The 144,179-nt window shown below is 44.1% G+C and overlaps 1 protein-coding gene and 1 long non-coding RNA gene across 2 annotated transcripts; both read left to right on the forward strand.

Annotated features, from left to right (window-relative positions):
* Window positions 1-6,692: 6,692 nt before the first annotated feature.
* Window positions 6,693-10,154, forward strand: PROP1 (PROP paired-like homeobox 1). Its single transcript, XM_045485580.1, has 3 exons — window positions 6,693-6,801; window positions 7,994-8,226; window positions 9,164-10,154. The coding sequence occupies exons 1-3, from the start codon at window positions 6,693-6,695 to the stop codon at window positions 9,500-9,502; spliced, it is 681 nt and encodes a 226-aa protein (XP_045341536.1). The 3' UTR covers window positions 9,503-10,154.
* A 3,613-nt stretch (window positions 10,155-13,767) lies between these two features.
* Window positions 13,768-70,595, forward strand: LOC123601829. The gene is made up of 2 exons (XR_006714266.1): window positions 13,768-14,025; window positions 69,608-70,595. It is a non-coding gene; the product is annotated as an uncharacterized LOC123601829 (long non-coding RNA).
* The last annotated feature ends 73,584 nt before the right edge of the window (window positions 70,596-144,179 follow it).

Here is a 144,179-nt window from a genome sequence, read left to right on the forward strand (position 1 = left end):
GTTAATCTAGCCACAAGCTAGGTTGTGTTTGAGATTTGTTTTCCCAATGATTACCTGTTCTGAAAGTTGTTGTTGTTAGGGGAACTAGAAACTTTAAATTTCTCTAGTCTCTTTGTTTTTGTCTAACCTCTTGGGATCCCTTTTGTGTGGATCCCCAGAGAGAGTCTGTCCCTTGAACTCTCCCACCTGTAGTCCACAAATATTGCTTTTTTTTAATGTTTTTATTCTTTTCTTTTTTTTTTTTTTTTTGAGAGAGAGACAGTGTGAGTGGGGGACGGCAGAGAGAGAGGGAGACACAGACTCTGAAGCACGCTCCAGGCTCTGAGCTTGATGTGGGGCTCAAACTCATGAACTGTGAGATCATGACTTGAGACAAAGTAGGACGTTTAACTGACTGACCCACCCAGGTGCCCCTCCACAATTATTATTATTGGAGATTTGTTACCATGATAATGGGGAAAGGAAGATCAGGGGGCATTCTCTAATGTTGAGATTAAGTCTCGGTGCTTGGAATACACAGTGGGTCTGTGTTTGGGTGATCTGGTCACAGTGTTTCTGCTCCTCTAGGATTAGAGCTTTTCCTGAAGTCCAATTATCTTTCTTACCAGTTTTATGCCTTGAGGCTCCTTTTGTTAATTTAGGTGAGATGGGGGGTAGGTCTGAGTGGAGTTTATCTCCCCAGCTGCAGTGGATTTCATCAATGCCCTCAGCTGGTGTCCTTCCCCTGCAGATTCTGACTCTTTTTTTTTTTTTTCCATGAGGGAATTGGTCTGGGCAAATTTTGCAATGGTAATTGTTCCCCTTTCCAAGACAGCACCATGGGGGAGCTCTCTCCAGATTGTCCCCATCCTCCCTGGGAGAGCCTGGTGGGGTTCCTGGAAGAAAAGCCTATGACAAAGTAGGAATTCCTCCCATGATTGTGGCCTCAGGGAGCTTCCCACTCTTGAGCTAGCCTACCCTCGGCCTCTAGCATCACATCAAAATTTCTAGTTTAATGTTTTGACTGGCTTATGAGGAGGGCAGCAACTTCTGTCCCAGGTAAAGAAAATGTCCCAGGTTCCGTGTCTCATTGAAGGTGCCTCTCTCTCCCCAGATTTCAAGATGGCTGTTTGCGCTATCAGTGGTGACCTCAGTTTTTGGATGGGTTCTCAAGAAGTCATTAATTTCTGCCCGTCCACCTTTTGTTGTTGTTATTGTTACGAGCATGGATGGAATGCATGTCTCTAGAGCTCTAAGCTGACACCTCAAGTTCTAAAATTCTTTTTAATTTTGCCTGAATCACCGTCTTTCCCACAGAAATATTTTTGCTGAATCTTTATCCAGCTGTCTTTTACTATAAAACCAAAATCTTGATGGGGACCCCACCTATATTGCAGATATTTAGATATTTTGATACCCAGGCCATTCACTGGTGACATAGACTCAAACCTTAGTCCTGCTCCATGAACCTTCTTCTAGGCCCATCTGTGTACTTCCTTATAAAAGCCAGTTTTCTCAAGAAACCTGCAAAGTCAGTCTAACCAGAACTCCTGGACCTTGATATCCTGTCACCCTCCAAATCTGATAGGATTCCTCATACTTCATCATCTCCCAGATGATGTCTGATCACGCTGGCCTGTCTTCAGCAAGGATCCTGTTAGGTCAGTTTAGCTAGAATCTCCCACTCACGACCCCTGAGGTTTCTTCCTAGCAATTTTCCATTCGCTTTCCTCTACTCTGCTGCTTGGATATAAGTTCCCATTTGCCCATGCTGAATTTGGCCTTGAGCCCACTCTCTCTCCCCCACTGTGAAGTCCCATTGCAGTGGTCCCTACACCTATTCCAGTGGTTCTGGATAAAATCTGACTTACCACCTTTAGCAAGGGTCCTTGAATGTTTCTCTCTTTAACTCTGGTGATCTGCCTGGAGCTGGAGTGAGCCCATCTTGAAGACACTGCTTCTAAGCAGAACTCCTTACTTCATACTGGCAGCCTGGCACAGGAAGCTTATCATTTTAAAAGGACTGTTCTTGGGGTGCCTGGGTGGCTCAGTCGGTTAAGTGTCCTACTTCAGCTCAGGTCATGATCTCATGGTTCTTAAGTTCGAGCCCCATGTAGGGCTCTGTGCTGACAGTTCAGAGCCTAGAGCCTGCTTTGGATTCTGTGTCTTCCTCTCTCTCTGCCCCTCCCCTGCTCATGCTCTATCTCTCTCTCTTTCTCAAAAATAAATAAAAAACATGAAAAAAAATTTTTTTAAAGAAGAATTATCACCTAATGGATTTGGGAGGTCCTGGTGGGCTGTCTGTGTGTGGGAGGAAGGGGGAAGTGGCAGTGAGTAGGGTACCGATTGAGAAGCCGGGGACTGAGAGAGTCAGAGTACCTGAGAAGGTTAGAGTACCAGTGGACATCACATGGTCAGGGTGCCTAGGCAGATCAGGATATGTCTTTACTTGGTCCAAATGTCCTATGGGTCAGCTGGTGTGTAGAGAATATCTCCTGGGTTGGGCTTTGGGGGCTGGGTGGTTTTTCAGTGTCAGCATGCCCTTTGCAAGATAAGAGCAAGGTGGGGGGGGGTGTGTTTCTGAATGGACTAGAGGGCAGGATTCCCTTGAGTGTCTGGATCCTTTGAGGCCAGGGAATATCCTTTTTTATTATTATTAAATTTTTTAAAATGTTTATTTATTTTTGATAGAGATAGAGACAGAGTACGAGTGGGCGAGGGGCAGAGAGAGAGAGGGAGACACAGAATCCAAAGCCAACTCCAGAGTCTGAGCTGTCAGCACAGAGCCTGATGCAAGGCTCAAACTCATGAACTGTGAGATCATGACCTGAGTCAAAGTCGGATGCTTAACTGACTGAGCCACCCAGGCGCCCTAAGGTAAGGAATATCTTATATGGTCAGAGTGTCCCAAACCTCACCACGCCTTTGTCTGGACATGTCCAGGGTCTAGGTTCTGGGTGTCCTAAAAGGTTGTGAGGAACATCATGAATTCAGGCTATCATGCTGACTATAAGGTACAGAAGTCAAAACTTCTTGGAGGGCTCATGTGTCTGAGAGACTGAATTCAACCCTGTGCCCTAGGGACTCAGGAATCAGGTAAGGTCAGAATGACTCTGAGGGTTGGAGGCTCTTAGGGATGGTAGTAAAATTAGAATGACAATAAAGTAACATTTTTGCCTGTGTTAATTATGTCCAAGGAACAGTCCTAAATGCTTCTCTTCCATTAACTCTCAATCATTGCGTCTTCACCACGTAGGTACAGTGGATCCTCATTTTTTGTGGATCCCACATTTGGGAAGTCACTGAGGGTTATTTGAAACCCCAAGCAAGGTCAGTACCCTTTTGCAGCACGCTTTGGCACTTGGATGGTCATTTGCAGCAATGCGCGTGCGCAGCGAGGCAACTACTTTGAGCTGCCGCGTTCCCAGCTGAGGTCAAACAGAGCAACTACTCTGGCTTCATGTTTTAACTGTCATACTGTAAATAGATGTCTTTTTGTGGTCTCTTAAGTGCTGCCATTTCTCACATATTTGTGCTTTTCCTGGTAATTTCGCTGTTAAAGCAGCTTCCAAGCATAGTGTTGAAGTGCTGTCCGGTGTTCTCAAGTGCAGGAAAGCCATGATGAGCTTCAGGGAGAAAATACATGTGTTAGACAACCCTCGTTCAGGCATGAGTCACAGTGTCATTGGCCGTGGGTTCAACGTTAATAAGTTGGCAATATACATTAAAATAAGATATCTTTAAACAGAAACACATACAACAAGGTTATGTATGGATCAGGTGATGAAAATGTTGTGGCCAGAGGCTCTCGGAAACCTATTTTTTGGAGTTATGGTTCAACATCCACTAATTCAGTGTTCGTAGTGACTTTATGAAACAGAACTACCTCAAATAAAGAGAATCAACCATATTACTTTCCCCAGATGATAAAGCAGAGGCACAGAGATATTAAGAAATGAGCCCAGGGGGCGCCTGGGTGGCTCAGTCAGTTAAGCGTCCGACTTTGACTCAGGTCACGATCTCACAGTCCGTGAGTTCGAGCCCCGCGTCGGGCTCTGGGCTGATGGCTCAGAGCCTGGAGCCTGCTTCCGATTCTGTGTCTCCTTCTCTCTCTGCCCTTCCCCCATTCATGCTCTGTCTCTCTCTGTCTCAAAAATAAATAAAAACGTTAAAAAAAATTAAAAAAAAAAAAAGAAATGAGCCCAGGATCACATAGCTTAGCAAGTGGTACAGCTGGGATTCGAACCTGGGGCAGTTTGGCTTCCGAACTTATACTCCTTCCTTCCACACTATTCTCCTTCTTGTGGGGTGAGAGGATCCTGGGTATCAGGCTTCCTTGGGGGTCAGGATTGGGGGTTGGAATCAGGATGCCCTGGAAGACCAAATGCCTCTAAGCCTTCCAGCCCCCTGAGGGGTTATGGTTCTCTGAAATGTCAAGTCAAACTTGTAGTGTCTCAGTGTCTTTGGGGAGCAGGGGTAATGGGTCAGAGTTTCTTTGTAATATCAGAGTACCCTGGGGGCAATTAGGCTGTACTAGATAGCTGGTCAGTTTCCTTGTAGAGTTAGGGTACCTTGAGGCTGCAGGATGTACTAGAATTCAGCACTTGCTTGTAGGTTCAAGTTGAATACATGTTACTGGGTCTTGGGAGATCAGAATGTCATGGGGGCTTGGGTTGCTCCAGGAGGTCATGGTATATGCTGGGGTAGAGGGAGAAAGGTTGGTGTCTTCCATCAGTGCTTCTCAACTTTAATGCTCTTATGGATCAAAAGTTTGTGTGTCTCCTGCACCTCCATTCATGTGTTGAAGCCCTAATCCCAATGTGATGTCATTTGGAAGTGGGGCCTTTGGGAGGCAATTAGGGTTAGATGAGATCTTGAGGGCAAGGGCCACATGATGGGATTAGTATCTATACAAGAAGAGGAAGAGAGACCAAAGGTGGTTTTATTTCTGCCATGTGAAAACAAAGAAGACAGCTGTCTACATCCCAGGAATAGAACTTTCACCAGGAACTGAATCAGCTGACACCTTGAGCTTGGCTTTTGCAGCTTCCAGACCTTGAGAAGTGTCTACTGTTTAAGCCACCCATCCTTTGGTATTTTGTTATGGCAGCCTGAGCTGGTGAAAATAAATGGATACCCGTTTATCCTGGGGATCTTGTTACAATGCAGATTCTGGTTCAGTAGGACTAAGGTGGACTCCAAGATTCTGCATTTCTAAGAAGCTTTCATGTGCTGCTGATGCTGCTGATTGTGGACCATACTGTAAGCATCAAGATCCTAGAGAATTTTTTTTTTTTTTTTGGTCTTAAATTGTCAGGGTGCTTTTAAAAGGATGTGTGCGAAAGATAAGCATGACCGTGGTGATTCAGACTGTCCCTTCCATGAGGGGTAGGGTGTCCTGAGAAGTTAGAACCTCATGGCAGGGTTAGAGGGATCTTCTAGTAAAGGCAGAACATTCTGGGTTTCAGTGCGTCCTAGAGTATCCTAGAGTCCTGGGGTATCAGGTTGTCTTTAAAGGGTCAGGATCCCCTAGGGATGTCAGAATGTACTTTCTGGGTCTAAGTGATCTCAAGAAGCAGAATACTGTGGGTGTCAGGGTTTCCTGACTGCTCCGGGATCCTAGGTGCTTCAGCATTTCCTTGAAGACTCAGAATGTTAGGATGGCATGGGCATCTCAGTGTATCGCAGAGTCCTAAAGTCCAAGCAGTCAGGATGTACCCAGAATTCCAAAGCTCTCGAGGGTCAGGGTTTTCTGAATGTCCGCGTGACCCTGGAAGGTCTTGGAGTCCCAGGGGTTCTGAGTGAGGAGGTGACATTTGGGAGAGGAAAGCAGACAGCCCTTGAGAACTATGGTGTCCTGGAGATTCAGCCCATGGTTGAGGTTGTCCTGAGGTGGGGGAGGGTGTGTCTAGTATAGTCTGAGAATCAGGGTATCAAGGAGGGGCCAGAATGCACTTGTGTCTTTTAGTTTTTTAGTTACCTGGAAACAGATCCTTGGATATTCACCCACATGCTGAGATGCCAGGCAGGCCCTACTCCTGGCCCTCATTCTGGTACAATCCTGCACCCCCTCTCCCCACGGTGGGGTTCTGGGGAAGGGTCTTAGGAGGAATGCATTTTCTTCTTACCCTGCCTGCTCCCAGGAGGGGATTTAACAGGACAAAAGAACTTGGTCCTCTGGGAATACGAGCTCTTGGCCCCAGTCCCTGGACCCTCCAACTGAGCACCTTCCCTCATCCGGCTTGTGATCCTCCCCTGACGAAGGGGGCTCTGGTGACCAGGCAATGATTGGATGGGCCCCCAGGGGCGAGGGGCAGGTCACTCCTCCAAGGCTCAGGGAGAAAGAGGTGGTGTGGGGTTGCAGGCTGGGAAAGTAGGCAGCTGAGAGCAAAGGGAGAGAGAGACAAGGGGCAGACAGTGGAAAGTAGAGGCCAAGACAGAGAAACAGGGTCGGGGCAAGGCAGAGAGAATGCTATGATACTCAAGCGAAGGAGTGGGGAGTTAGGGAAAAAAATTAGAAAACAGGGGAGACAGTGAGAAGGACAAAGATATCTATCTGTATTTCCATCCAGAGAGTGAGAGGCATAAACACAGGGAGAAGGAGTGAGATAAACAGGCAGAGAGGGGAACGACAGAACCAGAGAAAGACTGACCCAGGCTCAGAGACTCAGGGACACAGGAACCTGGACTGTTTTTGGTCTTTGTTGTTAGCCATGGAAGCAGAAGGGAGGAGTGAGCAGGGTAAGCAGAAGAAGGGGCGACTTTGCAGCAGCCTCTGGCCCGAGGGCTACCCCGCCGCTGGGACTCTGACCTCCACGGTGGGTGAGTGAATCTCTGGGGTGGTCCTGAGGAGGCAGCAGGTGAGGGGGCTCCATGCTTAGGCTCCTGGGGGAGGGCATGGCTTACCACAGGAAGGCAAGAAGTGGAGATAAAAATCAGCCCCCAGAATGCTAAAAACCTTGGGCATCTTAGCAAGCACAGGGAGGGACAACGTCTTCGTTTGGCAGACTGGACCCTCAGCCTTGGCACTGATGGACTGCTGAACAGCACACATGGTGGTGGGGCAGAGGCGAAGCTGAAATCTGGCTCCTCATCCCTGACCTCGTGGTTTGCCCACTGCACTGCCTCCTCTGAGATGGGCATCTGGAGGGGCCAGGGCTTTGGATCCCAAAAGAGCAGGGGGCCACCAGTGGCTCAACGCTTGTGTCCCCAAGGTGGACAGTTAAGCCCCCGGTGGGAGCTGCTCCTTCGGTCCCCATGGGGATGGGTGCCTCAGCTCCAGACATCTCCTTTTCTCAGTATGTGCCTTCCAGGTGTTTCCTTTCGCTCCATGTCCTCTCTTCCCCGGCTGGCTCTCAGACTAATTAGTGTGGAGGCTTAGTGAGCCTGCAGGGAGGAGAGGCAAGCCTTTCCCACGAGCTCAGGTTCCTGCAGCCTGGTGGCCGGGCCAGGGCCGGGCCAGGGGAGAAGATGAAATGTAGGTGAGGGGAGGGTGTGTCTGAGCGGAAGAGGGAGGAATGTTTCATCTTCCCAGGTGAAGAAGGGTGGAGGAGGACGGGAGCAGTCTAGGGAACGTAGATGTTGAACATGAGCCTTGAGAGCAGGAAACAAGTCACAGGTGTCCTACAGACCCGGACAGTTTGTTACTGTGTCAGAGCAAATAAGAGCCCCAGAGGGTGAGACCCAGGAGGACAGTACATGCTCCCAGAGAGGCGAAAGGCACACGGAGGGACACGTGTTGCATGGGAATGTTCCATGGGCCTGGACTTACAGGAGGCAGAAGTGCCCAGGGTGAGAAGTGAGGCTCAGGGGTGACAATGTAGGTGGAGAGCCCAGGATAAGCGCACTCAGAGATGAAGTGGGGGCTCAGGCGGAGCCGGATCCAGCTCCTTACCAGAGCTGAGGGGTTTTGGGGGGTGGGAGGCAAAGGGGATCTGGGCGGACCGGCATCCGAGATTCCGGATGGACGGATGGGTCCATCCCACACAACCTCTCCCCTCCCCTCCATCCTCAGACATGAGCCCTCGGCCCTACAGGAACCTCTCTGGTGTAGGAGTGCGGAGACCACGGCTTTCCCCACAAGGTGCACAGAGGGGTCGCCCGCACTCCAGGCGCCGCCACCGAACCACCTTCAGCCCAGCGCAGCTGGAACAGCTGGAGGCAGCCTTTGGGAGGAATCAGTACCCTGACATTTGGGCCCGAGAGGGCCTTGCCCGGGACACAGGCCTCAGTGAGGCGAGAATCCAGGTGATGCCCCAGGATCCCCCACTTCTCCTGGGAAGAAATGTAGATTTGGTGCTCAGGAGCTATTGGGGTATAAATTCTCATATGGCATTATAACCCAAACCTAAACGTTCCCCAGAACATAGCCTCGCCCAGCAGTCAACATAACCTCACCTAAAATTAGACTGTCCCTTGAATGTAACCCTAAGCTCTAACCTGATTTTCAACACCCTACCCTCAACCTTCATAGGAATGTGAATCCTGAGTGCTTGGATGGCCCAGTAGGTTAAGCCTCTGACCTTTGATTTCAGCTCAGGTCACGATCTCATGGTTTGTGGGTTCAAGCCCCAGGGCCTGATTCAGATCCTCTGTCCCCCCCTCTCTCTCTGCCCCTTCCCCACTCTTTCTCTCTCTCAAAAATAAATAAAACATTTTTAAAAATAGTGATGTGAATTCCAACAGAAATTCAATCTTAAGTGTTTGCATGCATATGTACCCTTGTCTCTAACCATGGCCTTGAGACTCAGCCAGCCTGTTGTGCCTTTCATCCGAACCATAGAAATCATCTTAAGTATAAAGCCGCCACCCTAAATCCAGCTGTCTATAACAATAAAATTCGTCTCTAATAATCCTAGGGGAAGTTTCCTATTCTCTGTGGAGGGAAGATGCCATCATGTCATATTGATCTCTTTCGTGTTGGAAGTTGATACTCTTAATTCACCCAAATTCATAGTACGGCAAATTTAGACACAGGTTGGGAGTGATGGTGTGGGTCTTGCTTTGTTAATCTAGGCCCAGCTGGCCTATGCCTTTGGGAAGAACTGTACTTCCTCTGCATGGTCAGAGAGGCTTATGCTCTGTACCTGAAGCTTCTGTCATTGAAGGGGAGGGGGGCTCTGATGTGACAGGGCCACCTATTTGAGAGAGAGGCGTTGATGTGGCTATTCTTCCCCTTCCTCAGGTCTGGTTCCAGAACCGCAGAGCTAAGCAGAGGAAGCAAGAGCGGTCACTGCTCCAGCCACTGGCCCAGCTGTCTCCTGCCACCTTCTCTGGTTTCTTGCCCGAGTCCCCTGCCTGCCCCTACTCCTACCCAACACCACCTGCACCCATGACCTGCTTCCCTCACCCCTACAACCATGCCCTTCCCTCTCAGCCCTCCACAGGCAGTTCCTTTGCTCGGCCCCACCAGTCTGAAGACTGGTACCCCGCCTTGCACCCAACTCCCACTGGTCATCTGCCTTGCCCCCCACCCCCAGCTATGCTTCCCCTTAGCCTTGAGCCACCAAAGTCCTGGAACTAAGGTTGAACAGGAGCTGATAAGGTAATCTCCCAGCCTGTGGCCCTGGTGAAACTCAGGGAAAGCTGGGTGGCTTCCCTTCCTTCTAAGGATCAAGTAGAAATTTGGTGATGGGCAGCTCAGAGATAGGAATTTAAAAATGGGAGATCTGAAGAAGGCATCCTGAGGTGATTAGTTGAGGGAATGTGGGGAGGTGAGTCTACTAGAAGATACAGATAAAATGCTCAGTGGAGGTAGCCAGGTAGAAGGGTGGTATTGATGATGGAAGCAATTGTTGCCACTGGTGAATGGAATTTGTGAACGTGATACAACTTTCGGGGCTTCATTAATTGACATCACAATTGAAGATCTGCACCCAGCAGTTTCTAACTGATTTCAATACGGCTTTTGATTTAAAGTCTACCTGCTCTTCTTTCCCCCATCACCCACTCCCACCACCCAAATCAGTCATTAACTTTTGTTCGTTAATGTTCTAGAAAGATCTCTTGAATTTCATCTTTCCTGGCCCCATATCTTTTAACTAATCCTCCTCAATAACTCCCTTAGCTCCAGCCTTTCCCATTGCCACCAGACCTTGCAAATCTGATCATCACAGATGCGCTCTCCAATGTCTTATTAAAAAAATAAACAAATAAGATCTGAGTCTCCAACGTTACCTTCAACATGACTCTTAAAATCAACCACGTGTCAGGGCGCCCGAGTGGCTTGGTCGGTTAAGCATCCCACTTCGGCTCAGGTCGCGATCTCATGGTTGGTGGCCTCGAGCCCTGCTTCGAGCTCTGTGCTGACAGCTCAGAGCCTGGAGTCTGCTTCGGATTCTGTGTCTCATTTCCTCTCCACTCCTCCCCCACTTGTGCTCTGTCTCTCAAAAATAAATTAATGTAAAAAAAAATTTTTAATCGACCACATGTCATAACATATGTGGTTGCTGATAGAGAAGAAACATCTGATTTAGGGCTGATTTTCCAAAATGCCATTGTGAGTCTTAAGGCTCGCAAGAGGTCATTCCCAAGAAAAAAACCAGCGGTGAAGTGCCGTGACCTGAGCCCTCCTAATAGAAACGTGGTGTGGCCTAGCTGGTGGCACCATTTATATACCATATGGCTAATAATGTACTTACTTTACTCATAATTTACTTACTTATACATAAGCCTACCTCGCTTACTGTTAGACTTACAGAAAAATTCTGAGTACATAACCCCCAAGGGCTTGGATATTCATGTTATTTGTAGTTTTATAGATAAAGCCTGGAGTAAAACCTCCTTATTATACTTTTGCTCTCCCATGTAACTACGCCCTTGGGCCAGACTGCCTTCCAGAAACATCATACCAGTTTGCATGCCTCCCAAAAGTACCCAAGTGTTGGTTTCACCCCATCCTTGTTGGCCTTTACCATTTTTGACATTTTTATTCACTGAGAGTGATGTCTCCTTGGTGATTATTTGTATGTTTTCGTTTAATCGACTGCTAGTGAGAGTTAAACAGTTTCATGCTTATTGGCAATTTATATTTTTTCTGCATCACTTCTTAGAGGCATTTATGTATTGATAGGGTCCTCTTTTATTAGCGATGGAGGCTTTTGTGCAGTAGGGATATAACTATCTGGTCATATGTGTTGCAGCTGTTTGTTGCCATTTGTTATTTTTGTTTTAGCCTTTCATTTGTTGTTGTTGTTGTTGTTCTGATCCATGCGTTCTTTATTCCATGACCAACCACTGCTGCATCCAAGCCACAGTACACAAACCTCAACCCAGCCTTACAACAATCTGAGGTTTACAGTACATTTAAGGCTTTTACATTTGAAAAGAAAAGTTAAAATAAAACCAAAGAATGCCCAAACCCAAGCCCCCAACCAAGATGAGTAGTGTAGCAATTTTTAAGCATCTTACATTTCTGATGCTTACTCGGTGCAACTCCAGTGTCAAAACCCAAATAAGTCCTAAACTAGAAAGATTGGTTTAGTGATAAAATTTTTTTAATTTTTTTTAATGTTTATTCATTTTTGAGAGACAGAGACAGAGCACAAGCAGGGGAGGGGCAGAGAGAGAAGGAGACACAGAATCTGAAGCAAGCTCCAGGCTCTGAGCTGACAGCACAAAGCCCAATGCAGGACTCAAACCCATGAACTATGAGGTCATAACCCAAGCCAAAGTTAGATGCTTAACTGAGCGAGCCACCCAGGGACCCCACTTTAGTGAAATTTTAATTACATAAATTCTTCAAAGCATAAACTTGTAATTTTTTGTCTTGGAAATGTTATAAAAAATTTTAATAGCAAAATACAGGAATAAAAACATATTAACAAAATGTATTCAATCATTTACATTACAAACAAAGGATTTGCAGTTTGTTGTTGTAGCCTAATGTTTTGATTGTCTGGTTGGCCTAACACAGAGCCTAGACCACTTTCCTTCTGTAAAGTTCTCCTTGTAGGCCTTTTTAAAGTACTGTACATATTTGCAATTATATTGTGCATAGATTCTTAATGGGTAGTTTTCTCTTGTGTTTTAGACTTTCTAAGCAAGGGTTTGTGAGAGAAGTAAGCCCATGCTCTAATGCTGTAGGTATCAATTGTATGTAACTTCTGTTTTCAGCACCTAGAATAGTACTGATTATGTAGAATTGAGAAAGTATTCACCCAGTTCATTCTCTGTATTGTGTGGTTTGGATGAGGAACCCCAGGGGAGACATCTCCCTTTGTTTTTACTGGCTTCACCCACATTTTCTCCAGTATTTGTGTCAAAAATATTACATCCTGGGGTGCCTGGGTGACTCAGTCGGTTGAGTGTCGGACTTTGGCTCAGGTCATGATCTCACAGTTTGTGAGTTCGAGCCCTGCGTCAGGCTTTGTGCTGACAGCTCAGAGCCTGAATCCTGCTTTGGATTCCATGTCTCCATCGCTCTCTGCCCCTCCCCTGCTTGCATTCTGTCTCTCTCTCAAAAATAAATAAAAATTTTAAAAAATTAAAAAAATATATTATACCCTGAATCACCTGAAATTTATTTTAGGATGCTCAGTCATGCAAAATAGCCATGTAATTTCCTTTTGACCAGCTAGCTAGTCTTACCAATATAATCCATCCCATAGTCTAACACTGATTTGTAAAGTCCTATTTTTTCATACATGAAGTTCTCATATATATACAGGACAGCTGTAGACACCTAATTCTCTTCCATCAATTAGCTTGTCTGTTCTGGCACCTCTACCATAGGGTTTTAATTGCCAAAAATTTAAGGATTATTGATATCTTTAAAATGTTAAATTGTCTTATCCAAACGCAGATGTGTCCTGTCATTTTTTCCAGACTTGTCTTCTGTCCCTCAGGAAAGTTCTTTATATATACACATGTATATATATAAAACAAGTCTTGGGGCACCTGGGTGGGTCAGTCAGTTAAGCGTCCCACTTCCGCTTAGGTCATGATCTTGTAGTTAGTGAGTTCAAGCCCCGCTTCGGGCTCCGTGCTGACAGCTCAGAGCCTGGAGCCTGCTTTGGATTCTGTGTCTCCCTCTCTCTCTGCCCCTCCCCTGCTTGCACCTCTGCCTCTTTCTCAAAAATAAATAAACATTAAAAAAATTTTTTTAATTAAAATGGTAACAACAAAAGTCAGTATTTAGGTATAAATTTAATAAAATATGTGCATCCTGAAAACTATAAAATTCTATGAACATAACTAGATAACACTTAAGTATACAGGATACCATTTTCATGGCTCAGAAAACTCAATATTCTGAGGTCAGTTTTCCCTAATTTGTTCCAGAGATTCAGTGCAATTCTAATCGAAGTCTCTGCAGGCTGTTTGTTTGTAGATATTGACAAGCTGATGAAGAGTTGTAAGCAGCACTCTGAGAACCCTAGATCTGGAAACGTGAGGGTTGATTGGCTGATGAACAAATTTTGCTTTCTCTCAACGTACTTGGTGTTTCCTGCACACTCGCAGACCACACCGCACCCACAGATGAACTTGGGCCAGAGCAACCCTGGCCCCTTGAGAGCAGACACTGGAACCAGTGAACCCATCACTTGAGAGGTTTTTTTTTTACCCTGCCCCGGCTCTACAGCTGGAGGGATTTGGGCCAGACCAGCTGCTCCCCAAAGCCGGCCCTTCTGCGGACCAGGTGAGCATCAGTGCACCAGAGCGCAAAAGGACTGCAATCCCCAGGATGCTCCGCGGCGTTTCCGCCTACACGCGGTTGCCTAGGGGAGCAGCCTCTGACTTGGAAAGAAGTTGGTTGGCTGGGGTTGATTCAGCTGCGGTCTTGGTGAGGAGGCGGCAGGCTTGGATCCCGCGGGGAAAGGCTTTGGTAGAGCCCGTCGGAGCAGCAGGGGAGAGACTCCCGCCCAGATGGGCTCCAAACCGGAACTCCAGAGGGCCCTTCTGATGTCCCTCAGTCCTCTCCTGACCTTGAGGATGACTGTCCCATTTCAGAGGCGAAGCCACTGAGTCTCTGAGTCTCGCCGTCTTGCAACAGCTGCCGCGTGTCTGCTTATCTGGTTCATGCTTTCTAATTTTCAGGAAACGCTTGTAAGTTTCTCACATGGCTTCTTAAAATTACTCCCAGGGATTTGCTTTTGTTGCTACGTTAATACGATGCCCTTCTCCCTCCCTCCACCACATTGTCTTGATTGTTTTATTAGTCACAAATAGGAAAGCTTCTGCTTATTCATGTATCAGTCACCTTGCTGAACCGTCTTCTGAATTCTTAACCATATTTGTGTATGTGTTCCTTGTTCCAGTAGTGTTGGAAAAGTTCAAGACATTTACCTCTCTTTGGGGTTTCAAATTTAACTGCATTGGCAAACACTTCTCGAACCAGGTGGCGTAAAGGTGTTCATAAAGCAGCCTGATTTTGCACAGGTGGTGTGGAGATACCAATAGTGTTTGAACACCAAGGGTTTGCTTTAATTTAGATACTGTTTGACGTGAAGGGAAACGTCATGCTAGTCATGTTAGTGATATTTGTATATATACGTGCTCATTTATACATAAAGTAGGAAATGTATGAGGTTTCAACCAAGACTTAAATTTAAATGGATCTTTTTCCTGTTTTGCCATTTAACATCATACGTAATATAGAATCCTTCACAGTGGACCCACTGTGAATCCCTGGGATAAATCCAACGTGATGTGTTAGTCATTATTTAATATACCTTAGATTCTATTTGGTGATCTGATTTTATTTATTAGGATATTTTTCCTCCTCTTTATCAGGTTCAGGTATAGATTCCTTTGCATAATGAGCTAGATCGATATACATCTTTTGTGTTTTTTTTCTAAAAAAAAATTCTGTATGCAATGGAAATCATCTCTAAAATGTAAAAACATCTAGATTCAAAGCCTCTGGGGTATTATTCTTTGTTCCATTTTATTTATTTTTTGTTTTAACGTTGCTTCTTTCTGAATGTATTTTCTTCCATGTTGTCAATTTCGTTGGTGTTCTCAATTTTATGAGTAATTTAGAAGCCACAGTTGTTTTTTTGTTTGTTTACATTTTCTTTCACCAATGCTATATACACAATTCCTTTTTTTAATTTAATTTATTTTTTAAATTTACATCCAAATTAGCATATAGTGCAACAATGATTTCAAGAGTAGATTCCTTAATGCCCCTTACCCATTTAGCCCATCCCCCCTCCCACAACCCCTCCAGTAACCCTCTGTTTGTTCTCCATATTTGAGAGTCTCTTATGTTTTGTCCCCCTCCCTGTTTTTATATTATTTTTGCTTCTCTTCCCTTATGTTCATCTGTTTTGTACCTTAAAGTCCTCATATGAGTGAAGCATATGATACTTGTCTGTCTCTAATTTCGCTTGGTATAATACTCTCTAGTTCCACCCACGTAGTTGCAAACGGCAAGATTTCATTCTTTTTGATTGCCGAGTAATACTCCATTCGAGGTATATATATATATGGAGTATGTATGTATATATATATATATACATACATACACACACACACACCACATCTTATTTATCCATTTATCCATTGATGGACATTTGGGCTCTTTCCATACTTTGGCTATTGTGGATAGTGCTGCTATAAATATTGGGGTGCAGGTGCCCCTTTGAAACAGCATACCCGTATCCCTTGGATAAATACCTAGTAGTGCAATTGCTGGGTTGTAGGGTAGTTCTATTTTTAATTTTTTGAGGAACCTCCGTACTGTTTTCCAGCATGGCTGCATCAGTTTGCATTCCCACCAGCAGTGCAAAAGAGATCCTCTTTCTCCGCATCCTCGCCAACATCTGTTGTTGCCTGAGTGGTTAATGTGAGCCATTCTGACAGGTGTGAGGTGGTATCTCATTGTGGTTTTGATTTGTGCTTCTCTGATGATGAGTGATGTTGGGCATTTTTCCATGTGTCGGTTGGCCATCTGGATGTCTTCTTTGGAGAAGTGTCTATTCATGTCTTTTGCCCATTTCTTCACTGGATTCTTGTTTTTTGTGTGTGTTGAGTTTGATAAGTTCTTTATAGATCTTGGATACTAACCCTTTATCTGATATGTCATTTGCAAATATCTTCTCCCATTCCATCAGTTGCCTTTTAGTTTTGCTGATTGTTTCCTTTGCTGTGCAGAAGCTTTTTATTTTGATGAGGTCCCAATAGTTCATTTTTGCTTTGGTTTCTCTTGCCTCTGGAGACGTGTTGAGTAAGAACTTGCTGTGGCCAAGGTCGAAGAGGTTTTTGCCTGCTTTCTCCTCGAGGATTTTGATGCCTTCCTGTCTTACATTGAGGTCTTTTATCCATTCTGAGTTTATTTTTGTGTCTGGTGTAAGAAAGTGGTCCAGGTTCATTCTTCTGCATGTCGCTGTCCAGTTTTCCCAGCACCACTTGCTGAAGAGACTGTCTTTATTCCATTGGATATTCTTTCCTGCTTTGTCAAAGATTAGTTGGTTATACATTTGTGGGTCCATTTCTGGGTTCTCTATTCTGTTTCATTGATCTGAATGTCTGTTCTTGTGCCAGTACCATACTGTCTTGATGATTACAGCTTTGTAATACAGCTTGAAGTCCATATATACACCATTCTTATGTAACATCTTTATTTCTTCTTTTCCTTCTACTCCTCTTCCTTCTTCATAAGAGAAACCTGAATTTTCTCTTTCTTTGCTCTCTACTCTCAGAGGAAGGCTAAAGGGCCCAGAGGGAAATTGGGATGTCAGACAGAGGGCTAGCCATCAGAGAAGATATTTTTCTCCTTTCTTGCTGCACTGCTTTTCCTCTACCTTATTCAAGAGGACCGTCAGAATTCCTTTTGTTATTGTTGTTGTTTTTTGTTTTAATGTTTTTTGTTTGTTTCTTTTCAGTAATCTCTACACCCAACATGGTGCTCAAACTCACAACCCTGAGATCAAGAGTCACATGCTCTTCCAACGAAGCATCTGTATCCTAGAAATAAATTCCATTTGGTCCTGGTGGATAATCCTTTTAATGTACATTCGAATTTAGTTTATTAATATTTTGTTGACAATATTTGCATCTATGTTCATCACTGGTATTGGTCTATAATTTTCTTGTAGTATCCTTATCTGGCTTTGGTATCAGAGTGATGCTGGCCTCCCAATATGAATTGGGAAGACTTGAGAAGAATTGGCATTAATTCTTCTTTAAATATTTGCTAGAATTAGGTGGGAAAGCTATCTGGTCCAGGGGCTTTATGTGTTGGGAGGTTTTGCTCACTGATTCAGTCTCTTTTGGCACTGTCTGTTCAGATTTTCTGTTTGTTCATAATTCAGTCTTGGTAGGTTGTAAGTTTCTAGGAATTTATCCATTTCTTCTAGGTTATCCAATTTTTTGTTATGTAATTGTTTACAGTACTCTTTTATGATCCTGTGTATTTCTGTAGTATAAGGTTTCTTTTAAATTTTTTTTTTTTTTGAGAGAGAGAGAGAGCAGGGGAGGTGGAGAGAGAGAGAGGGAGACATAGAATCTGAAGCAGGCTCTGTGCTCCATTAGCACAGAGCCTGACGTGTGGCTCAAACCCACAAAACGTGGGGTCGTGACCTGAGCCAAAGTCGAATGCTTAACTAACTGATCCACCCAGGCACCCCTCTGTAGTATCAGTTTTAGTGTGTCTTCTTTAATTTTATTTTTTAACAAGGTTAAATAGGAGTCATAAGAGTGGATATCTGTCCCTTCCTAGTCTTAGAAGTATCTAGTTTGTCATCATTAAGTGTGTTGTTAACTGTAGGTTTACATAGATGTTCTTTATCATGTTGAGGACGTTCCCCTTTATTCTTGTTGATTTTAATCATGAATGAGTGTTGGGTTTTTTAAATGATTTTTATGCATTTATATATATGTGCTTCGTATGATTTTTCTTCTTTAGCCTGTTGATGTGATGAATTACATTAATTTTCAAATATTGTAGCAGCCTTGCATGCCTGGAATAAACCCCACTTATTCATGATGTATAATTTTTTAATACATTAAAAATTTTTCCCCCAATGTTTATTTTTGAGAGAGAGAGAAAGAGCAAGCGAGCATGAGAGGGGGAGGGGCAGAGAGCGAGAGGGAGACACAGAATCTGATGCAGGTTCCAGGCTCTGAGCTGTCAGCACAGAGCCCAACGAGTGGTTCGAACTCCTGGACCTTGAGATCATGACCTGACCCTAAGTCGGACACTTAACCAACTGAGCAACCCAGGCGCCCCTACATTTTTTGATTCATTTGCTAACATTTTGTTGAGGATTTTTGCAACTATGTTCGTGAAAGATAGTGGTCTGTAGTTTACTTGTAAAGTCTTTTTTTTTTTTTAATTTTTTTTTTTCAACGTTTATTTATTTTTGGGACAGAGAGAGACAAAGCATGAACGGGGGAGGGGCAGAGAGAGAGGGATGAACGGGGGAGGGGCAGAGAGAGAGGGAGACACAGAATCGGAAACAGGCTCCAGGCTCTGAGCCATCAGCCCATAGCCTGACGTGGGGCTCGAACTCAGGGACCGCGAGATCGTGACCTGGCTGAAGTTGGACGCTTAACCGACTGCGCCACCCAGGCGCCCCAACTTGTAAAGTCTTCATATGGTTTTTGTTGTTAGGGTCATTCTGGCCTTGTAGAATGAGTTAGCAAGAGTTCTCTCTGCTATTTTCTGGAAGATATTGTAGAGAATCGGTATTATTTCTTTCTCAATTGTGTGGTAAAACCATTACTGGTGAAACCATCTGCTTGTTGCTCTCTTTTTAGAAGGTTATTAATTATTGTTTCAGTTTCTTTATGAATTTCTCTATTACATGAGTTTTGTTTCTTTCAAAGAATTTTATTGAATCTATTAAATTTGGGGGCATGGAATTATTTGTAATATCTCTTTTTTAATGTCTGTGAGATCAATAGTGGTGACCCCCTTTCATTTCCAGTATTTGTGTATTTGTAACTTATGATTTCTCTTGATTTCTCTCTCTTTTTTTTTTCTTGGTTAACCCTGATAGAGTTGTATCAAAAAGCCAATGTTTGGTGTTCATTGAGTTTTCTCTAGTGATTAACTGTTTTCAAATTCACTGACTTCTGTTTTAATTTTTATTATTTCTTCTGTTTGCTTTGAGTTTATAGTGCCCATTTTCCTCTGTTTTTCTAAGGTGGAAACTTAGATTATTGGTTTTAGAAATTTTAATTTTCTAATTAAAAAAATTATTTTTCTAATGTATGGATTAATTGCTATAAATTTCTCTAATATGCATTGCTTTTACTGAAGCCTACATGTTTTACTATGTTGTATTTTCATTTTCACTGAGTTAAATATATTTTGAGGGGCGCCTGGGTGGCGCAGCCGGTTAAGCGTCCGACTTCAGCCAGGTCACGATCTCGCGGTCCGTGAGTTCGAGCCCCGCGTCGGGCTCTGGGCTGATGGCTCGGAGCCTGGAGCCTGTTTCCGATTCTGTGTCTCCCTCTCTCTCTGCCCCTCCCCCGTTCATGCTCTGTCTCTCTCTGTCCCAAAAATAAATAAATGTTGAAAAAAAAAATTTAAATATATTTTGAAACTTCTCTTTTGGTTTCCTCTTTGACTCAAGTGTTATTTAAAAGTATGTTGTTTAATCTCTAATTTTTTTGATGTTTTCCAGCTATCTTTAAATTACTGAGTTCCAGTTAAATTCCACTGTAGTCTGACTGCACTCTTGTATGATTTTCAATTAAAAACATTGTTAAGGAGGTGCTTGGGTGGCTCAGTTGGTTGGGTGTCCGACTTTGGCTCAGGTCATGATCTCATTGCTCGTGAGTTCGAGCCCCGTGTTGGGCTCTGTGCTGAGGGCTCAGAGCCTGGAGTCTGCTTTGGATTCTGTGTCTCCCTGTCTCTCTGTCTCTCCCCTGCTCATGCTTTGTCTCTCTCTCCTTCAAAAATAAATAAACATTAAAAACAATTTTTTTTTAAGATATTGTTAAAGTGTTTTTATGGCCCGGAGTGTGAAATATCCTGGTGAATGTTCCCAGTGAGCTTGAGAAGAATGTGTATGCTGCTGTGGTTGGATAAAATATTTTATAGATGTCAAATAGATGTCCAATTGATTGGTGGTATTATGTAGTTAAACCCTATTCTCACTTATTTTCTACCAACTGGATAGGTCAGTTACTGATAAAGAGATGTTTTGAAGTCTCCAAGTATAATAGTGAATTTGTCTATTTCTTTTTGCAATTCTATCAGTTTTTGTCTCACATAGTTTGATGCTCTGTTGTTAGGTGCATGCATGTTAAGGATTATTATTATGTCTTCTTGGAGAATTGATTCCTTTATCATGATGTAATGTCCCTCTTTGTCTCTTATAAATCCCTTGTTTTGAAGTTGGCTTTGAAATTAATATAGCTTGTCCATCTTTCTTTTGATTAGACTTAGCATGGTAATATCTTACTCCATCCCTTTACTGTTAATCTATATGTGTCTGTATTTATAGTGGGTTTCTTGTAGACAACATATAGTGGGTCTTTTCCTATTTTACTCTGACAGTCTCTGTCTTTTAATTGGTATATTTAGGGCACTCACATTTAAAGTAATTGGTATAGTTGGGTTAATATTTACCATGTTTATAAGTGTTTTTCATCTATTATATCTGTTCTTTTAAAAAATATTCCCCTCTTTTTCTGCTTTCTCTGTTTTTTTTAAGTTTATTTATCTGTTCTTTTAAAAAATATTCCCATCTTTTTCTGCTTTCTCTGTTTTTTTAAGTTTATTTATCTGTTCTTTTAAAAAATATTCCCCTCATTTTCTGCTTTCTCTGTTGTTTTTTTTTAAGTTTATTTATTTATTTTGAGAGAGAGCATGTGTGCACATGCAGGGGAGGGACACACACAGAGAGAGAGAGAGAGAGAGAGAGAGAGAGAAAGAAAGAGAAAGAGAATCTTAAGCAAGCTTTATATCCAGCACAGAGCTCAACACAGGGCTCAGTCTCACAACCATGACATGATGGCCTGAGCCAAAATCAAGGGTCAAATACTTAACTGACAGCCACCCAGGCAACCCTGCTTTCCCTGGTCGTAATTGAACATTTTATATGATTCCATTTTTTTTCTCCTTAGCATACTTCTTTAAAATTTTTAATGTTGCCCTAAATTTGAAATATACATTTTCAGCTAATATATGTCTACTTTCAGCTAATACTAGACTGCTTCATGGGTAATGGGGGTACCTTAATAAGAATATTCCCAATTCCATATTTTATTCCTTACGACATTTTTGCATTTATGCAAAATGATTTGCATTTCCCTGATAATGATGTTGATCATCTTTTCATGTGTCAGTTGGCCATTTGTATGTCTTCTTTGGAAAAATGTTCGTTCAGTTACTCTGCTCATTTTTTGATCTGATTATTTGTGGGCTTTTTTTGTGTGTGTTTATTCTTTATATATTTTGGATATTAATCCCCTACCAGATTAAATAATTATCACATTCAGTAGGTTGCCTTGTCAGTTTGTTTATGGTTACCTTCATTGTGCAAACATTTTTTAGTTTGGTGTGGTCTCAACAGTTTATTTTTGCTTTTGTTTCCCTTGTGCAAGGAGACATATCCAAAAAAGTGTTGCTAAGGCTGATGTCAAAGAAATTATTGCTCTATGTTTTGTTTTAGGACTTTTATGATTTCAGGTCTCACATTTAGGTCTTTAATCCATTTTGTATATGTGCTGCCGAAGCGAGCACTCTTTAATCCATTTTGAATTTAATTGTATGGTATAAGAAATTGGTCCAATTTCATTTGTTTTTTGTTTTTTAAATTTCATTTTATTGTATGTAGCTATCCACTTTTCCCAACACCGTTTATTGAAGAGATTGTCTTTTCCCATTGTATATTCTTGCCTTTTTTTGTCATAGATTAATTGACCATATAAGTGTGGATTTATTTCTGGGTTCTCTATTCTTTTCTATTGATCTGCATGTCTGTTTTTGTGCTAGGACCATAGTGTTTTGATTACTATAGCTTTGTAGTGTAGTTTGAAATCTAAGGTGGTGATATCTCCAACTTTGTTCTTTCCCGTGACTGCTTTGGCTATTCAGGGTTCTTTGTGGTTCTACATGTATTTTAGAAGTATTTGTTCTAGTTACATGAAAATATAATTGGAATTTTGATAGGGCTTTTGCATTGAATCCTTAGATTGTTTAGGGTAGTGTGGACATTTTAACAATATAAATTCTTCCATTCCATGAGCATGGTATATCTTTGCATTTGTGCTGACTTCATTTTTTTCATCTATGTCTTATAGTTTTCAGAGTATGTATTTTACCTCCTTGGCTAAATTTATTCCTAGGTATTTTATTCTTTTTGGTGCAATCATAAATGGGATTTTTTTCTTTATTTCTCTTTCTTTTACTTTTGTATTAGTGTATGGAAATGCAACAGATTTCCATATATTAATTTTGTATCTGCAACATTACTGAACTCACTTATTACTTCTAGTAGCTTTTTGGTGGGGTCTTTATGGTTTTCTATATATAGTATCAGCTGCAAATAGTGATAGTTTGACTTCTTTACCAATTTGAATGCCTTTTATTTTTTTCTTATCTCATTGCTGTGGCTAGGCTATATCGAGTAAAATTGACAAGAGTGGGCATCCTTGTTCCTGATCCTAGAGAAGAAGCTTTCAGGTTTTCACCATCGAGTATGATGGTAGCTGTAGGTTTGCAATATGGCCCTTATAATGTTGAGGTATATTCCTTCTATACCCAGTTTGTTGACAATTTATATCATGAACACATATTGAATTTTGTCAATGCTTTTTCTGCATCTGTTGAGATGATTATATGATTTTTATCCTTCATTTTGTTAATTGGATGTATCATGTTGATTGATTTGCAAATATTAGACATACTTGCATCCCTGGAATAATCTTTTAATGTATATTTCAGGTTAGTTTGCTGATATTTTCTTGAAGATATTTTCATCTATGTTCATCAAGGGTATTGGCTTGTAGTTTGACATTTTTGTAGTGTCTTTGCTTGTGGTATCAGGGTAGTGCTGAATTTGGAGATTTTCTTTGTCTTCTATTTTTTAGAATAGTTGGAAAGGGTAGGTATTACTTTTCTATAATTGTTTGGTAGAATTCACCTGTGAAGCATTCTGGTCTTGGACTTTGGAGTGTTTGTTTTGTTTTTGTTTGTTTGTTTTTGTTTTGTTTTGTTTTACTCCTAACTCAATTTTGTTACTAGTAATTGGTCTGTTCAGACCAATTGATCTGTTCTCTATTTCTACCTGATTCTGTTTTGTAAGATTATATGTTTCTATGAATTTATCCATTTCTTGTAGGTTGTCCACTTTGTTGGCATAAACTTTTAGTAGAAGGCTCTTATAATCCTTTGTATTTCTGTGGTATTGATACTTCTTTTTCATTTCTGATTTTATTCATTTGTTCCTCTTCCTTTTTGCCTTGAATAGTCTGGCTAAAGGTTTATCAATTTGGTTTATTTTCTTTTCAAAGAATTAGCCTTGGTTTCATTGATTCTTTCTCTCTCTCTCTCTCTCTCTCTCTCTCTCTCTCTCTCTCTCTTTCCTTTTAAGTCTTTTTCATTTATTTCCACACTGATCTTCATTATTTCCTGCCTTCCAACTTTGAGCTTTGTTCTTCTTTTCCTATTTCCTTTACTTGGAAAGTTAGAATGCTAGTTTGAGATTTTTCTTGTTTCTTGAGGTAGGCCTGTATCACTATCAACTTCTTAAAACTGCTTTTGCTGTGTCCCAAAGATTTGAAACCATTGTTTTTCCATTTTAACTTGTCTCCGTGGTGGGTTTTTTTGTTTGTTTGTTTGGTTGGTTTGGTTTTAATTTCCTCTTTGATTTCTTCATTGACCCATTTAGAAACCTCTGCCTGTTTTTTTTTATTTCCACTTTTTCCTTGTAATTGATTTCTAGTTTCTTACTGTATGGTTGGAAAAAAAATGCTTGATATGATTTCCATCTTCTTAAATTTATTGAGACTTATTTTGTGGCCTAACATGTGATCTCTCCTGGAGAATGTTCCATGTGCACGTAAAAGGAATGTGTACTCTGTTGTTTGGGGATGGAATGTTCTGGATATATCTGTTCATTCCACCAGGTCTAATGTGTCATTTAGGTGCTCTTACGTTGGGTGCACAGATATTTACAATATGTTATATTCTCATGTTGGATAGATTCCTTTTTCATTATGAAATTCCCTTCCTTCTCTGTTGTTACAATTTTTGTTTTAAAGTCTTTTTTGTCTGACATAAGTATTGCTACCCCAGCTTTTTTTCTTTTCCATTTGCATGGGATATCTTTTTCCATTCCTTCACATTCAGTCTCTGTGTGTCTTTAGGTCTGAAGTGAGTCTCTTTTTGGCAACATATAGATGTATCTTGTTTTTGTTTTTTTGTTTTTTATCCATTCAGTAACCCTAGATCTCTAGGTTGGAGCATTATGTGAATGTTATACTTTTGTATAGCTGGACTTTTTGTCCAGCAGTTCTTGGATAGCTATTCTGTTTAAAAAAAATTTTTTTTTTTTTTGCATTTAAGCTTGAGACATCTCTATTGACTTATCTTAAGCTCACTGATTATTTTTTCACCTCTGTTAATCTCTCTCACAGGGTCTTTTATTTCTAGTTTTATTTATTTATTTATGTATTTATTTATTTATTTATTGGACACACGTGGAAGCGAGAGAATCTTTTTTTTTTAATGTTGATTTTATTTTTGAGAGAGACAGAGAGTGAGAAGGGGAGGGGCAGAGAGAGAGAGAGAGACACAGAATCTGAAGCAGGCTCCAGGCTCTGAGCTGTCTGCACAGAGCCTGATGCAGGGCTCAAATCCATGAACTGTGAGATCATGACCTGAGCTGAAGGTCGGACACTTAACTGACTGAGCCTTCCAGGTGCCCCAAGAGAGAATCTTAAGTGGGCTCCACGCCCAGCACAGAGACCGACACAGGGCTTTATCTCACGACCCTGAGATCATGATCTGAGCTGAAATCAAGAGTTGGATGCTTAACTGACTGAGCCACCCTGGCGTCCCAAATACTGTTTCCTTTCAATTCTTCAGGCTTCCATCTCTCTGCTCATATTATCCATCTGTTCTTGCCTGTTACTTACTTTTTCCATCAGAGTCCTTAACACATTAATCATAGTTATTTTAAAGTCCGTAACTGAGAATATAAAAATATATCATATCTTAGTCTGGTTATGATGCTTGCTTTGTCTCTTCAGACTATTTCTATAGCCTGTAGCAGGGCTTTATAGCTTTGTTGAAAGCCAGACTTGATGTATCAGGTCATAGAAACTGAAGTAACTGACTTTTAGTGTGAAGTTTTGGGGGGGAGGCCTTGGGGGGTATGTTTACTGTTTGCTATAGTTGTAACTGCCAGAGCCTTCAGTTTTCTTATTTTCCCCCCTCCCCCGTTGTGTTGCTGTGACCTTTAGAAGCATTTCTTAGCTTTTTTTTCCCCCCTCCCCTTATATGAGGCGGGAAAGCTAGAAATGTTTGGAGTTGCTTAATCGTCCTTCTCTCAGATCAAATAAAGTTCTGGTAGGGAGGTGGATGGGGGATTGGGGGGAAATAGGTGATGGGGATTAAGGAAGGCACCTGTTGTGATGAGCATCAGGTGATGTATGGAAATGTTGAAGCAACTAATATTACACTATATATTAACTGAAATTTAAATAAAAAATTAAAAATATACATAAGGTTCTGGCAAAGTGACTTCCCTTAAAGTGTATGCCTTTGCTATGGACAAAGCCCATATTTCAAAATGGTTACTTTCCCCTCCCTCTGCCCAAAACATAAGAGGATTTTTCTCTCTTCTCTGTGAGAACCTGGTGGGATTCCTGGAGATAAAACCCATGAAAGTCTGACAGCCCCTCAAAGACTGGATTCCCAGGAGCTTTAAACTCTCAGTCTAGCCCACCACACTCGGCATCGGGTTCATCAATTTCCATTTACGTGTGCCTATAAATACCAGCAGTCCTGTCAGTACGGTTCCTACACTACAAGATCAGGCAAACCGATCGTGCCTGGGATTCTCTGTATGTGCAGATTTGTCCAGATTTTGGGGTGGCAGTGTGTCCTGTGACCTTAATTCTCTAATGAATCTAAGAAAACTCATTGAATTCCAGTGTGTTCAGCTTTTTCCTGTTGTGAGGACGGAAGTTAAAATTGAAATTGGAATTCTGGTAGATTTTAAAAATAATTTCTGAGTCTTTATTTTGGAATTTAAAGGAATTAATTGCCATGGAATCTCTTGTAATCCAATAACTCTGGACCTCCACTTACTGAAACAAAATCTATGCTTTCCTGTAGCACCTTTGCTGTGTTAGGAAAACCTGATAACTCTGATTTTAAAAGTTAGACGTGAGTGGATAGATACCCCACAAAAGAATTTTGGATCCATGAAAAATGAGCAGAAGAGAATAGTGTTCACGTAAGCTAACAAAGGAATTTTACTGCCTTTTAGCAAAAGGGTTTGTATAATGTGGAAAGACTGTGGTTAAGGCTCTAATGCGTTTGGTTTGGAAAGGGCAGAATTACATTCATATTGGAGATCAGGGTGGTGTAAGCAATTTTTACCTAAAGGCTGACATGTGGATTGTCAGTCTGAATCCCAGTCCCTAACCTGCTCTCCTTCCCTGTCTTCTCCCCTAGAGCCACTCTCCTTTTTCTGATACCAAGTTTTGGCCTGGAGTGAGAAACATACGCTGGCTGAGCCTGCTCATTCTCTAGGGGAGCTCAAAGCTTCCTCCAGGGAGGGGAAGTTCCTTTTTAAAATTTTTAGTTTTTTAATTAAGTCTTTAATTTTAATTCCAGTTGGTTAACATACAATGTAATATTAATTTCAGGTGTACAATATAGTGATTCACAGCCTCCATCCATCATCCAGTGCTCATCACAAGTGTACTACTTAATCCCCATCACCTATTTTTTTTTAAAGTTTATTTATTTTAAGAGAGACAGAGACTGCGTGAGTTGGGGAGAGGAGAGAGAGAGAATTCCAAGCAGGCTCTGTATTGCCAGTGCGGAGCCCCATGCAGGGCTTGAACTCACAAAACCGTGAGATCATGACCTGAACTGAAACTAGGAGTCAGATGCTTACTGACTGAGCCACCCAGGCACCGCAGTCACCATCACCTATTTAACCCATCACCCCATCCACCTCCCCTCAGGCAACCAGCAGTTTGTTCTCTATAGTTAAGAATCTGCATCTTCTCTCTCTTTTTTTCCTTTGCTCATTTGTTTCTTAAATTCCACATATAAGTGAAATTATATGGTATTTGTCTTTCTCTGACTTATGTGGCTTAGCATTATACTCTCTAGCTCTATCCATTTAGTTGCAAATGGCAACTTTTCATTCTTTTTTATGGCTGAGTAATATTCCATATTATATATATTCCATATTATATATATACATATGAATATATATACATATGAATATATATATATGTACACACACACACACCCCACATCTTCTTTATCCATTCATCTATCAGTGAACACTTAGGCTGCTTCCATAATTTGTCTCTTGTAAATAATACTGAAATAAACACAGGGATGCATGTATCCCTTTCATTTAGTGCTTCTGTAGTTTTTAGGTAAATACCTAGTAGTGTGATTGCTGGATCATAAGTAGTTGTACTTTTACCTTTTTGAGGAACCTCCATACTGCTTTCTGCAGTGGCTGCACCAATTTGCATTCCCATCAACTGGAAGGGTGTTCCTTTTTCTCCGTATACTCACCAACATCTGTTGTTCCTTGTGGTTTTGATTTTAGCCATTCTGACGGGTGTGAGGTGATATCTCATTGTAGTTTTGATTTGCATTTCCCTGATGATAAGTGATGTTGAGCATCTTTTCATGTATCAGTTGGCCATCTGGATGTCTTTTTTGGAGAAATGTCTATTCATACCTTCTGTGTATTTTTATTTTTTTTTTTTGTTTCAACGTTTATTTATTTTTGGGACAGAGAGAGACAGAGCATGAACGGGGGAGGGGCAGAGAGAGAGGGAGACACAGAATCGGAAACAGGCTCCAGGCTCCGAGCCATCAGCCCAGAGCCTGACGCGGGGCTCAAACTCACGGACCGCGAGATCGTGACCTGGCTGAAGTCGGACGCTTAACCGACTGCGCCACCCAGGCGCCCCCCTTCTGCGTATTTTTAAATTGGATTGTTTTTTGGGTGTTGAGTTGTATTATTAGTTCTTTATATATTTTGGATGCTAACCAAATCAGATATGTCATTTGTAAACACCTTCTCCATTCTGTAGGTTGTCTTTTAACTTTGTTGATTGTTTCCTTCTCTGTGTAGAAGCTTTTTATTTTGATGTAGTTCTAATATTTTATTTTTGCTTTTGTATCCCTTGCCTCAGGAGATTTATCTAGAGAAATGTTGCTACCATCAATGTCAGAGAAATTTCTGCCTGTGCTTTCTTCTAGGATTTTTATGGTTTTAGATCTCACATTAGGTCTTAAATCCATTTTGAATTTATTTTTGTGTATGGTGTAAGAAAGTGGTCCAGGTTCTTTCGTTTGCATGTTGCTGTCCAGTTTTCCCAACATCATTTGTTGAAGAGACTGTTTTTTTCCCATTGGATATTCCTTCCTCCTGTGTCAAAGATTAATTGACCATGTAACTGTGGTCTTGTTTCTGGGTTGTCTATTCTGCTCCATTGACCTAAGTGTCTGTTTTTGTGCTGAGAGAAGTTCTAATATAGGTGAAAACCAAGGACAGAATCTGTTCTAAGTGTCAGAGGACAAACCAGTCAATGAAGTTACAAAGACATTTTTTCTCAGAGGTGCCTTATTAATTCTTTATTGGCAAGAGGTCTCCTCTTCCCCTGAAGGCCATACTGGAACCAGAGTAGAACTCAAGGAAAAGAAGGCTTGGAATAGATACTTAGGCCTATGTTTGGTCCAGATCTTAAGCTAGATCAGCAGGCAATGGTTGGTATCTCACAAAAGTACATGTGCCACATGTGAAGATATATGGGGGAGTTTTGGTTGCCACACTGACCAAGATAGAGGGTGATATTGTTATCTCTAGCCCAGGAGCCAGAAATGCTGTCTTGTCATGCATGGCATTGCCCTACACAATGAAAAATAATTCATAATGAAGGAAAAATCATGCAGGAAAATGTTGAAGTTCACTAATAATCAAAAGAGTTTAAAGGGGAATCCAGGAGGTACTGTTTTGTTATTTTTGGTAGGAAAATATATTTTAATGACAATATGCAGTATGCATAGTGGTGCTGTAAAACTGTTGTAGTCTTGCCTATATTGATGATAATGTTAATTAACACAACCCTTTTGAAAATTCCCTTGGTTATATGTAGCAATGGTCATAAATATTCATGTTCTTTCATGGAATACTTCAAGGAATCTATCATAAGGAGGAGAAAGCAAGTCAAATAACAATGACAACAACAAAAAACAGTTTGAGGGTTCATTTAAGATTTTTTGTTTGTTTTTTGTTTGTTTGTTTGTTTACAAACATTTATTTCTCACAGTTTTAGAGGCTGGGAAGTCTGAGATCACAGAACCAGAATATTGGGTATCTAGTGAATTTGGTATCTGCTTCTTCACAGACAGCTGTTTTTTTCACTGTGTCCTCTCATGACTACTCTTTTTTAAGCCCATTACTCCCATTCATGAGAACCTACCCCTCATGACTTTATCACTTCCCAAAGGCCCCATGAAGCTTTAATATAATTCACTAAAAATTAGAAGTTTCAAGGGAATGGTTAGTTAACCCATTATTAACCATTAATCAGCCATCAATACTTGGATTAGAATTCATGTACATTTATACAAGCATGGCATATGAGATGAGTAATCTCATCTCATATTAATGAGATTAATATTTAGCAGAGTGATTTTAGATAATAATACTGTATTGTATACTTGGAATTTGCTAAGAAAGTGGATCTTAAGGGTTCTCACTACACATGCACAAAATGGTAACTATGTGAGTGATGGATTTGTTACTTAACTTGATTGTGGTAATCCTTCTGCAGTGTATACCTATAGTAAATCATTTTGTACACCCTAAATATAGTTTTTAGATTTGTTAATTATACCTCAATAAGCCTGGAAAGAAAAAAAAAATGAAACACTAAACACTCACTAAATTACACAGAAATACTCATTTAAAATGTGTTTCATTGACAGCTTTTAAACTTATGGCTGATAATTTTTATAATATTATAATTTTTTGTTTTTGATAAAAAGAGCATTTCAGGGGCACCTTGGTGGCTCAGTTGGTTCAGTGTCCCACTCTTGATTTCGGCTCATATCATGATCCCAGCGTCATGGGATTGAGCCCTGCGTCGGGGTCTGTGTTGAGTACGGAGCCTGATTGGAATTCATTCTCTCTCTCTCTCTCTCTCTCTCTCTCTCTTTCTCTCTTTCTCTCTCCCCCCTCCCTCCCTCCTTCTGCCCCTCTCTCTCTCACTTGTGCTCTCTCTCTCTCTTTCAAACTGCGTAAAATGGAAAAAAAATTTTTTTAAAAGAGCATTTGAGAAACTACTTGTAGCTGGTAGTATAACCCCTTCACCTAACGCCCCGTGCAACTCCTGCATCATTTCTCATTTGTATGTCTCCCCTCACCACCCCCCCCCCTCATTTTCCCCACTGGGACCCTGTCCTCACTTCCCCATCCTCTGTCATGGAAGCACTGACAAAGAGAGAGTGAACCGCTCTATATACCCTCCTGAACAAATTCTCTGCTCCTGACCACCTCTCCATTTCCCTATTACTGAGTATGGGGCAATCAAAAAAATGGACTAATGGGAAAAAATGAAAAAAAAATCTCTGTACTAAAACTCAAAATGCCTGGGTTCTAAGCAAGCTTGGTGAGTTAGGAACTGTGTCAGGAACTTTAAGTTTCTGATTCTCAGCAATCTCACCATCAAAGCTAAGAATAACTATGCATTGTCTAGGCACCTTTAAAGAAATCAGCTTCTGATGAATATCAAGTGAGTGACAAGACTATAAAGAGTACAGGAAATAATACATACATAAATTAAGCAGGACCCCTACTACTAATAATAGCAATGCTTTATTGAGCAAGAGTTTGCCAGGTGCTTCTTATCGGGTAACTCAGTCCTCGGGTAACTTGGGAGACAAATGGAATCATCACTGTCTTTTACAGATGAGGAAATGGGGACATGGGGAGCATAATAACTTGCTCAAGGCTTTACAGGTAATCAATGATAGATCTGGGATTAGAACCCAGTCACTCAGACATGCATTTCTTTTAGAGGCTGTCTCAACCAGTTAACCTTTCACCCCTTAGAGATGAGACCTCTGTGATGTCTCATGTATAGACATGCACACACACACACACACACACACACACACACACAATTTCCTCTGCAATGTCCTACAGACACTGAAAACTTTAAAAAATAATTTTAAAAATTAAGTGCAAGAAGAAATAGATGACCATTTACTCATTAGACTTTAATGTAATGAAACTAGTGAGTGGAAATAAGATTTAAATAGATGAGCAGAGGCTAGAGCACTGAATTCCTGACTTTACCCTTGTGCCAAGCACATTAAAACACGTAGTTATAACAAAGTGTTATGGGTGATTTATGTTCCTAGCCCAGCATCTTAATAGAACAGTTTTATAATAGAAACCCAAAGTCATTCTTTTAAATTTGGTGAAAATTTTAAACAATTATGTTTTGGGTTTTTTTTTGGGGGGGGGGGTTTGTTTTGTTTTTTTTTAGAGAGTGAGCATGAACAAGCAGGAGATAGGGGCTGGGGGAGAAGGAAAGAGAATCTTAAGAAGATTCCACAGCAGGGGCTTGATGCGGAGCTCAGTGTCACCACTGTGAGATCATGACCTGAGCCAAAATCAAGAGTTGGATGCTTAATTGACTGAGCCACCCAGATGCCCCACAGCAATTGTGGTTTGGGTTTTTTTTTAAGATATTTATTCATTTTTGAGAGAGAGAGCGCATGTGAACGAGCATGAGTGGGGAAGGGGCAGAAAGAGAGGGAGACAGAATCTGAAGCAGGCTCCAGGCTCTTAGCTGTCAGCACAGAGCCCGACGTGGGGCTGGAACCACCAACCGTGAGATCATGACCTGAGCTGAAGTCGGATGCTTAACTGACTGAGCCACCCAGGTGTCCTGCAATTGTGTTTTTTTTTTTTTAATTTTTTAATGTTTATTTATTTCTGAGACAGAGACAGAGCATGAGTGGGGGAGGGGCAGAGAGAGAGGGAGACACAGAATCAGAAGCAGGCTCCAGGCTCTGAGCTGTCAGCACAGAGCAATGCAGGGCTCGAACTCACAAACCATGAGTTCATGACCTGAGCCGAAGTCAGTCGCTCAACCAACTGAGCCACTCGGGCACTCCAATTGTGTTTTTTAAAAAAGCTTTATTGGGGCGGCTGGGTGGCTCAGTTAAGTGTCAGACTTCAGCTCAGGTCATGATCTCACGGTTTGTGGGTTCGAGCCCTACGTCGGGCTCTGTGTTGACAGGTCAGAGCCTGGAGCCTGCTTCGGATTCTGTGTCTCCCTCTCTCTCCCCACCCCCCCCCCTCCAGCTTGTGCTCTATCTCTCAAAAAATGAACATTTAAAAAAAAAGATAAAAAAGCTTTATTGAGATATAATTCATATACCATAAAATGAACTCTTTAAAGTGTCAAATTCTATGGCATCTCATATATTCACAGAGTTGTGCAAACTATGGCCAGACTCTACTTTAAAAATATTTTCGCCACCCCAGAAAGAAACCCTACACCAATTAACAGAAACTCTCATATCAGTCACTATCCATCCCCTGCCAGCCCTAGTCACTCGTCTAGTTCCTGTTTCTATAAACTTGTCTATTGGCATTTCATATAAATGGAATTATATAATACATGATATTTTTTTGTCTTTGCCAGTATATTTAACATAGGTTCACTGCAGGAATTATAATTTATAATAGTACCATTTCACAAGCCAGTGGTATGTAGGATAATGTCTCTTAATTGGCCATTAAAGCAATAACTTACTCCAAACCAATGATAAATTACACTGTTGTTCAAGGCAAAGGGGAGATGGAAGAAATAAAGTCCAAATTTAGTTGAAGTGGACCTTTCTACCAGTTGGTTCTCTGTGGAGTCACTCCTTCCAAGTAAAATCTGGGTATCAGCTGCTGGCTTGGTTCCCTTCACCCAAGGGCATGTAGCTAGCAGATGATAGCACCAGTGTTGACAGACCAGGTGGACTGCTCTGCCCATGAGGAGAAGCCTCGCTGGGAGGAACAGATGCCCTTCTCCTACTGAAACTCCTGTATGGTTTTACACCACTGCTCACTGAGGATGGCCTGGCCATGGCAGGAACAAATGTCTCAAGATATCTGGAGAGCTATTTAGGTCAGCAAAGAGTCACCTACCCCAGCCCAAACACTCTCAGTGAGTTCTCACAATTCTTGGTATTTATTTTTATTTTCTTTTATTTTCAATCATTTTATCTTATCATGATAAGTGTATTTTTTATATGACATTTGCAAATATCTTGGCCCATTCTGTTCATTGCCTTTTAGTTTTGTTGATTGTTTCCTTCACTGTGCAGGAGATTTTTATCTTGATGAGCTCCCAATAGTTCTTGTTTGCTTCTGTTTCCCTTGCCTTCATCAATGCATCTAGTAAGAAGTTGCTGTGGCTGAGGTCAAAGAGGTTGCTGCCTGTGTTCTCCTCTAGGATTTTGATAGTTTCCTCTCTCACATTTAGGTCTTTCATCCATTTTGACTTTATTTTTGTGTATGGTGTAAGAAAGTGGTCCAATTTCATTCTTCGGTATGTTGCCATCCAGTTTTCCCAACACCATTTGTTGAAGAGGCTTTTTTCCATTGGATATTCTTTCCTGCTTTGTCAAAGATTAGTTGAGCATATAGTTGTTGTGGGGCCATTTCTGGGTTCTCTATTCTCCATTGATCTATGTGTCTGGTTTTTTTTTTTTTTTTTTTTTGCCAGTACCATACTGACTTGATGATTACACCTTTGTAATACAACTTAAAGTCTGGAATTGTGATGCCTCCAACTTTGCTTTTCTTTTTCAACATGACTGGCTATTTGGAGTCTTTTCTGGTTCCATACAAATGTTAGAATCATTTGTTCTAGCTCTGTGAAAAATGCTGGTGTTATTTTGGTAGGGATTTCATTGAATGTGTAGATTGCTTTGGCTAATATAGACATTTTAACAATATTTGTTCTTCCAATACATGAGCATGGAATGTTTTTTTCATTTCTTTGTGTTTTCTTCAGTTTCTTTCATAAGTGTTCTATAGTTTTCAGAGTACAAATCTTTTACCTCTTTGGTTAGATTTATTCCTAGGTATCTTATGGTTTTTGGTGCAATTGTAAATGGGATTGAGTCCTTGATTTCTCTTTCTGCTGCTTTATTGGTGTATAGAAATGCAACAGATTTCTGTACTTTGATTTGATATATCCTGCAACTTTGTTGAATTCATGTACCAGTTCTAGCAATTTTTTGGTGGAGTCTTTCAGGTTTTCTACATAGAGTATCATGTCACCTACAAATAGTGAAAGTCTGACTTCTTCCTTGCTGATTTGGGTGCTTTTTATTTCTTTTTGTTGTTTGATTGCTGAGTCTAGGACTTCCGGTACTATGTTGAACAACAGTAGTGAGAGTGGACATCTCTGTCGTGTTCCTGACTTTAGGGGGGAAGCTCTCAGTATTTCCCCATTGAGGATGGTATTAGCTATGGGTCTTTTGTTATATGGCCTTTATGATGTTGAAGTATGTTCCTTTGATCCCTACTTTCTTGAGGGTTTTTATCAAGAAAGGATGCTGTATTTTGTCAAGTGCTTTTTCTGCATCTATTAAGAGGATCATATGGTTCTTATCCTTTCCTTTATTGATGTGGTGTATCACATTGATTTGCAGATATTGAGCCAGCCCTGAGCCTAGGAGTAAATCCCACCAGATTGTAGTGAATTATTCTTTTAATGGACTGTTGGATTCAATTTGTTAGTATCTTGTTGAGAATTTTTGCATCTATGTTCATCAGGGATATTGGTCTGTAATTCTCCTTTTTTAGTGGGGCCTTTGTCTGGTTTTGTAATCAAGGTAATGTTGGCCTCGTAGAGTGTGTTTGGAAGTTTTCCTTCTGTTTCTATTTTTTGGAACAGTTTCACAAGAATAGGTGTTAACTCTTCTTTAAATGTTTGGTAGAATTCCCCTGGGAAGCCATCTGGCCCAGGACTCTTGTTTGCTGGGAGATTTCTGATTACTGATTCAATTTCTTTGCTGATTATAGGTCTGTTCAAATTTTCTCTCTCTTCTTGTTTCAGCTTTGGTAGATTATATGTTTCTAGAAATTTTTCTACTTCTTCCAAATTGCCCAGTTTGTTGGCGTGTGATTTTTGATAGTATTCTCTTATAATTGTTTGTATTTCTGTGGTGTTAGTTTTGATCTCTCCTCTTTCATTTGTGATTTTGTTTATTTGGGTCCTTTCTCTTTTCTTTTTGGTAAGTCTGGTTTATCAATTTTATTTTTTCAAAGAACCAGCTCTTAGTTTCACTGATCTGTTCTACTGGGTTATTTATTTCTGCTCTAATCTTTATTATTTACCTTTTGCTGGTTTTCGGCTTTATTTGCTGTTCTTTTTCCAGCTCCTTTAGGTGTGAGGTTAGGTTGCATATTTGAGACATTTCTTGCTTCTTGAGTAAGACCTGTATTTTTATATACTTCCCTCTTATGACTGCCTTTGCTGCATCACAAAGGTTTTGGACTGTTGTGTTTTCATCTTCATTTGCTTCCATGTATTTTTTTTTTTATTTCTTCATGTCCTTTTTCCTGGTTAACCCATTCATTCTGTAGTTGGATGTTCTTTAACCTCCATGTAATTTTAGTCTTTGCAAGTTTTTTCTTGTGTTTGACTCAAAGTTTCATAGCATTGTGGTCTGAAAATATGCATGGTATGATCTCAATCTTTTTGTTCTGGTTGAGGCCTGATTGGTGACCCAGTATGTGATCTATTCTGGAGAATGTCCCATGTGCACTTGCAAAGAATGTGTATTCTGCTGCTTTAGGATGAAATGTTCTGAATATACCTAAGTCCATCCAGTCCAGGGTGTCATTGTTTCCTTGTTGATCTTCTGCTTTGATGATCTATTTTGTAGGTGGGGTGTTGAAGTCCCCTACTATTACGGTATTATTATCAATCAGTTTCTTCAAGTTATTAATTGATTTATATATTTGGCTTCTCTCAAGTTGGGGATATAAATATTTACAATTGTTAGATCTTTTTGTTGAATAGTCCCCTTTATTTGATATCTTCATCTCTTTTTACAGTCTTTGTTTAAAACCTAGTTTCAGGGCACCTGGGTGGCTTGGTTGGTTAAGCATCTGACTCTTGATTTTGGCTCAGGTCATGATCTTATGGTTTGTGGGTTCAAGCCCTACATTGGGCTCCATGCTGGCAGTGCAGAGCCTGCTTGGGATTCTCTCTCCCTCTCTCTGCCCCTCCTATGCATGCTTTTTCTCCCTTGAAATAAATAAAATATACTTTAAAAAATCTAGTTTGTCTGATACAAGTATGGCTACTCCAGCTTTCTTTTGATGTCCGTTAGTGTGATAAATTATTCTCTATCCCTTCACTATTTTTTAAAATTTTTTAAACGTTTACTTATTGTAGAGAGAGAGAGACAGACAGAGTGCAGACAGAGGAGGGGCAGAGAGAAAGAGGGAGACACAGAATCTGAAGCAGGCTCCAGGCTCTGAGCTGTCAGCACAGAGCCTGATGTGGGGCTCGAACCCATTATGACCCGAGCTGAATGAAGTCGGACGCTCAACCAATTAAGCCACCCAGGCACCCCTCCCTTCACTTTAAAAAATTTTTTTATTTATTATTATTATTTTTTAATGTATATTTATTTTTGACAGAGAGAGAGATAGAGCATGAGCGGGAGAGGGGCAGAGAGAGAGAGACACACAGAATCGGAAGCAGGCTCCAGGCTCCAAGCTGTCAGCACAGAGGCCGACATGGGGCTTGAACTCATGAACTGTGAGATCATGACCTGACCCGAAATCAGACACTCAACCGACTGAGCCACCCAGGCATCCCTCCCTTCACTTAAAAAAAAAATTCTTTTTAATGTTTATCTTTGAGACAGAGAGAGTGCGAGCAGAGGAAGGGCAGAGAGAGAGGGAGACACAGAATCTGAAGCAGGCTTCAGGCTCTGAGCTGTCAGCAAAGAGCCTGATGTGGGGCTCGAACCTACAAACTCTGAGATCATGACCTGAACTGAACACAAGATGCTCAACCGACTGAGCCACCCAGCTGCCCCTCTATCCCTTCACTTTTAATCTGGAGGTGTCTTTGTGTTTAAAATGAGTCTCTTGTAAGCAGCATATAGATGGTTCTTGTTTTTTAAATTCATTCTGACAACCTATGTCTTTTGATTGGAGCATTTAGCCCATTTACATTCAGAGTAATTATTGATAGATAGGCATTTAGTACCGTTGTATTGCCTGTTCCTATAGATTGTTCCTTTATAGTCTTTGTTGCTTTTGGTCTCTCCCACCCAAAGAGTCCCCTTTAATTTTTCTTGCACAGCTGGTTTAGTGTTCATTAACTACTTAATTTTTACTTGTCTTGAAAACTCTTTATCTCTCCTTCTATTCTGAATGACAGCCTTGCTGGGTAAAGTATTCTTGGCTGCGTATTTTAGTGTGTGCATTTAGCACTTTGAATATATCATGCCACTCCCTTCTGGCCCGCTAAGTTTCTCTGGACAGGTCTGCTGCTAACCTTATGTGTCTATCCTTGTAGGTTAAGGACCTTTTGTCCCCAGCTGCTTTCAATTCTCTCTTTATCTTTGAGTTTTGGAAGTTTCGCTTGTGATGTGTCCTGGTTTTGACCTGTTTTTGTTGATTTTGAGGGGAGTTCTCTGTGCCTTTTGGACTTGAATGCCCATTTCCTTTCCCAGATTAGAGATGTTCTCAGCTATTATTTGTTCAAATAAATCTTTTGCCTCATTTTCCCACTCTTCTTCTGGTACTCCTATGATGTAGATACTTTTGTGCTTCACTAAACACTGAGTTCCCTAAGTCTATATTCGTGATCTAATAGTTTTCTTTTACTCTTCTTTGCAGCTTCATTATTTTCCATAATTTTATCTTCTGCATCACTTATTCAGTCCTCTGCTTCTTCTGTCCTCATTGTAATTATATCCAGTCAGTTTTGCATCTCAGTTATAGCATTTTTTTATTTTGGCCTGACTAGTTTTTACGTCTTTTATCTCTGCAGTAAGTGTTTCTCTGGTGTCTTTTCTGCTTTTTTTCAAGCCCAGCTAGTATTCTTATGACTTTTCCTTTAAATTCTTGTTTAGATATATTGCTTATATCTATTTTGAGCAAATCCCCGGCTGTGATTTCTTCTTGATCTTTTGGGGAGAATTCCTCCCATCTTGTCATTTTGTCTAGGTTTCTGTCTTTTGCGTGTTGTGAAAGCTTGTTATGTTTCCTGCTTCTGAGAATACTTCTATAGTAAGACTGTCCAGGGCCTGGCACTTCAGGAAGTGTTTCTGGTGTATGCTGTGTGCACTCTGCTGTTGTGATTTGGCTGCTCATTCCCACTGGCCAGTCCTCTATAGAACTCCTCCCTACTTGTCGTGGGGAGTGTTTGGACCTTTAACTAGGTGTGCTTTGATTTGTTTTTTAAAATAAGCCTGATTTTTTTTTAAAGAAAAGTCTGATCCAAAAAGAAAAGTAAAAAGAACAGAAACAAAAAACCCAAAAACCTATAAGCCTGATTCCAAAGAGAAAGAAAGGGTAAAAAACAAGCCTGATCCAAAAAAAGAGAAAAGGAAATTAAAAAACAAACTATAAGCTTGATTCCAAAGATGGAGAAAAAAAAATCTTAGTCCTATTTTTTTTTTAATTTTTTAATGTTTATTTACTTTTGAGAGAAAGAGACAGAGCGTGAGGGGGAGAGGGACAGAGAGAGGGAGACACAGAATTGGAAGCAGGCTTCAGGCTCCAAGCTGTCAGCACAGAGCCTGATGCAGGGCTCAAACTCATGAACTGTGAGATCGTGACCTGAGCTGAAGTTGGATGCTCAACTGACTGAGCCACCCAAGCACCCCAGCTTAGTCCTATTTCTACCAGAACTGAACCTGATGCTTTGGAGCACTCTATGATCAATTGACTTGATACATGCAAGAGGCCTGTGATCTGGCTCATAGACCTGCCCTTGTAAAGATGCCTTGCAGGGCTCAGGGTGGTGGGGTTTGGGATAAGTGGTTCCAGCCTAACCATGCTGGTGGGCTGGGAGAAGATGGTGTCACCCTGCTCTCTTGTCCCTGGGGAGGGGAGCTTGCACCCCTGCTGTTCAGGAAACCCTCAAAGACAAGCGAACAGTCTCCCCTCCTGCGTCCCAGGCTTCCATCAGATCCCTGCCTTCAAACTGCCTGTGCCCAGGCTGTCAACACACCCGGCGCCATAGCTCTCCTGTGTTTTATCTCTGGCACACAGCTGGAATTCAAAACTCGAAATCTTAAAAGAGCTGGCGAGGCACAGACTCGTTCCCCTCCTCTGGAGGAGAGTCTTGCAGCACTGTGCCTGGCACCGTTCTGTCCCAGAAAAGCGATCACACAGCCAGGGATGTGCCTGGAGTTTATGGTGAAGCACAGCCAAAACCAGCGACCAGGTTATCTGCCTTTTGTGCAAACCTATGTCCTTTGCTGATGAAGAGCCACTCGGTGGCTCCCACTGAATCTTTTGTCCTTGGAAAGGCAATATACCTTCTTCCAAATTCACTCCAGTAAGGGGAACATTCTCTCCCAGTGCTTCCCAGGGGATCTGCATACCACACTGTCCACTCCCGGGCCTCCACCGTCCTTCTCCCCAGGAGCACCACTGCTGTTCTGGCTTGACTGGCAAATGGTGAGGACTTTTCAAACCTCAGAATTTGAACTCTGCTGCTTGTAAAATCTTACGGTAGTCAGCTTCTCTTGATTCCCCAGTCATTGGTTTTTGGGGAGTGTTTTTCTTGCATGAACCCAAGGCACTATTCTCCCTCCCTCCCTCCTTCCCTCCCCCTCCCTCCCTCCCTCCCTCCCTCTCTCTCTCCCTCCCTCCCTCTCTCTCTCCCTCCCTCCCACCCTCCCACCCTCTCTCTCCCTCTCTCTCTCTCTCCCCCTCTCTCTCTCTCCCTCCCTCCCACCCTCCCACCCTCTCTCTCCCTCTCTCTCTCTCTCCCCCTCTCTCTCTCTCCCTCTCTCTCCCTCTCTCCCTCTCCCTCTCTCTCCCTCTCCCTCTCTCTCCCTCTCCCTCTCCCTCCCTCCCTTCCTCTCCCTCCCTCCCTTCCTCTCCCTTCCTCCCTCCCTCTCCCTCTCTCCTCCATGAAAAGACTTCCCTCCCTCTCTGTGGCACTGTGGCTTTTCTCTCCCCCAACTCACATCTCCTCACCTTGTACCTGCCATGTTCTCCCCTCTAATTGTGCAGATTATTCCCTTAATCCTCAGATTGATTGCCTAGGTATTCAGAATGATTTTATGTTAATCTAGCTGTGTTTCAGGGATGAGGCAAGCCCAGGGTCCCCTATTACTCTCCCATCTTAACTCTGCACTCTGTCTTACTATAATTTTGTAGTAAGTTTCAAATCAGGAAACATGAATCCTCCAACTTTATTCTTTTTTAGATTGTTTTGGTTGAATTTTATTAATTTTGTTTAATTTCAGTGTTTCATAGTTCACAATATACAGGTTTTACACCTGTCTTTTTGATGCTGCTGTAAGTGAATGCTTTCTTAATTTCATTTTCAAATTGCTTACTTTTAAAGAAATACAACTGATTTTATATACAATCTTGTACCTTCCAACCTCACTGAAATCATCTATTCTCATATTTTTTTAAAAATTCCTTTGGATTTACTATACACAAAATTATGCCATCTGCAAATAGAGATGGTTTTACTTCTTAAATTTTTTTTAACATTTACTTATTTTTGACAGACAGCATGAGCAGGGGAGGGGTAGAGAGAGAGGGAGACAGAATCTGAAGCAGGCTCCAGGCTCTGAGCTGTTAGCACAGAGACCGACATGGGGCTTGAACCCACAAACAGCAAGATCATGCCCTGAGCCAAAGTTGGACGCTTAACCAACTGAGCCACCCAGGCACCCCAAGATGGTTTTACTTCTTTCTAACCTGAATGCCTTTTATTTTTTTGTTCTCTCTCTCTCTCTCTCTCTCTCTCTCTCTCTCCCTTTTTTTTTTTTTTCTGGTCTCTCCCCATGCTACCCTTTCCTTCTCTTTACCCCCCACTCTCTCTTTTTCTGGCTGGAACCTTGAGTACAGTGTTAAAGAGAAGCAGTGAGGGGCATCTGGGTAGCTCAGTCAGTTAAGTGTCCAACTCATGACTTCGGTTCAGGTCATGATCTCACAGTTCGTGGGTTGGAGCCCCATATTGGGCCCTGCACTGATGGTGCAGAGCCTGCTTGGGATTCTGTGTCTCCTCTCTCTCTTCTCCTCCCCCACTTGTGCACTGTCTCCAAAATAAATAGATAAGGAGATCCCCTGTTTCTCTCTTTATTTTATTCCTGTTCTTAGAGGGAAAACATTCAGTCTTTCACCATTAAGTATGATGTTAACCTTGCAGATAATTCTTAGTGTTGTTATTAGCATTTTATATTAGCATTGATACTAATGCTACCATTTGGCTATATTCTACTTTATCATTTCTAAAGAATATTATGGAATTTAGTGATTAATGAACTTAAATTTATGAAAGCCAAATTATTATTACCTTATTTTTAAAAACACTGGAAAAAGCAAGTAGTGGATGACAGGTGGGAGGGAGCTTATCCTCACAAGGTTCCCTAGAATGTGGCCCCTGTGAAGCAGCAGGAAGACTCTCCCCAATTCCCAAAGAGCAAGCTTCCATGCTGGATAAAGGACTGAGGTTCCTGTATGGCTGCATGTGGGGCCCCAGGCAGTCATAAAAACCAAACCAAATTGTAGTGTTCGATACCAGGGAAAACATTTCATGAACCTTTTCCTCCTGCCTTCCACTGAACTCTTGTCTAATAAGTATTAAGACCCTTAAAATGACTGTAAATTTGTTTTAAAAGGCAACTGGTGGAATGAGACAACCATTTTGAATATTTTTATGTACCTCTCAGTTTCCTGTAAGACCAGGCTTATTGTCTTGGAGTGTCATTTTGAACTTCTCCCAAGTTGCAGAGATAAGCAGAAATGGCTTGCAGACTTCTCCATAGTGGTCCAGGAGGGCTGAAGCTCAGTGTGACCCTGTGGTGCCTAGTCTTGGAAGAGGAAGAGTCCCTGTATGTGTTTAGTTTCCAAGAGCAGGACTTTGGCCCACTGTGTTCTAGGGTCCCATCTCGGGAGACTAGGCCACCCTAAAATCTCTTTGACTTTGTCACTCCCATACAGATGTTTCTTAAAACCTCTTGAGTCACCGAAGCTCAAGAAGACCAGGGTCAGCATGCCTCACCATTGGGAGTGGTGGGGAATACAGGGGACACAGAGCATCCTACCTATGTCCCCAGGGTTACCAGTGAGGGAAGAAAGGCTAGGGAAAGGAGACTCCCAGGAAATGTTGGGAATGCAGGTGCAGTGCCCTGGCAGGACTGATCTCAGAGCCAAGAGTGACTCTGCCCAGAGCAGGTAGAAACACTACCAGGGTGGGTGGGAGAGGCAGCTTGGTTCACCTATTCCCCAGAGCAAGTGCCCTTGGGAGTGTTCTCTAAGCACAAGCAAAGTCTCATAATAGCCCTCTGGCCCTTGACAACTGTCCTGGTCCCACAGGACTGATGCAAGTCCCTGTTTCCTCAGTTGTGTTCAACATTCCAGTGTAGGGGTTACCAGCCCAGTGAGACCATCTCCTGTGAAGTCTCTTTGGAAGCAGCTGGAGCTACTGTCAGTCACTCCTGCTTTTCTAGATGCAGAGCCCAGGGTCTGGGAAGGGAAGGAAGCTGCACTGATACTCTCTGCTCCTCCTGTCCCTGTGGGTTCCTAGCATGGAGTGTGCAGTGCAGAGGTCACCCTGCTTCTAGCAACTCAGCTCTGGATTCTCCAGGGATGGGAACCTGGTGATTGTGGATTTTTTTCCCTTTCCTATGAGTTGGAGTGAGCAGCTTTACTGGCAGGAAATTGTTTAGACACTTTGCGTGTACTTTGTATAAGTGTGTGTCTCTGGTATTTTTATTGAATGGGCTCATTTTCCTCCCAGCACTTGGAGGAGCATCTAGGAGAGCACTAGTTTGCTCTGTACTCTGTAGTCTGTGACAGCCATCTTTGAATTCTGCATGACCCTAAAATGCAAAGCTGAAGGCACAAACCATCCCAGCTCCTTCTGGGTGCTGAAAGTCAGTCCTGCCCCAGGAGCAGAAACAGAAGCAGGATCTAGGTGAGCACAGTGACAGTCAACAAAGCCATAGGCAGGGGGAGCTCCTCAACTTCTCTCAGGCTTTTCCCTGGCTGTATCCACCCAGTCCGGCTCAGGGCACTCCTGGGAGATGGGGTTGTCTTTGGGGGAGGGAGGGTGGGGACCTGGGGTTTCCCTGAGCCCATAAGCACAACCCACAGACCTGGTCCTTCTGTCTCCAGAGTCTGAGTGATCCTCTCAGTGAAGGATCAGGGATGATGGCCCTGGGATCAGAGCCAACTTGTAAGTAGTGTCCCTTTCACAGAGTGCCCCACCTGGTTGCTCTCCTTGGTCCTGAATTCTCTGGGGCGGAGGAGTCAGGTAGTTTGTAGTTAAAAAAAAATCTTGGGGCATCTGTGGTGGCTCAGTTGGTTAAGCATACAGCTCTTGACTTCAGCTCAGGTCATGATCTCCTGGTTTGTGAGTTGGAGCCCAGCATCAAGCTCTGTGCTGATAGCACGGAGCTGCTTGTGATTCCCTCTCTGCCCCACCCCTGCTCATGTGCATGCACTCTGTCTCGCTTTCGCTCTCTCAAAGAAACTTAAAAAAAAAACCTTCCTGTGGTCAAAAACATAAAAATCTTCCTGTGGTCAAGAACATAAAAAGGAGATGGCTGGAATATAGCATTTTCATTGGGCTTATTAAGGATATGAAAATAATAGCATTGATTTCCAGTTATTCACATGAACATGCTGATTGGGGACTGTTGCCTTCACTTCAAAATTGTAGGGCCACTCAGTTTGGCTGCACTTTCAGAGAATAACAGCTGATATGATACCCACCATGCAGCCAGACAGAGGTCAGGGTATAAAGCCACTTGTCAGGTCCTGAGTGGTTTAGATAAGTTTACGTGAACTCTAGAGACTGGGCTCTGAATTTGAACGGTTCTCACAGAGGTGGTGAGTGCAGTAGAAATAGAAGGGAGAGAAGCAATCTGGGAAGGTATCTCTACATCTTCCCTAGAACGTCTCTATTTGTAGGCCTAAAATTAGCATTTTACTTGCAAATCTGTTGTATTAGCAGTATAGCATACTGCATATGTCCCATAGCTAGTTACAAATATAATTTTAGACCTTATTCAAGACAGGCTGGCAATGAAATTTAAAATTTTTCAATGTACAATCCATATTTAAAGTCTTGGATGTTTTTTGAGAAACATATATATGTATATATATATATATATATGTATATGTATATAATTTACATATATATTTAAACTCTTTGCTAAATGTAAACAACAGAAGGCTTAGAGCTCTGTAAAACCTTACATTTATGGAACAACATAAGAACATGGCCCTGTAAAAGAGACTCAGGAGTGACTAGAAGAATCATAACTTTTTTTAAAAGATTTTTTTAATGTTTATTTTGAGAGAGAGAGCATGAGTGGGGGAGGGGCAGAGACAGGGAGGGAGACACAGAATCTAAAACAGGCTCCACGCTCTCTGAGCTGTCAGCACAGAGCCTGATGCGGGGCTGGAACTCAGGAACGGTGAGATCATGACCTGAGCAGAAGTTGGATGCTTAACCGACTGAGCCACCCTGGCACCCTGACCAGAGAATCATAAGAAAATCACTCGGGAGTTGTGATTCCAAGGATGGAATGAGTTTTTCGTTGTTTTTTCATAGCCAGTGGTTTTTAGTAACTTATTTTTTTCCTCTTTAGATACTTTAGTATATCCATAGGGATAAAACTCCAGAGCTACTATTAGGCACATTAAACACAGATGCTGCTGGGGTGCCTGTGGGGCTCAGTCGGTTAAGTGTCCCACTCCTGATTTTGGCCCAGATCACAGTCTCATGGTTTGTGAGTTCCAGCCATGTGTCAGGCTCTGTGCTGACAGTGCTGAGGCTGTTTGGGATTTTCTTGCTCCCTTTCTCTCTGCCCCTTCCCTGCTCATGCACTCTCAAAACAAACATTAGAAAATTTTTAAATATTTACCTGGGTCTGTATTTATTATCAGGCTTATGTGACTGGATCATGATTTGGGGGCTGGCACCTCAGTGCCTGGACTCCTGTGTCTCGGGGTGAGAGCCTAATCTTGCAGGGAAGGCAGCCCTGCTTTTCTGTCCTCATTTCCAGCAGCTTCCCAGAGTACAGTTATTTCCAATGAATACAGTTACTCAATGAATGTAATTATTTTGCTCTTTTCTAGATTGAAGTCTAACTTGGTATTTGTTCAGATTTTGGTCACTACACCCTTTAATTGTTTTGTTTGTTTGTTTTACACTTGTATGACTTTTTTTTCTTTTTTTTAAGTTTTATGTTTTTAATTTACATCCAAATTAGCGTATAGTGCAACGATTTCGGGAGTAGATTCCTTAATGCCCCTTACCCCTTTAGCCCATCCCCCCTCCCACACCCTCTCCAATAACCCTCTTTTTGTTCTCCATATTTATGAGTCTCTTATGCTTTGTCCTCCTCCCTGTTTTTATTTTTTCCCTTCCCTTATGTTCATCTGTTTTGTCTCTTAAAGTCCTCATATGAGTGAAGTCATATTTGTCTTTCTCTGACTAATTTCACTTAGCATAATACTCTCCAGTTCCATCCACATAGTTGCAAATGGCAAGATTTCATTCTTTTTGATTGCCGAGTAATACTCTATTCGATATATATATCACATCTTCTTTATCCATTCATCTGCCGATGGACATTTGGGCTCTTTCCGTACTTTGGCTATTGTGGATAGTGCTGCTATAAACATGGGGGTGCAGGTGCCCCTTTGAAACAGCATACCCGTATCCCTTGGATAAATACCTAGTAGTGCAATTGCTGGGTTGTAGGGTAGTTCTATTTTTAATTTTTTGAGGAACCTCCGTACTGTTTTCCAGCATGGCTGCATCAGTTTGCATTCCCACCAGCAGTGCAAAAGAGATCCTCTTTCTCCGCATCCTCGCCAACATCTGTTGTTGCCTGAGTGGTTAATGTGAGCCATTCTGACAGGTGTGAGGTGGTATCTCATTGTGGTTTTGATTTGTGCTTCTCTGATGATGAGTGATGTTGGGCATTTTTCCATGTGTCGGTTGGCCATCTGGATGTCTTCTTTGGAGAAGTGTCTATTCATGTCTTTTGCCCATTTCTTCACTGGATTCTTGTTTTTTGTGTGTGTTGAGTTTGATAAGTTCTTTATAGATCTTGGATACTAACCCTTTATCTGATATGTCATTTGCAAATATCTTCTCCCATTCCATCAGTTGCCTTTTAGTTTTGCTGATTGTTTCCTTTGCTGTGCAGAAGCTTTTTATTTTGATGAGGTCCCAATAGTTCATTTTTGCTTTGGTTTCTCTTGCCTCTGGAGACGTGTTGAGTAAGAACTTGCTGTGGCCAAGGTCGAAGAGGTTTTTGCCTGCTTTCTCCTCGAGGATTTTGATGCCTTCCTGTCTTACATTGAGGTCTTTTATCCATTCTGAGTTTATTTTTGTGTCTGGTGTAAGAAAGTGGTCCAGGTTCATTCTTCTGCATGTCGCTGTCCAGTTTTCCCAGCACCACTTGCTGAAGAGACTGTCTTTATTCTTTTGGATATTCTTTCCTGCTTTGTCAAAGATTAGTTGGTTATACATTTGTGGGTCCATTTCTGGGTTCTCTACTGTTTCATTGATCTGAGTGTCTGTTCTTGTGCCAGTACCATACTGTCTTGATGATTACAGCTTTGTAGTATAGCTTGAAGTCCGGGATTGTGATCCCTTCTGCTTTGGTTTTCTTTTTCAAGATTGCTTTGGCTATTCAGGGTCTTTTCTGGTTCCATACAAATATTAGGATTGTTTGTTCTAGCTCTGTGAAGAATACTTGTGTTATTTTGATATGGATTGCATTGAATATGTAGATTGCTTTGGGTAGTATCGACATTTTAATAATATTTGTTATTCCTATCCAGGAGCATGGAATCTTTTTCCATTTTTTTGTGTCTTCTTCAATTTCTTTCATAAGCTTTCTATAGTTTTCAGTGTATAGATTTTTCACCTCTTTGGTTAGATATATTCCTAGGTAGTTTATGAGTTTTGTTGCAGCTGCAAGTGGGATTGATTCCTTGATTTCTCTTTCTGTTGCTTCATTGTTGGTGTATAGGAATGCAAGCGATTTCTGGGCATTGATTTTTATATCCTGCGACTTTGCTGAATTCGTGAATCAGTTCTAGCAGTTTTTTGGTGGAATCTTTAGGGTTTTCCATATAGAGTATCATGTCACCTGCGAAGAGTGAAAGTTTGACTCTTCCTGGCTGATTTGGATGCTTTTTATTTCTTTGTGTTGTCTGATTGCAAAGGCAAGACTTCAATACTCTGTTGAATAACAGTGGTGAGAGTGGACATCCCTGTTTTTTTCCTGACCTTAGGGGGAAAGCTCTCAGTTTTCCCCATTGAGGATGATACTAGCGTTGGGTCATTTATATATGGATTTTGTGATCTCAAGGTATGATCCTTCTAGCCCTACTTTCTTGAGGGTTTTTGTAAAGAAAGCTGTATTTTGTCAAATGCTGTCTCTGCATCTATTGAGAGGATAATTGTTGTTTTAACTGATGTAGTTCCAGTTTTATTTTCTCATTTTCTGCTCTGAAGGCCAAAACTTCACTCTTCTCCAAAACAATCATACCTTATTTCACATTAGCACCCTAAGACATTATTTACCGAAGAGTGATCCCCTGCTGTATCTTGGTGACCGTATCTGGCCTCCATGATCGTGACCGTTACAGTTACAGTGATAGCTGCTTGTTAAGAGGTAAACCCAGTTTTGAGTATACACACTCAGAGTAGAGGTTCCTTCTCCAAGGAACTGAAATTTAGGCTGCAGGCACCCAGCAGAGAGGTATAGCATTCTCTTTGAGAGGGTGTGGGTGCTGCAAGGCAGTAACACAGGTGGAGGGAGCAGAAGGCACAGGGGACACCAGGGGTGAGGGTGGGCTGTCACCTCCATGCTGCCTGGGAGGACTGCTTCCCGTCCCTAAGCGGACAAGGGGTGTGGCCTTCAGCTTTGGGGACAGCAAAGCAGCAGGGGAGCAGCAGCAGCAGGCACGTGATGCAGTGCCATAAACCTCCCGGGCACTAGGGGGCACTGGGGACAGTGCCTTCAGACCACCTGGGAGTGTGGACAGGCAGCGCCCCGGTTCTACAGGAGGCCAGTAGCTGTCTGCTTCCTCTTACCTGAGACTGAGCGGAAGTCCATCCCCAATGTGCAATGCAGCAGGTGCACTTCCTGCCAGAGTCTGACTGTGGGAGCAAGCGCGTGCAGCAGAACCTGGCCAGATGCTTCCTGCCTGGTTTTTAGTAACTTGACTGAGTGGTGGGACTATTTGCATAACTCAGTTCTAGAACATTTTCATGCCCCAGTGAGATCCCTCGTGCTCATCATTAGTCCCTATTTTTGCTCCCAAGCATTTTTGCATGTTGTGGGGGAAGGACTTAACTATTCAATTTTTTAGTTTCTTGTTATAGGTCTATTCAAATTTTGTTTCTTCTTGAGTCAGTGTTGTTATTTTGTGACTTTCTACAAATTTGTCCGTTTTATCTACACTGTCATTTATAATACTCTTTCCTAGTTATTTCCTTTTTTAACCCATGGATTATTTATAAATGTGCTGTTGAATTTCCAAATATTTGTGGGTTTCTGCAATTGGAGTGAGTTTTAAGGAAGTGTACATGGTCACTACTCAAGTACCCAATAGACATAACACAGGAAACTGCTGGTGGGTTTCAGCAATAGGGAGGGAACTGATGACCTCCAAAAAATATGTAGTTTTTACAGTTGTACTTCTAGAAAATAATAAAATATTAAGATACTCTTAGAATCATACTGCCGTAGAAGAAAAGTGATCCTAGAAAGATGGCTTATATAAAGGTATAATAAATGAATAAATGTCATAGTTACATAGTGTTTGTTTAGTGACATTAAAAATGAAGTACTGTATTTGAAAGATTGAACCACTGTAGTACGTAGGTAGGAGACTTCAAAGCTGAAGTCTTTCATGGGGCGCCTGGGTGGCTCAGTTGGTTAAGCGACTGACTTTGGCTTAGGTCCTGATCTCAGGGTTTGAGGGTTCAAGCCCCCATGTCAGGCTCTGTGCTGACAGTGTGGAGCCTGGACCATGCTTCAGATTCTGTCTCCCTTTCTCTCTGCCCCTCCCCCACTAGCACTCTGTCTCTCAAAAATAAACATGAAAAAAAATTTTTTTTAATGTTTGTCTTACAGTTTTATATGGTAAAATGTCAAGGATGACCACTAGTAGAGTATAAAAATTCCAAATCAGCAAAGGAAAAAAATTGGACGCAGGAAGACATAAGTGAATGTAAAAGAGGAAAGAAAAAAATACAAGTCCAAATATATGAAAATCATAACTGTTAATTCATTAAATGTGATAGATCAAAGACCAATATTGTCAGATTGGATAACAATAGTGATAATAATACTAAAACCAGCTATATGGATTTAGTATTGCCTAAAACATAAGGGCATAGTAAAGTATATGTAAACATCTGGCAAATACTAACTAAAAAATCTGGTATACCTATACTAATATCAGATGAACTAGACTTTTAAGACTTAAAAATTAGTTAAGGGTATTTAGTATAATAAAATGTACAATCCACGAGAGAGATAAAAATTCTATACCTGTATGCATCTAATAATAGATTATATTTCAAACTTTATATCAAACAAATGCATTTTATAAATCTGACTTTTCAATAATAAGATTTGATATTCATACAGTTTGTCTTGTTCATCAATTGTTGTGGCTACCTATTTTATGATATTAAAACCTCAATTTTAATGATCCTACTGTTCATGGACTTTACAAAGCAAAAGTTGATAAAACTTTAGCAAGAAAGTGATAAATCATCTATCACATTGTGATCTTTGAACACCTGCTCTGATATTGATTGCTGATAATATTTGTTTGGCCAAAGGTAGAGAACATTTAAATGGCACAATTAATGCATTTGAGCATTAATGTACAAAAAAATGTACAAAAAAATGCTGCAATCAATAATTAGAAAATATATAACCTTTAGCAGGACGTTTGGGACATTTATAAAAAATAAGCCAAAAACTAAGTCTCAACAAACTTCAGAGAAGTCATACAGACCATGTTCTCTGACCGTACCATATTGAGAATAAAATTATTATAAAATTTTTTATTTAGTTTGGAGACTTTAGGCATACAAGTTATCTTCCCTAGGTCTCAATTTATCCAACCAAAAAAATGAGAAGAGTGCTTACTTATCCATAGGAATAAATTATGTGACTTAGTGTAGCAATACTTGTGTAAATGATTTGCTGATGTAAATGGCTCAAACAGTGTTTTGCATTAGTTGTAATATGTTTGCAAAGTACCTGGCCCCTCCAATAAATGAGCTTTGGAGGGGTGCCTGGGTGGCTCAGTCAGTTAAGCATCAGATTTTGGCTCAGGTCATGATCTTGTGGTTCATAAGTTCGAGCCCCATGTCAGGCTCTGTGCTGACAGCTCAGAGCCTGGTGCCTGCTTCTTGGATTCTGTGTGTGTGTCTCTCTCTCTGCCCTTCCCCACTCATACTCTGTCTCTCTCGCTTTCTCAAAAATAAATAAAACAAAAACAATTTTTTAATGAGCTTTGGAAATGGCATGGTATGAATATTGTTAAGAGAAAAAAGCTAAAGATAAAATTGGGACTCAAGCATTTCTCTACCTTAGAGTTACCTAAAACAAAAATGGAAGCCATAGGAAGATCAGAACCAAGAGAGAGGACAGAGCACCAACACCTGTTTGTCAAAGACATAAACCACAAGCATGGGCAGAGTTTAAAGGATTAAAAAAAAAAAAACATAATGAGATGCCATTCATACCCACTAGGATGGGTTTAAAAACTGATAACTGGGGAGCCTGGGTGGGTCAGTCAGTTAAGCATCCAACCTCAGCTCCAGTCATGATATCACAGTTCGTGGGTTCAAACCCCACATCAGGCTCTCTGCTATCTGCACAGAGCCCACTTTGGATCCTCTGTCCCTCTCTCTCTGCCCCTCCCTGGCTTGTGCTCTCTCAAAAATAAAATATTAAAAAATTTTTAAAAATTGATTACAATACTCTAATATAATACAAAATAATAAAATATAAAGAAAAATAAATTAACCTGACCTTACCTTTGAAAACATTCGTGGTTAGTGTGAAAAAGACAAGAGAGAGGAGGGTTATTGTGTAGGACAACTTTCACGATCAGTAACAGAACCACTGGCTCAATGCAATCTTTTTCTTTTCTAGCAATGTTAACAACCCATCCAACCTATCCTCTGTCCTGTTCTCTCTCTGCCTGAACCCCTCTCTCTCTACCCCCTGCTCATTCTTTGTCTCTTTCTCTCTCTCTCTTTCTCAAAAATAAACATAGGGGCACCTTGTGTGGCTCAGTCGGTTGAGCGTCCGACTTCAGCTCAGGTCATGATCTTGCAGTCCGTGAGTTCAAGCCCCGCGTCGGGCTCTGTGCTGACCGCTCAGAGCCTGGAGCCTGTTTTGGATTCTGTGTCTCCCTCTCTCTCTGACCCTCCCCCGTTCATGATCTGTCTCTCTCTGTCTCAAAAATAAATAAACGTTAAAAAAAATTAAAAAAAATAAACATAAAAAAATTAAAAGCTGTGACAGTAAGTGTTGGTGAAGATGTGGAGAAATTGGAACCCTCACACATTTCTGGTAGGACTGTGAAATGGAACAGCTGCTTTGTTAAACAGTCTGGCAGTTCCTACAAAAAGGGTAAAACCAACAATCAAATATGTGTGTGTGAAATAAAAATACACTTAGAAATAATACAGGATTACAAGAAGATATCAATGGAAATAAACATTTAAAAATGATATTGGGGCACCTGGGTGGCTTAGGCAGTTGAATGCCCTACTTTTCATCTCAGCTCATGTCTTGATCTCAGGGTCATGAGTTCAGACCCTGCATTGGGTTCCATGCATTAAAAAATAATAAAAATAAATGATACTGAAGAATTTAAATAATTGAAAAGTTGAATTAATGAATCAAGTGTCCAAACTAAGAACTCAAGAAAATAAAATAATTCAAAATTAAACAGAAATAAGGAATAATAGAGAAGATCAATAAAGCCAAAAGTTTGTGTCTTGCTTGATGAATTGGATCCCCCACCCTGTTTTTTTTAACAGAAATTATCATAGCAAATAACCAAGTCTCATTTCAAATCTCAAAAGGAGTTGAAATTTCATCGTTTAGTATGATGTTTTAGTAGGATTTTGCAGATACTCCTAGTCAAACTAGACATTTTTTTATATTAAGTTTCTTTCAATTTAAATTTTATTACAAAAGTTTTCAAACAGCAAAATAAAAATGTGATGTCCTCATGTCTATATGTCATAATTCATTGGCCTATGACATAGTTTAGCAATTAACATTTTGCCACCATTTTATCCACCTATCCCTTCTTTTTGCTGGTATATTTTAAAGTAAATTTGCTGATATTATGCCAATTCATCCCCAAGAACTTTAGTAGGACCTTTTCTTGTACAAGTGCTGCCCCATACTTTGATTCAGTTCTTCTCCAAGGATCCTTGGTTCTTTTTAGTAGAGAATAATATTTAAAGAACATAATCTAGGTGCTAGGGGTCCTTGTTTATTGGATTGTCATTGTCTCCATGTCTTTTCAGAGTAGAGAGGTAGGTTGTGTCTTTCTTTTTTAATCATGAGTTCATATTGTGATTTTAAAGTCAATTTTAACATTAAGATTTGATTCACTTTTATAATCAAATGTTTTCCTTAAAAAATATTCCTAACACTATCAAAATATTTACCTTTATGAGTGTTATAAGGGGTGCCTGGGTGGCTCAGTCAGTTAAGTGTCCAACTTCTGCTCAGGTCATGGTCTCGCCGTTCATGATTTCAAGCCCACTTTGGTCTCTGTGCTGACGGCTCAGAACCTGGAGCCTGCTTTGGATTCTGTGTCTCCCTCTCTCCTGCTCCTCCCCTGCTCACACTCCATCTCTCTTTCTCCCACTCTCACAAAAATGAAAAGCATTATAAAAATTTTTAAATAAATATTTAAGTATTATAGTTGGGTAGGAGCTTAGGAAGACATCAGAGTAGGAAGACCCTGAGCTCACCCCAACCCTCATTACAACTAGAGGTAATCCATGTCTGAGTAAATAAACCAGAGAGCAATCTGAAGACTGGCAGAACAAACTCCACAACTCAATATGTAGAAATGAAGCTGCATCTGAAAGTTTAGGAGGTTCAGAAAGGTAGAGGGAGGCTGTCTGCAGGAGTGAGGGAGCTGTGTGCATGGTGAAGACAGAGAAAGGGCCCTCACAGCAGGGAGCTCACTCAGGGAAGACTAATCCCCATAACATTTGGTTTTGAAAAACAGGCTGAATTCCATGAGTTGGTATAACCAATGGGACTTGGAGCCTGGAGATTTAAAAGTCATCTGACTCCATACTGGTCAAGTGATAGCTGGGTCACTACCCTTAAAGACTGCAGCCTGTGAGGAGAGGCAACCTCAAAACAGCAGTTCACACGACCAGGGGAAAATAGATCTGTTCACACTTGTTTTGAACGGTGTTGGGGAACTTACCAGAAAACAAGGGAGCTGGAAGGTGCCATTTTCCTCCCTTGCCCAGGAGCATAAACACAGAGCCACCTGTGGGAGGCAGGGCACAGACCCTTGCTACCTAACCTCCTAGCACTATGCCAGGCCCATAAGTTCTCTGGAGGATGCACCCACTCCAAGTCCAGCTGAGGGCTAGCCTCAGCCCTAAGAGCAGCCCTTTCAAATTTTGTGAAAGTCTTGCTCATACCCTGCCCTCTACGAGGTGCACAGCTGCCCCACACCGCATCCACCCAATGTGCCATGCTTAGCTGTAGCCATCCGCTGTGCCCGGCCAGCGCCACACACCCTGCCTAGCCACTAGGTGCACAGTCAGTGCTGCATGCTGTGCCTGGCCACTGCACCTCACCTGGCCACACACCCCAACCTACTGTTGTGCACTGAGCCCAGCCAACCCCAGCCATCACTATGTTCCACAGCCAGCCTTGTGTCCCCAGCTGCCAGGTGTGCAGCCCCCAACCCCTGCAACACGTGGGGGATCTAGCATAGGGCTAGTGGCCTAGCACAAATTTTGCTAACACCACTCCCCAGTCCCAACTTTCCCCACAGGCACACCCCTTCAGAGCTTGCTGGCCTGTATCCCATTAACACCACAGAGAGCAAGGACTGCCCACAACATGCAGAGAGTCAGTGCAGACAACTATACTGAAAGGAAAAGGGACTCAGACACAACAGCAGGGTGTAAGTAACACATAGGACACTCTCTTGAAGTGCCAGGTTCTGGTGAACAGGGGACCCTGAGCTCTCTAGGACCTCTTCTTCATAATGTCACTTTACTTTTTTTTTTTTTTTTTTTTTTGAGAGTGTGAGTGGGGGAGAGGCGGAGAGAGAGGGAGACACAGATTCTGAAGCAGGCTCCAGGTTCTGAACTGTCAGCACAGAGCCTGATGTGGGGCTCGAACTCAAGAACTGTGAAATCATGACCTGAGCTGAAGTCGGATGCTTAACCAACTGAGCCACCAGGCGCCCAATAATGTCACTACTTTCAAGAGTAGAAGACATAGCTTACTTTCTTAACACAGAGAAACAGACACAGAGAGGCAGACAGAATGAGAAGACAGGGAAATTTATCACAAATGAACAAGATAAGACCATGGCCAGAGATCTAAGTCAAACATATAAGTAACATGCTTAGTAGAGAATTTAAAGCAATGGTGATAAGGATACTCACTGGACTTAAGAGTGGAAAACATGAGTGAGACCCTTAACAGAGATAAGGAATAGAAGAGATAAAGGGCTCAATAAATGAAATGAAAAACACACTTGATGGAATGAACAGCAGGCTTGAAGAAGCAGAGTAATGAAATTGTTACTTGCAGGACAGAGTAAAGAAAAGTAATCAAGCTGAACAAAAGAGAAAAAAGAATTACAGAAAATGAGAATAGACTTAGGGAACTCCATGACTCCATCAAATTGTAGTAACATTTGTATTACAGGAGTCCCAGAACAAGAAAAGAAGGCAGAAAATTTTTTAAAAATTAAAAATTAAAAAAAAAGCTAATCCCTAATCTGGGGAAGGAAACAGATACCCAGATCCAGGAAGCACAAAGAACTCCCACCAAAATCAACAAAAGCAAGCCAACAGCAAGACATATTATAATTAAATTGGAAAAATATAGTGATGAAGAAAAAATTTTTAAAGCAGGAGGACAAAAGACAGTAACTTATAAGGGAAAACCTATAATGCTAGCAGGAGATATTTTTCAACAGAAATGTGGCAAGCCAGAAGGGAGTGACATGATATAGTCTAAGTGCTGAATGGGACACTTCTGCAGCCAAGAATGCTCTATCCAGCAAGGCTATTATTCAGAATAGGAGAAATAGAGTGTTCCAGACAACCAAAAGCTGAAGGAGTTCATGACCACTAAACCAGGCTGCAAGAAATATTAAAAGAGACTGAGTGGAAAGGAGAGACCAAAAGTGACAGTATAGGAGTATAGAAACACAAAAGTAGTAAAAATGAGTATTTCTGTAGAAAATCAGTTAAGGAACTCACAAAATAAAAGGATATAAAATATAATAACACATACCTAAAATGTGGGGAGGAGAGAAGCAAAGAATGGATTCAATCTTAAATGACCAACAACTTAGTATAGACTGCTATATGTAAGAGAGGTTATATACAAACCTAGTGGTAAACCTATGTCAAAAACCACTAATATGCAAAGAATAAAGAAAGAAATTCAATTAGTATTCCATTGTGTATATAAACCACAATGTCTTTATCCATTCATCCATTGATGGACATTTAGGCTCTTTCCATAATTTGGCTATTGTTGAAAGTGCTGCTATAAACATTGGGGTAGGCAATGAGAAAGAATATTTGGCCTTTTGTAGCAACATGGATAGAACTGGAGATTGTTATGCTAAGTGAAATAAGTCATACAGAGAAAGATACCATATGTTTTCACCCTTATGTGGATCCTGAGAAACTTAACAGAAGACCATGGAGGAGGGGAAGGAAAAAAAAAAAAGAGGAAGAGAGCCAAACCATAAGAGACTCTTAAAAACTGAGAATAAACTGAGGGTTGACGGGGTGGAAGGGAGGGGAAGGGAGGGTGGGTGATGGGCACTGAGGAGGGCACCTGTTGGGATGAGCACTGGGTGTTGTATGGAAACCAATTTGACAATAAATTTCATACTAAAAAAAAAACCTGTCCAGGAAATATATCCTTTCTACTCAATAACTTTTTAAAAGATTTTATTTAGTAATCTCTACACCCAACTTGGGGCTCGAACTTACAACCCTGAGATCAAGAATCTTAGGCTACACCAACTGAACCAGTCAGATGCCCCTACTCAATGGTTTTCTTAATGGCATCTGGAAACTTTTCTGCTGCCCCTTGGTTGGCAGAAGTGGCTTCTTCTATTTTCTTGACATTTTAAAGCCAAACTTCTAAAATTGTCAAACCATCCTTTGTTGGTATTAAATTCTACAGCTTTATATCCTATCTTTTTACCTTTATATCTTTTTACCTGCTTTTTGCTTTAAGTTGTCATACAATAACTTTGCTTTTTCTGGGATAATATTAGAATCTATAGGTATGCCTTTCTTGTAGCAATTCTGCACCAACATAAATACTGCACCCTCAGTATGAGACAAGAGATATTTTACCAAAAAGTTCAAGGATTTTGTGTTTGCTGGTGCAGCTGCAGTGGTGGCTTCACGAACTTCCTTTTATTACAGAGGTCCTCACACTGGATTAACTTACCTTAAAATAGTGGGCAACTGCAGGTGTAAACTTCAATCTGTGGTGCATATAAGCATTTCACCTTAATCTTATAATGTCGTGACTTTTCTCTGCTTCTTCCAGCATCACTAGTAGCACTTGATATGGGTCCCATGGTGTTCTTTGAGGTTTATGGTAGTGCACTAAACCCAATGAAAAATATGCAAGAAACACAAGAGATCACTTTTAAGTACAATACACAATTTATTGCAGAGTTAAATTGCCGACGTGGATTAGTGTCACATGGTATTTTAAGCAGATATTCACCACACTTGAGTTCACTGCGATAGCAACAGGAAGTGGCTATAAAATTATTACAGCAGTACAGTATACTAAAGTTTATGCAGTTACAACTTAATACTGCATCTTTATATTTCTCTCAATTGCAAATGGCACCACATGCTGTCTGGTAGTGTTTGTGTACATAAGTTTTGATAGATTTTTAACTTCTTAGATTTTATATATATTACAGTAGTAAGTGATAAAATGGGCTGCCGTCCACAAGTATCTTACTCATTTGCGATATACCTAACTTAATTTTTTCAATGCTTCTTGGCTACATGGTTCATCTGCAAGTTTTTTTTTTTAATTGTAACGAATCTCCAAAAGTTCTCCAATGCATTTGTTGAAACAAGGCTGTGTATCAACGGACCTTGCAGTTCAAACCTGTGTTGTTCAAGAGTCAATGGTACCAGTCTTCAGCCTTATACTTCTGTTGCTCCTATGGCATCCAGTTACAGGATAGGCACCTGACAAATTCCTTTCTACAGTGGGCTCACTCATATTCCTGACAAAGAAATCAGCCCGGATGTTGATTATGTGGGTAGCTCACCAAGATGGGTATCACCACTCTAGGTAGGGAATTGGAAGGGTCAAAAACAGTACATTGAGAACAAATGAGCTGGGACTAGTACTCTTAGTTCATCCGATATTACCTATACTGATCCAGAAACTTGGTCTGTGGTACACACCATCAATAAGACTGGGCATTGGTATCCTTTCTGTCAAACTACACAGGCAGCCCATTATACTGCTGACCATAATGGCCCTATAAATATTACCATCAGAGCCATGGTGGCGATGCCAGATTTGGAACGGGTTTCATAGGTTACCTCAGATTACAAATGTCAGATTACAGACATTCGAACACCCAGGCATCCTTATATTGGGAACAGGACACATTGCTGATCACTCGGCACACTGCACAAGAGAAGTGTGAGATTATAAGAGTTGGTCACAAGTGTTGGATTGTTAGAGGAGGTCATTGAAATGATTACACCCATGAGCTAGGCCTGGAAATTGGAGGCTCCTCACAACACCTCGTGTCCTTGGAATGTGCAGCCCACTTACCTTCCCTGCTCCCAGAATCCACCCCAAGGACATAGCCTTGAGATGGTCTCAGTGACTGAACTCAGTGAAGACTTATATATAAACTATTAAGATTTAATGGGCAGATGTGGAAATCTACTCATCTTCTGGTCACCCAAGACAAGCTTCATATCCAAGTCCCCTTGCTTATGAAACCTGCCACCTGTCAAGCTGGAGTTTCCTGCCTTTCTTCAGTCTCTCCCTACCCTCTGCACATAGGGACCCATTTCAGATTTCACCCAGGAAGCTCCCATGGAGAGTATGAACAGTCAACGATTTGCAAACATTTTCTCCTATTCCATAAGTTGTGTTTTCATTTTGCTGATGGTTTCCTTTGCTATGCAGAAGCTTTTTAGTTTTATGTAGCTCCACTTGTTTGTTTTTGCTTTTATTGCCTTTGCTTTTGGTGTCAGATCCAAAGGGGGAAAAAAAAATCACCACTAAGACCAATGTTAAGGAATTTACTGCCTGTTTTCTTCTAGTTTTATGGTTTCAGGTATTACATTCCACTTTTTTTTTTTCATTTCCTCATTTGGAGAGAGAGGGGCTGGGGGAAGAGAATCTCAAGCAGGCTCTACGCTGTGAGCGCAGAGTCCGATGTGGGGCTCAATCTGATAAACTCTGAGATCATGACCTGACCTGAAATTAAGAGTTGGATGCTCAACCAATTGAGCCACCTAGGCCCCCCTCCAAGTCTTTAATACATTGAGTTAACTTTTGTGTATGGTGTAGGAGGGTGGTCCAGTTTTATTCTTTTGTATGTGGATGTCCAAAATGATAAATACTGTATGATCTCACTTATATATGGAATCTTAAAAGAAAAAAACAATTCTGATAGTGATTGCCAATCTGTTCAAAGGCAAGGATTTTGGGGTGGGTGAAATGAAGGGGGTTAAAACATACAAGCTTCTAGTTATAAAATAAGTCCTGAGGGATGTAATATTCAGTATAGTGACTATAATATTGCATCATGTTACTCCATTGTATTACTGCATTGTATTATACTGCTAAGAAGGTAGACTTTAAAGTTATCATCACAAGGAAAATATATTTGTAACTATGTATGGTGATGAATATTAACCAGAATTGTGATTTCATGAGATACACAAATATCAAATCATGTTTCACACCTGAAATATATGGCAATATATCAAAAACTTTTTAAATGAATAAATCTTTATTCATACATGATAAGTATATCCTTTTAATACAGGTGAAAGAATATTTTATTGTTTAAGAATACATTCATATACTTTAAAACCACAAATGGCAGGAAAAAAATCAATGCAAAACTGATAATGGTTACTTTTACAGGGAGTGAGGGTGGGAGCAGAGGTACAGGTAATGAGAAGAGTATATGTGTGGATGTTACTTATTAATAAAACCCAGATTGAAGGATTGCATAGTAGGGCCATTTTTTAAAGAAATTATCTAAAGGTTATAGAAGATGATAGTATATCACAGAATAAAGGTTACAATGCCTACCACAGAATAAAGTGATAGTGGGACCTTGGATAGCTCCCTAGGGTGGCTTCCTGGAGGGCATCCAGCTGCCCCAGTTACAGCTGCCAAAGGCAAGCCAAATCAGCTGTCATGGGAGGGAACCCATTGCTCTTATCTGGCCAGATAGGGGTACAACCCATGAACTAAAGAAAATTGAAAGAAATCCATGAACTAAATAGACAATCTTTATTCATGGATAGGAAGACTCCATAGTGTCAAGAATTCTTCCCAACTTGATCTACAGATTCAGTACAATATGTTGGTAGTAGGGAAGGCTATGCATGCATGAGGGCATATGAGAACTCTATACCTTCCACTCAATTTTGCTGTAAACCTAAAATTTCTCAAAAAAAATCCTAAGACAAACCAAGGCAACAGTACCATGAAATCCCAGAGTGGATTGATGGATGACTCCCTCCTTTCCCGGCAGGTGGCTTTACAAACAGTCCCCACAGGGCTCTGATTCTAGAATTTGCTGTCGAAGACATCATTAGAGGCCATGATATTTTGCCCAACATTTGAGATTCCTTGTCTACCATGCCTACCACAGGGATAGTGGGACCTTGGAGAACTCCCTAAGGTGGCTTCCTGGAGGAGATCCAACTGTCCCCAGTTACAGCTGCCCAAGGCAGGCCAAGTCAGCAGCTGTCATGGGAGGGAACCCATTGCCCTTATCTGGCCAGATGAGGGCACTACTTAAGCTCTACAACTTCCGACAAGTGACAGCTGTTCAGAGCCTCCAGCACGGGTAAGAAATGAGTTGATACATTCTCCATTCAATGGCACAGTAAGACATGACCATAATTACAGGTCTCTGTCTTTGGTGAGGAGTTTGGAGAAGGTTAAAGGTACAAGTAAAAATACAAGGAAGAAACCAACATACACTATGCCATCCTGGCCTATTTTCACAAGAACTTAGCAAATGCTACTAACATCAGGGCATTCTGTCAGTAGTTCAGTTCCATAAAGAATCTTAAAAGAGTCTTTAAGTTCTGTCAAAATGAACTTCATGTTTGGTATACATTATAAAATATGCATGTGACTTTTCATACACACACACACCCTTCACATCTTCCTTCATTTTCTGTTTCTCCATACCCTTCCAATCATACCCATGAATGTTCATGGTGTTGTTATAAGCAACAGGAGCAGCAGCATCTTGTTATCACAAGAATCAAGGGGACCACACCAATGGCCCCAGAGGTCTGCTGTGGAGCACCAAGAGACGAACAGCCAGGAAGAGGAGGAGACAGGGCCCCTCCAGGCTGCATTTCAGGGGATCTGCTCCAGCAGGGACTCCACTGCAGGTGGTGGCCTCCTTTCCTGGGTGCTGGGCCTTGGCTGCTGCATAAGGAGGGGAAAGTTTCTGCCGCTGAGGTATTGGGCTCCCTCTAGCACAAGGATATCCACTTCCTATGGGAAGAAATAGTTAAGAACAAGATCTCTTGCCACACCAATCTATCCACCAAAGGTGGGAGAAAACCTGAAATTATTAAATACATTTAAACCAGACAATCATCACAGACAATCCACTAACAAGATGGCAAAGACAGAAGGAATCCCACCCTTTTATTCAGCCAGAGAATGACAACCCAGTGCATCACATTTTCTCAAGATAAAGCACAGCTGGTTCTCAAGCAAGAAGACTTGACAGCACCATTTGTCACAGGTTTTTTTAATTTCTTAATGGTTATTATTTTGAGACAGTGCGAGCAGGGGAGTGTTGGGGAGGGTTAGGGAGGGCAAGAGAGAGAAAGAGAATCTCAACCAATTGGGCCACCCAGGTGCCCTATACATAGTTCACCTTAAATTCACCTGGTGACTTGAGTTACCACTTATGTTTAATTACCTTTACCGAAGGGGAAATAATTTTTTTTATAAATAAAATATTGAAAGTAATGGCCAGGTTTTTTTTAAGTTGGCAATTCTTTACATTGCAAAAAACAATGAGAAATGGAAAACAATACAACAGATACCACAGAAATACATAGTATAATACTGTTTATAGTAATCTGTTATCACACCAAGATAACTTCAGAAAAAAGCAGATAATTCCTTAAAAATGCACAAGTTACCAAGATTGAATCATGAATCTTGAATCCAAAAAATAGGAAATCATCTTAGATCAGTAGCAAGAATGAAAGTTGAATTAGGAATCAAACATCTCCCAGGACAAAAAAATCTAAGACTACATGGTTTCATTGAATTCCACCAAACATCAAAAAACAAAAAAATTAATGACAATATTTATCAAAATCTTACAAATTTGGAATAGAGGAAACATTCATAATCATTCTATGAGGCCAGTATTAACGCTGATACCAAAGCAGAATAAAAACAATAACAAAGAAGTCTAGTTTGTCTGATGTTAAGTACTACTTTTGACATTCGTTTGCATGATAATTGTTTCTCAACTTCCTCAATCTGCAGGTGTCTTTATGTCTAACATGAGTCTCTTGTAGGCAATATATAGATGGGTTTTTTTTCTTACCCATTGACACCCTTTTTTTTATTGGAGCCCTTAGTCCATTTACATTCAAAATAATTGATATTTATTTATTGCCATTTTATTACTTGTTTTGTTGTGGTCTCTACAGATTTTCTCTGATCCTTTGTCTTGGTCACTTTTGGTCTCTTTTTCCCCCCACTCATGTAGTCATCTTTAATATTTCTTGTAGGGCTAGTTTAGTGGTCACAAACTCCTTTAGTTTTTATTTGGGACACACTATCTCTCTATTCTGAATGAGTAGGCCTTTCTAGGTAGAGTATTCTTGGCTACTGTATTTTCCTATTCAGCACTTTGAATATATCATGTCATTCCCTGCCAAGTTTCTGTTGAGAAATCTGCAGTTAGCCTTATGGGGTTTTCTCTTGTTAAGAACTTCTTTTGTCTTGCTGCTTTTAAGATTTTTTAATCACTTTGTTTTACAAATATGCCTTAATGTGGGTTGCTTTTGTTGATTTTGATGGGAGTTCTCTGTGCCTTCTGGATCTGGATACCTGTTTCCTTCCCCAAATTAGAAAAGTTTTTAGCTATTATTTCTTCAAGTACATTTTCTGGCCCCTTTTCTCACTCTTCTTCTGGGACTCCTAGAATATGAATGTTATTATGTTTGATGGAGTCACTGAATTTCCTAAGTCTATTCTCATGTTGCATAATTCTCTCTTGTTCAGCTTCATCATTTTTCATTATTTTTTCTTCTATATCACCTATTCATTCTTCTTCCAGACTGCTGTTCATTGCATCTCCAGTCTCATTCACTGCATTCTTCATTTCTGATTTTTTTAAACTCTTATCTCTGCGGTAAGGGTCTCACTGATGTCTTCCATTCTTTTCTCAAGCCCAGTGAGTATCCTTATGATTGTTGCTTTAAATTATCCATGAACCACGTTACTTATATCTGTTTCACATAGATCTCTGGCCGTGTCCTTATCTTATTCTTTCATTTGGGATGGATTCCTCCATCTTGGCACTTTGTCTAAGTCTTTGCCTTCTTCTATATGGTCTCCTCTCCCCCCTTTAATTGTAGAATTTGTTCTGTCAGTCTTCAGGTCAATTTCTTGGGTATTTAGGATGATTTGATCTAGTTGTGTTTGTGGAATGAGACAAGCCTAGGGTCCTCCTACTCTGCTGCCATCTTCTTCTCCTGGAAAAATAATTTTTAATATTTTAAGAGGTATGCTTGTGTGTTAGAGCCAGGCACCTGCTGGAGTTAAGGCTCTACCCTCCCAGAATGATGGTGGCATAGGGGGTTCCACCTTCCTTGATTACAATTAAGAAGACTTTCTGTGTGAATAATTTCTGAAGTTTCTCAATGGCATATTTCAAGTTAGAAGGACACTCTGTGTGAAATGCAGTTTTATAGAGATGGCTCCCAGGTACTAGAGAAAGGCATTCTAGATCTATGAAAAGCTGGCAAGAAGGTTATTTTGCTTTTAAAAATATTATATACCAAAGGACAGAGAAAGAATTTGCAGATACAGGTGTTCTTTAAAAAATGCTCTGAAAGAAAAAGGAGGGGTAGTATCTTTCCTGTTTGGCACCAGAAAATGAACTTATTTTTCAATTTGCACTAACCATTATACCTGAAGATAATTCAATGACTCCTCTTCCTGGCTGCTCTTCAACCTCACCCCCACCCCCCAATTCAGCCACTCCTTCCTCCCCTCTGTAAGTCTGTTCTTGGATTCCCGGCTGCCTTCCCCTCCTCATATTCTCATCCCTATTTCCTTACTTCAGGGAGACCTCCCCCCACTCTTTGCCTGGATCCCCTCCTCACTGCATCCTGGAAGCTTAGCAGGCTCTGAACTGGGCACCCCAACCTGCTTCTTGCCTCTGGATACTGTCCTTCATCTTTTTGCCCAGTGTCTGAGACATGCAGATAATGTCATTCATCTGGCTTTTTATGTGTTTGATGCTGGAGGGAATCTGGATCTTGTTATTGCATCATAGGCAGAAGGGGAAGCTCTGTAAGAATTTTGAGGTAAATTGTTGATTCCTAACTTGGGACTGAGGTTCTTCATTACTTTAAAATGACACATTTCTCAGTTCTTAGTGTTAATAAAGTCATTATTTTCAATATTATATTTTAATTTATAATGGCTTGCCTGTGAATCTGCTATTTCATGTTAAACAATCTATTTTTTACATTAGGTGACTCTTCACAGAAATCTAAAATTCTAACATAGGGGCCCCTGGGTGGCTCAGTCAGTTAAGCATCCAACTCTGGATTTCGGCTCATGATCCCAGAGTTAGGAGATCAAGCCCCATGTTGGGCTCCATGCTGGCAGCACAGAGCCTGCTTGGGATTCTCCTCTTTCCCCCCTCTCTCCCCCCTTTCTCTCTCTCAAATATGCTTAAAAAAATTCTAACACAGAATGGAAGAAAAAGAAACAAGGTTTTCTTTGTGGTCACAACAATTGGACACTTTTTTTTCTCTCTGTATTTCCAGTCCTAGCCTCAACACCTTCATCAGCCCTAAGTTCCCCTCCCAGCCCACAGGGCAGCTGCGAGGATGACAGGCCTGTGACTCCACATACCTGGAGCTCTGACTTCGTCCACAAAATCCTGGCGACCTAAAGGAGAACAAGGCCTTTCATGAGGACAGTTGACACTCCCTGAAACAAAGGAAGATCCCTTCTAGATCAGTAATTACAATCCTTTTAACTGAAGGCTTTCAGACTTCTATTCATTATTAAGCAATATCCAGGCACAGAGATGCTTCCTGACATACCCGTGAGTAGAGGTATTGGACATTGCTGCTTCTAGTGATGCCAGTTCCTGACATTCCCATTTAAAGATTTATCATCTCCCACCAGCAGACATAAAGGCATGTGTGGGCCTTGTCAGTGTAGAAGGAGAATCTCTGAAAACCACTCAGATACACAGTCATGCCAAGGTGCATCCACGTTTCTCTGTCCCTTCTAGACCAGTTCTTGGAGAGACCAGGAAACCTAGAGTTTCTTACAAGAATAGGGAATCTTTGGAAATGAATTTCATCTTGAGACAAAGGAGAAGAATCCCGTCCTGACAAAGATGATTCCTTTGTGCCCAAGCCCAGGGCCATAGAGAAGAGCTGGCAACAGTGTCCCCAGATGCTGATGGTTTTGCAGGACTTACATGGGACTATACAGAAGGCCAACAAGTGAACCCTGGCCCATAGTTATGGAGAAGCCCTGCAGTAGACCCTAGGTCTCAGGTAGGTTTCTTCTATATTGAACTTTATGGCTCTTAAGTGACCAACATGGGCTGGCCCAGCCATCACACTGTGCCCTGAGCAGAGTACAGAATTAAAAGACCAACTTCTGCCCGTGGTCCCGTCTTCATGAGACTGGAAAGGACTTATCACAGAGTTTGTCCTTCTATAACTGGGGCCCAAAGCAATGGTGCTGAGGAGCTCATGGCCCCTGTGGAAGGCAAGTTCAGAGGCAGTGATCCAGGAAGAGGGTTTGGGCCATTTAAGCCAGCCCTGAAGGGGTCTGTTCCACTCAGCAATTTCCTGTGCACATGTCCTTCTCCTTCCCAGGACCAGCTCCAAGCCCATCCACATTCCAATGTCAAGCTCCGAGTCCCCTGACAAGTGAAATATATTGAAGACATCCAAGTACTAAGATGGGTTTCATGAACTTTGGGTCCTGCCTGGTCATCTCTGCATTCATTTCCCATACTTGTGCTGGCAGACCTCATGCCCCAGCAGAAGATGTGGACCTCTCCTGACTCTGAATCAGGTCTTGAACTTAAAGACCATTTAAATGCGGTGCTGTCTGCACTTGAGACAGTTGAAAAATCACAGTTCCTATGCACATGATTCCTTCCCTTCCACAACCCGAGGTCATGAAAATATCATGTGAAATTGTAAGAAGTGGCCCTCATCACTTTTCATCCTGGTGTCAGTGGCTTGGGTGGGACCCAGAATTATACTGAGAAAAAAATATAGAGGCCAAGGGACAGAGAGGGAGCTCAGATTCCAGGTGCCTGGAGATATGCCATCCCTCCCTCCCCACTCTCTTATTCATTATTAATGCTCAGAGGCCCAGTGACCAACATGTGAAAACTTGTACATTCAGAGAGGAGAGGCTTCAATCCTGCCTTCAGCATTTTCTAGCAGAAGCAGCATCTTCCTTTAACATTATTGATCCTCAAAACCATTTCAAATTGGAACTGAAATTTCTAGAAGCAGCAGAAGCTTTGGGATAATATCTTTATAAGTATTTGTATCTCTTATATTGCAAATTCAGTCTCTTACACCTATTTCTGTACATTTTCTGGGAGAAACCTATCAAAATGAGTGTTTTTATAGAAAATCTTGACTTAGCTAGTCTTTCTTTTGAAAAACTTTATTATACACAATCACATTTCTATTACCAAAAAAAAAAAAAATAGAAAATAATTAGAATTGCAATCCTTTGGGAAAAGAAAAGATTTGTAGTCCTTTGACAAATGCTCCATGAGGATTATAAGCTTTGAGAGAACAGAGTTGCTAGAGGGTGCCTATGAATGGCAACATTTTTAAAAAAATGAACATTCTTGGGGACAGGAGCCTCTGTCTAGTGTGTCTAAGGCCAGACAGAGGGATTCTGTTAGGAACTGATGAGGTAGGCAGTTTATTCACAGATAAGTGACTGGAATGGGTGCAGGAAGATCTGCTGGGACTTGAGAGCAGCCACCTCTCTGAGCCCCTCCCCCCACCCCCGGTGGGGCATGTCAGTCTCAGTCTCAAGAGTTCCTAGGTCAGGCCCTAGTCCTCTGCCCCAAGTCCCAGGGATTCTCATAAAACTCTTCAACTTCTCAAGAAAAACAAAAGCAGAAAAACCTGACCATTTGAACCCTTTTAAAGCTGAGCTTTTCCATCCCGATTGTGGATTAAAACCACCTGAGACTTGGGGCGCCTGGGTGGCTCAGTAGGTTAAGCGTCCGACTTCAGCTCAGGTCACGATCTTGCGGTCCGTGAGTTTGAGCCCCGTGTCGGGCTCTGGGCTGATGGCTCAGAGCCTGGAGCCTGCTTCCGATTCTGTGTCTCCCTCCCTTTCTGCCCCTCCCCCGTTCGTGCTCTGTCTCTGTCTCAAAAATAAACGTTAAAAAAATTTTTTAAAAAAACACCTGAGACCTTTAGCACTGACACTATGGATCCTTCCTGGATCATCACATCAGAATCACTTGCAAAGGGACCCCATCACCACTGTGAAAGCCTCTCCAGGCAGTTCTAGTCTACTGCCTGGGTGGGACTCTGTTACTAAATTCCCTGATCCTTCCTGCAGCACAGTGGGGTGGGAAAGACCAAGGAGGCCCCTGCATCAGGTGTAGCTCATGAGAAGGTATGTTCCTCTAAAGGAGATCTCTACCCAGACTGTGTTGGATCACTCAGACACTTTTTACAAACACGTATACCTGGGCCTCAGGCCCAAAATAATTAAGTCTGAAACACTGGGATGAACTTTTAAGAAAGAAGTCCACTGTAGCATCAGGGCTGAGAAACCATTCTACATCTGATTTCACTTACAGACATGATCCATGATCTGAGCTTGGAGACCAGTGGGAGAGGTGTACTTGGCCAAGGGGCTGCACTGGGATTTACTAAGAGTTGGCTGTGGCCCAGGACAGAACGAGGGGGCAGTGCCTAGGAGGGTGTCCTCTGAGAAAGCCTCTATGCACAGGTGTCTGACACCTGAGTCAGAGGAGCCAGCTCAATGACTGGCATTTGTTGGTGATGAACAGCTAACACAGAAGGAGCAAAGTTTCCAAGGCAATGTCTTCCTGAATACATCGAGCACGCTTTCGCCTCAAGAACTTTTGCAGTTAGCACATAACGCTCAATATTGCTCTGCGATCACTGCCTTCATTGTGGTCAGACACACCCTCTCGGTTATAGGACCTCATAAACTAGTATTGGATTGGGTGAGTGATTTAGGAGATGTCACTCAAGTCCTGAGTCCTTAAATTAACCACATTGGACTCATGAATTGGTCTGACTCAGGTGGGTGAGATAAAAATCCTCCTTTGCAGTACAAGATACCAAGACTCAGGGATGGGTCCAGATCAGGGCACGTGGGAGTGCTGAGACACCCCCCACCACCCACAAACCTTCTTCCTGGAACTGAGGTCTTGATGCCCAGGACTCACCCCTGGGGCAGACACAGGTTCTGAAGGGAATCATCCTGCGGGCTGACCATTCTGCCTGCATGTGAGATGGGTCGAACTCAATCACATCCAAGCCCTTTACTAGCATCTGGGTCTCCACCTGCAACAGAGACAGCCAACACAAAAGGACAGAGGACAAACACATTCCTACACTAGGGAACTCCTGACTCCCTAAATTCCAGAAAATCAGAGTGTGGGCTCGAAGGGCCCTAAATGCATCTCCAGGCAGCAGCAGGGCTGCATCATAGGGAAAACTAAAAAATGGAAGGAAGTCCAGGGAGGCAGCTTCCTGAGGCTTTATGGAAAGACAGCTGGATTATCTTATTACACATTTTTACATCTAAGAAATATGTGCTGTGCACAGTTCTGTATTTTACAAATATGGATGTTTTTGATCCTTGAGACATGCCTGGTGGACGATGCTATTACTACCCTCATTGGCAGAGCAGGTGTTATCCTCCTTGACCCAGCTGCACTTCTCAGAGCTGGAGACAGACTCTCAGCAGTGAGGCCCCAGCACACAAAGCTGCTACATGATGCTCCTGACACCTTCCTGGGCTGGTCCTGCAACATTCCTGATGTTAAGGGGACTGTGGGTCTGCTCTGATCTGTGGGTTCCCTCACTCTATTTTGCATCTCCAACATTCCCCTTAGGTCCTGATGAGGTTCTTGTCCTACCTCCTGTGCTCATGTTTCCCTACATGCTTGACCACAGCAGTCTATTTATCAGAGATGCTTTCAAGTCCCCTACTGATTCCACCCTCTGTCATTTCCCACCGATTCTGTTTGTAGTGAGTTGTGTGCCTGTTCATCTTAAACACACATCAGCATAGGAGATTTTTCTTGTTGGGACTTGGATAATTTGGTGCCTTTCAATAATATTGGCTTTGTTCTGTGGTGAAGTTAAGTACTGTGAAGGAGACTGATTTCACAATTTTGTGAAAACGTTGTATTTTGCTTTGCTTCAGATGGTCTGAGCTAGGACTTCCAGGAAAGTGAAAGAGCAGGAAGAACTGATGGAAAATCCACATGGGGAAATGCACAAAGGTGAGGATCCTGAACAGAAGATTTGAAACACCTCCAGGATCCAGTGTTTACCACATGCTCTTTAGGAGCCACACTTAAAACAGGAATGAGCTGGTCCCACTGGGCCACATGATGGACCCAGAGGAGAGTGCTCATACAGACATCCCCTGCCTCCTCCACAGCAAGGCAGACTGGCCCACCACAGAGACCCAATCCACAATGAACACAGGTGACACTCAGCGAGCTCAGAGACCCTTTACTACCTAAGGCAGGATCCTAGCCCCGAGAGGGAAAAAAAAAAAGTCAAGACGAAGGATAAAGAGGAGCTGGAAAAGAAACTTCCAGAGGTTGACAGATTTTCAAACTCACTGAAGATAATGTGCCCTCTGTGACCAACATGCCTTGGGACTGGCATGGGACAGATGTCAGGAACGGGAGCTAGACTAGACCCAGAGCTGAACCAAGAGAGAAAAGAGGAAATTGGTGGTCTAGCTCCTTTGAGAAGCACAACGTGGACAAGAAACCCATGGAAAAGGGTCCATGGTCTGCCAGGGAGTTGAACAATTCCATCCAAAAAAGGTTTGCTGGGTCTTCTGGCTGGGAAGATGTTGGGGGAGAGGATCAAGAGGAGTGGCCCCTGGTTGACCCTCCACCAGTACCTAGGCAGTCAAAGCCTTCTCACCTCCTCCCTTGTCCTTGGAATGTACACCCTGCTTAGTGTCTCCACTGTGGGGGCTGTTCCAAGGACATAACTTTTGAGAGTATAAGGTGTTGAGAACAATTAAATGGCATACATGCCTGAACCAAGTTAAAACCTCTCTATAAACTTTAAACATTTGTCAGGTGGGTGCAGAGATCTACTTGTTTTGTGGCCACCTAAAACAAGCCTCTCATATATGTTCCCTTGTTTATTAAACCTGCTACCTACTATCTGGAGTGGTCTGCCTCTTTTCTCCATCTCTCCTTGCCCTCTGTATATGGAACTTCAGATTACTTGGACCAAGAAGTCCAAGTAGATTGGGACCAACAGAGGCGCTAATTCTGAGGAAGCCAGAAGATAAGAAAATTGCTCAGTGTACCTCACCCTGATAGGGGAGCCCAGACTGAGGCTTAGTGGCTGTTTCCCAGGGAGTCAGGTTCCAGGCTTGCTGGGGGTATTGAAAAGAGGCTGAGGCTGAAACAGATGCCCATAGACTCTAGGTACCCAAATATGGCTAGCATTCTGAAACTCTTCTGCAGAGACTGTATAGAAGCCTCAGCCCCAGGCACCACCAGGGAATCCAGGCCCTGCATCCCTGAGGACCCCCTATGCAAGTTTGGGACATCCTGAGGTGAGGTTTAAAATCCAGATACCCACTGAACCACTTTTTTCCTATCTGCCACTGGACCCCAGGGACATTTCTGCATCATGTGATAGTATGGAATGTACTCACAGTATCAAAGGTTTGCCATGGTGCTGTGTTTCAGGATGAGGCAGAGTTCATTCACCTTCCTCTAGAAACCTACCAGGGTGTGTGAGATATGCCCAGGAAGTGGACCTGACAAAGGAGCACTCACTGGGCTGAGCCGATGCCAACCAGGCTTTGCCAGACAGACCATATGGACAGAGTGGTATCCTACCTCCCCAGTCAGGTGGCACCTATTGAATACGAAACCCTAGAGGAACTTCTGGAAGGGGCACTGCCCAATGAAGTGCACAGGACCCATCCTTAAAGACAACTGCAGATACGTCACTGGGATCACCCATGTTAGACCAAATCTATCCATATTAGAGAAAATGGGTTACTTCTTTGGCCAAAGAGGCTAGGCTATCAAGAAGCTTGGGAATACTTTCAAAATGTGGTCCAATATATAGACATTGAGTTTCCATCCAGGTTTGTGAATGGTTTTCTCGAAAGTTATTTGAACACGTGAATCTAGACTCGCCCATCTTCCCTCTGGTCCACAGCACACCATCTCCCAGTTTTCCAGTCAAAGCCCAGCTCAGGTGCAGGTGTTCAAGGACTGGCAGAGGAGGACAAAGGCACTGATCCTAGAATCAACAGGGGCAGTGGTCGAGTTGGGTCCACTCCATCCACAGGCAGCCCTGGAAATCCACCAGGACACAGAGCTGCAGAGACAGCCCTCAGAAGGGAGGCTGATGGCTTCGGTTACATTCTAGGACCTCTAAGCTCAGCCCCATGCAAGTGGCTTCCCTGTGCAAAGCGGGGAGCAGCCTGGAAACTACCAACCCTCACATGGCTGGGGGCTGATGAGCTGACACTGGGTGACTTGAGTCTGAAGAGGCATGTGGATCCAGAACCTCAGGCAAGAGGCAAGTGGGATCTCTTTGGCCCATGTTCAAGGTCCATGGCCAGAAATTTCACTACCTCCCAGAGTTCTGTCACACCTGGAAGGCCATCAGCAGACAACTCAATGAACACTGCCTAAGAGAAGGCTGGACAGGGCACACCTGTTTGCCAAGTGGAAACAGCAAGGTCATGAAGTCTGCATCACCTGCAATGTACTCAGACTCCCAATTCCAACTTTGAAATCGGCTGCCTTTGCCAAGTTCCCCAAACAAGTGGGATGGGTCACATTCATGGACTGCAGTCTTCATAGCTGCAGAAGCTGCCGTAGCTGAGGCCACTCTGGCCCTGACTCCTACTTTGCTCTGTTCTTTGAACTTTAAATATGACCAGGGCCCCTCAGAGGCTCAGGGGACCCAGTATGTGATAGGTGATGAGGATCTTCAGGACCCAGTCAGGCACCCAGGGCCTGAGACTTCCCTAGTCTCCAACACGTCCATCTCCTGAGTTTATACCCAAGTGAAGCTGCCAGCTCTCCCCAGGAGCAGAACTAAAATTCTCCTGTGAACCAGATGTGGAGGATTTGAGATTCTCTAGAATATCTTGATTCCATTGGAGAGACAAGATATTAGCACGGTCCCCTGTAGCCATGAACTCTTCCTTCCCCAAGGCCAGTGTCATGAGATAGAATCTACAATGGAAACAAGACAAGATTTATCTCCTTCTCCTTGGTGGCCATGATTAGAGGAGAGAGACTGGGAAGCCAAGGAGCTGGGAGGGGGCTCAGCTTTCTGGGGCCTGGAGATCAGTCACCCTTCTCCGGCTGGTATCTCATTCATTCTTAGTGCTCAGAGCTTCGTGAACCTTCAGGGAGTAACTTGCACATTCCAAGAGGATAGCTCTTCCATCCCGCCTTCTGCATTTTTCAGCAGGGCAGCATCGACCATTCATTTACCAGTAGAGTGCCTCATCCTCTCATTGACATTGAGCTGAGGTTTCTTAAATACTCTGACTCATTAGACTGTTTCTGTGCTGTGTATATGCACACCTGTATATTGGATATGTTGGGTCACTGTGTCTTGCATCTGTTTCTCCAATTCTGCTGAGAAGTGAATTTTTTCCCCTCCCAGTTTAGATCCCAACTTACCTGAATCATTCTCTTGAAAAACTGCCATTAACAATTCATCACTCTATTACTAAGAAGATCATAATCACTAGGATTCAGTCTTTTGACAAATATTGCTTTCCTATGCAGAACATAAACTGCAGGAAAACTGAGCTGGCTTAGTGGTCATCAGAGGACACCTGTGAATGGCCAGGATATGAAAAGGAACATCCTCAGGGACTTGGACCCTCTGTCTTGTGTGTCAAAGCCCAGAGAGCCTAGACTCTGCTAGGACCCATGGAGTGGGCAAGCCCCCTACAGATTAGTCAGCAATCATCATGGGCTCAGATACATGTGGGGGGACTAGAGTCTAGTCACCGTGTCTCTGAGCTTGTCCCCCTGGAAGGATCTCTGAACAAGTGGAAGCATTGCTGGCTGAACCCAACTAGTCCTGGGCTCCAAGTACTTGTCCCACCAAGCTGTTCAAAGATTTTTCTTCCAGGGCACAGAAAGGAGTATCAACCCCAGGTTCACCAGGACCTGTATTCTATCTTGGCTCATAGATAGGTCTTGTACCTACAGTAGCTGTAGGCTGGTACCCTTCCCTGACTCACCACCCACGTAGAGGTCTCTAGACACAACTGGCTGCCCTCAGATTTCAAGAAGAATCCAAGGAAGCAGGAATCAACATGATGCTACTCTGACCCAGGTTTGCACCTGGATGACCCTGCAGTCAAGGCCACCTGGTCCCCACCCCTTCCCCTGAGACCTGTGGGAGGTACCAGATGCCACCAGGGGGCACTAGGGACACCAAAGGGCTGGAGGGTCTATAGTGAGGGAGGCAAGACTCCATTAGCAAGGCACCCTCTAGTCTGGGTGAGGCTCCCTCTCAGCACAAAAGTGGTCCCTCTGTGAGTCTGAATCCCCTGACCCCAGCCTCGTCTCACCTACACTCAGTTTTTCATCACACACTGAGACAATGTTTGAGGCAATTTTAACCCAGATCAGTTTTATTCTCTGCCCCCCTTATCCCTCTGACCTTTAGTCTCTATTGAAATAGGATTTTACTTCTGCCATCCAGGAGTATGAGGTGACTTGATCTCTCCAAACACTTCCAGTCACTTCCACGGCACTTGATAAACTGTCCTGGGCTCACCCGGGCACCCACAGTTCTGACCTGTAAAGACCTTCCTCCAGGAAAATCTAATATATTCATTCACTTTAAGTGCTTTGCCCATAAGATACTAACACAGTGCCCCCCTGTATTCAAGTATTCAGCCAAGAACTTAAATGGATTTACCCGGGCAGATTTTAGCTCAAGTTGTTATAATTTTACTAAAAATGTTATTTTACATTGGCAAGACACACAATTTCCTTTACAGTGATCATATGCCATAAGCTTTAAAGCTAGACACAAGCATTTCCTCATGTCCTTAGAGACCTCTAAAAACACACATTCTCATCAAATCCACACACCCCTCCAGCGTAAATCTCAAGAAGAGTTTCTAGGTATGGCTCTCGTCCTCTTTCCCAAAATGCTCTGATTCTTACAAATCTCTTTAGTCTCTCAAAAAAAGAAAAGCAGTAAAAACCTGGCCATTTTGAACCATCTTGCAGCTGAGCCTTGCTACCTTGATTGTACATTAGAATCACTTGGGACTTTCAGAACTGCTGATATTTGGGCCCCAGCTGGGTTATCACAGACTCATTGAGGAAAGGACCCTCACCAGCACTGGGTTAGCCTTGCCAGATACACTAATTCTAATCTACAGCCTAGGTGTGATCAGTTCTTGAAGTCCCTGCCCATCTTGAGCACAGTGAGGTAGGAAGGTGCCAGGAAGGCCCTGCTCTCAGGTGCAGCTTATGACAATGTACATAATGTTCCTCTAGGGAGTTGATCTCCACCCTTACTGCATCACTCAGAGTCTTTTGAAAAATACAAATCCCCGCACCCCAGCACAACATAACAGCCCTGAAACACTTTGAAAAGAAGTCCACTGTAGCATCAGGGATGAGAAGCTGTTCTGCATTTGAATTCACATAGAAACATAATCCAAGAGATCACTGACCTTGCAGTGCAGTGGGAGAAGTGGACTTGACCACTTCTTTTGTGCTGAGAGGAAGCCTCACCCAGACTAGAGGGTGCCTTGCTAGAGGAGCCTTGCCTCCTTCACTATAGACCCACCACCAGCCCTTTGGTGTCCCTAGTGCCCCCTAGTGGCATCTGGTACCTCCCACAGGTCTCAGGGGAAGGGGTGGGGACCAGGAATTGCATTGGAATTTCCTAAGTGTGGGTTGAGATCAATGACAGACCTGGGGGGGGGGGAACATCCTATAAGGGGTCACAGTCTGGATGGCCTTTATGCACAGGGTGATAGACACCTCAGTCAGGGGGAAGAGCCAGCTTGATGAATGGCCCTGATCAGTGATGTGCAACTAACACAGAAGGAGCAGAGCTGCCGAGCAAAAGCCAGCTCCCTATACTAAAGATAGTGCAGAAGATTACTGTGCCTGGAGTATGGATAATGGAGGGACATCAGCCTGATCTGATCTATCCAGTAGACAGACATGGAAGAAAGAAACTGCTGTCCTGGAAGGTTTCAAAGATTTTGGTCCACATACCAGGGACCATGTAAGCAGGGTCCCCATCAGAATGCTATGGCTGTTTATGGGGGTGGCCTTTCATACCAGGAGTTTTTAGTTCTACTGTAGAAAGACTAGTTCATACTAAGTATTTATGTTCTAGGATTTTAATGTTTCTGCTTAAGTTGAAGCTGTGAGTGAGGGATAAAAGGAATTCAGGAATTGTTCCTTATGAGGAGATGCTGTGGCCCTCCCATGTGACCTACATGGAACATCCTAAGGTCCCTGAGGAGACCCCTGCCCCCTTAGCTGTCCATGGTATCTCCATACCTATTTCCTGCCTCTTCCCCAGCAGACCCCACCCGAGAGGCAGTCAGCCACTCTGATGACTATTCTGACCCTGATTTTAAGACAATTTGAACATTGAACCCCACTGCACTTGACAGGGGAGGTCATGGCCCCAAACCCAACAGAATGAAAGTAAGATGTATAATTGAACAAGACAACGTCTAATTCTTGGTTTTGTCTGGGGCTTGGGGAGTGGGGAACATAAACATAGAAACCAAGGGGCAGGAAGAAAACAGCTTTCTGATGCCTTGGGACCCATCGTCCTTCTCCCTGTCTTCTGCCTTCCTGCACAGAAACTGCGTATCCATCATAGCAGCTTTCAGATCATAGATCATAGAGTCAAAATCCTGGAAATCTCAGGGAAATAGAGACTTCAGGTATCAGGGTGTGCATTTCTACCAACACCATAACCGCTCATTTTGCAATTTGGGGAGTGGAGCCTGTGAACACTGCAATCACTGCCCTATTTGTGATCAGACACACCCTCTCCCAGGAGCCCAGTCAAAACCTAGTTCAGGGTAAATGATTTAGGAGATGTATCCCAAGTCCTGAGTCCTTAACCACAGGATTCATGGATTGGCCTGATTCAGTCAGGTGGATGAGAAAGAAGTTCTCTTCCTTTGCAATGCAAAATGCTCGTACTCAGGGGAACAAAAGATGGGCACAGATCAGGGCACCTGGGAGCATTGAGACTCCTCTCAGACCTTCTCCCTGGAACTGAGGCTCACTCCCAGGGCACAACACTGGTTCTAGAGGGAATTGTCTTAACTGTAGGCTGACAAGCTATTCTGTGCACGGGACATGTCTATCACATCCAAGACTTTTACTAGTGACTGGGCTTCCACCTGCAACAGCCAGCCAGACGCCGACAGCAAACACATTTCTATACTCAGGAACTCCTGACTCTCAAGTTCCAGAAAAATCAGAGTAAGTGCCAGCTCTATGAGCTCTGCATACAGCCTAGTTGCTGCCAAGAGATGTATCACAGGGAAAACTCAGGAATGAAAAGGAGGCACGTCCCAGGGAGGCAGCTTCCTGTGTGTTGACGAGAAGTCACTTGTCTTTTATCTCATTACACAAGCATTTTCCCAACTGAGAAATATGTGCCATGCACAGTTCTCTGTACCTTACAAATACGGATGCATTTGATACTCAAGACATGCCTGGTGGGTGGTGTTATTACTACCTTCATTGGCAGAGCAGGTGGTAACCTTCTTGACCCAGCTGCACTTCTCAGAGCTGGAGACAGACTCTCAGCAGTGAGGCCCCAGCACACAAAGCTGCTACATGCTGCTCCTGACACCTTCCTGGGCTGGTCCTGCAACATTCCTGATGTTAAGGGGACTGTGGGCCTGCTGTGATCTGTGGGCTCCCTCACTCTATTCTGCATCTCCAATATTCCATTTAAGTCCTGATGAGGTTCTTGTCCTACCTCCTGTGCTCATGTTTTCCCTACATGCTTGATAAATAGACTGCTGTGGTCAGAGAAGCTTTCAAGTCCTACTGATTCCACCCTATGTCATTTCCCACTGATTCTGCTTGTAGGGGGTTGTGTGCTTGCTGATTTTAGAAGTCAGCATTGGATATTTTACTTGTTGGGACTTGGAGAATTTGGTGCCCTTGAATAATATTGGCTTTGTTTTCTAGTGAAGTTAAGTATTGTAAATCAGACTGATTTCACAGGATTGACACCCTGGGAGGAAATATAGCCAGTTGGTCACCAAAGCTTTGTCCAGGGCTGTAGGCCATTATTGTACCAAGAGGTCTACTGGACAGAAAACCAGGCACTTGACAGGAAGCAGGGACAAGGCTGACTTTGGTTACCTGAGGACGACGACTAAGGAAGAAGCTGATGAAGATGGAAGCTGATGGAGTTTAAGTCACAAATTCAAAATGTTCATCTCTGGCTTTAAATTCAAACTAATCTGGGGCGCCTGGGTGGCTCAGTCAGTGGAGCGTCTGACTTCGCCTCAGGTCACGATCTCATGGTCCATGAGTTTGAGCCCATGTCGGGCTCTGTGCTGACAGCTCAGAGCCTGGGGCCTGCTTTGGTTTCCGTGTCTCCCTCTCTCTCTCTGCCCCTCCCCCTCTCGTGCTCTGTCAAAAATAAAACATTAAAAAAATAAATTCAAACTAATCTACACAAGGATATATCCCCACCGCTCTCTTTATAATTCCCAGAAGGCTAAGGGTTTATGAACATTCATAAAAGGTTTTTTTGTTTGTTTTTAATAACTTAGTTTCATTAAAATGTATTAACCTGCCAAATAAAGCATTGGCCTTGAAGACTTGTTCAGAGTGGATATGGCCCACAGGAGTGGCCAGGCCTTAGGCAAAGATTCAGGGAGAAGGTAAGTAGTGCCTTCAAGAGCTCTCTATGTGCCTTTATCCCTCTCTCAGGTCTTCCCTACAAATGCAGCTGTCTCCCATCTCAAGGTACCAGCTCCAGTCCATCACCACCCACCTTCCATTTGGAGAGTGCTGTTGTTACCCCAAATGTGATCTAGGTGGAACATCCACAGGTACCATCAGGAAAGGCCTGATCCCAGAACCCTTCATGGTCATGACCATGCCCTTTCCTGCCTTTCTTTCAGGAGCCCCCATACCCCAGCAGCAGAGTCCATCTCCCCTGGTATGATCCACATCCTGCACTGGAATCTATTTGGAAAAATGAGAGATCCCAACACACTTCTCTTCCCCAAATCCAATAAACAGTGGATATGTAAATAAATCATCTTCTGATTTTGCCTTGTAGCCAGGGCTTGGAGAGGATCTAAAAAAAAAAAAAAAAAAAAAAAGATAGGGATAGTGGGGTGCTGTGTGTGTGGATGGCAAAATAGGAGAACTCTAAGCTCACCTCGTCCCATAAATAGAACTAGGTAACACTCACATCAGTGTAAATTACCTGAAAAGTGACCTGAAGACTGGCAGAACAAACTCCACAACTACAGGTAGAGAAGAGACCACAACAAGGGTAGGGAAGGGTAGACATGGGTTTGGGAGCCAAAGGACCATGGCCGTCTCCAATGGGGAGGGAGCCAGTGACACAGAAGGATGAAAAACAGTATCACACCAGCAAGCCTGTATGAGGAAGATGAATCCCCAGATCATTTGGCTTTGAAAGTGAGATGGGCTTAACCTAATGAATTCTTAGAACCAGCAGGACTTAAAGCCTGGAATTTTAAAAATCAGCTGGCTTGGCTCTGAGAGCATTAGGAAGCAGAGTCTCCTCCCTTAAAGAGACAGTAGGACAAACAGCTTGGGAAATAGAGCATGGAAGCAGCAGTTTGAAAAACCCAAACGGCAGACAGGAGGGAGGGTGATTTACTCCTATCAGTGTGAGGCCTGGAGAGGCAGACACCACTTCCCCACTCTGCACACAGAGCCAGCTAGAGGAACCAACAGGGCACCAACACTCACTACTTAAGTTGCTACTTAAGCTGTACCCACCCTGTGCTTTGGCAGATCTTCCCATTCCAGTCAGTCACACATACCTCAGTCCTGGCAATGTGTGCCCCATCCCCCAAAAGACTGGTGCAAATCTTGCCAGCACCAGGTCTCTGCACCTGCACCTTTTGTAGGGCCTTGGTTCTGGCAGGTCACATTTCACAAGCAAACCAGCATGCACATTACTCAATGTACCCCATCTGGCTGGGAGCTAAACACTGCCCACAACAGGCAGAGAGATCCTCTGTAAACAATTGCACTGAAGGAAAAAGAGGCCAGGACCCAACAACAGAACATACACAACACAGAGGAGACACTCCCTACAGCACCAGGTCCTGGGGAAACATGGGACACTGAACTGCAGGGCACTACAGTACCTCTTCATAAGACCATCACCTTTGAGAGGAAACACAGCTGACTTTCCTAACACAAACAAAGACGTGCAAGTAAAATGAGAAAAAAGAATATGTCCCAAATGAAAGAACAGGACAAAATGATAGCAAAAGACCTAAACAGATAGGTAATATGCCTGATAGAAAATTTAAAGTAATGACCATAATGATACTCACTGGACTTGAGAAAAGAGTGAAGGACACTAGTGAGACTCTTCACAAAGAGATTTTAAAAACTAGTCTGATTAACACAATAAATGAAATTTAAAACACATTCAGTACATAGCAGGCTAGAAGCAGAGAAATGAATTAATGACCACCTGGAAAATAGAGTAATGAAAAGAAATCAAGCTGAGAAAATGAGAGGAAAGAAAGTATTCAAAATGAGAATAGTCTTTGAGAACTCAGTGGTTCCATCAAGTATAACATACACATTAAGGAATCCCTGAAAAAAGAAAGAAAGGGAGGAGAAAATTTCAAGAAATAGTCACTGAAAACTTCCCTAATCTCAGGAAAGAAACCTATCCAGATCCAAGAGGCATAGAGATCACCCCTCCCTCCCTCCCCCTGCACCCCCTGAAAAAAAAAAATCAACCTTAGGAGGTCCACACCAATACACGGTAATTAAAATGGCAAAAAGTAATAAAATATTTCAAAAGCAGCATGAGCAAAGAAGACTGTTACATATAAGGAAAACTCCATAAGGCTATCATGAGATTTTCAACAGAAATTTTGCAGGCCAGAAGGGAGTAACAGGATATATTCAAAGTGCTGAAAGGAAAAAAATTTGCAGCCAAGAAAACTATCCAGCAAGTCTATCATTCAGAATAGAATGAGAGATGGAGTTCTCAAGCAAACAAAAGTCAAAGGAGTTCATGACCACTAAACCAGCCCTACAAGAAATATTAAAGGGGACTTTAAGTGGAAAGGAAAGACTGTAAGTCAGTATGAAAAGTAAAACAAAACAAAAAAAACAGTAAAAGTAAGTATTTCTGTAAAAAATAATTCAAGGCATTCATGTAATAAGATATGACACCAGATACCTAAAATGTGGAGGGGAGAGGAGTGAAGAATGGGTTCAAACATAGGCAACTATCAACTTAATATAGACTGCTATATGCAGAGGTTACATACAAACCTAATAACCACAAATCAAAATCTAGTAATAGATATGCAAAGAAGAGAAAGAAATCCAAGTATATCACTAGAGAGCTAACCATGAAAGAGCAAGAAAGGATCAGAGAAACACTACAAAACACAAAATGGGAATAGCAATAATTACTTTGAATGTAAATGGATGAAACACTCCAATCAAAAGACAGAGTGGCAGAATGAATTAAAAAATCCATCTACGTGTTGCCTACAAGAGACTCATTTCGGACCTAAAGACAACTGCAGATTAAAAGTGAGAGGATGGTTTAGGATGCAGCAAAGGCAGTCCTAAGAGGGAAGCATATGGTAATACAGGCCTATCTTGAGAAGCAAGAAGGGTCTCAAACACACAACCTAACCTTACACCTAAGAAAGCTAGAAAAGGACAAGTAAAAGCCTCACGCCAGAAGGAAAATGAAGACTAGAGCAGAAATAAATGATATAGAAACAAATGATCAATGAAACTAAGAGCTGGTTCTTTGAGAGAATTAACAAAATTGATAAAACCCCAGCCAAACTTACCAAAATAAATAGATAAAAATCATGAATGAAAGAGGGGAGATCACAACAAACACCACAGAAATACAAACAGTAAGAGAATACTATGAAACATGCCAACAAACTGGGCAATCTGGAAGAAATGGACAAATTCCTAGAAGTTCACAAACTACAAAAAATGCACCAAGAAGAAATAGAAAATTTTAAACAGACCCATAACCAGCAAAGAAATTGAATCAGTAATCAAAATTCTCCCAACAAACAAGAGTCCTGGGCCAGATGGCTTCCCAGGGGAATTCTAGCAGACATTTAAAGAAGAGTTAAAACCTATTCTTAAACTGTTTCAAAAAAGATTGAGTTTAGAAGTTGTCCTTCGACTCTTCCTATGAGGACAGCATTACCTTGATTCCAAAACCAGACAAAGACCCCACTAAAAAGGAGAATTACAGGACAATATCCCTGATGAACATGGATGTAAAAATTATCAATGAAGTATTAGCGAATTGAATTCAATAGTACATTAACAGAATTCTTCACCACAATCAAGTGGGATTTATTCCTGGGCTGCAGGGGTGGTTCTGCAAGTCAATCAACATGATACACCACATTAATAGAAGGGTAAGAACCAAATGATCCTCTTAATAGATGCAGAAAAATCATTTGACAAAATATAGCCTCAATTCTTGATAAAAACCCTCAACAAAGTAGGGATAGATGGAACATACTTCAACATCATAAAGGCCACATATGAAAGACCTATTGATGATTGATAATATCATCCTCAATGGGAAAACTGAAAGCCTTTCTGCTACAGTCAGGAACAAGACAAGGATGTCCACTCTCACCATTACTGTTTAATATAGTACTGGAAGTCTTAGCCTCATCCAGACACATCCAAATTGGCAAGGAGGAAGTCAAATTTTCACTATTTGCAGATGACATAATACTCTATAAAGAAAATAGGAGAGACTCCACCAAAAAATTGCTAAACTGATACATGAATTCAACAAAGTCACAGCATATAAAATCAACACAGAAATCTGTTGCACTTCTATAACCAATAATGCAGCAGGAAAAAAAAAATCAAGGAATCCATCCCATTTTCAAGGGCACCAAAAATAATAAGATACCTAGGAGTAAACCTAACTAAAGAGGTAGAAGATCCAGGGGCACCTGGGTGGCTCAGTCCGCTGGGCGTCCGACTTCAGCTCAGGTCATGATCTCATGGCTCGTGTGTTCAAGCCCCATGTCAGGCTCTATGCTGACAGCTCAGACCCTGGAGCCTGTCTTCGGATTCTGTGTCTCCCTTTCTGCCCCTCCCCTGTTCATGCTGTCTTTCTCTCAAAAATAAGTAAAACATCAAAAAATTTATAAAGTAAAAATGTAGAAGATCTGTACTCTGAAAACTATAAAGGACATGAAATTAAAGAGGACACAAGGAAATGGAAAAATATTCCATGCTCATGAATTGGAAGAACATTGTTAAGATGTGTAGATTGTCTTGGGCAGTATAGACATTTGGTGCAATCCCAATAAAATTACCACCAGCATTCTTCACAGAGTTAGAACAAACAATCCTAAAATTTGTATGGAACCAGAAAAAAATCCCAAATAGCCAAAGCAATTCTGAAAAAGGAAAACAAAACTGGAAGCATCATGACTCCAGATGTCAAGCTATATTACAAAGCTGTAGTCATCAAGACAGTATGGTACTGGCATAAAAACAAACACATAGACCAATGAAACAGAATAGAAAACCTAGAAATGGACTCACAACTATATGGTCAACTCATCTTCAAAACAGGAAAGAATATCCAATGGAAAAAAAAAGACCGTCTCTTCAATACATGGTGTTGGGAAAACTGGGCAACAACATGAAGAATGAAACTGGATCACTTTCTTATACCACACACAAGAAATTGAAAACGGATGAAACACTTAAATGTGAGACAGGAAATGATCAAAATCCCAGAGGAGAACACAGGCAGTATTCTCTTTGACCTCGGCTACAGCGATTTCTTACTAGATACATTGCCGAAGGCAAGGGAAATGAAAGCAAAGGTGAACTGGTACTTCAAGACAAAAGGCTTCTGCACAGTGAGGGGAAAAATAAAGAAAACTAAAGGCAGCCTACAGAAAGGGAGAAGATATTTGCAAACGACATATCAGATAAAGGGCTGCCCAAAAATCTATGAAGAACTTACCAAACTTAACACCAAAAAAACCCCAAATAATCCAGTTAAGAAGTGGGGAGAAGACATGAATAGCCACTTTTCCAAAGAAGACATCCAGATAGCTAATAGACCCATGAAGAGATGCATAACACTTAGCAGGGAAATGCAAGTCAAAACCACAATAAGATATCACCTCACACCTGTCGGAATGGCTAAAATCAACAATACAAGAAACGAATGTTGATGAGGATGTGGAGAAACTGAAATCCCCTTGCCCTGTTGGTGGGAATGCAAACTGGTGCACCACTGTGGAAGATATAAAAAATAGAAGTACACTAAGATCTAGTAATAGCTCTACTGGTATTTATTCAACAGATAAAAATATTGATCCAAATATGTAACCCTATGCTTATAGCAGCATTATCAACAGCCATATTATGAAATCACTCCAATCATTCAACAACTGATGTGATAAAGGTGATGGTGTATATATATGTGTATCACATACAATGAAATACCATTCAGCCATAAAAATGAATGAAATCTGTCATTTGCAACAAATGGATGACAGACTCTTAAGTATAAAGTACAAATTGATGGTTACCAGAAGGGAGGTGGGTGGGAGGAATGGTTAATAGGTGATGGGGATTAAGAGCACAGGTATCATGGGGCACCTGGGTGGCTCAGTCAGTTAAGCACCCAATTTCAGCTCAGGTCATGATCTCACAGTTTGTGGGTTGGAGCCCCGCATTGGGCTCTGTGCTCACAGCTCAGAACCTGGAGCCTACTTCAGATTCTTTGTCTCCCTCTCTCTTCCCCACTCATGTTCTCTGTCTCTCTCTCTCTCTCTCTCTCTCTCTCTCTCTCTGTCTGTCTCTTTCAAAAATAAGCATTAACATTTTTTTAAAAGTACATGTATCATGATGAGCACTGGGTTACTATGGAATTGCTGAATCACTATATCGTACATGTGAAACTAACACTATGGCAATTTTCCTGGAATAAAAATAACATTTGGAAAATAGGTTTTTAAAATAGGGAGGGCAAGAGAAAGGGAGGCAGCTCTGTATCCTGGGGGCCTGGTCATTCTGACCAGTCACCCTGTCATTCTCACTCCATCATGTTCCTGCAGGGAGGATCCTTTACCATCACCAGGAACCTCAACTGCCCTGAACCTTATCAAGGACTTAACCATTGGAAATCAGACTTTGATTCAGCTTGAGAGAAACAAAAGTCACAGTCATCTATTTGCTACTCCCCTCCCCATCCCCAAACCCTGTGTGCAGAAAATACAAATTGAAATCCAGTAAGAGGATCCTCCTCTCTTTCTACCTGGACCCTGGAGGTGGTGGGATCCCAAAGTAGACAGGCCAAGGGACAACGTGAAATGAGGCTATTGGCTGACTTGAGGTCTGTTATCCTTCTCACATTCCTCTGTCAATCCTGCTCACTGGAGGATAATTCTCCAAAAAAAAAAGAAAAAAAAAGAAAGAAAGAAAAGAAAAGAAAAAGACCTACATACCTAAGGTTATCTGTTGGTTAGCTACAGATAGAAAAGTGCCCAGCATACCTCACAGTGATTGAGGAGCTCAGACCTAGGTTCAGTGGCTGTTTCCCCATAAGTCAGCCTGGGGCCATTAGAGACTGGAGCAGATACCCATGGGCTCCAGGTGCCCAACCATGCCCAGCCCTCTGAGGCTCTTATATAGGGCTTGTATGGGAGCAGCTCCAGGCACCCCCAAGGGATCCAGGCATTGCATTCCTGGGTTCCCCTATGCAGGCTGAGGCCATCATAAGTGGGATCTCGTGAGGCAGGTAGCCACCCACTCACATTTTCCCATCTGCCACAGGCCTGTACAGATAATTTTATGTCCTGTGACATCATGATGGCCAGACTGGCTAGGGTGCTATGACCTCATGATAACCCCAGATTAAGGGCATGTTTCATCCTGCCTTCTTCCAGGAAATGAGGGTGGTTGGGATACCTCAAGGTAGGAGAACGGGCAAAGGAACACTCAGAAGGGGCTAAGCAGATGTCAAGTGGTCTCTGCCAGTCAGACCATATGGGCAGAGTGGTACCCTACTTCCCAAGTAAGGGGTAACTGAAGAAGAAACACTGGAGGACCTTCTAGAAGGTCAAGGAGGTCATGAGGCCCCAGGACCTTTTCATAAAAACAGTCACAGATAGTTCACTGGGATCACTCATGCTAGGCCAATCAGGTGTGAGTTTAATATCCATATTAAAGAAAAAGAGGACAAGTCTTTATTCAAAGAAGAGGCTACAAATGAGCGTTAAGAACACTTTCTAAATGTATCCAGATTAAGTCAGATTTATAGATATGGAATTTCAATCCTGGTTTGTAAATGAGTTCATGGATACGTGTATAAACATGAGACTCTGGAAATTTTCCTATTCCCTTTAGTCCACAGCATACCATTTCCCAGTTTTCCAGTCAAAGCCCAGCTCAAGAGCAAGTGTGCAAGGACTGGCATAGAAGATAAAGGCCCCAATCCTGGGGATAATTGACAAGGACAGTGGCCTAGTTGGGCCTGACTCCATCCACAGGCAGCCCTGGAAATCCACCAGGACACATCCCTGATCTCCAGAGACAGCTTTCAGCAGAGGGGAAGGGAGCTGATGGCTATGGCTACACTCCCAGACCTCAAGCTCAGCTGCATGCAAGCAGCCACCCTGTGGAAAGTGGGAAGCACCCTCAAAACACCCCCCAACATGTTTGGGACTGTTGAGCAGACACTGGATGATGTGGGACTGAAGAGAAGGTAAGTGGAACCAGAACCTCAGTAAAACAAGAGGCAAGTGAAATCATCATCATCAGAAATCCCACTACATCCCAGAGTTCTATCACACCTGAAAGGCCATCCTCAGACAACTGAAGGAACACTGCTTGAGAGTGGGCCAGGAAGATCCACACCTACTTTCCAAGTGGGAAAAAACAAGGTCCTGAGAGTCTATATGGCCTGCTGTATATTCGTCTGGGATTCCAACTTTAGAACCAGCTGCCTTTGCCAAGATCCCAAGTCAGTGTGATGGCCCCACATTCACAAGACCTGAATGTGACCCTTGTGCAGGGGTGACTGCAGGCCTTGTGGATGCAGGGACCAGTCTGGCTGAGTGAAGTCTGACCTTGACTGCTACATCACTCAGGACTTTGAACGTTAAACATGACCAGGACCCCTGAGAGGCTCAGGGAACCTAGTGAGTGATGTGTGATGAGGACCTCTAGGACCCAGCCTGGCACCCAGGGCCTGAGTCTTCCCCTGTCACCTTCAAGCTATTTCCTGAACTTCACCCACAAGAAACTCCCGTCTCTCCACAGGATCTAGATAGATCCTTTAACTCTGAATCAGATCTGGACACTTTGAGATTATGTGAAACATTGACCCTGACTCCGTTCAGGAGGCAAAGTATCGGCACAGTCTCCTGTAACCATGAACCTTTCCTTCTCCAAGGTCAAGGTCATGAATAAACTTTGGAATGGACACTCAACCTTGATCTTTCTCCTTGTAGCCAGATAGGAGGAGAGAGACATGGAAGCCAAAGAACTGGGAGTGGGGGTCGGGTGGGGTAGGGCTCAGTTTCCTGAGGCTTTCATATTGGCCATCCTCCTCCTGCTATCTTGTTCATTCTTAGTGCTCACAGGCTCAAGGAACAACTTGGACATCAGAGTTAACAGCCTTTCAATCCTGTCTTCAGCATTTATAGGAGGGCAGGCTTGTCCTTTCATTTAGGAGTTTTGGGCCTCATCCTCCTATGACAGTGAGCTGCAGCTGCTTCAGTAGAATATTTCTGTGTCGCGTATACACCCATGCACGTATGTTGAGGTCATATAGTCTTACATCTGTTTCTCCACATGCCTCACAATGAGCTTTGCTCCCGATATATATCCCAGCTTACTGTAGTCCTCTTGAAAATCAAACAGTTTATTATCTATTACTAATAAGTTTAGTCCAAACCATTAGGACTTGGACAAATAGTCTTCCTGCTCAGAATGTGAACTTAGTGAGAGCTGAGATGACTTCGTGGTCACTAGAGGATGCTTGTGAGTGGCCATGGATCCAAAAATGAACATTCCAGAGAACACAGACCATGCCCACCCTGGGAGGCCTTTCAGAGACTCTCCTTCAGGGCACAGAAGGCAGCTGCTACAGGTACACCAGGACCCAGGGTCCTTTCTCTTGGTACTGGGGGTGACTGTAGGAAGGCTGCCAGGTGGATACCCAACACCCACCTACCCATCCACCCAGAGGCCTCAAGAGACAACCAGATGCTGTCAGAAGTGAAACATCAAGGAGTCAGAAGTGAACACGATGCTGTTCTAACCAAGGTAGGACCAAGATAACTGAGCACTAAGAGCCACCTGTCCCCAGCCTTCCCCCTGAGACCTGAGGAAGGTGCTAGCCAGCACTGGGGGCACCAGGGACACCAAAGGGCTGGAGAGTCCTACAGTGGGAGAGGCAAGGCTCCTCTGGAAGAGGGTAAGTCTGGGGTTCGGTTCACCCTGAACACAAATATGGTCCCTCTGTGTGTCTGAGATCCCTGTGCACAGCCCCACCTCACCTACCTCAGCCTCTTATCACACACTTGGGTTAAAGTGAGGAACAAATTCCTCAGTTTCTCTCTCTGCTCCAGTTTCTTTTCCCCTGACAGTCTTACAATATAATTTTCCTCCTGCCTTCCAGGAACATACAGTAACTCCATCTCTTCAAATGCCTCCAAGTCACTTCCGTGACACTTCAGCCACTGTTCCGGGCTCTCACGCACCCACAGTTCAGACCCATAAAGACCTTCCTCCAGGAAAACCTAAATATGTTTATTCATATCTAGTACCTTGCCTGTAAGATACTAATACAGTGCCCCTTGTATTCAAGTATTCAGCCAAGAACATAAATACTCTGTGTAAATACATTTCACTGAAATTCTTACATTCTTGCTGAAATTGTTTTCATATAAAAAGTGAAACGATTTCCCTTACAGTGAGGATTTGCCATAATATGATTCAAGGATAAACATGAGCATTTCTTCACATGTCCTCAAGACAATCATATAAACATTTGAAAAGTCACTTCATCAAATGCAATATCCCTCAAGAGTCAATCTCAGGAAGAATTCTAAGCGTGGCCCTCATCCTCTTCCCTGAGCTGCTCTGACATTTATAATGTTCTCTTCAGTCTCTCAGGGTGAGAAGATGGCAGAGCAGCATGGAGACCCTGAACTTGTCTCATCCCTGAAATGCAGCTAGATCTGCACCAGACCATTTTGAACACCTAGCAGATTGATCTGAGGATTAATGCAACAATATGCATAGATTGAGCACAGAACTCAGCAGTTATGTGGGTGCAGACAGGTGAACTGGGGGAGAGAAAAGCCGCAGAGGGTACGGAGCGGTTTTTGCAGAGAGAGGACAGAGAAAGAGAAAGGGGGAGAATGCGGTAGATCGGGATCATGCAAGAAAAGCACTCCCCCCACCAAAATAGCTGAAGAGAGTGAAAACACTCACAGGGAACTGAACAAGTAATCGGTTCCCCAAAACCATTGACAGGAAGAAATGAGGTTTCAATACCACAGGATTCTATAAAAGGTGGATTCTATAAAAGGTGGAACACAGAGTCTGAAGTTCCAGAGCTCAGTGCCTGGTGGTGCTCTGGTGAGGAAGCATGGTCTGAGGGGTCTACATGCCACATGGGGAGAAGTGGTTTCCTTGTTTGGAGTGCATTTGGTAGAGGCCATACAACGTCCCACAGGCAAAGGTCCCAGCAGACCCCAAGGAGCAGCCATGTTTGCTGGTATTGGGACAAAGATGCCAGAGTGTGGTGGCACCGGCTCTGTGTTGTGATTTGCCACAATCTCTGAACCTCTGTCACTCTGAAATCACACAAATGTTTTCTGGGGCAAGCCAGCACCGGTCATTGCTCAGCAAGACGCTCCTCCAGAGAATCACAGCAGGTCCAAGCCACAGAGTTCTCTCAAGTATGGGGTTTTGGAACACAACCCCATCTGGTATAAAATTCTGGAGGGAGGTGCCACTTGGGAGGCAGATGGCTTGGTCAGACAGGGTAGAGCCAGGGAGTGGATAGAGGCCTGAAACAAAGGAGGGGTGTTTGACTGGGGGTCAGTGAGTGCAAAGTTCCTGCACCAGAGACTAGGGAGCTGGATGAAGCCATTTCCACCTCTCCTGCACATACACACGTGCATAGGCATACTGATCCACACCAGTAAGCCAAGCAGTACCACCTAGTGGAGAACAGAGCCAATATATCAACCCCTCCTCCAACACACACACAACTACACCCTCCAAGCCCATCCCCCAGAAGACCAGCACAAGTCACTCCATCTGCTTGATGGACTCTATAGTGGACCAGCCAGTGCTAATAGTTTCAGTTCTAGGAGAAACTGGATGTAACATCATTCAGGTTTCATTCTGTTGGCTGGTTCATTTATTTGTTCATTTTCCTTGCTTTGCTTATGTTTTTGCTTAAATTGTTTTTCCTTCTTCCTCTTCTTTCTCTTCCTTGGATGCAGGGAAAAAAAACTTACTTCATTTTAAATTTTCTATTGTATTTCATTTTATTTTATTCTAATATATATATTTTTTAATTTTTTTCTTACCTTTTTCTTTCCTTTCCCTTTTTTCTCTATTCTATCAAGCTTTTTTCAACAAGCAGACTAAAACACCCCTAGGATTTAGTGTCCTTTGATTTGTTTTTAATTTCTTAATTTTTAGTTGCTTTTATGTTTTTCCTTCCTCCAAAATGACAAAACAAAGGAATTCACCCCAAGAGAAATGACAGCCCAGGCCTTAACACAGATATAAGATGTCTCAAGTAGAATTTAGAACCATGATAAGAACACTAGCTGAGGTTGAAAACAGCATAGATGACACCAGAAAATCCCCTTCTGCGGAGATAAAAGAAGTGAAAATGTCGTCAGGCCAAAATTAAAACTGCTATAACTGAGATGCAATCTCAAATGCATGCCACGATGGCAAGAATGGACAAAATAAAGCAGCGAACCAACAATATAGAAGATTAAATTATGGAGAATGAAGCAGAAAAAAAAAAGGAAACAAAGGCAAAAACTCACGATACAAGACTTAGAGAACTCAGTGACTTCTTAAAAAGGAAGAACATCTGAGTCATCCCCCAGTCTCTCAGGGATAAAAAACAAGGAAAGTAAAGAGAAGCTGGCAGAACCCAAGCTTCTACACCCAGGGCACACATTAGAACCACCTGGGACCTTCAGAATTGCCACTATTTGGGCCCCACCTGGATCATCACATCAGACTCACTGAAGAAGGGACCCTCCTCAGCACTGGGAAGGCTTCTCCAGGTAGTTCTAATCAACAGCTTCAGTATGACTCACCCAAAGCCCAGATCCCTGGAGCACAGTGAGGTGGGGAAGGCCAAGGAGAGCCCTGCTCTCAGGTGTAACTCATGATAGGGTACATGCATTCCTCTATGAGAATAGAGCTCTATCCAGGGTGCATGCTGAGATCACCCAGAGACTTCAAAAATATAAATCCCTGGACTTCAACCCCAATGTACTGAAGTCTCAAACACCAGGACCGACCATTGATAGGAATCCACTGTCCCATCAGGACTGGGAAGTAGTGGACAGCTGAATTCACTTGCATACACGATCCATGATCTCACTAACCTTAGATAGCAGGGGGAGAAGGGAACTTGGCCAAGGACTTACACTGGAATTTACTAAATGTGGGCTGAGGTCAAGAACAGAAAAAGGGGACAGTACTTATGAGTTCACTCCCTGGAAGGCCTTTATGCACAAAAGAAACAACACCTCAGTCAGGGATAGGAGACCAACTTGATGAATAGTCCTGGAGGGCGATGCATAACTAACACAGTAGGAGCACAGCTCCCAAGACAAAAGGATGCTCAATGTACTTAGGATGGTGAAGATCAGTGTGGCTGAAACATGGATAATTGAGGAAAGTCAGCCTGATCTATCAAGTGGACAGACATTGAAGAAAGAAATCACTGTCCTGAATAGCCTAACAAAGAGGCTTGGTCCGCACACCAGGGACAGTGAGAGAAAGATCCCCATCAGAATGCTATGGCTGTTAACCTTCCATGCCTGGACTTTTTACTTCTAGTGTGGAAACATCTAGTTCACGCCCCATATGTGTGATGGTGGATTAAGATTTCTGCCTAAATTGAAGCTGCGAGTGACGGATGAAGGGAATTCAGGAATTGTTCCCTATGAGGTGATGTTATGGGCTCCCTAGCATGTGATCTACACGAACATCTTAAGATTCCTCATAGGACCCCTGCCCCCTCAGCTGTCCATTGTATCTCCGCACCCATTTCCTGTCTCCTCCCCAGCGGACCCCACCCCAGAGACAGTGAGCCACCCTCTTATGACTGAAGATTTAGAGGATTTGAACATCAAAACCTACTGCACCTGACACAAGGAATGCCATGCCTGCTGCTGTGTAATTGAACAAGATGATCTCAGTTTGTCTTGTGCCTGGGACTCAAGCAGAACACAGACTAAGAGGCAGGGAGAAAAGTCAGCTTTCTGGTGCCTTGGGGACCATAATTCTTCTCCCTCTCTTCCATTGCTCTTCCTGCAGAGACTCCTTCCCCATCATGGCAGCTTTTTGATCATAGAGGAGAGAGCTAGAATCCTGTCTTCAGCCTTTCCTGCCTGTAGGACCAGATGGCTGTTCTGTCAGATTCCTGGGCCTCATTTCCTCCACTTAATGTGCATTATGCTTCTCACTCCAGTAGACACTTCCTGCATTACAAGAGAAGTACCTAGTGCAGTTGTATACGTTTTAATATTAACATATGTGTTTATTTGTACTGTATTTTTTAGACCTGTTTTTCCCCATTTCCCATGACAAGTTCAAGTGAACATACATCCCATGAGTAGACTCGCAAGTTTTATCTTCAACAATTGCTCAATTACAAACATCTATATCTATGTAGGCCCAGCTTATTTCTCTTTCCTGACAATATTTAAAATAACACAAAACAACCCAGAATAGAGTATGTGCAAAAAAGTTCCTTTCCTGTGGAGAATGAGCAGCTCTGTGAGAACTCCTTTGCCTGATGAGTCATAGAAGGCAACTATTACCTCACCCCGGGGCATAAATGAACATTTACACCCAAAGCTGGGGTTGCTTGAGAATTTCTAACACAGTGCCCCTTGTATTCAAGTATTCAGTCAATAACTTAAATGTATTTACATAGAAAATGTTTAACTAATTACTGTATGTATACTGAAAACATCATTTTACACTAAAAAGTGAAACCATTTCACTTACAGTGAGGATTTGCCATAAGCTTTAAGGCAGAACACGAGCATTTTCTCACACATCCTCAAGAAGACAGCCCTAAAAACACTAGAAGAGTCACTTCAAATGCAATCTCTCTCCAGGATCCACCTCAGGAAGAATTCTAGGTCTGTCCCTAGTCCTCTTCCCCAAGCTGCCTGATCTTTATAAACCTCTTGAGTCTCTCAAGGAGAAAAAACAAAGTAGGGACTGCTTGGACATTCTTGAGGCTGAGTTTCTGCACCCAGAGTGCACATTAGAACCACCCAGAACCTTTAGAACTGTTGCTCCACCTGGATCATCAGATCAGATTCACTAAAGAAGGGACCCTCCTCAGCACAGGGAAAACTTCTCCAGGTTGTTATGATCTACAGCCTCAGTATGACTCACTAAAATCCCAGTCCCCTGCAGCATGGTGAGATGGGGAAGACCAAGGAGGCCCCTGCTCTCAAGTGAAGCTCAAACCCAGATGTATGATGTGTTTCTAGGGAGTAAATCTCCACCCAGGTTACATGTTGAGATCACCCATGGGATTTTTCAGAAAACAAATGCCTGGACCTCAGTCCAACATTCCTTAGTCTGAAGCACTGGGACTGACCTTTGAAAAGAGGGGTCCACTGTAGCACCAGGCACTAGGAACCTATTCTGAATTCACTTGCACACACGATCCATGATCTCACTGAGCTTAAACAGCAGTGGGAAAGGGATCTTGACCTTGGAATTACACTAGAATTTACTAACTATTGCTGAGGTCACAGAAAGAGTAAGGGGGCAACAGCTATAAGGGGACACCATCTGGAAGGCCTTTATGCACAAGATGACGGACACCTCAGTCTGGAGTAGATTCCAGCTGGATGAAGGCATAGGGATCCTGAGACAACAGCATGCTCGAAGTACTTAGGATGATGCAGAATATCAGCGTGGCTGGAGCACGAGAGTAGAAGACCAGCAAGATCTAGCAAGGGTATGTGGAAGAAACTGCTGTCCTGAAGAGCTAAACAAGGAGGTGTAGCCCACATACCAGTAATCATGTAGGCAGGGTGCCCATCAGATTGCTATGGCTGTTTTCCATTGGATTGACTTTTTAATTTATTTATTTTGAGAGAAAGAGTGAGAGCATGAGCCGGAGAGGGGCAGAGAGTGAAAGAGAATCCCAAGTAGTCTCCACACCATCAGTGTGGAGCCTGATGTGGGGCTTGAACTCAGATGGGAAGATCATGACTTGAGCCGAAACTAAGAGCCAGATGCTTAACTGACTGAGCGCCCCACCATTGGAGTGACTTTTAATGTCTACATTTCTAGTGTGGTGTGGGGAAATAGGTTCTATAAAAAGCTCAGGACAGAAAGTCGCCACCAGGGGGCAAAAGCACCCAAGGTTAACGAGCGAGATAGTGTAATGGGATCATGAGTAACTTGTTTTATCACCTGCAGGAAATCACTTAGCAGCTGACGCCAAAATACTACTGTACTTTGATCACCAACTCCACTTGGCACTCCCCACACCCTTTGCTTCTTACATATACAAGTTAATGATTACTTTGATTGTTTTCTCCACGTTCATGTGTGTAAGATCTTGTTTTCTTCACATTCACCACGTGGGTAATATCTTGTGAGCTCAAAAAAATACGGAGACAAAACCTCTGTTCAGGGCTCTGGTCTCCTACCAGACATTAGCCTGTCTCGTATTCAACTCTGTATCCACTCTCTTGCTAGGCAAGAGAGAACTCCAGACAGTCGGCGACAGTGTGGAAAAAAACATCCAGGTCATGCTACTTATTTATACTCTAAAACTACAAGTTTGAGGCTGTGAATGAAGGATAAAGTGAATTCAGAAATTGTTTCCTAGGAGATGCTATGGGCCCTCCACACCACATGTGACCTACAAGGAACTTCATAAGGTCCCTGAAAGGACCCCAGCACCCTCAGCCCTCTATGGTATCTCCACAACCATTTCCTGTCTCCTCTCCACTTATCCTACCCCAGAGGCTACCTCTGATGACTGTGCCGAGTTTTGACTTTAATTTGAAAGCTGATCCCACCTGCACTTGACACAAAGGATGTCATGGCTACAACTTGTCCCCAATCCCAATAGAATGAAAAGAAGTTGTATAATTAAGAGGACATCTAATTTTGTCTTGTGCCTGGGGCTCAAGCAGAACACAGACCAAGGGTCAGGGAGAACACTCAGCTTCCTAGTGCCTTGGGACCCATTGTTCTCCTCCCTCTCCTCCATTGCTCTTCCTGCACGGAGTCTCCTTCCTCATCATGGCAGCTTTCAGATCAGAGAGGAGGGAGTTGGAATCCTGCCTATAGGATCAGAGGGCTGTTTTGCATTCCAGATTCCTGGAACGCATGCCCTCCATTTAGGTACAGCTCCTGCTTTTCACTCCAGTGGACACTTTTGTCATTACAATAGAAGTACCAAGCATAGTTTTATAAGTTTTCACATAACATAGTTGTTCATTTGTACTGTACCCTTTAGACCTGTTTCTCCACATTTCCTCGAAAAACTTCATCAGATGATTCCACATCCTTTTGAGTAGACTCAAAGTTTTGATTGAACAACTTGTCAGGCACAAACATACACCTATGTAGACTCCTTTTTTCATTTTACTAGCAATTCCTAAAATAAGAAAACACCTGAGTGTGTGTGTATATGTATGTGTGTGTATGTATGTATGTGTACATACATACATACATATCTTAGCCATGGAGAATATAAGCTTGGTGAGAACTCAGTTGCCTGATGGGTCATAGAGGTAACCCATCATCTCACCCCTGGGGCACAAATGAACATTTGTACTTAGGGCTGGTTGGTTGAAAACTTCTGAACTGTGTGTTAAATCCCAGGCCGAGGGTCACACGGGGATCTGCTGGCCTGGGCGGTACACCATAGATTGACAGCCTTGGGTACTGGCGCATGACCACCCTGATCAGTGGCCTTCCCCCAGAGACAAGACCCTATGTCAAGTTACCCAAGTTAGGAGGGCTGGTCTGAACACTAAGGACAAGACACGCAGGATTGTCAGTGAAGATGCTACTGTTGGTGTCCATGGAAAAGCCCAACTTGATGCCACAACTAATTTAATTCCAGAGTGAAGAACCACCAGTTAATTTCACATTTATATACAGGCTGGTGTTTCTGCACTCTGCCCTCGCCTAGAAACCCTCAGCAAGGAATAAAGGATTCAGAAATCAAGGGTGTGCATTTGTGAAAATGCCCCAAACTTTCATTCTCAAGGTGAGAGGATGGGGCCCAATGATGCTCCACAATCTCTGCCCACATTGCGATCAGGCACAGCCTCTCCCAGGGACCAAATCAAATGCTAGTTTAGTGGCCCCTGTGATTACAGATGTGCTCCAAATCCTAAGTCCTCAAATTAACCAGTCTTTGTGGACTGGACAACTCACCCAGAGGGTGAGACAGAAGTTCTGCTCCTCTGTGGTTTTTAAAACCACCAGAAGATCTCAGTTGGTCCATCCATACTTGACCAGTCATGGGTGAGTTTTCTAACCCTATTAGAGGAAATTCTGGCCAGAGGAAGAGCCTATACACAACCTTTGACAACACCTTCAAAATATGTGCTTCTTTAGTCAAATCTACAGGTCTGGAATTTCAGCATGATTTGGGAATTATTTCATCGAAAGCTGGTTGACCATGTGACTCTGGAAACCCCAGCATCTCTCTAGACCACAGCACACCCTCTCCCAGGATTCCACTCACAGCCCAGCTCAGGTGCAGGTGTGTGACAATGGCAGAAGAGAATAAAGGCCCCAAACTGGATGAACCAAGTGGGAAAGTGGTCTGGTTGGCCCTAACTATTCTCAGGCAGCCCTTGGAATCCACCAGTACATCCTCAGCTCAGGACATAGTCCCAGCTGAGAGGGAGGTTGAAAGTCACAGCTATTTCCCAGGACCTCTGAACTCAACCCCACACAAGCAGGCTTCCTGTAAAAAGTGAGGAGAAGCATGGACATCCTCCCTCCATACCATGGCTGGGGGTTGAGGAGTCGACACTGGGAGAGTTGGACAAGCGGATCCAGAACCTCACTAACCCTGGAGGCAGGTGGAACCCCTCTGGCCCATCTTCAAGATTGGTCAGAAATCCCACATCCCAGAACTTTGTTACCCCCAGAAGGCCATCAGCAGACAAATGACAAAATGCTGACAGAGAAGGCTTTAGAGATCAACACCTCATTGCAAAGTAGAAAAAACAATGTCACCAGGGTTGCTGTCACCTACCATATATTCACATGGGATTCCAACTTTGAAAACAGCTGCCTTTGCCAAGTTCACAAAGCCATTGGATTTGTCACATCCTCTGGATGCAGGTGCTGCTCTGGCTGAAGGCAGTCTCACCTTGACTGCTACTTTGCTCAGGAACCCTAAAATCTAAACAGGACCAGGGCCCCCCAGAGGCTCAGGGAGCACAGGAAGTGATGTGTGATGACGATCTCCAGGACCAGGCCAGGCACCTGAGCCTTCCCCGGTCACCTTCAAGCCCATATCCTGAACTTCGAGAGATCTTCCCAGTTCTCCCCAGGAGTGGGACTGGACCTCCGTTACCTCTGAACCAGATCTAGAGGCTTTAAGATTCTAATACTGACCCCAATTGCACTGGGGAGACAAGGTATTAGCACAATCCACTGTAACCATGAAACCTTTCCTTCCCTATCAAGGCTAAGGTAATGAAACAGAATTGAGATGGAAACAGACAACATTTACTTCCTTCTCTTTGGTGGTCATGATTGAGGAGAGAATGGGAAGCCAAGGAGCTGGGAGGGGACTCAGCTTCCTAGGGCCTTGAGATAGCCACCCTTCTCTTGCTATCTCATTAATTCTTAATGCTCAGACTCTTTGAGCCTCAAATGGTAACTTGCATATTCAGAAAAGACAGCTCTTCCCTCCCACCTTCTGCATTTTCCAGGAGGGCAGCATCATCCATTCATTTACTAATACTGCACCTGACCCTCTCATTGACATTGAGCTGACTATTGTTAGATAATCTGTCTTAGAATATTTCTGTGTTGTGTATGTGTGCCTGTATACCGGATATGTCAAGATCACATTCTGTCTTTCTCCAGTTTCTGGTGAGAAATGAGTGAGGTTTTTGTCTCCCAATTTAGATCCCAACTTACCCTAATCTTTCTTTTGAAAAGCTGCATTATTAAACAATTTATCACTCCATTACTAAGAAGATAAAAATCACCAGGATTCAGTCTTTTGACAAATAGTGCCTTCCTGTGCAGGACATAAACTGCAGGAGAACTGAGCTGGCTTAGTGGTCACTAGAGGGCACCTGTGACTGGCCAGCATCCAAAAAGGAATATCTTCAGGGATTTGGACCCTCTGTTTTGAGAGTCCCTCTCTAGGTTTTGACACACTAGGACCCACTGAGTGGGCAATCCCCCCACAGATTAGTCAGCAATCAGCATGGGCTCAATCCTATGTGCAGGGATTGGAGTCCAGTCACTGTCTCTGAGCTTGTCCCCTGGAAGCATCTCTGAGCAAGTGGAAGCATTGCTGGCTGAACCCAAGCAGTCTTGAGCTCTGGGTTTTTGCCCTGCTAAGCTGTTGAGAGATTTTCTTCCAGAGCACAGAATGGAAGCATCAGCTCCAGGTGCACCAGGATCTAGTTTCCCCAACCTTGGCTGATATGTGGGTTTCCTAACTACTGTGGCTGTGGGCTGGGCCCCTCCAAAACCCCCACGCATCTAGAGGATTCCAAAACAATTCATTGCCCAGATTTTCTGAAGCATCTGAGGATGGAGGACCAAACATGATGCTGGTCTGACCCAGGTTCACAGCTGGATGACCCACAGTCAGGGCCACCTGGTCCCCACACCTTCCCTGACACCTGAAGTTTCCAGCCACCACCAAGTGATACCTGGCACACAAAAGGGCTGCAGGGTCTACAATGGGGAGAGGCACAGATGCCTCAACGAGATGGTCAGGGTGCACTCACTCTGAGCACAGACATGGTCACTGTGCGTGTCTGAGCCCCCTTCCCCAGCCCCAGTCTTAGTAACTTGTCAGTCTCTCATCACACACTGGGGTTAAAATGGTCTCAAACATTCCACCAATCAGGTTCTCTCTCCCTGTTCAGTTACCCCTTGACCTGTACTCCCGGAGATAAATTTTCCTCCTGTTATCCAGGAATCTACCATAACTCCATCTCCCAAAATGCCTCCAAGTCACTTCCATAGCACTCCAACCACTGTCCTAGGTTCCCAAGCACCCCCAGCTCTGGCCCCTGGAGACCCTCCTCCAGGAAAATCTATTATGTTCATTCACATCTAGTACTTTGCCTGTAGGATACTGACACATTGCCCCCTGTATTCAAGTATTCAGCCAAGAACTTAAGTGTATTTACACAGAAGTGTGTCCATTTCAGGTTGTCCTTACATTTATACTGAAAAATGATTTAAGTGTAAAACATTTCCCTTACAATGAGGATTTGCCATAAGCTTTAAGGTGGAATACGAGTGTTTCCTCACATGTCCTCAAGAAGACAGACAGACCTAAAAACATGTGAAAAGTCAGGGGCACCTGGGTGGGTCAGTTGGTTGAGCATCCAACTTTGGCTCAGGTCATGATCTCACAGTTCATGGGTTTGAGCCCTGCATCGGGTTCTGTGCTGACAGCTCAGAGCCTGGAGCCTGTTTCAGATTCTGCATCTCCCTCTCTCTGCCCCTCCCTCACTTATGCTGTCTCAAAAATAAACATTTAAAAAATTTAAAACATGTGAAAGGTCACTTTATCAAATACAATATCCCTCCAGAGTCAATCTCAGAAAGAATTCTAGGTCTGGCCCTCATCTTCTTCCCTAAGCTGCTTTATGTTCATAAAGTGGTCTTCAATCTCTGAGAAAAACTGGGCTGTTTGGACCCTCTTGAGACTGAGCTGTTGCACCCAGAGGGCACATTAGAACCATCTGGGACCTTCAGAACTGTTGCTATTTGGACCCCACCTGGATCATCACAGACTCACTAAAGAAGGGCCCATCCTCAGCACTGGGAAACCCTCTTCCGGTAGTTCTAATTGACAGGCCAAGTGTGACTCACCCAAACCCAGCCCCCTGGAGCATGGTGAGTTGGGGAAGGTGAGGAGGCTCCTGCTTTCAGGTGCAACTCATGACAGGGTGCATGCTATTCATCTACGGGAGAAAAACTCCACCCAGACTGCATGTTGAAATCACCCACAAACTTTTGAAGGAGGAAGAAGGAGGAAGAAGGAGGAAGAAGGAGGAAGAAGGAGGAAGAAGGAGGAAGAAGGAGGAAGAAGGAGGAAGAAGGAGGAAGAAGGAGGAAGAAGGAGGAAGAAGGAGGAAGAAGGAGGAAGAAGGAGGAAGAAGGAGGAAGAAGGAGGAAGAAGACCAATCCTTGAGACTTCAGTACATTTGGGTTGAGGGCCAAACACTGGCAATGTTCTTTGAAAAGAGGAATCCACTGTTGCTTCAGGACTGGGAAGTAGTCTGTAGCTGAATTCACTTGCACACATGATCGATGCTCTGACTAACCTCAGACAACAGGCAGGGAAGGGGACTTGACCAAGGACTTACATGGGAATTTGCCAAGTGTTGGGTGAAGTCAAGCATAGACTAGAGAGGGGGTCACTCCTGGGAAGGCCTTTACACCCAAGGTGACTGACTCCACAGCCAGGAGTTGGATCCAGCTAGATGAATAGCACCAGTGGGTGATGTGCAACTAACACAGAAGGAGCACAGCCCCAGAGGAAAAATCGTGTTCCAGGTACTTGGGATGGTGAAGATAAATGTGGCTGGAGCATGGATAGTGGAGAAAAATTAGCCTGATCTGATCAGGTAGACATGGAAGAAGAAACCACTGTCCTGACCCAACAGGTTTGGTCTACACACCAAGGACAGTGTAAGTAGGGTCCACATCAGAATGCTATGGCTGTTTTCCATGTGACCTTTCATGCCTAGACTATTTACTTCTACTTGAAAATATATAGTTCATGCCCCATATGCGTGATGGTGGATTTAAAGATTTCTGCTTAAGTTGAAGCTGTGGGTGAGGGATGAAGGGAATTCAGGAATTGCTCCCTATGAAGAGATGCTGTGGGCTCCCTGGAATGTGATTTTTTTGAACACCTTAAGGTTTGCAATGGGATCCCTGCACCCTCAGCTGTCCATGGTATGTGCATACCCATTTCTTGTGTCTTCCCAGGTTTAGTTTGTGTCCCAAGCCCTCAAGTGAACCACTGGATTCATGGGTTGACATGATGGTGGGTGAGATAGTCCTCCCCCTTTGCAGTGCAAGATGCCAGGACTCAGGGGATCATAAGATGAGACCAGGTCAGGGCACATGGGAGCGCTGAGTCTCATCTCAGATCTCCTCCCTGGAACTGAGGTCTTGATGCCCAGGGCTCACTCCCAGTGCTGGATGCAATCATCTAATGCTTCCCATCGTCTGGTGGGAATCATCCTACTGGGAGCTGCCTGGCAACTCTGTGTGCAGAATGGGTCTAACTAAATCACATCCAAGCCCTTCAGGAATGGCTAGACCTCCATTTGCATCAGAGACAGCCAGACTACAAGCACAGCAAACACATTTCTACATTTGGGACTGCCTGACTCCCAAACTTCAAGCAAAACAGAAGTGTGTGCCAGCTCTGCGAGTCCTGGATGCAGCCTCATTGCTGCTGAGAGATGATGGATCGCAGGGAAAACCCAAGAGGGCAAAAGGAGGCACGTCTAGGAAGGTAGCTTCCTGTGGATTAATGGGAAGTAGATCTTTTTCATTACACAGGCATTTCCCATCTGAGAAATATGTGCCATGCACAGTTCTCTGTACCTTACAAATACGGATGCATTTGATTCTCAAGACATGCCTGGTGGGTGGTGCTATTACTACCCTCATTGGCAGAGCAGGTGTTAGCCTCCTTGACCCAGCTGCACTTCTCAGAGCTGGAGACAGACTCTCAGCAGTGAGGCCCCAGCACACAAAGCTGCTACATGCTGCTCCTGACACCTTCCTGGGCTGGTCCTGCAACATTCCTGATGTTAAGGGGACTGTGGGCCTGCTGTGATCTGTGGGCTCCCTCACTCTATTCTGCATCTCCAATATTCCATTTAAATCTTGATGTTCTTGTCCTACCTCCTGTGCTCATACTCTGTGGATGCTTGACCACAGCAGTCTATTTACCAGAGATGCTTTCAAGTCCTTCCCTACTGATTCCACACACTGTCATTTCCCACTGTTGGCTTGTCATGGATTGTGTGCCTGCCAATTTTAGATACAAGTCAGCTTCTGGCCTTTTGCTTGTTGGCATTTGGATATTTTATTGCCTTTAACATTGGCTTTGTTCAGTGGTAAAGTTATACTGTGAATCAGATGATTTCACCTTTTTGTTTTTTGAAAACACTGTATTTTGCTTTGCGTCAGATGGTCTGATCTAGGACTTCCAATAATGTCAAAGTGCAGGAAGAACTTAAGGAAAAATCCACTGAAGCAAATGCACTCAAAACAGGAATGAGTGGGTGCTGCCAGGCCACATGATGGACCAGGAGGAAAAGGGTGTTCAGACATCCCCACTGCCCCCACCCACAGCAAGGTCAATTGCCCCACCATAGAGGCCCCTCACCACTCAACACAGGTGATACTGTCACCAGCAAGCTCACCCACACCCTCTGCTGCCTGAGGCAGTTCCCAGCTGCAAGAAATTCATGAAAAAGGGCAAAGACGAGCTGGCCAAGAAACAACCTTCTGAAGCTGACACATTATTTTGCAAGTCATTCAAGATGGTGTGCCCTCCACAACTGGTACACCACAGGACAAGGAATAGAACAGGTGTCAGGAAAGGGAGGTACACCTACACCTAACTGGACAAGAGAGAAGAGGAAACAGGTGGTACAGCGCCTTTGAGAAGCAAAGTGAACAGGGAGCCCATGGAGAGGGGAAGAGTTTCTTCATCCAAGAAGAGTTCCCTGGACCTGCAGGCTGTAAAGGTGTTGGAGGTGGTAAGAAGAGTGGCCTCCAGTTGGCCCTCCAACAGGCCCTAGGTAGTTGCAGCCTCCCCCCACCCACCCACCCAGATCCTTGGTATGGATGCCTGCAAAGTGTCCCAACTCTGGGGGCTGTTCTGAACACATATTCTGGAGAGAACAAAGGCTTCTTGAGATGATCAGGATGGTATGCGTGCCTGAAACCAGTTAGGCCCCTATGTATACTTTTACGATTTGGTGGGCCTAAGCAGAGATCTTGTCTTGTGGCCACCAGACACAAGCCTCCTATAGATATTCCATTGCTTATTAAACCTGTCCCCCACCATCTGGAGTCACCTGCTCATTCTTCAATCTCTCCCTGCCCTCCACATATAAAGACTCATTTCAGATTACACACAGCAAGCTCCTGACCAGGTTCCACCAACAGAAGGCACAGATTCTGGAACCAGAGAACAAAGAGGCAGCTGGGAGATTTCTCTAGCATGAGGAACACTTAGTGTGGTACCCAGACAGGAAGGAGGACGGGGCTGTGCACAGTGATGTGGAGTGTGGATTAAAGCAGATGTGCCAGGGCACAAGAAAGGCCTTTTAGTTCACTGAGACTTTGATACCCAGAGGAAAACACATCCAGTCTATGACCAGAGCTTTGCCCAGGGCTGCAAGCCATTATTGCATCAAGATGCCTGGAGAATAGAGAACCAGGCACACTGCAGGAAGCACAGACAAGGCTAAGTTGGTCACTTGTAGAAGAGGACTAAGGAAGAGGAAGAAAATGGAAGCTGATGAGGTTCAAGTCATAAATGCAAAAATGTTTATCTCTGGGGCACCTGGGTGGCTCAGTCGGTTGAGCGTCTGACTTCAGCCCAGGCCATGATTTCATGGCTCATGAGTTCAACCCCCGCTTTGGGCTCTGTGCTGAGAGCTCAGAGCCTGGAACCTACTTCAGATTCTGTCTCTCCCTCTCTCTCTTTGCCCCTTCCCCTTTCATGCTCTCTCTCAAAAGTAAATAAACAAAAAAAGTCTATCTCTGTTTTTAAATTCAAGCTAATATACACAAGGATATGTTCCAATGTTCTCTCTACAATTCCTAGAAGGCTTCTGGGGGCAGGGTGTTGTGAATATGTATAGAAAGTTTTGTTTTTCATAACTTAGTTTCATGAAATGTCTCAGCCTGCCATAAACCATTGATCTTGAAGGACTTTTCCTCTGGACTTGTTCAGCGACGTGGCCCATGGGAGTGGCCAGGCCTTAAGCAAAGGTTCAGGGAGAAGGTGGGCATGCCCTCAAGAGCAATCCATGTGCCTTTCTCGCTACTTGGGTCTTTCCTGTGCAAAGGAAGCTACCACCCATCTCAGGGTACAGCTCTAGTCCTGGACCATGACCCACTTCCATTTGAGGAGCACTGTGCGTCTCTCCCCAAATGTGGTCTATGTGGATGATCCTCTGATACCAGCAGCAAAGGCTTGATCATTACCACACTGTTCCACTACCGTGATCAACAGGAATACCTGTGCTAGGCCAATCCTGGGTGAGCTTTCTATCCCTATTAGAGAAAATGGGATACTCCTTTGGCCAAAAGGATATAAACAAACTTTAGGACTTTCAAATTTATCCTTAAGTTCAATTTATAGGCATGGAATATCCAACCCTTGGTGTCAAAGATTTCACTGAAAGAAGTTTCAACATGTGACTAGAGATTTCCATCTTCCCTTGGGTTCACAGTACATCCTCTCCCAGTTTTCCTGTCAAAGACCAGCTAAGGAGCAGATGTGCAAGGACTGGCAGAAGGACAACAAAGGCCCCAATCCTGGAGATAATGGACAAGGACAGTGGTCTAGCAGGGCCTGACTCCATTCACAGGCAGCAGTGAAAATCTACCAGGAAACATCCCTGAGATCCAGAGGCAGCTCTCAGCAGAGGGAAAGGGAGGCTGATGGCTAAGGGTACACTCTGGAACTTTGAACTCAGCCCCACACAAGCAGCCTCCCTGGGGAAAGTGTAGAGGAGCCTGGAAATTTCCCCTGTACCAATGAGCAGACACTGGGTGACTTGGGCTTGCAGATGTAGCAAGTGGACCCAGAACCTGAGGAAGGCAAAGAGGCAAGTGAACTCTCTCACCCATGTTCAAGGTCCAACCTCAGAAATCCCAGTATCTCCCAGAGCTCTGTCACACCAGGAAGGCCAGCAGCAGTCTATTCCATGAACACTGCCTGAGAGAAGGTTGGACAGGACACACCTGAGGGTCAAGTGGAAAACAAGGTCATGAGAGTCTATTGCCTGCCATATATTCACGTGGGATTCCAACTTTGGAACCAGCTGTCATTGACAAGACCCTAAAGCCAGTGGGATGGGTCACATTCATGAACTGCAGGCCCAGTTCATGCAAGGGCTGCTCTGGCTGAGGGCGGTCTGACCTTGACTGCTACATCGCACAGGACCTTGAACTTTCAACATGACCAGGGCCCCTGAGAGGCTCAGGCAGCCCAGTAAGATGTGTGGCGAGGACCTCCAGGACCCAGCTAGGCACCCAGGGCCTGAGTCTTCCTCCATCACCTTCAAGCCCATCTCTTCAACTTTACCCAAGAGAAGGTCACAGCTCTCCTGGGGTACAGGACCCATATTCTCCTCACGCTGAGCCAGATATGGAGACTTGGAGATTCTCTGGAACATTAATCTTGTCTCCATTGGGCAGACAAGGTATTGGCATGGTCCCTTTACCCAGGAACCAACCCTACCTCTTCCAAGGCCAAGGTCATGAATAAACTTGGAATGGAAACAGAAAACCTCCATCCCTTTCTCCCTGTAGCCAGGGTTGGAGGAGAGACATGGAAGCCAGGAGTTAGGAGGGGTTGAGCTTCCTGAGGCCTGGAGATTCATATAGCAGGTGGAGAAGGGGGGAGGTCATTCATTCTTAATGTTCACAGGCTCATTGACCTTCATGGGGCACATTGTACATAAGAGAACAGACTTTCAATCCTGCATTCAGCTATTTCTAGGAGGGCAGCCTTGACCTTTCACTTAAATTCTGGGCCTCATCATCCTACTACATTGACTACTGAAGCAGCTGCAGCCCAGTCTCAGATTATTTCTGTCATGCATATATCCGTGCATGTATGTTGAGTTCACATGGTATGACAGCCATTTCTCCACATGCCTCACAAGAAGAGTAAGTGAACTTTCCTCCTGTTATAGAGCCCAACTACTCTAATCCTTATCTTCAAAATCATTACACACAACACTTCACTATCCTATTACTAATAAGTTCAGTCCAAACCATTCAGATTCCATCGATGGACAAATATGGTCTTCCTGCTCAGAATATGAACTTTGTGAAAATGGATCTGTCTTCATGGTCACAACAGGGCGCTGGTGAGTGGCCAGGCACCCAAAAATGAACATTCCAGGGTACCCAGACCCTCTCTTTTGGGTGTCAAAGCCCAGACAAAGGGACTCTGCTAGGACCAGGGGGTGGGCAATGCACCTGTAGGTTAGCCAGAGACAGGGGTGGATGCAGATACATCTGCTGGCTTTAAATGCAGTCACCCTGTCTGGGAGCCCCTTCCCCAGGGCAGGTCTGTGGACATAGACAAGGTACCTGAACCTAGTTAGACCTAGATTCTATGTGCTCACCCTGGGAGGCCTTTCAAAAAGTCTCCAAGTCACAGGGCACAGAAGGCAGTTGCCACAGGTACAACAGGACCCAGGGTCCCTTCTCAGTACTGGGAGTGACTGTAAGAAGGCTGACAGGTGGATACCCCCACCCAACTACCCATCCACCCAGAGGCCTCAAAAGACAGCTTGCTGCCCTTGGAGTTTATGTAGCATCAGTTAAGTCACCAGTAAATGTGATGCTGCTCTGAACCACATTCAGACCTGGATGACCCAATAGTAAGAGCCGCATTGTCCCCACCCTTTCCACTGAGACCTGTAGTAGGTGCCAGCCACCACAGGGGCACCAGAGACACCAAAAGCTGGAGGGTCTACAGTGGGAGAGGCAAGACTCCTCTAGAATAGGGTCAGGCTGAGGTTCGGAGCCCTGAGCACAGACTTGGTCCTGGTGTCTGAGATCCCTGTCCACAGCTCCACCTCACCTACACTCAGGCACTGCTCACGCACTTGGGTTTAAAAGTGACTAGCAAATTCCTCAGTTTCTCCCTCTGCTCCAGTTTCTTTTCCCCTGACAGTCTTACAATACCATTTGCCTCCTGCCTTCCAGGAATATACAGTGACTCCATCTCCTCAAATTCCTCCAAGTCACTTCCGTGACACTGCAGCCACTGTTCTGGGCTCAGTTCACCCCCAGTTCTGACCCATGAAGACCTTCCTCCAGGAAAACCTATTATGTTCATTCATGTCTAGTACTTTGCCTGTAAGATACTAATACAGTGCCCCTTGTATTTGAGTATTCAGCCAAAAACTTAAATACCTTCTGCATAAACACATTTAACTGAAATTCTTGTACTTTTGCCAAAAATACTGTTTTACACTAAAAGGGGAAACCATTTCCCTTACAGTGAGGATTTGCCATAAACTTTAAGGTGGAACAAGAGTATTTATTCACTTGTCCTCAAGAAGACAGACAGCCTACAAACATTTGAAAAGTCACTTCATGAGATGCAGTCATGCATTTCAAGTCAACCTCAGAAAGAATTCTGGGTCTGGCCCTGTCCTCTTCCCGAGGTGCTCTGATATTTATAAAGCGCTTCAGTCGCTCAAGGAGAAAAAAAAGTAACAAGGCTGATTGGAGCCTCTTGAGGCTGAGCTTCTCAACCCAGAGTGCACATTAGAATCATATGGGTCCTTCAGAATGGCTATTTGGGCCCTGCCTGAGTCATCACATCAGATTCACTGAAGGACACTCACCAGCACTGGGAAAGCCTCTCCAGGTAGTTCTAATCTACAACCTCATTGTGACTAAAAGCCCAGGGGATGCTACTGCTGGTGTCCATGGGAAGAAGCCCTTGAGGCCACAACTATTTTAATTCCAAAGTGAGGAACCATCAGTTAATTTCACATTTATGTACAGGCTGGTGTTGGTGCACTTTGCACACCTGAAAACCTCAGCAAGGAAAAAATAATTCTGTGATCAGGGGTGTACATTTGTGAAAATGCCCCAAACTTTTTTTTAGATGGGGGCATAGGGCCCAACAATGCTCCAAGGTCTCTGGCACACACTCTCCCCAGGACCAAATACAACACTAGTTAGGGGCCTCTGTGATTACAGAGATGTACTCCAAGTCTTAAAATCTTGAATTAACTACAGTCTTTGTGGACTGGCCAACTCACCCAGAGGGTGAGACAGAAGCTCTCCTCTGTGATTTTTAAAACCACAAGAGATCTCCCTGGGTCCATCCATTCTTGACCAATCATGGGTGAGTTTTATAACCCAATTACAGGAAAGTCTGGCCATATGAAGAGCTTATACACAAACTTTAACACCTTCAAAATATGTACTTGTTTAGTCAAATCTACAGATCTGGAATTTCAGCATTATTTGGGAATTGTTTCACTGAAAGCTGGTTGACCATGTGACTCTGGAAACCCCAGCGTCATTCTAGACCAATTCCACTCGCAGCCCAGCTCAGGTACAGGTGTGTGACAATGACAGAAGAGAACAAAGTCCCCAAAACTGGATGAACCAACTGGGACAGTGGCCAGGGAGACCATGACTCCATCCACAGGCAGCCCTTGGAATCTACCAAGACATATCCCTCAGCTTAGGACACAGTCTCAGCAGAGAGGAAGGGAGGTAGAAAGTCAAAGCTACTTCCCAGGACCTCTGACCTCAGTCTAATACAAGCAGCTTCCCCATGGAAGTGAGAAACAGTGTGGACACCCTCCCCCACACCATGACTGGGGGTTGAGGAGTCAACACTGGGAGGGTCGGGCAAGTATATCCAGAACCTCACGAACCCTGGAGGTGGGTGGAATCCCTCTGGCCCATCTTCAATATCCGTCACCAGAAATCCCACTACATCCCAGAACTCTGTCACACACCCAGAAGACCATCAGCAGACAAATGACCAAATGCTGACTGAGAGAAGGCTTTGCAGATTAACACCTCATTGCAAAGAGAAAAAAAGAAAACAAGTTCATGAGCCTGTGTCACCCTCCGTGTATTCACATGGGATTACAACTTTGAAAACCGTTGCCTTTGCCAAGTTCCCAAAGCCTTTGCCACATTCCCTGTGAATGCAGGGGCTGCTCAGCTCAGAGCAGTCTCACCTTGACTGCTACTTCACTCAGCAACCCCAACTTTAAACGTGACCAGGGATCTTCAGAGGCTCAGGGAGCACAGGAAGTGATGTGTGATAAGGACTTCCAGGACCCAGCCAGGCACCCAGGGCCTGAGTCTTCCCCAGTCGCCTTCCAGCCCATCTCCTGAAGTTCACTCAAGAGATGCCCCTAGCTCTCCCCAGGAGCAGGTCTGGACCTCCATTACCTCTGAACCAGCTCCAGAGGCTTTGAGATTCTCAGAATATTGATCCCAATTGCACTGTGGGTTATAGCACAATCCACTGTAACCATGAAACTTCTCCCTCCCTATCAAGGCTAAAGTCATGAAACAGACTGGAGATGGAAACAGACAACCTTTATTTATCTCCTTCTCCTTCGTGGCCATGATTGGGGAGAGAATGAGAAGCCAAGGAGCTGGAAAGTAACTCAGCTTCCTAGAGCCTGGATTTGGACACCCTTCTCCTGCTGCTATCTCATTCATTCTTAGTTCTCAGAAGTTCATGGACCTTCAAGGGGTAACTTACACATTCCGAGAGGATAGCTCTTCCATCCTGCCTTCTGCATTTTCCAGCAGGGCAGCATCGGCCATTCATTTACCAGTAGGGTGCCTCACCCTCTCATTAACATTGCGCTAAGGTCCCTTAATTAATCTGTCTCATTGGACTATTTCCCTGTTGTGGATACATACCTGCATATGGGATATGTTGAGGTCATGCTGTGTCCTGCATCTGTTTCTCCAATTTATGCTGAAAAATCAATGAATTTTTCTCCCAATTTAGATCCCAACTTTCCCTAACCCTTCTCTTGAAAAGCTGCCATTATTAAACAATTCATCACTATTACTGAGAAGATCAGAGTCACTAGGATGCAGTCTTTTGACAAATACTGCCTTCCTATGCAGAACAAACTGCAGGAAAACTGAGCTGGCTTAGTGGTCACTAGAGGGCACCTGTGAATGGCCAGCATCCAAAAAGGAACATCCTCAGGGACTTGGAACTTCTGTCTTGTGTGTCAAAGCCCAGAGTGGGACTCTCCAGGATGCACCGAGTGGGCATCCTCCCCACAGATTAGTCAGCAATCAGCATTGGTTCAAGCACATGTGCTGGGATTGGAGTCCAGTCACTATCTCTGAGCTTGTCCCCTGGAAGCATCTCCAAGCAAGTAGAGGCTTGCTTGGCTGCTGGCTGAACCCAACTAGTCCTGGGCTCCTGGTCTTCACCCTGCCAAGCTGTTCAAAGATCTTCCTCGAGGGCACATAATGGAAGCATCAGCTCCACATTCACCAGGATCGGAATTCCCCAATCTTGATTGATACGTGGGTCTCTTAACTACTGCGGCTATAGGCTGGGCCCCTTCCCAAACCACCATCTACCCAGAGGATCCACACACAACTCTCTACACACAGATTTCCTGAAGCATCTGAGGAGGGAGGACCAAACATGATGCTGGTCTGACCCAGGCTCACAGCTGGATGACCCACAGTCAGGGCCACCTGGTCCCCACACCTTCCCTGACACCTGAGGAAGTGTCAGCCACCACCAGAGGTTCCTGGGACACCAAAGGGCTGGTAGCTCTACACCAGGGAAAGCAAGACTGCCTCAACGGGGGGGGAGGGGGGGTGGGGAGAGCCTCATCCTGACCCTGAGCACAGATGTGGTCACTGTGTGTCTGAGCCCCCTGTCCTCAGCCCATCTTAGTGATGGGTCATCCTGTCATCACACTGGGGTTAAAATGGTGTCAAGCATTCTCTCAATCAGGTTTTCTCTTCCTGCTCAGTTATCCCCTGACATGTAGTCTCTACTGAAATATAAACTTTCCTCGTGCCATCTAGGAATATACAGTGATTCCATCTCCCAAAATGCCTCCAAGTCAATTCCATGGCACTTCAGCCACTGTCCTAGGCTCCCAGGCACCCCCCTGAAGCCCTTCCTCCTGGAAAAGGTATTATGTTCATTTGCATCTAGTACTTTGCCTTAGGATAGTGAAACAGTGCCCCTTGTATTCAAGTATTCAACAAGAACTTAAATGTATTTACACAGAAGTGTGTCCATTACAGGTTGTCCTTACATTTATACTGAAAATGGCTTAAGTGTAAAACATTTCCCTTACAGTGAGGATTTGCCACAAGCTTTAAGGCAGAACATGAACATTTCCTCACATGTTCAAGAAGACAGCCCTAAAAACATCTGAAAAGTCACTTGATCAAATGTTATATCCCTCTAGAGTCAATCAGGAAGAATTCTGGGTCTGGCCCTTGTCCTCTTCCCTGAGCTGCTCTGATATAAAGCTCTTTTCAGTCTCCCTGGAAGAAAAGAACAGAAAATCCAGGCTGATTGGACCCTCCTGAGGCTGAGCTTCTGCACCCAGAGTACAAATTCCAATCACCCAGGTCCTTCAGAACCATTGCTATTTGGGCCCCGCCTTGATCATCACATAAGACTGACTGAAGAAAGGACCCTCATCAGCACTGGGAGACCCTCCTCTACAGGTAGTTCTAATCCACAGCTTCAGTGTGACTAAAATCCCAGCCCCTGCAGTACATTGAGGTGGGGAATTCCCCCTGCTCTCATGTGGCTCATGACAGGATACATGCTATTCCCCTATGGGAGGAAATCTCTACCCAGGCTGCATTCTGAAATCACCCAGATGCTTCAAAAATATAAATCCTTGAGACTTCAGTACATTTGGGCTGAGGGCCAAACACTGGCAATGACCTATGAAAAGAGGAGTCCACTGTCGGGACTGGGAAGGAGTCTGCAGCTGAATTCCCTTGCACACATGATCCATGATCTCACTGACCAGGACTTACAGTGGGATTTACTAAGTGTTGGGTGAGGTCAAGTACAGACTGAGGGGTTCACCTTCTGAAAGGACTTTATGCACAAGAAAATGGACACCCTAGACAGGGGTAGGAGCCAGCTTGTAAATAGCACTGGAGGGTGATGTGCAACTAACACAGAAGGAGCGCATCTCTCAAAGGAAAAGGATGCTCGATGTACTCAGGATGGTGCAGAAGATCAGTGTGGCTGGAACACGGATAATCGAGGAAGTTGAGCCTGAACGAGTGGTCAGACATGGCAAGAAATCACTGTCCTGGATAGCCTAATAAAGAGATTTGGTCTGCAAACCAGGGACAGTGAGAGAAAGATCCCCATAATAATGCTGTGGCTGTTGATCTTGAGAATGACCTTCCGTGCCTGGACTTTTTACTTCTAAATATGGAAACCTCTAGTTCATGCCCGATATGTATGATGTTGGATTTCAAGATTTCTGCTTAAGTTGAAGCTGTGTGTGAGGGATGGAGGGAATTCAGGAATTGTTCCCTATGAGGAGTGGTGTGGGCCCCCAGCGTGTGATCTACACGAACATCCTAAAATCCCTGATGGGACCCCTACAACCTCAGCTGTCCAAGGTATCTCCACACCCATTTCCTGTCTCCTCTCCAGCAGACTCCACCCCAGAGGCATTCAGGCACTTTATATGACTAGGCTGAGCCTGGAACTTCAATAATTTGAATGTCAAAGCCTACTGTACCTAACACAAGGGATGCCATTGCTGCTTCTAGTCCCCATATCTGATGAAATGAAAGAAGCTGTGTAATAGAGAAAAGGGATATCTAGTTGTGTATTTTATCTGGGGCTCAGGAGGAACACAGACAGAGACCTCGGGCAGGGAGAAAACTCAGCTTCCTGCTGCTTTGGGACCCGTCATTCTCTCTCTCCTCCATTTCTCTTCCTGCATGGAGACTCCATCCCCATGATGGCAGCTTTCAGACCAGAGAGTTGGAAACCTGCCTTCAGCCTTTCCTGCCTGATGGATCAGATGTCTTTCCTGTCAGGTTCCTGAGCCTCATTCCCTCCATTCAATGTGCAGCTGCTGCTTCTCACCCAAGTAGACACTTTTTTGTATTACAATAAAAGTACCCAGCATAGTTTTCTAAATTTTCTTAAGACATGTTCTCCACATTTCCTCAAACATGTTGACAAAGTCAAAGTCAATCTACTCAAAAGGATATGTATTCAAAGTTTTGTCTTGAACAATTTGTCGTCAGGTACAAACATATACCTGTATGTATACATCTCTCATTTCACATTCCTAACAATGCCTAGTTAAGGCACAACAGGAATGAGGGTATTTGCAGATAATTGATCTCCCATGGAAAATATTAGCTTAGTGAGAATTCTGTTGCCTGATGGGTCACAGAGGGCACCCATCACCTCACCCCAGGGGCAGAGATGAACATTCCCATCTGGTGCTGGGGTTGACTGAGAACTTCTGACCTGTTAAAAACCAGGCCAAGGGTCATACTAGGATTGCTGCGCTGGGCAGTGCACCACATGTCAGTCATTGACAGCCTTGGGTACATGCACATCTGACCGGGACTGGATCATGGCCACTCTGATCAGGCGCCTTCCCCCCCGCCCCCCAGAAACAAGCTCCTGTGTCCATTTATCAGTGTTAGGTGGGTTGGTCTGAATACCAAGGACAAGACAAGCAAGGTTGCCAGTGAGAATGTTACTGCTGGTGTCCATGGGAAAAGCCCAACTTGATGCCACAACTAGTTGAATTCCAGAGTGAAGAACCATCAGCTAATTTCACGTTTACGTACAGACTGGTGTTTCTGTACTTCACACTAGCCTGGAAACCCTCAGCAAGGAAAAAAGAATTCTGCAATCAGGGGTGTGCATTTGTGAGAATTACCCAAACTTTCATTTTCAAGGTGGGACATGTGGCCCAACGTTGTTCCACGATCTCTGTCCACATTGCGATCAGGCACACACGCTCCTGGGGACCAAACCAAGCACTAGTTTAGCTGTGATTACAGAGATGGACTCCAAGTCCTAAGTCCTCGAATTAACCACAGAGTTTGTGGACTGGCCTGTCTCAACTAGAAAGAGACAGAAACTCTCCTCCTTTGTGCTTTTTAAAAATCACAAGAGATCTCACTGGGTCCATCCATAATTGACCAAAAATGGGGGAGTTTTCTAACCCTATTAGAGGAAATTCTGGCCAGAGGCAGAGGATATACACAAACTTTGACAACACCTTCAAAATAGGTGCTTGTTTGGTCAAATCTACATCTGGAATTTCAGCCTGATTAGGGAATTGTTTCATTGAAAGATAGTTGACCTGGGACTTTGGAAACCCCATCTTCTCTAGTCCACAGCTATCCTCTCCCAAGATTCTACTCACAGGTGCAGTTGTGTGATGGCTGAAGAGAACAAAAGCCTAAAACTTGGATGAATCAACTGGCACAGTGGCCTGGTTGGCCTTGACTATCTACAGGCAGCCCTTGGAATCCACCAGAACATATTCCTCAGCTCAGGACACAGTCTCAGCAGACAGTAAAGGAGGCGTAAAGTAAAGGCTACTTCCTAGGACCTCTGAACTCAGCCTCATACAAACAGCCTCCCGTGGAACATGAACAGGAACGTGGACACCCCCCACCCTTCAACACCATGACTGGGGGTTGAGGAGCCAACATTGGGAGAGTTGGGCAAGTGGATCCAGAACCTCACTAACCCTGGACTCAGGTGGAATCTCTCTGGTCCATCTTCAAGATCTGTCATCAGAAATCCCACTACATCCCAGAGCTCTGTCACACACCCAGAAGGCCATCAGCAGACAAATGACCAAATGCTGACTAAGTCTTTGCAGATTAACACCTCATTGCAAAGCAGGAAAAAACTCATGAATCTGTGTCACCTGCAGTGTATTCGTGTGGGATTCCAACTTTGAAAACAGCTGCCTTTGCCAAGTTCCCAAAGCCACTGGGGTGGGTCACATCTCCTGTGGATACAAGGGCTGCTCTGGCTGAGGGCAGTCTCACCTTGACTGCTACTTCACTCAGGAGCCTGAACTTTAAATATGACCAGGGACCCTTAGAGGCTCAGGGAGCACAGGAAGTGATGTGTGGCAAGGACCTCCAGGACCTAGCCAAGCAGCCAGGGCCCAAGTCTTCCCTGGTCACCTTCAAGACCATCACCTGAACTTCACCAAGAGATGCCCCCATCTCTCCTCATGGACTAGACCTCCATTAACTCTGAACCAGCTCTAGAGGCTTTGTGATTCTCAGAATACTGATCCCAATTGCACTGGAGTGACAAGGTGTTAGCACAGTCCCCTGTAACCATGAAATAGATGCTACAGGAAGCATCCCTTCCTTCCCCAGGCCAATGTCATGAAATAGAATTGAGATGGTAACAGACAACATTTATCTCCTTCTCCTTGGTGGCCATGGTTGGCCAGAGAATAGGAAGCCAAGGAGCTGGGAGGGGACTCAGCTTCCTAGGGCCTTGAGATGGACACCCTTCTTTGGTTGTTATCTCATTCATTCTTAGTGTTCAGAGGCTCATGGACCTCCAAGGGGTAACTTGTACATTCCAAGAGGATAGCTCTTCCATCCTGCCTTCTGCATTTTCCAGCAGGGCAGCAACCACCATTCATTTACTAGTACCGTACCTCATTCTCTCATTAACACTGAGCTGAGGTCTCTTAAATAATCTCTCTCATTGGACTATTTCGGTGTTGTGTATGCACAACTGTATATAGGATATGTTGAGGTCACGCGGTGTCTTGCACGTGTTTCTCCAATTTCTGCTGGAAAGTGGAGGAGTTTTTTCTCCCAGTTTAGATCCCAACTTACCCAAACCTTTCTCTTGAAAAGCTGCCATTATTAAACAGTTCATCACAAGTAAAGTCAAAAGACTGAATCCTAGTGATTTTGACAAATATTCCCTTCCTATGCACAACATAAACTGCAGGAGAACTGAGCTGGCTTAGTGATCACTAGAGGGCACCTGTGAATGGCCAGCATCCAAAAAGGAACATCTTCAAAGACTTGGACCTTGTCTTGTGTGTCAAAGCCCAGAGGGACTCTGTTAGGACCCATGGAGTAGGAAATCCCCCCACAGGTGAGCCAGCAATCAGCATGGGCTCAAAAAATATGTGCAAGGATTGGAGTCCAGTCACTGTCTCTGAGCTTACCCCTGGAAGCATCTCCGAGCAAGTGGAGGCATTGCTAGCTCAACCCAACTAGTCCTGGGCTCCAGGTCCCTGCCCTGCCAAACCATTCAAAGATCTTCCTCCAGGGCACAGAAAGGAAGCATCAGTTCCAGGTGCACCAGGATCTGGATGCCCCAACCTTGGCTGTTATATGGGTCTCATAACTACTGTGGCTGTAGGCTGGACCCCTCCCCAAGCCATAGGATTCCAGACACAACTCATTGCCTACAAATTTCCTGAAGCATTTGAGGAGCAATGGCTGGTTCACACTTGAAGGACCCAGCACTCAGGGCTACCTGGTTCCCACACCTTCCCTAACACTTGCCAGCCACCACCAAGGGATACCTGGGACACCAAAGTGCTGGAGGGTCTACAGTGGGGGAGGCAAGCCTGCCTCAATAGGAGGGCTCGCCCTGAGCACAGTCATGGTCACTGTGTGTGTCTGAGCCCCCTGTCCCCAGTCCCGGTCTTAGTGACTTGTCAGCTTCTCATCATACACTGATGTTAAAATGGTCTCAAACATTCTTCCAGTCAGGTTTTCTCTCCCTGTTCAGTTGTCCCCCTGACCTGAGGTCTAGGTTGAAATAGAAATTTTCCTTATGCTATTAAGGAATTTACAATACTCCATCTTCAAAAATGCCTCCAAGTTATTTGGATCACACTTCAGCCACTCTCCTGGGCTCACCTAGACACCCACAGTTCTGACCCATGAAACACTTCCTCCAGGAAAACCTAATGTGTTCCTTGTCTTCAAGTACTTGGCCTGTAAGATATTAACACAGTGCTCCTTGCATTCAAGTTTTCAGCCAAAAATTTAAGTGTACTTACACAGAAATATGTCCATTTCAAGTTGCCATTCCAGATGGTTTTACACTTAAGAGAAACCATTTCTGGTACAGTGAGGATTTGCCATAAGCTTTAAGGTGGAACAAGAGCATTTCCTCACATGTTCTCAAGACAGACAGCCCTGCCAACATTTGAAAAGTTACTTCAACTGCAATATCCCTCCAGAGTCCATCTCAGGAAGAATTGTAGGTCAGGCTCTTGTTGTACTCTGTGAGCTGATGTTCATAAAGCTCTCTTCATTCTCCCAGGGAGAAAACCTGAAATATTTGGACTCTCGGGTTTGAGCTTCTGCACCCAGAGCTCACATTAGAAGGACACGGGTCCTTCAGAACTGGCTATTTGGGCTCTGCCTGGATCATCACATCAGACTCACTGAAGGACCATCATCAGCACTTGGGAAACCCTCTCCAGGTAGTTCTAATTGACAGCCTCAGTGTGAGTCGCTAAAATCCCTGCCCCTCCAGCACAGTGAGGTGAGGAAAGCCAAGGGGGCCCCTGGTCTCAGGTACAGCTGATGACAGCATACATGCTATTCCTCTGTAGGAGTAGAGCTCTACCCAGGCTGCATGCTGAAGTTTCCCACAGACTTCAAAAATCTAAATCCTTGAGACTTCTGTACATTTGGGCTGAGGGCCAAACACGGAAAGTGACCTTTGAAAAGAGGAAATCTGCTGTCTCAGGACTGGCAAGGGGTCTGCAGCTGAATTCACTTGCACACACAATCCATGATCTCACTGACCTTGGGCAGCAGGGGGGCAAGGGGGACTTGACCAAGAACTTACACTGGAATTAGTATATTAAGTGTTGGCTGAGGTCAAGAACAGACTAAGAGGACAGTACTTATGATGAGTGCACTCTCTGGGAGGCCTTTATGCACAAGACAACGGACACCTCAGTCAGGGGTAGGTGTCAGCTTGCTGACTAGTCCTGGAGGGTGACTGTTGAGTAACACAGAAGGAGCCTAGCTCACAAAAGGATGCTGCTCAATGTACTCAGGATGGTGCAGAAGATCAGTGTGGCAGGAGCACAGATAATCGAGGAAATTCAAAAACTTATCGAGTAGACAGACATGGAAAAGAGAAGTCACTGTCCTGAGTAGCCTAACAAGAGGCTTGGTCTGCACACGAGGGACAGTGAGAGAAAGTTCCCCATCATAACGCTATGTCTGATGACCTTGAAAGTGATCTTCCATGCCTGGACTTTTTACTTCTAGTGTGAAAAGAAGGTGTAGTTCACACCCCTTATGTGTGATGGTGGGTTTCAAGATTTCTGCTTAAGTTGAAACTGAAGGATAAAGGGAACTCAGGAATTGCTGGAGATGCTGTAAAGTCCTGACATGTGATCTACATGAACATCCTAAGATCCCTGACTGGACTTCTATAGCCTCAGCTGTCCATGGCATCCTCACACCCAATTCTGGTCTTTCCTCAGCATACCCCACCCCAGAGGCAGGGAGCCACCACTGAGGACTAAGAAGAGTCTTGCTTGAACTTGAACAACTTGAAGGCCAAAGCCTACTGCACCTGACACAAAGGATGCCATGGCTTCTGGTCCCCATACCCAATGGAATGAAAAACTGCATAGTTGAGTAAGAGGACATCTAGTTCTGTCTTGTGCCTGGGGCTCAGGTGAAACAGAGACCAAGGGCAGGGAGAAAACTCAGCCTCCTGGTGCCTTGGGACCCATTATTCTCCTCCCTCTCTTCCATTGCTTTTCTTCCACAGAGACTCCTTCCCCATCATGTCAGCTTTCAGATCAAGGATAGTTGGAAACCTGCCTTCAGCCTTTCCTGCCTGTGGGACCAGATGGTTGTTCTGTCCGGTTCCCGGGGCTCATTCCTTCCATTTATTGTGCAGCTGCTGATTCTCACCCCAGTAGACACTTTTTCACATTCCAATCAATGTACCTAGCATAGTTTTCTAAATTTTCCAATTTTAAAAGACCCGTTCTCCACATTTCCTCACACATGTTGATCCAAGTGAATCTACTCAAGAGGATATGTATTCAAAGTTTTGTCTTGAACAATCTGTCAGGTATGAACACATACATTTATATATACACCACTCATTTCACATTCCTAACAATACCTAGTTAAGGCACAACAGGAATGAGGGTATTTGCAGATAATTGATCTCCCATGGAAAATATTAGCTTAGTGAGAATTCTGTTGCCTGATGGGTCACAGAGGGCACCCATCACCTCACCCCAGGGGCAGAGATGAACATTCCCATCTGGTGCTGGGGTTGACTGAGAACTTCTGACCTGTTAAAAACCAGGCCAAGGGTCATACTAGGATTGCTGCGCTGGGCAGTGCACCACATGTCAGTCATTGACAGCCTTGGGTACATGCACATCTGACCGGGACTGGATCATGGCCACTCTGATCAGGCGCCTTCCCCCCTGCCCCCCAGAAACAAGCTCCTGTGTCCATTTATCAGTGTTAGGTGGGTTGGTCTGAATACCAAGGACAAGACAAGCAAGGTTGCCAGTGAGAATGTTACTGCTGGTGTCCATGGGAAAAGCCCAACTTGATGCCACAACTAGTTGAATTCCAGAGTGAAGAACCATCAGCTAATTTCACGTTTACGTACAGACTGGTGTTTCTGTACTTCACACTAGCCTGGAAACCCTCAGCAAGGAAAAAAGAATTCTGCAATCAGGGGTGTGCATTTCTGAAAATGTCCCAAACTGATTCTCTAGGTGGGGGCATGGGGCCCAATGAGGCTCCACCATCTCTGTCCACATTGTGATCAGGCACACCTTCTCCCTGGGACCAAATAAAATGCTAGTTTAGGGCACTTGTGATTAAAAGATACACTCCAGGTCATAAGTCCTTCAATTAACCAGTCTTTGGGGATTGGGCCGACTCATTCAGTTGGGGGAGATGGTTCTCCTTTGTAGTGCAAGATGCCAGGACTCAGGAGAACATAAGATGATCCCAGATTGGGGCATGTAGGAGTGCGGAGATTCCTCTTAGACCTTCTCACTGGAGTGGAGGTCCTGATGACCAGGGCTCACTCCCTGAGTGTGGCACTGGTTTTGGAGGGAATCTTCTTACTGTGAGCTTCCTGGCCACTCTGTGTACAGAATGGGTCTACTAAATCACATCCAAACCCTTTAGTAGTGGCTAAACCTCCATTTGCATCAGAGACAGCTGGACACTGAGGAGAACAAACACGTTTCTATACTGGGGATCTCCTGACTCCCAAACTTCCAGCTGGACAGTGAAGCGCATGCCAGCTGAGTTCAGAGGCAGCCTAGTTGCTGCAAGGAGATAGATCACAGGGAAACTCAGGAAGGAAAAAGGCATGTTCAAGAAGGCAGCTTCCTGTGTGTTGATGGGAAGTAGATGGTCTTTCGTTTCATTACACAAGGATTTTCCCAACTGAGAATTACATGCCATGCTCTGTTCTCTGTATTTCACAAATACGGAGGTTTTTGATCCTTAAGACATGCCTGGTGGACGGTGCTATTATGCAATGTCACAGCAGCGTGGTAGCCTCCTGGACCCAGCTGCACTTCTCAAAGCTGGGAATAGAGTCACATGAAGCTGCTACATGCTGCTCCTGAAACCTTCCTGGGCTGGTGATGCAGGAGAGAAGTATCAAAGGAAAAGACTTCAAAAGGGAAGGGCTGGATAAGGTGCAAGGCCTTAGGACATGTTTACACAGCTGAACACAGCTGTGGCTCACTCGTAAGGAACGCCTAGAGCCATTAACATTGTCCAGGGCTGGATCCTCCTTCACACCTGACCCTTCCTAGTGGTATAGGAACCAATTAACTCAAAATTCAACCTTGAAAAGCTAAACCATTAGACTGATTAACACACTTGCTTAGCTGACTTTATACACATAGTCTTTAGCAATTATCCTAATAAAAAGAAGCTTCATTCTGGAGCCGGGGCCTCATTCCAACTCATATGAGGACCTTTACTTAACTGCACTTTGTTTGCAGACTCATCTTTTGCAACTCTGGCCATACTCCCTGCAACAGGCTGGTCCTGCAACATTCCTAATGTTAAGGGGACTGTGTGTCTGCTCTGGTCTGTGGGCTCCCTCTCTATTCTGTATTTCCACCATTCCATTTAGGTCTTGATGTTCTTGTCCTACTTCCTGTACTCATGCTTTCCCTACATGCTTGACCACAACAGTCTGTTTACCACAAAGGCTTTCAAGTCCTTCCCCACTGATTCTACCCACTGTCATTTCCCACTGTTGGCTTCTAGTGGGTAGTGTGCCTGATGCTTTTATTTTTATTTTTTAATGTTTATTTTCGAGAGAGGGAGCGAGAGAGGGAGCGAGAGAGGGAGCGAGAGAGGGAGCGAGAGAGGGAGCGAGAGAGGGAGCGAGAGAGGGAGCGAGAGAGGGAGCGAGAGAGGGAGCGAGAGAGGGAGCGAGAGAGGGAAGAGCAGAGAGAGAGAGAGGGAGACACAGAATGCAAAGCAGGCTCCAGGCTCTGAGCCATCAGCACAGAGCCCGACGCAGGACTCAAACCCACACACCATGAGATCATGACCGGAGTTGAAGTCAGACACTCAACCGACTGAGCCACCCTAGCGCCCTCCTGCTGATTTTAGACACACAGAAGCATAGGGGATTTTTCTTGTTGGGGTTGGAGGACTGGGTCCCTTTAACATGGACATTGGTCTGTGCTCAGGTTTGGTACCAGGACTTAGACTGATTTCACTTTATTTCACAATTTTATGCAAAGATTGTGTTTGCTTTTCTTCAGATGGTTTGAGTCATGATTTCCAGCCAAGGCAAAGAACTGGAAAATCTGATGGAAAATCCAGATGTAACTACAGAAAGATGAGGATCCTGAGTAGAAGATGGAATTTAAAACCCTTCTGAGCCCCTGTGTTCACCACATGGGGAGCCAGGCCCAGGACATGAATGAGCTGGTCCCATGGGGCCCCTTGGTCTATACCGTGCTCTAAGAAGTGAGGATTGCTCTCAGACATTCCCCAAAGGCAGACACCTCCACCATGGAGAGCTGGTCTGCACTGCACACAGGTGACCATGTCATTAATTGGTCACCTGGATCCCATTAGCCCTGAACCAGGATCAAGCCAAAAGGAAAAATTCAAGATGAGGGATAAAGAGGCTGACACATTGTTTTAGAAGTCATTACAGATAATGTGCACTTCATGACCTCTGTGTCAGAACTGCAATGGGACACATGTCAAGAACAAGAGCTAGACTAGACCCAGACCTGGACCAAGAGACAGAAGAGGAAGTTAGTGGTACAGCTCCTGTGAGAGGCACAAAGTGGACAAGGAGACCATGATGGGGGTCAAAGATCCTTGGTCTGCATGGAGGATTATCAGCTCACCCAAAACAAGTTCCCTGGGCCTGCTGGCTGGGAAGGTCTCAGAAGAGAGAATCAAGAAGAGTGGCCCCCATTGACCCTCCAGTGGCCAGGCAGCCAAGCCTCCTCATGCCACCTATGTCCTTAGCATGGTCATCCTGACTGCTGTCCCCACTGCAGGTCTGTTCCAAGGACATACCCTTGAGACAGTGACAGGTATGGAGATGATCAGGATGGTATGCATGCCTGACCCCAGTTAAGGCCTCTGTGTAAGCCTTTAAGATTTGGTGGTCCTGTGCAGGAAGTCTACTCATCTTGGGACCACCTGAGACAGGCTACTCATCTCTGTTCCATTGCATATTAAACCTGCCCCCCCACCATCTGGAGTCACCTGCTCATTCTTCAGTCTCTCCCTACCCTCCCACACATGGGCTCATTTCAGATTATACACAGCAAGCTCCTGGCCAGGTTCTACCAACAGAAGAAAGATTCTGGAACCAGAGGAAAAGAGGCAGCTGGGAGATTTCTCTGGCATGATGAACACTTAGCATCATGGTACCCAGACAGGAAAGATGACGGGGCTGTGGACAGTGATACAGAGTGTGGATTAAAGCAGATGCTGCAGGGCACAGGGAGGGCCCCTTAGTTCACTGGGACTTTGATGCCCAGAGGGAAATACAGCCAGTAGAGGACCAGAGCTTTGCCCAGGGCTGCAGGCCATTTTGCACCAAGATGCCTGGAAGATAGAGAACCACAGGAAGCACAGACAAGGCCGAGCTGGTCACCTGGAGAACAGGACTAAAGAAGAGGGTAGGGGCACTTGGGTGACTCAGTTGAGCATCCAACTTAGGCTCATGTCATGACCTCATGGTTCATGGGTTCAAGCCCCACATCAGGGTCAGGGCTGACAGTTTAGACCCTGGACCTGCTTCGGATTCTGTGTCTCCCTCTCTCTCCCATTGTCCCTGGCTTGTGCTTGGTCTCCTGCTCTTCCAAAAAGACACATTAAGAAAGATTTGTATATGAAGATGACAATGGAAGCTGATGCAGTTGGAGCCACAAATGTAAGATGTACATGTCTGGTTTTAAGTTCAAACTCTTTTACACGAGGATACATTCCCGCTGCTTTCTCCACAATTCCCAGAAGGCTGCTAGGGGGGTGATTGGTGAATGTGCCCAAAAGGTTTTTTGTTTTTAATAACTTAGTTTCATTCATGTGTGTTAGTCTTCCTATAAACCATTGCCCTTGAAGGACTTTTCCCTGGACTTGTTCAGAGTAGATCTGGCCCATCAAAGTGGCCAGGCCCTAGACAAGGATTCAGGGATCAAGTGGGTGAAGCCTTCAAGAGCTGTGAAGCTGCCTCCCAGCTCCAATACTGGACCACTACCCACCTTCCATTTGTGGAGTGATGTGGGTAACCCCAGATGTCATCTATGTGGAACATCCTCAGGTCCCACAGGAAGGCCTGATCCCTGAGCCCTACATGGTCATGACCATGCCTTTTCCTGCCTCTCTCCCAATAGCTCCCAAATCCCAGCAGATGTTTCATCTTCCCTGACTACAATTCAGATCCTGGACTTAAATTTCATTGGGATCCAGGGTCTAATTTAGACATAGGAGAGATTCTAACACTCCCTGCCTTTTCTAAAACCAATGAATGAAGAACTGAAGTAGAACTGGATCACCTCAAAGCCCAGCCTATAGCCGGGGCTAGAGAGGGTGCTAAAATACAGGGAGGGCAGGGGACAAGGAGGCAGTTCTGTATCCTGTGGACCTGGCACCCATCACCCTGTCACTCTCTCTCCATCATATGCTCCTGCACAGAGGATCCTTTACCACTACCAGGAACCTCCACTACCTTGAATCTGATTAAGGACTTACCATTGGAAAAGGGACCTAAGGAAAAAAAAAATCACAGTCATGTAGTCTCTAATACTCCCCATCCTCAAACCCAGTAGCAGAAAATACAATTTGAAATACAGTAAGAGGATTTCTCTTCCTACCTGGATCCTGGGGCAGGGGGAGGGGGAGCCTAGAGTAGACACAGGCTAAGGGACAACATGGAATCAGGCACTTGGCTGACTTAGAATCTATCATCTTTCTCACATTTGTCTGCACTTAAGTCCTGCTCCCCAAAGGACACTTTCTGAAGAGATCCAAATACCTAAGGTGATCTGTTGGTTAGCTACAGCCAGAAAAGTGCTCCATGTACCTGGGTTAACATGGGAGCTCAGACCTAGGCTCAGTGGTCCTTTGCCCATGAGTCAAGCTCCAGGCAAGCTGGGCCCACTGGGCTGGAACAGATGCCCCTGGGCTCCTGGTACCCAGACATGCCCTCTGAGGCTCTCCTACAAAGGTTGTACAGAGGCAGCATCCCCAGGCACCCCTAATGATCCAGGCACTGCATCCCTGAGGTTGCTCCATGTAACATGGGGTCATTCTGAGTGGGCTCTCCTGATGCAGACACCCACCCACCTGCTGCTCTCTTTTTCCCTCATCTGCCACAGGACTCCAGGGACAATTCTGTACCATATGACATGAAGCATGCAGGCTTCTGTACCTTATGACATCATAAAGGATGCAGCCTACTTCAGGCTGGCCACAGTCCTGTGTTCCCCTGATGACCAAGATCAGGGGCACTGCTCATCCCACCTTTCTCTAGAACAAAAGGAGGGTGGGTAAGATAACCCAGAATGATGTAACTGGCCAAGGAGCACTCACTGGGGTTAGGCAGATGCCAAATGGGATCTGCAATTGAGACCATATGGACAGACTGGTACCCTACTTCCCCACTCAGGTGGCACTTCCTGAACAAGAAATACTGCAGGATCTTCTAGAAGGGGCACTGCCCCAAGAAGGTGATGAAGCCCACAGGGCATTTTCATCAAAACAGCCACACACATCTCAATGGGGTCACCCATGCTAGGCCAATCCTGGGTGAGATTTCTATCCATCAGAGAAAAGTAGGACATCTCTTGGCCAAAGAAGTGTCTATAAAGGAGCTTTGAGGACACTTCCAAACTGTATCCTTCTGAAGACCAGTCTATAGATGTAGAACGTTCAATCCTCAGTGTGAAAGGTTTCATTGAAAGAAGTTTTAACATGTGACTGGAAACTTCCATCTTCTCTTGGGTTCATAGTACATCATCTCCCAGTTTTCCTGGGAAAGACCATCTCAGGTACAGGTGTGAAAGGACTGGCAGAGAACAAGGGCCTCAATCCTAGAGACAATCAAGAAGGACAGTAGCCGAGTAGGGCTTGACTCCATCTACAGGCAGCACTGGAAACCACCAAGAAACATCCTTGAGATCCAGAGACAGCTCTCAGTAGAGGGGAAGGGAGGCTGATGGCTCTACACTCTGGGACCTCAGGCTCAGCCTCACACAAGCAGCCTCCCTGGGGAAAGTGTAGAGGAACCTGGAAATTTCCCCCAGGGCTACTGGGGGCTGATGAGCAGACACTGGGTGACTTGGACTTGCAGATGTAGCAAGTGGTCCCAGAACCTGAGGAAGGCAAGAGGCAAGTGAACTCTCTCTCACCCATGTTCAAGGTCCAACCTCAGAAATCCCAGTACCTCCCAGAGCTCTGTCACACCAGGAAGGCCAGCAGCAGTCTATTCTGTGAACACTGCCTGACAGAAGGTTGGACAGGACACACCTGAGGGTCAAGTGGAAAACAAGGTCATGAGAGTCTATTGCCTGCATATATTCATGTGGGATTCCAACTTTGGAACCAGCTGCCATTGCCAAGACCCTAAAGCCAGTGGGGTGGGTCACATTTATGAACTGCAGGCCTGGTGGATGCAGAGGCTGCTCTGGCTGAGGGCAGTCTGACCTTGACTGCTACATAGCTCAGGATCCTAAACTTTCAACATGACCAGGGCCCCTGGGAGGCTCAAGTGGCCCAGCAGAGATGTGTGGTGAGGACCTCCAAGACCCAGCTAGGCACCCAGGGCCTGAGTCTCCCCTTGTCACCTTCAAGCCCATCTCTTCAACTTTACCCAAGAGAAAGTCTCAGCTCACCTAGGGAGCAGGACTCAAATTCCCCTCCCTCTGAACCAGATCTGAAGGATTTGACATTCTCTGGAACATTGATCCAGACTCCACTGGGGAGACAAGGTATTAGTATGGTCCACCTTACCCATGAATCCTTCTTTCACCAAAGCCAAAGTCATGAGTAAACTTTGAAATGGAAACAAATAACCTTGAACTTTCCCCCTGTAGCCAGGATAGGAGGCAAGAGACAGGGAAGCTAAGAAACAGGGAGGGGGCTCAGCTTTCTGAGGCCTTGAGATTGAGATAGCAGGGGGAGAAGTGTGGCCATTCATTCTAAGTGCTCACAGGCTCATTGACCTTCGAGGAACAACTTGTATATCAGAGAGAAAGCCTTTCGATCCTGCCTTCAGCATTTTGTAGGAGCACAGCCTTGACCTTTCATTTAGAAGTTCTGGGGCCTCAGCCTCCTAGGACACTGAGCTGCTGCTTCAATCAAGTATTTTTGTATTATGTAAACATCCATGCATGTATGCCGAGGTCACCAAGGTCTTATATCCGTTTCTCTACATGCCTCTCAAGAAGCGTCAATGAAATTTCCTCCTGATAGAAATCCCAGCTTACTCTGTTCTTTCTCTTCAAAACAATCATTACACAAGACACTGCACTTTCATGTCATTAACTTCAGTCAAAACCATTAGGAGTCGTGTGTGTGTGTGTGTGTGTGTGTGTGTGTGTGTGTGTGTGTGTGTGTCTCAGAATTGATTTTGGGCTTCGAGTCTGGTTGTGAGGTGCCCCCACTCCCATTGTCCCCTGCCCTCCAATGTGGCACCTGCACAGGAGTCTGAGACATCCTTTGCCAAACTCCCAGGATGGAGACTGAAGGGTACCCAGAGACACAAATAGAAGTCCAGAATGAAAATAAGGTCACCATCAGATGAGATCATGGTGGAGGAGTTAGAAATTGTGCTAATATCTCCCCAAGTCCAGGTTCCCCAAAAGCCTTCCAGCAGAGTCTTGATGGAGACTCTACCAAAGACCTTGAGACCATTCCACAGAGGAATCCGCCCAACGCTGCAGCTTCCAGGCAGAAGTTCAGGAAATTCTGCTCTGAGGACACAGCTGGGCCCAGGGAAGTCCTCAGACATCTCTAGGAGTTTGCTAGACAGTGGCTGAGACCTGATATTCACACAAAGGAGATGTGGAGATACTGGTACAAGAGCAGTTCCAGGCCATCCTGCCTAGGATCTCAGAGCACAGGCCCAGAGAGGTCAGCCTGGAGTCAGAATCACTAGCTAAGGCCTGTCACTGGGTTCTTGTTCAGCCTACATGTGAGAAGTCACCAAAGGTTCTCTTTGTTGGTCCAAGAGCCAACTGCACTCATGGGGAAATATGAACCTTGGTGTTTTTGAGCTTGCCTTTGACTAGTTGTAATAAGAATCCATCAAAACCCATGTCTGAACCTCTCTCTGGCTGAGGCAGATCTCATTCCTGGGACTGAGCTCTAGCTAGAAAGTTTCTCTACTCTGTTAGGACAGTCAGCCCATTGCTTGATTTTGCTCTGTTGAATGCCTCTATTTCTGCACTTTCTGACATGCTTTAATAAGTTATGTATCCAAAAAGGTAAATTGCTTCAACTTTCAGAATTCTTGATTCTTGCTGTGGTGGCATGAATGGAAGCTTCTGTAACCCCATCCAGGAAACTAACATTTCAAGGACTTCTCAAATGAAAGTTTGGTCTTAAAAAATTAGGATTCAGCCCTTAGACAAATATTGTCTTCCTGCTCAGAAGATGAGCTTTGCAGAATGGAGTTGGCCTCAAGGCCACTAAAGGATGCTTGTGAGCGACCATGGATCCAAAAATGAACATTCCAAGGAACTAGATCCTTGGTCTCGGGTGTCAAAACCCAGGCAGAGGAACTCCGCTAGGACCATTGCTAGACAATGCATGCATAGATTAGAGACGGGGTGGCTATAGGTACATTGGCTGGGTTTTTGGTGCAGTCAACCTGTCTCAGAGCCCCTCCCCCTGGGGCAGGTCTGGGGAAGTAGACACTGGTGCCTGAACATAGTTAGACCAGGCTCTGTGCTCACCCTGGGAGGCCTCTCAAAGACCCTCCTTCAGGGCACAGGAGGCAGCTACTACAGAACCAGAACCTGGGGGCCCTTCTCTTGGTACTGGGAGTGATTAAGAAGGCTGCCAGGTGGATACCCCCACCCACCTACCCATCCACCCAGAGGCCTCGAGAGACAACTTCCTGCCCTCAGATTTCATGAAGCATCTGTTGGTCAGGAGTGAACATGATGTTGGTCTGACCCAGGCTCACACCTGGATGACCCAGAAGTCAGGGCCACTTGGTCCTCACCTTTTACCTGCAGACTTGAGGGAGAAACCAGCCATCACCAGGGGGCACAGGGGACACCAAAGGGTTCGAGGGTCTACAGTGGGAGAGAGAAGACTCCTTGCAGAGGTTCAGGATGGGGCTCCCCTCAGCACAGACTTGGTTCTGATGTCTGAGTCTCCTGTCCATAGCCCCACCCCTCACCTACACTCAAGCCTCTGCCCAAGCACTTGGATTTAAGTGACTGGCAAATCCCTCAGTTCCTCTCTGCTCCAATTTCTTTTCCCAACAGTCTTACAATATAATGTTCCTCCTGTCATCCAGGAATACATAGTGACTCCCTCTCCAAATGCCTCCAAGTCATGACCATGGCACTTCAGCCACTGTCCTGGACTCCCCAGGCACCCACAGTTCTGACCCATGAAGACTCTCCTCTAGGAAAACCTACCATGTTCATTCAAATCTAATACTTTGTAGGATATGGATGCAGTGACCCTTGTATTCAAGTATTCAGCCAAGAACTTAAGTTTATACAGGAAGTATTTAACTGAAGTTCTTATATTTTTGCTAAAAATATTGTACACTAAAAAGTAAAACCATTTCTCACAGTGAGGATTTGCCATAAGCTTTAAGGCTGAACAATGGCATTTTCTCACATGATCAAGACAGCCCCACAAACCTTTAAAAAGTCACTTCGTCAAATGCAGAGTCCGTCTCAGGAAGAATTCCAGGTCTGGCCCTCGTCTTCTTTCCTGAGCTGCTCTGATATTTATAAAGGTCGGGAGTCTCCCAGGAGAAGAAAAAAGGAAAGTAAAGAACCCAGACTAGTGGGCCCTCCTGGGGCTGAGCTGCTGCACTCAGAGCACATACTAGAACCACCCAGGACCTTCAGAATTGCTACTACTTGGGTCCCGCCTGGATCATCACATCAGAATCCCTGAAGAAGGGACCTCATTAGCACTAGGAAACCCTCTTCAGGTAGTTCTAATCTATAGTCTCAGTGTGACTCACTAAAATCCCAGCCCCTGCAGCATAGTGAGGTGGGGAAGTCAAGGAGGCTCCCGCTCTCATACGGCTCATGACAGGATACTTGCTATTCCTTGACAGGAGGAAATCTCCACCCAGGCTGCATGCTGAAATCACCAAGACACTTCAAAAATGTCAGTTCCTGGACCTCACCCTCAGGTACTGAAGTCTCCAACACTTGGACTGACCTTTGAAAAGAGGAATCCACTGTCACCTCAGGACTGGGAAGGAATCTACAGGTGAATTCACTCACACACATGATCCCTGCTCTGACTGACCTCAGACAGCGAGTGGGAAAGGGGACTTGACCAAGGACTTACACTGAAATTGACTAAGTGTTGGCTGAGGTCAAGGACAGACTAAGGGACAGTACTTATGATGAGTGCACTCTGGAAAGCTTTTATGCACAAGACAACAGACACCTCAGTCAGGGGTAGGAGGCCAGCTTGATGAAAAGCCCTGGAGAGGGACATGAAACTAACACAGAAGGAGCACATCTCCCAAGACCTAAGGATGCTTGATATTCTCAGCATGGTGCGGTATGGATGTTTGATGTTCTCAGTGTGGCTGAAACAGATGATTGAGGAAATTCAGCTTGATCGAGTGGACAGATATGAAAAAGAAATTCCTGTCCTGAATAGCCTAAGAAAGAGGCTTGGTCTGCATACCAGGGACAGGGAGAGAAAGATCCCTATCAGCATGCTGTGGCTGTTGACCTTGAGTGACCTTCCATGCCTGGACTTTTTACTTCTAGTGTGAAAACAGATCTAGTTCACACCCTGTATGAGTGATGGTGATTTCTCTTAAGTTGAAGCTGTGAGTGAGCTATGAAGGGAATTCAGGAATTGTTCCCTATGAGAAGATGGTGTGGCCCCCCCCCCCATGTGACTTACATGAACATCCTAAGATCCCTGATGGGATCCCTATACCCTCAGATGTCCATGGTATCTCCACACCCATTTCCTGTCTCCTCTTCAGCAGATTCTATCCCAGAGACAGTGAGCCATTGCTTAGGACTGAACTTTAAGATAATTTGAACATCAAAGCCTACTGCACCTGACACAAGGCATACCATGGCCACTTCTGGTCTCCATATCCAATGGCATGAAAAGCTGTGTGAATGAATAAAAGGACATCTATTTCTGTCTTGTGCTTGGGACTCAGAACACAGACCTCAGAGCATGGAGAAAACTCAGCTTCCTGGACCTTAGGACCCATCATTCTTCTCCCTCTCCTCCATTGCCCTACCTGCATGGAGACTCCTTCCCCATCATGGTGGCTTCAAGTCCTAGAGGAGGGAGTAAGAATCCTGACGTTAGCCTTTCCTGAGGGATCAGATAGCTATTCTTTCAGGTTCCTGGGCGTCACTCCCTCCATTTAATGTACAGCTTCCGTCTCTCACTTCAGAACTACATAGTGTAGTTTATAAGTTTTAAAATAACATGTTTATTTGTACCTTATCTTTTAGACCTTTTTCTCCACATTTCCTTGAAAAAGTTCACTGGATGATTCCATCTCTTGAGTAGACTCAAAGTATTATGTCAGGTAAACATCCATCTATATACATCCACCTTATTTCACCTTCTAACAATGCCTAAAGTAAGACCAAACACTAGATAGGGGTATTCGAAAAAAATATCTTTCCCATGGATAATATAGGCTTGGTGAGAACTCAGTTGCCTTATGGGTCATAGAAGGCACCCATCATCTCATCGCTGGGGCAGAAATGAACATTTGAGCCCAGAGCTGGGGTTAGTTGACAACTTCTGACCTGCATGTTAAATCCCAGGCTGAGGGTCACATTGGGATCTGCTGCCCTGGGCAGTTTACTACACGTCAGTTAATGACAGCCATGAGTACAGGAACATCTGACCAGAATTGGGAAAACCACCACCCTAATCAGAGACCTCCCTCCACCCAGGGACAAGCTCCTGTGTACAGTTACCCATATAAAGAGGGTTAATTTAACACCAAGGACAAGACACACAGGGTTGACAGTGAAGATGCTACTGCTGGTGCCCATGAGAAGAATCTTTAATGTCAGAACTATTTCAGTTCTAGAGTGAAGAACCATCAGCTAATTTAAGAGTTCTACACAGACTGGGGTTTCTGTACTTCCCACTTGCACGGAACCTCTCAGCAAGGAAAAAAATTCTGAGATCAAGGGTGTGTATTTGTGAAAATGCCCCAACCTTTGACCATGTGACTCCAGAAACCCCAGCTTCTCTCTAGACCACAGCACACCTTCTCCCAGGATTCCACACACAACCCAGCTCAGGTGCAGGTGTGGGATGATGGCATGAGAACAAAGGCTCCCAAACCTGGATGAACCAACTAGGACAGTGGCCTGGTTGGCCCTGACTCCATCCATAGGCAGCTCTTGGAATCCACCAGGACACAGCCCTCAGCTCAGCACACAGTCCCAGCTGAGAGGCTGAAAGTCACAGCTACTTCCAAGGACCTCTGAACTCAACCCCACACAAGCAGCTTCATGGAAAGTGAGGAGCAGTGTGGACACCCACCCCCCTACACCATGACTGGCGGTTGAGGAGCTGACACTGGGAGACTTGGGCAAGTGGATCCAGAACCTCACGAACCCTGGAGGCAGGTGGAATCTCTCTGGTCCATCCTTCCCATTTGGCCATCAGAAATTCCACTACATCCCAGAAGGCCATCAGTCGACAAATGATCTACAAAACCTTCATTATTGGTAGTTCAACACCTCACTGAAAGGTTGAAAGGAAACAGTCATGTGAGTCTGCCATCTGTCACCTTTTTAGGCTAGGGATTCCAACATGGAACCAGCTGCCTTTGCCAGTTCCCAAAGCCAGGAGGATGGGTCACATTCATTGACTACAGTCCCTGGGTTACAGGGGTTGCTTTGGCTGAGGGCAGTCTGACCTGGACTCCTTATAGAATATGAACTTTAAACGTGAGCAGGATTCCTGAGAGGCTCAAGCAGCCCAGGAAGTGATGTGTGATAAGGACCTCCAGAACCTGGCCAGGCACTCAGGGCCTGAGTGTTCCCCTGTCACCTTCAAGCCCATCTCAACTTCACCCAAGAGAAGATCCATCTTGCCACAGGATCTAGATAGATCCTTCATAAACTCTGAACCAGATCTGGAGATTTTTTTTTAATTTTTTTTTTCAACGTTTATTTATTTTTGGGACAGAGAGAGCCAGAGCATGAACGGGGGAGGGGCAGAGAGAGAGGGAGACACAGAATCGGAAACAGGCTCCAGGCTCTGAGCCATCAGCCCAGAGCCCGACGCGGGGCTCGAACTCACGGACGGTGAGATCGTGACCTGGCTGAAGTCGGACGCTTAACCGACTGCGCCACCCAGGCGCCTCCAGATCTGGAGATTTTAAGATCCTCTGAACATTGATCCCTACTCAATTTAGCACAGCCTCCTATACAAATGAACTCCTTCCCCAAGGCCAAGGTCATAAATAAACCTTGAAATGGGAACAGATGACTTTGATCTTTCTCTGTGTAGTCAGGATTGGAGCAGAGAGACAGAAACCAAGAGCTGGAAGGGGCTCAGCTTCCAGGGGCCTTGAGATTGAGATAGCAGGAGGAGAATTGTGACCATTTATTCTTAGTACTCACAGGCCCATTGATCTTCAAGAAACAACTTGTACATAGAGAATAGCTTTTCAATCCTGCTTTCAGAATTTTCTAGTAGGGCAACCTTGACCATTCATTTAGAGTTCTGAGCCTCATCCTCCTACAACATTGTGCTGCAGTTGCTACAAGAGTCATTCTTAGAATATTTGTGCCACGTATACATCTGTGTACACACTGAGATCACATGGTCTTACATCCATTTCTCCACATGCCTCACAAGAGGTGTAAGTGAATTCTCCTGTTATAGATCCCAGTTAACTCTAGTCTTTCTCTTCAAAATTATCTTTACACACAACAGTTCACTTTCCTATAACTAATGAGTTTAGCCAAAACATTAGGATTCAGTCCTTGGACTAATAGGATCTTCCTGCTCAGAAACAAACTTGGTGAGGAGTCTTGGAAGATGGCAGCGTAGGAGGACGCCGGGCTCACCGCGCGTCCTGCTGATCACTTAGATTCCACCTACACCTGCCTAAATAACCCAGAAAACCGCCGGAGGACTAGCAGAACAGTCGCCAGAGCCAAGTGCAGACGAGAGGCCCACGGAAGAGGGTAGGAAGGGCGGCAAGACGGTGCACGCTCCACGGACTGGCGGGAGGGAGCCGGGGCGGAGGGGCGGCTCGCTGGCCAAGCAGATCCCCTGAGTCTGGCGGGCAAAAGCAGAGGGGCCTGACGGACTGTGTTCCGACAGCAAGCACGACTTAGCGTCTGGGAGGTCATAAGTTAACAGCTCTGCTCGGAAAGCGGGAAGGCTGGAGGACAAAGGGAGGGAGAGCTGCTGAGCCCCCGGACGACAGAGCTCAGTTTGGTGGGGAACAAAGGCGCTGGCCAGCGCCATCTCCCCCGTCCATCCCCCAGCCAAAATCCCAAAGAGAACCAGTTCCTGCCAGGGAACTTCCTCGTTCTGCGCAAACACCCAACTCTGTGCTTCTGAGGAGGAGCCAAACCTCCGGCAGCGGATCTGACTCCCTCCCGCTGCCACAGGGCCCCTCCTGAAGTGGATCACCTAAGGAGAAGCGAGCTAAGCCTGCCCCTCCTGCCCTTGTGCATCTTGCCTACCCACCCCAGCTAATACGCCAGATATCCAGCATCACAAGCCTGGCAGTGTGCAAGTAGCCCAGACAGGCCACGCCACCCCACAGTGAATCCCACCCCTAGGAGAGGGGAAGAGAAGGCACACACCAGTCTGACTGTGGCCCCAGCGGTGGGCTGGGGGCAGACATCAGGTCGGACTGCGGCCCCGCCCACCAACTCCAGTTATACACCACAGCACAGGGGAAGTGCCCTGCAGGTCCGCACCACTCCAGGGACTATCCAAAATGACCAAGCGGAAGAATTCCCCTCAGAAGAATCTCCAGGAAATAACAACAGCTAATGAGCTGATCAAAAAGGATTTAAATAATATAACAGAAAGTGAATTTAGAATAATAGTCATAAAATTAATCGCTGGGCTTGAAAACAGTATAGAGGACAGCAGAGAATCTCTTGCTACAGAGATCAAGGGACTAAGGAACAGTCACGAGGAGCTGAAAAACGCTTTAAATGAAATGCAAAACAAAATGGAAACCACCACGGCTCAGATTGAAGAGGCAGAGGAGAGAATAGGTGAACTAGAAGATAAAGTTATGGAAAAAGAGGAAGCTGAGAAAAAGAGAGATAAAAAAATCCAGGAGTATGAGGGGAAAATTAGAGAACTAAGTGATACACTAAAAAGAAATAATATACGCATAATTGGTATCCCAGAGGAGGAAGAGAGAGGGAAAGGTGCTGAAGATGTACTTGAAGAAATAATAGCTGAGAACTTCCCTGAACTGGGGAAGGAAAAAGGCATTGAAATCCAAGAGGCACAGAGAACTCCCTTCAGACGGAACTTGAATCGATCTTCTGCACGACATAGCATAGTGAAACTGGCAAAATACAAGGATAAAGAGAAAATTCTGAAAGCAGCAAGGGGTAAACGTGCCCTCACATATAAAGGGAGACCTATACGACTCGTGACTGATCTCTCTTTTGAAACTTGGCAGGCCAGAAAGAATTAGCACGATATTTTCAGTGTGCTAGACAGAAAAAATATGCAGCCAAGAATCCTTTATCCAGCAAGTCTGTCATTTAGAATAGAAGGAGAGATAAAGGTCTTCCCAAACAAAAACTGAAGGAATTTGTCACCACTAAACCAGCCCTACAAGAGATTCTAAGGGGGACCCTGTGAGACAAAGTACCAGAGACAACTCTACAAGCATAAAACAAAGACATCACAATGACTCTAAACCCATATCTTTCTATAATAACACTGAATGTAAATGGATTAAATGCGCCAACCAAAAGACATAGGGTATCAGAATGGATAAAAAAACAAGACCCATCTATTTGCTGTCTACAAGAGACTCATTTTAGACCTGAGGACACCTTTAGATTGAGAGTGAGGGGATGGAGAACTATTTATCATGCTACTGGAAGCCAAAAGAAAGCTGGAGTAGCCATACTTATATCAGACAAACTAGACTTTAAATTAAAGGCTGTAACAAGAGATAAAGAAGGACATTATATAATAGTTACAGGGTCTATTCATCAGGAAGAGCTAACAATTATAAATGTCTATGCGCCGAATACCGGAGCCCCCAAATATATAAAACAACTACTCATAAACACAAGCAACCTTATTGATAAGAATGTGGTAATTGCAGGGGACTTTAACACCCCACTTACAGAAATGGATAGATCATCTAGACACACAGTCAATAAAGAAACAAGGGTCCTGAATGAGACATTGGATCAGATGGACTTGGCAGATATATTTAGAATTCTGCATCCCAAAGCAACAGAATATACTTTCTTCTCGAGTGCACATGGAACATTCTCCAAGACAGATCATATACTGGGTCACAAAACAGCCCTTCATAAGTTTACCAGAATTGAAATTATACCATGCATACTTTCAGACCACAATGCTATGAAGCTTGAAATCAACCACAGAAAAAAGTCTGGAAAACCTCCAAAAGCATGGAGGTTAAAGAACACCCTATTAAAGAATGAGTGGGTCAACCAGGCAATTAGAGAAGAAATTAAAAAATATATGGAAACAAACAAAAATGAAAATACAACAATCCAAACGCTTTGGGACGCAGCGAAGGCAGTCCTGAGAGGAAAATACATTGCAATCCAGGCCTATCTCAAGAAACAAGAAAAATCCCAAATATAAAATCTAACAGCACACCTAAAGGAAATAGAAGCAGAGCAGCAAATACACCCCAAACCCAGAAGAAGAAGAGAAATAATAAAGATCAGAGCAGAAATAAACAATATAGAGTCTAAAAAAACCGTAGAGCAGAACAAAACCAAGAGTTGGTTTTTTGAAAAAATAAACAAAATTGACAAACCTCTAGCCAAGCTTCTCAAAAAGAAAAGGGAGATGACCCAAATAGATAAAATCATGAATGAAAATGGAATTATTACAACCAATCCCTCAGAGATACAAACAATTATCAGGGAATACTATGAAAAATTATATGCCAACAAATTGGACAACCTGGAAGAAATGGACAAATTCCTGAACACCCACACTCTTCCAAAACTCAATCAGGAGGAAATAGAAAGCTTGAACAGACCCATAACCAGCGAAGAAATTGAATCGGTTATCAAAAATCTCCCAACCAATAAGAGTCCAGGACCAGATGGCTTCCCAGGGGAGTTCTACCAGACGTTTAAAGCAGAGATAATACCTATCCTTCTCAAGCTATTCCAAGAAATAGAAAGGGAAGGAAAACTTCCAGACTCATTCTATGAAGCCAGTATTACTTTGATTCCTAAACCAGACAGAGACCCAGTAAAAAAAGAGAACTACAGGCCAATATCCCTGATGAATATGGATGCAAAAATTCTCAATAAGATACTAGCAAATCGAATTCAACAGCATATAAAAAGAATTATTCACCATGATCAAGTGGGATTCATTCCTGGGATGCAGGGCTGGTTCAACATTCGCAAATCAACGTGATACATCACGTTAACAAAAAAAAAAAAAAAAAAAAAAAAGAAGAAGAAGAACCATATGATCCTGTCAATCGATGCAGAAAAGGCCTTTGACAAAATCCAGCACCCTTTCTTAATAAAAACCCTTGAGAAAGTCGGGATAGAAGGAACATACTTAAACATCATAAAAGCCATTTATGAAAAGCCCACAGCTAACAACATCCTCAATGGGGAAAAACTGAGAGCTTTTTCCCTGAGATCAGGAACATGACAGGGATGCCCACTCTCACTGCTGTTGTTTAACATAGTGCTGGAAGTTCTAGCATCAGCAATCAGACAACAAAAGGAAATCAAAGGCATCAAAAGTGGCAAAGATGAAGTCAAGCTTTCGCTTTTTGCAGATGACATGATATTATACATGGAAAATCCAATAGACTCCACCAAAAGTCTGCTAGAATTGATACATGAATTCAGCAAAGTTGCAGGATACAAAATCAATGTACAGAAATCAGTTGCATTCTTATACACTAACAATGAAGCAACAGAAAGACAAATAAAGAAACTGATCCCATTCACAATTGCACCAAGAAGCATAAAATACCTAGGAATAAATCTAACCAAAGATGTAAAAGATCTGTATGCTGAAAACTATAGAAAGCTTATGAAGGTAATTGAAGAAGATATAAAGAAATGGAAAGACATTCCCTGCTCATGGATTGGAAGAATAAATATTGTCAAAATGTCAATACTACCCAAAGCTATCTACACATTCAATGCAATCCCAATCAAAATTGCACCAGCATTCTTCTCGAAACTAGAACAAGCAATCCTAAAATTCATATGGAACCACAAAAGGCCCCGAATAGCCAAAGGAATTTTGAAAAAGAAGACCAAAGCAGGAGGCATCACAATCCCAGACTTTAGCCTCTACTACAAAGCTGTCATCATCAAGGCAGCATGGTATTGGCACAAAAACAGACACATAGACCAATGGAATAGAATAGAAACCCCAGAACTAGACCCACAAACGTATGGCCAACTCATCTTTGACAAAGCAGGAAAGAACATCCAATGGAAAAAACACAGTCTCTAACAAATGGTGCTGGGAGAACTGGACAGCAACATGCAGAAGGCTGAAACTAGACCACTTTCTCACACCATTCACAAAAATAAACTCAAAATGGATAAAGGACCTGAATGTGAGACAGGAAACCATCAAAACCTTAGAGGAGAAAGCAGGAAAAGACCTCTCTGACCTCAGCCGTAGCAATCTCTTACTCGACACATCCCCAAAGGCAAGGGAATTAAAAGCAAAAGTGAATTACTGGGAACTTATGAAGATAAAAAGCTTCTGCACAGCAAAGGAAACAACCAACAAAACTAAAAGGCAACCAACGGAATGGGAAAAGATATTTGCAAATGACATATCGGACAAAGGGCTAGTATCCAAAATCTATAAAGAGCTCACCAAACTCCACACCCGAAAAACAAATAACCCAGTGAAGAAATGGGCAGAAAACATGAATAGACACTTCTCTAAAGAAGACATCCGGATGGCCAACAGGCACATGAAAAGATGTTCAGCGTCACTCCTTATCAGGGAAATACAAATCAAAACCACACTCAGGTATCACCTCACGCCAGTCAGAGTGGCCAAAATGAACAAATCAGGAGACTATAGATGCTGGCGAGGATGTGGAGAAACGGGAACCCTCTTGCACTGTTGGTGGGAATGCAAATTGGTGCAGCCGCTCTGAAAAGCAGTGTGGAGGTTCCTCAGAAAATTAAAAATAGACCTACCCTATGACCCAGCAATAGCACTGCTAGGAATTTATCCAAGGGATACAGGAGTACTGATGCATAGGGGCACTTGTACCCCAATGTTCATAGCAGCACTCTCAACAATAGCCAAATTATGGAAAGAGCCTAAATGTCCATCAACTGATGAATGGATAAAGAAATTGTGGTTTATATACACGATGGAATACTACATGGCAATGAGAAAAAATGAAATATGGCCTTTTGTAGCAACGTGGATGGAACTGGAGAGTGTGATGCTAAGTGAAATAAGCCATACAGAGAAAGACAGATACCATATGGTTTCACTCTTATGTGGATCCTGAGAAACTTAACAGGAACCCATGGGGGAGGGGGAGGAAAAAAGAAAAAAAAAAAAAAAAAGGTTAGAGTGGGAGAGAGCCAAAGCATAAGAGACTGTTAAAAACTGAGAACAAACTGAGGGTTGATGGGGGGTGGGAGGGAGGAGAGGGTGGGTGATGGGTATTGAGGAGGGCACCTTTTGGGATGAGCACTGGGTGTTGTATGGAAACCAATTTGACAATAAATTTCATATAATAAAAAAAAAAAAGAAAAGAAAAGAAACAAACTTGGTGAGAACTGAGAGGACGTCATGGTCATTAGAGGGAGCATATGAGTGGCCATGGATCAAAAAAATGAACATTCCAGGGAGCCCAAACCCTCCATCTTAGGTGTCAAAACCCAGGCAGGGACTCTTCTAGGACCAATGGGGTGGGCAATGCACCCATAGATCAGTCAGACAGGGGTGGCTGCAGGCACATCAGCTGGGTTTAAGTGCAGTCACCTTGGCTGGGAGCTCCTCCCTTGGGGGCATCTTTGTGGAGATAGAAAAGGGGCCTGAACCTGGTTAGACAAGACTCTACGTGCTCACCCCAGGAGGCATTTCAAAGACCCTTCTTCAGGGCACAGAAGGCAGCTGCTGCAGGTACACCAGGACCCAGGGTCCCTTCTCCTGGTACTGATGACTGTAAAAAGGCTGCCAGGTGGATACCCCCACCCACCTACCCATCCACCCAGATGCCTCAAGAGACATCTTCCTACCCTCAGATTTCATGAGGTATCAAGGAGTCAGGAGTGAACATGATGCTGCTCTGAACAAGGTAGGACCAAGATAACCCAGCACTAAGAGCCACCTGTCCCCACCCTTTCCTGAGACCTTAGGGAGATTCCAGCCACCACCAGGGGGCACAGGGACAGCAGAGGGCTCGAGGGTCTAGAGGGGAGGACCAGGGATCCTCTAGAAGAGGGTCAAGCTAGAACTTGCCCTGAGTGTCCCTGTGTCTGAGCCACCTGTTGACAGGCCCACCTCACCTACATTCAGCCTCTACTCACACATTTGGGTTTTAGGGACCAGCAAATCCCTCAGTTTCTCCCTTTGCTCCAGTTTCTTTTCTCAACAGTCTTAATATAGTGTTCCTTGTGTCATCCAGGAATATACAGTGACTCCTCTCCAAATGCCTCCAAGTCACTTCTATCACACATCAGCCACTGTCCTGGGCTCACCCAGGCACCCACAGTTCTGACCCATGAAGAAAACCTAGTAGATTCATTCATGTCTAGTACCTTGCCTGTAAGATACTAACACAGTGCCCCGTCATGTTCAAGTATTCAGCCACGAACTTAAATACATTCTGTGTAAATACGTTTAACTGAAATTCCTATATTTTTGCTGGAATTGTTTTACACTAGGTGAAAGTGTGTAGCTTACAGTGAGGACTTACCATAAATTTTGAGGATGAATCGGAGCATTTGCTCACATGTCATCTTGAGGACATACAGCCCTACAAACATTTGAAAAGTCACTTCGTCAAAAGTAATGCCAATTGAGAGTCAGTCTCAGGAAGAATTCCAGGTCTGGCCCTCGTCCTCTTCCCTGAGCTGCTCTGATCTTTATGAAGTTCTATTCAGTCTCTCGGAGAGAAAAAACAAGGAAAGTAAAGCAAAACCAGACAGTCTGATCTTTTTGACACTGAGCTACTGCACCCAGAGGGCTCATTAGAACCAGCCGGGACCTTCAGAACTGCTGCTACTTGGGCCCCACCTGCATCATCACATCAGACTCCCTGAAGAAGGGACCTCATCAGCACTGGGAGACCCCCTCCAGGCAGTTCTAATTGACAGCCTCAGTGTGACTCACTAAAATCCTAGTGCCCCAGAGCACAGTGAGGTGGGGAAGCCAAGGAGGCCCCTGCTTTCAGGTGCAGCTCATGACAGGGTACATACCATTCTTCTATGGGAGGAAATCTCCACCCAGGCTGCATGTTGAAATCACCCAGCTGCTTCAAAAATGTCAGTTCTTGGACCTCACCCTCAATGTACTGAAGTCCCCAAAGGGACTGACTTTTGAAAAGAGGAATCCACTGTTACTTCAAGACTGGGAAGGAGTCTGCAGCTGAATTCAGTTGCACACACGATCTACCATCTCACTGACCAGGACTTATGTAGAATTTTCTAAGTGTTTGGGGAGGTCAAGAACAGACTACAGAGGGGTCACCTGCTGGAAGAACTTTATGTGCAAGACAATGGACACCTCAGAGGTAGGAGCCAGCTTGTGAATAGCCATGGAGGGTGATGTGCAGCTAACAGAAGGAGCACGGCTCCCAAGACAAAAGATGTTCAATGTACTCAGGATGGTGCAGATCAGTGTGGCTGGAGCATGGGTAATTGAGGAAATTCATTCAGCCAGATCTATCAAGTGGACAAACACGGAAGACAAATTGTGGTCCTGAATAACCAAGAGGCTTGGTCTGCACACCAGGAATGTGAGAGAAAGATTCCCATCAGAATGCTATGGATGCTACCCTTGAGACAGGCCTTCCTGGATTTTTTTATTTCTAGTGTGGAAACAGATCTAGTTTATGCCCCCTATGTGTGATGGTGGATATCAGATTTCTGCTTAAGTTGAAGCTGTGAGTGAGGGATGAAGGGAGTTCAGGAATTGTTCCCTACGGGTAGATGCTATGCCCCCCCCCCAACATGTGATCTACATGAATGTTCTAAGGTCCCTGGATGGGATCCTTGCCCTCTCAGCTGTCCATGGGATCTCCACACCCATTTCCTGTCTCCACCCCAGTGGACCCCACCCCAGAAGCAGTGAGCCACTTTTTATGACTGAGGTTTAAGACAATTTGAACACTGAAGCCTACTGCACCTGACACAAGGGATGCCATGCCTGCTGTGTAATGGAATGAGAAGACCTCTAGTTCTGTCTTGTCCCTGGGGCTCAGGTAGAACACAGAGACCAAGGGCAGGAAGAAAACTCGGCTTCCTGGGCCTTGGGACCCATCATTCTTCTCCCTCTCCTTCATTGCTCTTCCTGCATGGAGACTCCTTCCGCATCATAGGGACTTTCAGATCATAGAGTAGAGAGTTAGAATCCTGCCTTTAGCTTTTCCTGCCTGAGGGATCAGATGGCTGTTCTTTCAGGTTCCTGGGCCTAATTCCTTCCATTTAATGTACAGCTGCTACTTCTCACTTCTTGCACTACAAGTACCTAGCATAGTTTTCTAGGTATTCATATTAATATATGTGTTTGTACTGTATTTTTTAGACCTGCTTCTCCACATTTTCTGGGACAACTTCAAATGAACACATCCCCTTGAGCAGACTCAAGTTTGGTCTTCAACAATTGCTCAGTTTCAAACATCTACATCTATGTATACACGCACCTTATTTCTCTTTCCTAACAATACCTGAAATAAGACCAAACAATCCAGAGGAGACTGTGTGCAAAAATTCCTTTACCACGGAGAATAGAAGCTTGGTGAGAACTCAGTTTGCCTGATGGGGTGCCCTCTATGACCTCATCCTCTCAACCTGGGGCAGAAAAGAACATTTGCACCCAGATCTGGGGTTGGTTAACAACTTCTGATCTGGGTGTTAAATTCCAGGCTAAGGGTCACACTAGGATCTGCTGCCCTGGGAAGTACACCACAGATCACTCAATGACAGCCTTGGGAACTGGTGCTCGACCACCCTGATCAGAGACTTTCCCCACAGAGACAAGACCCTGTGTCGTTACTCATATAAGGAGGACTGGTCTAACACTAAGGACAAGACATGCAGGGTTGCTAGTGAGGATGCTACTACTGATACCCATGCGGAGAGCCTTTAATGCCAGAACTATCTCAATTCCTGACTGAAGAACCATTGGCTAAGTTAGGAGTTCTACATAGGCTGGTGTTTCTGCACTTCCCACTTGCATGGAAACTCTCAGCTAGGAAAAAATTCTGAAATCAGGGGTATGCATTTGGAAAATACCCCAATCTTTCAATCTCTAGGTAGAGACATGGGGCTCAATGATGCTCTGCAACCTCTGGCCACATTGTCATCAGGCACACCTCCAAGGCTCTCCAATCAAGCTAGTTTAGGGGCACCTGTGATTTAAGACATGCACTCCAAGCTTAAGCCCTTGAATTAACCACAGCTTTGTGGATGGGAACGACTCAACCAGGCGGGTGAGACAGAAAGTCTCCTTTATGGTTTTTAAAACCACCAGAGAGGGGCGCCTGGGTGGCGCAGTCGGTTGGGCGTCCGACTTCAGCCAGGTCACGATCTCGCGGTCCGTGGGTTCGAGCCCCGCGTCGGGCTCTGGGCTGATGGCTCGGAGCCTGGGGCCTGTTTCCAATTCTGTGTCTCTCTCTCTCTCTCTGCCCCTCCCCCGTTCATGCTCTGTCTCTCTCTGTCCCAAAGATAAATAAACGTTGAAAAAAAAAAAAATTAAAAAAAAATAAAACCACCAGAGATCTCAGTTGGCCCATCCATACTTGACCAATCAAGGATGAGCTTTCCATACCTATTAGAGAAAATGCTGGCCAGAGCCAACGGATATACACAAACTTTGACAATGCCTTCAAAATATCTGCTTTAGTCAGATCTACAGATCTGGAATTTCAGCCTGATTTGGGAATTGTTTCACTGAAAGATGGTTTACCATGTGACCCTGGAAATCTCTCTAGACCACAGCACATCTTCTCCCAGGATTCCACACACAGCCTAGCTCAGATGCAGGTGTGGGATGATAGCATAGGAGAACAAAGGTTCCCAAACCTGGATGAACCAACTGGGACAG

This window comes from Leopardus geoffroyi, chromosome A1, assembly GCF_018350155.1.
Source record: "Leopardus geoffroyi isolate Oge1 chromosome A1, O.geoffroyi_Oge1_pat1.0, whole genome shotgun sequence".
In the NCBI taxonomy this organism is placed as follows: domain Eukaryota; kingdom Metazoa; phylum Chordata; class Mammalia; order Carnivora; family Felidae; genus Leopardus; species Leopardus geoffroyi.

Excerpts from the sequence above, each read along its gene's own strand:
- PROP1 (XM_045485580.1), top strand. The coding sequence starts at position 6,693 with ATGGAAGCAGAAGGGAGGAGTGAGCAGGGTAAGCAGAAGAAGGGGCGA. Across the intron at positions 6,802-7,993 it reads GACTCTGACCTCCACGGTGG|ACATGAGCCCTCGGCCCTAC; the intron begins GTGAGTGAATCT and ends CTCCATCCTCAG. Across the intron at positions 8,227-9,163 it reads TCAGTGAGGCGAGAATCCAG|GTCTGGTTCCAGAACCGCAG; the intron begins GTGATGCCCCAG and ends CCCCTTCCTCAG.